General features: G+C 47.1%; 2 protein-coding genes across 8 annotated transcripts; both read left to right on the plus strand.

Annotated features, from left to right (window-relative positions):
* The first annotated feature begins 2,251 nt into the window (after positions 1 to 2,251).
* Positions 2,252 to 73,022, plus strand: LOC116956867 (calcium/calmodulin-dependent protein kinase type II delta 2 chain-like). Of its 3 annotated transcripts, none has more exons than XM_076054809.1 (9): positions 2,252 to 2,338; positions 4,596 to 4,638; positions 5,823 to 5,857; positions 7,773 to 7,805; positions 48,033 to 48,078; positions 49,834 to 49,968; positions 63,376 to 63,451; positions 68,748 to 68,842; positions 71,297 to 73,022. In XM_076054809.1, the coding sequence occupies exons 1-9, from the start codon at positions 2,297 to 2,299 to the stop codon at positions 71,533 to 71,535; spliced, it is 744 nt and encodes a 247-aa protein (XP_075910924.1). In that variant the 5' UTR covers positions 2,252 to 2,296; the 3' UTR covers positions 71,536 to 73,022. The 3 variants fall into 3 exon arrangements, with proteins under 3 accessions (XP_075910924.1, XP_075910925.1, XP_075910926.1); XM_076054810.1 differs by lacking the exon at positions 2,252 to 2,338 and adding an exon at positions 2,375 to 2,552; XM_076054811.1 differs by lacking the exons at positions 2,252 to 2,338; positions 4,596 to 4,638; positions 5,823 to 5,857; positions 7,773 to 7,805 and adding an exon at positions 45,858 to 46,032.
* Positions 73,023 to 79,570: 6,548 nt separating this feature from the next.
* On the plus strand, positions 79,571 to 111,553 carry GGCX (gamma-glutamyl carboxylase). Of its 5 annotated transcripts, XM_032978716.2 has the most exons (16): positions 79,571 to 79,678; positions 84,634 to 84,783; positions 85,303 to 85,464; positions 86,760 to 86,925; positions 90,142 to 90,220; positions 90,905 to 91,011; positions 91,929 to 92,092; positions 95,050 to 95,453; positions 99,758 to 99,889; positions 101,762 to 101,913; positions 104,351 to 104,520; positions 106,074 to 106,204; positions 108,741 to 108,876; positions 109,348 to 109,681; positions 109,820 to 109,948; positions 110,891 to 111,553. In XM_032978716.2, the coding sequence occupies exons 2-15, from the start codon at positions 84,636 to 84,638 to the stop codon at positions 109,944 to 109,946; spliced, it is 2,412 nt and encodes an 803-aa protein (XP_032834607.2). In that variant the 5' UTR covers positions 79,571 to 79,678; positions 84,634 to 84,635; the 3' UTR covers positions 109,947 to 109,948; positions 110,891 to 111,553. The 5 variants fall into 5 exon arrangements, with proteins under 5 accessions (XP_032834607.2, XP_075910911.1, XP_075910913.1 ...); XM_076054796.1 differs by lacking the exons at positions 108,741 to 108,876; positions 109,348 to 109,681; positions 109,820 to 109,948; positions 110,891 to 111,553 and adding an exon at positions 108,445 to 108,715; XM_076054798.1 differs by lacking the exons at positions 108,741 to 108,876; positions 109,348 to 109,681; positions 109,820 to 109,948; positions 110,891 to 111,553 and adding an exon at positions 108,149 to 108,413.
* Positions 111,554 to 127,154: the final 15,601 nt, after the last annotated feature.

A 127,154-nucleotide genomic window follows, 5' to 3' on the forward strand; every position in this document is an offset into this window, starting at 1 on the left:
TGGCCACGCGGAGGTAGTGACAGGGGAGTCAGCCTGCAGTCTGAGTGAACTGGTGCCCACGGGAGGTAGTGACAGGGGAGTCAGCCTGGAGTGTGAGTGGACTGGTGGCCACGGGAGGTAATTACAGGGGAGTCAGCCTGCAGTGTGAGTGGACTTGTGACCACGGGAGATAGAGACAGGGGGAGTAAGCCTGCAGTGTGAATGGACTAGTGGCCACGGGAGGTAATGACAGGGGAGTGAGCCTGCAGTGTGAGTGGACTGGTCGTCACGGGAGGTAATGACAGGGGAGTCAGCTTGCAGTGTAAGTGGACTGGTGGCCACGGGAGGTAGTGACAGGGGAGTCAGCCTGCAGTGTGAGTGGACTGGTGGTCACGGGAGGTAGTGACAGGGGATTCAGCCTGCAGTGTGAGTGAACTGGTGACCACGGGAGGTAATGACAGGGGAGTCAGCCTGCAGTGTGAGTGGGACTGGTGGTCATTGGAGATAATGACAGGGGAGTCAGCCTGCAGTGTGAGTGGACTGGTGGTCACGGGAGATAATGACAGGGGAGTCAGCCTGCAGTGTGAGTGGACTGGTGGCCACAAGAGGTAATGACAGCGGGAATCAGCCTGCAGTGTGAGTGGACTGGTGGCCACAGGAGGTAGTGACAGGGGAGTCAGCTTGCAGTGCGAGTGGACTGGTGGCGACGGGAGATAGTGACAGGGGAGTCAGCCTGAAGTGTGAGTGGACTGGTGGCCACGGGAGGTAATGACAGGGGAGTCAGCCTGCAGTGTGAGTGGACTGGTGGTCACGGGAGATGACAGGGGAGTCAGCCTGCAGTGTGAGTAGACTGGTGGCGACGGGAGATAGTGACAGGGGGAGTCAGCTTGCAGTCTGAGTGGGACTGGTGGTCACGGGAGGTAGTGACAGGGGAGTCAGCCTGCAGTGTGAGTGGACTGGTGGTCACGGGAGGTAGTAACAGGGGAGTCAAAACTGCAGTGTGAGTGGACTGGTAACCACGGGAGGTAATGACAGGGGAGTCAGCCTGAAGTGTGAGTGGACTGGTGACCACGGGAGGTAGTGACAGGGGAGTCAGCCTGCAGTGTGAGAGGACTGGTGGCCACGGGAGGTAGTGACAGGGGAGTCAGCTTGCAGTGCGAGTGGACTGGTGGTCACGGGAGGTAATGACAGGGGAGTCAGCTTGCAGTGCGAGTGGACTGGTGACCACGGGAGGTAATGACAGGGGAGTCAGCCTGCAGTGTGAGTGGACTGGTGACCACGGGAGGTAGTGACAGGGGGAGTAAAACTCCTCACAATGCCACGTGTGGTCTGTGTCTCTCTCCCTCCCCCTTCTCCCCCACTCTCCCCACTCTCCCCACTCTCCCCACTCTCCCACCTCTACCCCCCCTCTCTCCCCCCTCTCTCCCCCCTCTCCCCCCTCTTCCCTCACTCTCCCCCCTCTAGCCCCCCACACTCCCACCTCTCTCCCCCCACTCTCCCCCCCTCTTCCCCCACTCTCCCAACTCTCCCAACTCTCCCAACTCTCCCCCCTCTACCCCCCCTCCCCCCTCTCTCCCCCCTCTCTCCCCCCTCTCTCCCCCCCACTCTCCCCCCCACTCTCCCCCCCTCTTCCCCCACTCTCCCAACTCTCCCCCCTCTCTCCCCCCTCTCCCCCCTCTATCCCCCCCTCTACCCCCTCTCCCCCCTCTATCCCCCCCTCTACCCCCTCTCCCCCCTCTATCCCCCCCTCTACCCCCTCTACCCCCACTCTCCCCCCACTCTCCCCCCACTCTCCCCCCTCTCCCCCCCTCTTCCCCCACTCTCCCCCCTCTATCCCCCCCTCTACCCCCACTCTCCAAACTCTCCCCCCTCTTCCCCCACTCTCCCCCCTCTACCCCCCCTCTACCCCCACTCTCCCCCCTCTTTCCCCCTCTCCCCCCTCTTCCCCCACTCTCCCCCCTCTACCCCCCCTCTCCCCTCCCATTTCCCCTCCCCCTGCCGTCAATCACTGCCACACGATCGGCATCTTGCACTGTGACCTCAAGGTGCCGCAGCCACGCCCCCTACATTCTAGCCCCCCCCACCCTCCATTGTAGCACCGCCCCCTCATGTCTAGTCCCCGCCCCCCTCATATCTAGTCCACGCCCCCTCATATCTAGCCCCGCCCCCTAACTTCTAGCCCCGCCCCCCTCCATTGTAAACCGAGCCTCCCTCCGAGTCTAAACCCGCCCCGTCTTACCTAGCCCCTCCCCTTTAGCCCCGCCCCCTCCTTCCCCTCCCCCACCTCCCCCCCAGGCTAAGGAGCCTCTTCGTCCTGATGGCGCTCAGCGTGGACACGGCAGAGACAGCCACCAGCGCAGTCAGTGACACTCCGCTCATCATCACCATCAACATCACCATCATCATCAACATCATCATCACCATCTATACCATCATCATCACCATCATCAACATCATCATCATCTATACCATCATCATCTATACCATCATCATCAACATCATCATGGCCCAATCATTTCCTTTCATAATTTCCCAACATTAGCAGCCTGGGTGGTAACGACGACAACAACTCTGTGTGTCCCGTGTCTCTGACTCACCCACCCACTCACCCACCCACTCACCCACTCACTCACCCACCCACTCACTCACCGACTCACCCACCCACTTACCCACTCACCCACCCGCCCACCCACTCGCCCACCAACTCACCCACCCACTCACCCACCAACTCACTCACCCACTTACCCACTCACCCACCCGCCCACCCACTCGCCCACCAACTCACCCACCCACTCACCCACCCACTCACTCACTCTCACACTCTCCCACTCACTCACCGACTCACCCACTCACCGACTCACCCACCCACTGACCCACTCACCACCCACCCACTTACCCACTCACCCACCCACTCACTCATCCACCCACCCAATCACTTACCCACTTACCCACCCACTCACTCACTCACCCACCCACTCACTCATCCACCCACCCACTCACTCACCCACTAACCCACCCACTCACTCACCCACTAACCCACCCACTCACTCACCCACTCACTCGCGTACTGATGGTAATGATGATGATGATGGTGGTGATGATGGTTGATGTCTGATGATGGTGATGATGGTGATGCTGTGTGTGTGATGTGTGTGATGATGGTAATGATGATGGTGGTGTGTGATGGTGATGTGTGTGTGATGGTGATGATGGTGGTGTGTGATGGTGATGATGATGGTGATGTTGTGTGATGGTGATGTGTGATGTTGTGTGATGGTGATATTGTGTGATGGTGGTGATGGTGGTGATGTGTGATGTTGTGTGATGGTGGTGATGTTGTGTGATGGTGATGTGTGATGTTGTGTGATGGTGGTGGTGATGGTGGTGATGTGTGATGGTGATGTGTGATGGTGACGATGATGGTGGTGTGTGATGATGATGTGTTGTGTGATGGTGATGATGATGATGTGTGATGGTGATGATGGTGTGTGTGATGGTGATTTTGTGTGATGTTGTGTGATGATGGTGTTGGTGGTGATGTTGTGTGATGGTGATGTGTGATGCTGTGTGATGGTGATGTTGTGTGATGGTGGTGATGATGGTGATGGTGGTGTTGTTGTGTGATGTGTGTGATGGTGATGGTGATGATGGTGGTGTGTGATGATGATGTGTGATGATGGTGATGTGTGATGGTGATGATGGTGTGTGTGATGGTGATTTTGTGTGATGGTGATGTTGTGTTGATGGTTGTGATGTTGTGTGATGGTGATGTGTGATGCTGTGTGATGGTGGTGATGGTGGTGTTGTTGTGTGATGTGTGTGATGCTGTGTGATGGTGATGATGATGGTGGTGTGTGATGATGGCGATGTGTGATGGTGATGATGGTGTGTGTGATGGTGATTTTGTGTGATGTTGTGTGATGGTGGTGATGGTGTGTGATGGTGATGTTGTGTGATGGTGGTAGTGATGTTGTGTGATGGTGATGGTTGTGATGTTGTGTGATGGTGGTGGTGATGTGTGATGTTGTGATGGTGATGTTGTGATGGTGATGTGTGATGGTGATGTTGTGTATGTTGTATGATGGTGGTGATGGTGATGTTGTTGTGATGGTGGTTATGTTGTGTGTGATGTTGTGTGGTGGTGATAATTATGGTGTGTGATGGTGATGTGTGATGGTAATGTGTGATGTTGTGTGATGGTGGTGATGGTGTTGATGTTGGTGGTGATGGTGGTGATGTTGGTGATGATGGTGGTGATGGTGATGATGATGTTGATGGTGGTGATAATGGTGGTGATGATGTTGATGGTGATTGTGGTGATGTTGTGATGATGGTGGTGGTGATGGTGATGTTGTGATGATGTTGGTGATGATGGGGATGTTGTGGTGATGTAGTGATGATGATGGTGGTGGTGATGATGGTGATGGTGGTGATGTTGTGGTGATGATGATGGTGATGGTGGTGATGTTGTGGTGATGGTGGTGATGTTGTGATGATGGTGGTGATGGTGGTGGTGATGGTGATGTAGTGATGGTGATGTAGTGATGATGATGTTGTGGTGATGGTGGTGGTGGTGATGTAGTGATGATGATGATGTTGTTGTGATGTTGTCGCAGGGCGCTATCCTCACCACGACGCTGGCCACGAGGAACTTATCTGGTGAGAGTTCACTACAGCACTGTACCACTACTGTACAACTACTGTACCACTACTGTACAACTACCGCACAACTACTGTGCCACTACTGTACAACTACTGTACCGCACCCACTGTACAACTACTGCACAACTACTGTACCACCACTATCACTACTGTACAACTACAGCACCGCACCCACTGTACAACTACTGTACAACTACTGTCCCACCGCCGCACCACTACTGTCCCACTACTGTACATTACTTATCACTACTGTACCACCACAGCATTGTACAGCTACTGTACCATTGCAACACTGTACCACCACTGTACCACCACTCTACAACTGCTGTACCACCACAGCACTGTACAGCTACTGTACCACCACAGCACTGTACCACAACTGTACATCTACTGTACCACTACTGTTCAACTACTGTAACACTACTGTGCCACGACCGCACTGTACCACCACTGTACCACTACTGTACCACTACAGCACTGTATAGCTACTGTACCATTGCAGCACTGTACCACCACTGTACATCTACTCTACCACTACCGTGCACCTACTGTACCACTACTGTACCACGACAACACTGTACCGCCACTATACCACTACTGTACCACTACAGCACTGTACTACTACAGCACTAGCACTCCTGTACTGTACCACGACACTGTACTGTACCCCTACTGTACTACAGTGCACCACGGCAACAATAGCACTACTGTACTGTACCGCTATTGTACTGTGCCACTACTGTACCATTACTGTACACCACTACAGTGCCAGTACGACTGTAGTACTGTACGGTCACATTACAAGTACGGTAGCCTACTGTGCTACTGTACTAGAACTGTAGTTTTACAGTATCACTACATTACTTGTACAGTACTAGTACAGTACTCGCTGCAGTACTACACAGACACAGACAAAGCTGCCCCAGGTAGCCTCTAGCAGGGCTGTAGGGGCAAGTGCTGTTACACAGACACAGAGAAAGGTCCTCCAGGTAGCCTCTAGCAGGGCTGTAGGGGCAAGTGCTGTTACACTCACAGAGACAAAGATCCCCCAGGTAGCCTCTAGCAGGGCTGTAGGGGCAAGTGCTGTTACACAAACACGGACAAAGATCCCCCAGGTAGCCTCTAGCAGGGCTGTAGGGGCAAGTGCTGTTAACCACTGCTGTGTGCTGTGTGTGATGTAGTGGCCACGATGAATAGGAAGACTGATGGAGTGAAGGTGAAACATCATCACCATCACCACCACCATCACCATCACCACCATCATCACCACCATCACCACCATCACCACCACCACCACCAACATCACCAACATCACCACCATCACCACCACCAACATCACCACCACCAACATCACCATCACCACCACCATCACCATCATCACCACCACCACCATCACCACCATCACCACCACCATCACCACCATCATCACCACCATCATCACCATCACCACCACCACCAACATCACCATCATCACCATCACCATCACCACCATCACCACCATCATCACCACCATCATCACCATCACCACCACCAACATCACCACCATCACCATCACCACCACCAACATCACCACCACCAACATCACCACCACCATCACCACCATCACCATCATCACCATCACCACCACCATCACCACCATCACCACCATCACCACCACCATCACCACCACCACCACCAACATCACCATCATCACCATCACCACCACCATCACCACCATCACCACCATCATCACCACCATCATCACCACCACCACCAACATCACCACCATCACCATCACCACCACCAACATCACCACCACCAACATCACCACCACCATCACCACCATCACCACCACCACCATCACCACCATCACCACCACCATCACCACCATCATCACCACCATCACCACCATCACCACCACCACCATCACCACCACCATCACCACCATCACCACCATCATCACCACCATCACCACCACCATCACCACCATCACCACCACCACCCTCACCACCATCACCACCATCACCATCACCACCAACATCACCACCATCACCACCACCATCACCACCACCACCATCACCACCACCCTCACCACCACCACCACCATCACCACCATCACCATCACCACCAACATCACCACCATCACCATCACAACCACCATCACCACCAACATCACCATCACCACCATCATCACCACCATCGCCACCGCCATCATCACCACCATCACTACCATCACCACCATCACTACCATCATCATCACCATCATCACCACCACCATCATCACCACCACCACCACCATCACCACCCCCTTCACCATCACCACCACCCTCACCATCACCATCACCACCATCACCACCACCGCCATCACCACCACCACCCTCACCATCACCACCATCACCACCACCATCACCACCATCATCACCATCATCACCACCACCACCCTCACCATCACCACCATCACCATCACCACCATCACCACCACCATCACCACCATCACCACCACCGCCATCACCACCACCATCACCACCACCGCCATCACCACCACCACCCTCACCATCACCACCACCATCACCACCACCACCACCACCACCCTCACCATCACTACCATCACCACCACCATCACCACCACCGCCATCACCACCACCACCCTCACCATCACCACCATCACCACCACCATCACCACCATCATCACCATCATCACCATCATCACCATCATCACCACCACCATCATCACCACCACCATCCTCACCATCACCACCACCACCATCACCACCATCACCACCACCACCATCACCACCACCATCACCACCATCACCATCACCACCACCGCCATCACCACCACCATCACCACCACCGCCATCACCACCACCACCCTCACCATCACCACCATCACCACCACCATCACCACCACCACCATCACCACCGCCATCACCACCACCATCACCATCACCACCACCATCACCACCATCACCACCATCACCACCACCATCACCACCACCGCCATCACCACCACCACCCTCACCATCACCACCATCACCACCACCATCACCACCATCACCACCATCACCACCACCATCACCACCATCACCACCATCACCACCACCATCACCACCATCAGTAACCTCTCTCTCCCGCTGTGCTGTCTGTGTCAGAAGCGAAAGTCGACCTCTGTGATGCAGCTTGTGGTGAGTTACTCATTCACTGTGTTATAACTCACTCACTGTGTTATAACTCACTCACTGTGTTATAACTCGCTGTGTTATAACTTATACCTCACTCACTGTGTTATAACTCACTCGCTGTGTTATAACTCACTCGCTGTGTTATAACTCACTGTGTTATAACTTACTCGCTGTGTTATAACTCACTCACTGTGTTATAACTCACTCACTCACTGTGTTATAACTCACTCACTGTATTATAACTCACTATGTTATAACTCACTGTGTTATAACTCACTTATTGTGGTATAACTCACTCACTCACTGTGTTATAACTCACTCACTGTGTTATAACTCACTGTGTTATAACTTATAACTCACTCACTGTGTTATAACTTACTGTGTTATAACTCACTCACTGTGTTATAACTCACTATGTCATAACTCACTGTGTTATAACTCACTCACTGTGTTATAACTCACTCACTGTGTTATGACACACTCACTGTGTTATAACTCACTCACTGTGTTATAACTCACTCGCTGTGTTATAACTTATAACTCACTTACTGTGTTATAACTCACTGTGTTATAACTCACTCACTGTGTTATAACTCACTATGTTATAACTCACTGTGTTATATCTCACTCACTGTGGTATAACTCACTCACTGTGTTATAACTCACTCACTGTGTTATAACTCACTCACTGTGTTATAACTCACTGTGTTATAACTCACTCACTCTGTTATAACTCATTCAGTGTGTTATAACTCACTCACTGTTATAACTCACTCAGTGTGTTATAACTCACTCACTGTTATAACTCACTCACTGTGTTATAACTCCCTCACTGTGTTATAACTCACTGTGTTATAACTCACTCACTCACTGTGTTATAACTCACTCACTGTGTTATAACTCACTCACTGTGTTACAACTCACTTGTTATAACTCACTCACTGTGTTATAACTCACCGTGTTATAACTCACTCACTGTGGTATAACTCGCTGTGTTATAACTCATTCGCTCACTGTGTTATAACTTACGCACTATGTTATAACTCACTCACTCACTGTGTTATAACTCACTCACTGTGTTATAACTCACTCACTCACTCACTGTGTTATAGCTCTCTCACTGTGTTATAACTCACTCACTGTGTTATAACTCACTCACTCACTGTGTTATAACTCCCTCACTGTGTTATAACTCTCTCACTGTGTTATAACACACTCACTGTGTTATAACTCACTCACTGTGTTATTTCTCACTCACTCTGTTATAACTCACTCACTGTGTTATAACTCGCTCACTGTGTTATAACTCATTGTGTTATAACTCACTCACTGTGTTATAACTCACTCACTGTTTTTTAACTCACTCATTGTGTTATAACTCACGCACTGTGTTATAACTCACTCACTCACTGTGGTATAGCTCACTCACTGTGTTATAACTCACTCACTCACTGTGTTATAACTCACTCACTGTGTTATAACTCACTCACTCACTGTGTTATAACTCACTCACTGTGTTATAACTCACTCACTGTGTTATAACTCACTTCACTCACTGTGGTATAACTCACTGTGTTATAACTCACTCACTGTGTTATAACTCTCTCACTGTGTTATAACTCACTCACTGTGTTATATCTCACTCACTGTGTTATAACTCACTCACTGTGTTATAACTCACTCACTGTGTTATAACTCACTGTGTTATAACTCACTCTCTGTGTTATAACTCACTCACTCTGTTATAACTCGCTCACTGTGTTATAACTCACTCACTGTGTTATAACTCACTCACTCTGTTATAACTCACTCACTGTGTTATAACTCGCTCGCTCCCTGTGTTATAACTCACTCACTCACTGTGTTATAACTCACTAACTTTGTTATAAGTCACTCACTGTGTTATAACTCACTCACTCACTGTGTTATAACTCACTCACTGTGTTATAACTCACTCACTGTGTTATAACTCGCTGACTCACTGTGTTATAACTCACTCACTGTGTTATAACTCACTGTGTTATAACATAACTCACTCACTGTGTTATAACTCACTGTGTTATAACTCACTATGTTATAACTCACTCGCTCACTGTGTTATAACTCACTCACTCACTGTGTTATAACTCACTCACTGTGTTATAACTCACTCACTGTGTTATAACTCACTGTGTTATAACTAACTCACTGTGTTATAACTCACTGTGTTATAACTTATAACTCGCTCACTGTGTTATAACTTACTGTGTTATAACTCACTCACTGTGTTATAACTCACTATGTCATAACTCACTGTGTTATAACTCACTCACTGTGTTATAACTCACTCACTCACTGTGTTATAACACACTCACTCACTGTGTTATAACTCACTCACTGTGTTATAACTCACTCACTGTGTTATAACTTATAACTCACTTACTGTGTTATAACTCACTGTGTTATAACTCACTCAGTGTTATAACTCACTATGTTATAACTCGCTGTGTTATATCTCACTCACTGTGGTATAACTCACTCACTGTGTTATAACTCACTCACTGTGTTATAACTCACTCACTGTGTTATAACTCGCTGTGTTATAACTCACTCACTCTGTTATAACTCACTCACTGTGTTATAACTCACTCTCTGTGTTATAACTCACTCAGTGTTATAACTCACTCACTGTGTTATAACTTACTGTGTTATAACTCACTCGCTCTGTTATAACTCATTCAGTGTGTTATAACTCACTCACTGTTATAACTCACTCAGTGTGTTATAACTCACTCACTGTTATAACTCACTCACTGTGTTATAACTCCCTCACTGTGTTATAACTCACTGTGTTATAACTCACTCACTCACTGTGTTATAACTCACTCACTGTGTTATAACTCACTCACTGTGTTACAACTCACTTGTTATAACTCACTCACTGTGTTATAACTCACCGTGTTATAACTCACTCACTGTGGTATAACTCGCTGTGTTATAACTCATTCGCTCACTGTGTTATAACTTACGCACTGTGTTATAACTCACTCACTCACTGTGTTATAACTCACTCACTGTGTTATAACTCACTCACTGTTATAACTCACTCACTGTGTTATAACTCACTGTGTTATAACTAACTCACTGTGTTATAACTCACTGTGTTATAACTTATAACTCACTCACTGTGTTATAACTTACTGTGTTATAACTCACTCACTGTGTTATAACTCACTATGTCATAACTCACTGTGTTATAACTCACTCACTGTGTTATAACTCACTCACTCACTGTGTTATAACACACTCACTCACTGTGTTATAACTCACTCACTGTGTTATAACTCACTCACTGTGTTATAACTTATAACTCACTTACTGTGTTATAACTCACTGTGTTATAACTCACTCACTGTGTTATAACTCACTATGTTATAACTCACTGTGTTATATCTCACTCACTGTGGTATAACTCACTCACTGTGTTATAACTCACTCACTGTGTTATAACTCACTCACTGTGTTATAACTCACTGTGTTATAACTCACTCACTCTGTTATAACTCACTCACTGTGTTATAACTCACTCAATGAGTTATAACTCACTCACTGTGTTATAACTCACTCACTGTGTTATAACTCACACACTGTGTTATAACTCACTCGCTCTGTTATAACTCATTCAGTGTGTTATAACTCACTCACTGTTATAACTCACTCAGTGTGTTATAACTCACTCACTGTTATAACTCACTCACTGTGTTATAACTCCCTAACTGTGTTATAACTCACTGTGTTATAAATCACTCACTCACTGTTATAACTCACTCACTGTGTTATAACTCACTCACTGTGTTACAACTCACTTGTTATAACTCACTCACTGTGTTATAACTCACCGTGTTATAACTCACTCACTGTGGTATAACTCGCTGTGTTATAACTCATTCGCTCACTGTGTTATAACTTACGCACTGTGTTATAACTCACTCACTCACTGTGTTATAACTCACTCACTGTGTTATAACTCACTCACTGTGTTATAACTCACTCACTCACTGTGTTATAGCTCTCTCACTGTGTTATAACTCACTCACTGTGTTATAACTCACTCACTCACTGTGTTATAACTCACTCACTGTGTTATAACTCTCTCACTGTGTTATAACACACTTTCTGTGTTATAACTCACTCACTGTGTTATAACTCTCTCACTGTGTTATAACTCACTCACTGTGTTATTTCTCACTCACTCTGTTATAACTCACTCACTGTGTTATAACTCACTCACTGTGTTATAACTCATTGTGTTATAACTCACTCACTGTGTTATAACTCACTCACTGTGTTTTAACTCACTCATTGTGTTATAACTCACGCACTGTGTTATAACTCACTCACTCACTGTGGTATAGCTCACTCACTGTGTTATAACTCACTCACTCACTGTGTTATAACTCACTCACTGTGTTATAACTCACTCACTCACTGTGTTATAACTCACTCGCTGTGTTATAACTCACTCACTGTGTTATAACTCACTTCACTCACTGTGGTATAACTCACTGTGTTATAACTCACTCACTGTGTTATAACTCTCTCACTGTGTTATAACTCACTCACTGTGTTATATCTCACTCACTGTGTTATAACTCACTCACTGTGTTATAACTCACTCACTGTGTTATAACTCACTGTGTTATAACTCACTCTCTGTGTTATAACTCACTCACTCTGTTATAACTCGCTCACTGTGTTATAACTCACTCACTGTTATAACTCACTCACTCTGTTATAACTCACTCACTGTGTTATAACTCGCTCGCTCCCTGTGTTATAACTCACTCACTCACTGTGTTATAACTCACTAACTGTGTTATAAGTCACTCACTGTGTTATAACTCACTCACTCACTGTGTTATAACTCACTCACTGTGTTATAACTCACTCACTGTGTTATAACTCGCTGACTCACTGTGTTATAACTCACTCACTGTGTTATAACTCACTGTGTTATAACATAACTCACTCACTGTGTTATAACTCACTGTGTTATAACTCTCTGTGTTATAACTCACTCGCTCACTGTGTTATAACTCACTCACTCACTGTGTTATAACTCACTCACTGTGTTATAACTCACTTGTGTTAGAACTCACTCACTGTGTTATAACTCACTCACTGTGTTATAACTCACTCACTGTGTTACAACTCACTCACTCACTGTGGTATAACTCACTCACTCACTGTGTTATAACTCACTCACTGTGTAATAACTCACTGTGTTATAACTCACTCACTGTGTTATAACTCACTCACTGTGTTATAACTCACTGTGTTATAACTCACTCACTGTGTTATAACTCACTCACTGTATTATAACTCACTAATTGTGTTATAACTCGCTCACTGTGTTATAACTCACTGTGTTATAACTCACTCACTGTGTTATAACTCACTCACTGTTTTATATCTCACTCACTGTTATAACTCACTCACTGTGTTATAACTCACTCACTGTGTAATAACTCACTCACTGTGTTATAACTCACTCACTGTGTTATAACTCACTCACTGTGTTATAACTCACTCTGTGTTTTTAACTCACTCACTGTGTTATAACGCACTCCCTGTGTTATAACTCACTCACTGTGTTATCACTCACTCACTGTGTTATAACTCACTCACTGTGTTATAACTCTCTCACTCACTGTGTTATAACTCACTCACTGTGTAATAACTCACTCACTGTGTTATAAGTCACTCCCTGTGTTATAACTCACTCACTGTGTTATCACTCACTCACTGTGTTATAACTCACTCACTGTGTTATAACTCACTCACTCACTGTGTTATAACTCACTCACTGTGTTATAACTCACTCACTGTGTTATAACTCACTCACTGTGTTATAAGTCACTCACTGTGTTATAACTCACTGTGTTATAACTCACTGTGTTATAACTCACTCACTCTGTTATAACTCACTCACTGTGTTATAACTCACTCACTGTGTTATAACTCACTGTGTTATAACTCACTCACTGTGTTATAACTAACTCACTGTGTTATTATTCACTCACTGTGTTATAACTCACTCACTGTGTTATAACTCACTCACTCAATGTGTTATAACTCACTCACTGTGGTATAACTCACTCACTCACTGTGTTATAACTCACTCACTCAATGTGTTATAACTCACTCACTGTGTTATAACTCACCGTGGTATAACTCACTCACTGTGTTATAACTCACTCACTCACTGTGTTATAACTCACTCACTGTGTTATAACTCACTCACTGTGCTATAACTCACTCACTCACTGTGTTATAACTCACTCACTGTGTTATAACTCACTCACTCACTGTGTTATAACTCACTCACTGTGTTATAACTCACTCACTGTGTTATAACTCACTCACTGTGTTATAACTCACTCACTCACTGTGTTATAACACACTCAGTGTGTTATAACTCACTGTGTTATAACTCACTCACTGTGTTATAACTCACTCACTGTGTTATAACTCAATCACTGTGTTATAACTCACTCACGGTGTTATAACTCACTCACTGTGTTATAACTCACCGTGTTATAACTCACTCACTGTGTTTTAACTCACTCACTGTGTTATAACTCACTCACTGTGTTATAACTCACTCACTGTGTTATAACTCACCCACTGTGTAATAACTCACTCACTGTGTTATAAGTCACTCACTGTGTTATAACTCACTGTGTTATAACTCACTCTGTTATAACTCACTCACTGTGTTATAACTCACTCACTGTGTTATAACTCACTGTGTTATAACTCACTCACTCTGTTATAACTCACTCACTGTGTTATAACTCACTCACTGTGTTATAACTCACTGTGTTATAACTCACTCACTGTGTTATAACTCACTTACTGTGTTATAACTCACTCACTGTGTTATAACTCACTCACTGTGTTATAACTCACTGTGTTATAACTCACTGTGTTATAACTCACTGTTATAACTCACTCACTCTGCTATATCTCACTCGATGTGTTATAACTCACTCTGTTATAACTCTCTCACTCACTGTGTTATAACTCACTGTGTTATAACTCACTCACTGTGTTATAACTCACTCACTGTGTTATAACTCACTAACTGTGTTATATCTCACTGGGTTATAACTCACTCACTGTGTTATAACTCACTCACTGTGTTATAACTCACTGTGTTAAAACTCACTCACTGTGTTATAACTCACTCACTGTGTTATGACTCACTCACTGTTATAACTCACTCACTGTGTTATAACTCACTCACTGTGTTATAACTCACTGTGTTAAAACTCACTCACTGTGTTATAACTCACTAACTCACTCTGTTATAACTCAGTCACTGTGTTATAACTAACTCACTGTGTTATTACTTACCGTGTTATAACTCACTCACTGTGTTATAACTCACTCACTGTGTTATAACTCACTCACTCTGTTATAACTCACTTTGTTATAACTCACTCACTGTGTTATAACTCACTCACTGTGGTATAACTCACTCACTGTGTTATAACTCACTGTGTTATAACTCACTGTGGTATAACTCACTCACTGTGTTATAACTCACTGTGTTATAACTCACTGTGTTAGAACTCACTCACTGTGTTATAACTCACTCACTGTGTTATAACTCGCTCACTGTGTTACAACTCACTCACTCACTGTGGTATAACTCACTCACTGTGTTATAACTCACTCACTGTGTTATAACTCAGTGTTGTAACTCACTCACTGTGTTATAACTCACTCACTGTGTTATAACTCACTCACTGTGTTATAACTCACTGTGTTATAACTCACTCAATGAGTTATAACTCACTCACTGTGTTATAACTCACTCACTGTGTTATAACTCACACACTGTGTTATAACTCACTCGCTCTGTTATAACTCATTCAGTGTGTTATAACTCACTCACTGTTATAACTCACTCAGTGTGTTATAACTCACTCACTGTTATAACTCACTCACTGTGTTATAACTCCCTAACTGTGTTATAACTCACTGTGTTATAAATCACTCACTCACTGTTATAACTCACTCACTGTGTTATAACTCACTCACTGTGTTACAACTCACTTGTTATAACTCACTCACTGTGTTATAACTCACCGTGTTATAACTCACTCACTGTGGTATAACTCGCTGTGTTATAACTCATTCGCTCACTGTGTTATAACTTACGCACTGTGTTATAACTCACTCACTCACTGTGTTATAACTCACTCACTGTGTTATAACTCACTCACTGTGTTATAACTCACTCACTCACTGTGTTATAGCTCTCTCACTGTGTTATAACTCACTCACTGTGTTATAACTCACTCACTCACTGTGTTATAACTCACTCACTGTGTTATAACTCTCTCACTGTGTTATAACACACTCACTGTGTTATAACTCACTCACTGTGTTATGACTCTCTCACTGTGTTATAACTCACTCACTGTGTTATTTCTCACTCACTCTGTTATAACTCACTCACTGTGTTATAACTCACTCACTGTGTTATAACTCATTGTGTTATAACTCACTCACTGTGTTATAACTCACTCACTGTGTTTTAACTCACTCATTGTGTTATAACTCACGCACTGTGTTATAACTCACTCACTGTGGTATAGCTCACTCACTGTGTTATAACTCACTCACTCACTGTGTTATAACTCACTCACTGTGTTATAACTCACTCACTCACTGTGTTATAACTCACTCACTGTGTTATAACTCACTCACTGTGTTATAACTCACTTCACTCACTGTGGTATAACTCACTGTGTTATAACTCACTCACTGTGTTATAACTCTCTCACTGTGTTATAACTCACTCACTGTGTTATATCTCACTCACTGTGTTATAACTCACTCACTGTGTTATAACTCACTCACTGTGTTATAACTCACTGTGTTATAACTCACTCTCTGTGTTATAACTCACTCACTCTGTTATAACTCGCTCACTGTGTTATAACTCACTCACTGTTATAACTCACTCACTCTGTTATAACTCACTCACTGTGTTATAACTCACTGTGTTATAACTCACTGTGGTATAACTCACTCACTGTGTTATAACTCACTGTGTTATAACTCACTGTGTTAGAACTCACTCACTGTGTTATAACTCACTCACTGTGTTATAACTCGCTCACTGTGTTACAACTCACTCACTCACTGTGGTATAACTCACTCACTGTGTTATAACTCACTCACTGTGTTATAACTCAGTGTTGTAACTCACTCACTGTGTTATAACTCACTCACTGTGTTATAACTCACTCACTGTGTTATAACTCACTGTGTTATAACTCACTCAATGAGTTATAACTCACTCACTGTGTTATAACTCACTCACTGTGTTATAACTCACACACTGTGTTATAACTCACTCGCTCTGTTATAACTCATTCAGTGTGTTATAACTCACTCACTGTTATAACTCACTCAGTGTGTTATAACTCACTCACTGTTATAACTCACTCACTGTGTTATAACTCCCTAACTGTGTTATAACTCACTGTGTTATAAATCACTCACTCACTGTTATAACTCACTCACTGTGTTATAACTCACTCACTGTGTTACAACTCACTTGTTATAACTCACTCACTGTGTTATAACTCACCGTGTTATAACTCACTCACTGTGGTATAACTCGCTGTGTTATAACTCATTCGCTCACTGTGTTATAACTTACGCACTGTGTTATAACTCACTCACTCACTGTGTTATAACTCACTCACTGTGTTATAACTCACTCACTGTGTTATAACTCACTCACTCACTGTGTTATAGCTCTCTCACTGTGTTATAACTCACTCACTGTGTTATAACTCACTCACTCACTGTGTTATAACTCACTCACTGTGTTATAACTCTCTCACTGTGTTATAACACACTCACTGTGTTATAACTCACTCACTGTGTTATGACTCTCTCACTGTGTTATAACTCACTCACTGTGTTATTTCTCACTCACTCTGTTATAACTCACTCACTGTGTTATAACTCACTCACTGTGTTATAACTCATTGTGTTATAACTCACTCACTGTGTTATAACTCACTCACTGTGTTTTAACTCACTCATTGTGTTATAACTCACGCACTGTGTTATAACTCACTCACTGTGGTATAGCTCACTCACTGTGTTATAACTCACTCACTCACTGTGTTATAACTCACTCACTGTGTTATAACTCACTCACTCACTGTGTTATAACTCACTCACTGTGTTATAACTCACTCACTGTGTTATAACTCACTTCACTCACTGTGGTATAACTCACTGTGTTATAACTCACTCACTGTGTTATAACTCTCTCACTGTGTTATAACTCACTCACTGTGTTATATCTCACTCACTGTGTTATAACTCACTCACTGTGTTATAACTCACTCACTGTGTTATAACTCACTGTGTTATAACTCACTCTCTGTGTTATAACTCACTCACTCTGTTATAACTCGCTCACTGTGTTATAACTCACTCACTGTTATAACTCACTCACTCTGTTATAACTCACTCACTGTGTTATAACTCACTCACTGTGTTATAACTCACTGTGTTATAACTCACTCACTCACTGTGTTATAACTCACTCACTGTGTTATAACTCACTCACTCACTGTGTTATAGCTCTCTCACTGTGTTATAACTCACTCACTGTGTTATAACTCACTCACTCACTGTGTTATAACTCACTCACTGTGTTATAACTCTCTCACTGTGTTATAACACACTTTCTGTGTTATAACTCACTCACTGTGTTATAACTCTCTCACTGTGTTATAACTCACTCACTGTGTTATTTCTCACTCACTCTGTTATAACTCACTCACTGTGTTATAACTCACTCACTGTGTTATAACTCATTGCGTTATAACTCACTCACTGTGTTATAACTCACTCACTGTGTTTTAACTCACTCATTGTGTTATAACTCACGCACTGTGTTATAACTCACTCACTCACTGTGGTATAGCTCACTCACTGTGTTATAACTCACTCACTCACTGTGTTATAACTCACTCACTGTGTTATAACTCACTCACTCACTGTGTTATAACTCACTCGCTGTGTTATAACTCACTCACTGTGTTATAACTCACTTCACTCACTGTGGTATAACTCACTGTGTTATAACTCACTCACTGTGTTATAACTCTCTCACTGTGTTATAACTCACTCACTGTGTTATATCTCACTCACTGTGTTATAACTCACTCACTGTGTTATAACTCACTCACTGTGTTATAACTCACTGTGTTATAACTCACTCTCTGTGTTATAACTCACTCACTCTGTTATAACTCGCTCACTGTGTTATAACTCACTCACTGTTATAACTCACTCACTCTGTTATAACTCACTCACTGTGTTATAACTCGCTCGCTCCCTGTGTTATAACTCACTCACTCACTGTGTTATAACTCACTAACTGTGTTATAAGTCACTCACTGTGTTATAACTCACTCACTCACTGTGTTATAACTCACTCACTGTGTTATAACTCACTCACTGTGTTATAACTCGCTGACTCACTGTGTTATAACTCACTCACTGTGTTATAACTCACTGTGTTATAACATAACTCACTCACTGTGTTATAACTCACTGTGTTATAACTCTCTGTGTTATAACTCACTCGCTCACTGTGTTATAACTCACTCACTCACTGTGTTATAACTCACTCACTGTGTTATAACTCACTTGTGTTAGAACTCACTCACTGTGTTATAACTCACTCACTGTGTTATAACTCACTCACTGTGTTACAACTCACTCACTCACTGTGGTATAACTCACTCACTCACTGTGTTATAACTCACTCACTGTGTAATAACTCACTGTGTTATAACTCACTCACTGTGTTATAACTCACTCACTGTGTTATAACTCACTGTGTTATAACTCACTCACTGTGTTATAACTCACTCACTGTATTATAACTCACTAATTGTGTTATAACTCGCTCACTGTGTTATAACTCACTGTGTTATAACTCACTCACTGTGTTATAACTCACTCACTGTTTTATATCTCACTCACTGTTATAACTCACTCACTGTGTTATAACTCACTCACTGTGTAATAACTCACTCACTGTGTTATAACTCACTCACTGTGTTATAACTCACTCACTGTGTTATAACTCACTCTGTGTTTTTAACTCACTCACTGTGTTATAACGCACTCCCTGTGTTATAACTCACTCACTGTGTTATCACTCACTCACTGTGTTATAACTCACTCACTGTGTTATAACTCTCTCACTCACTGTGTTATAACTCACTCACTGTGTAATAACTCACTCACTGTGTTATAAGTCACTCCCTGTGTTATAACTCACTCACTGTGTTATCACTCACTCACTGTGTTATAACTCACTCACTGTGTTATAACTCACTCACTCACTGTGTTATAACTCACTCACTGTGTTATAACTCACTCACTGTGTTATAACTCACTCACTGTGTAATAACTCACTCACTGTGTTATAAGTCACTCACTGTGTTATAACTCACTGTGTTATAACTCACTGTGTTATAACTCACTCACTCTGTTATAACTCACTCACTGTGTTATAACTCACTCACTGTGTTATAACTCACTGTGTTATAACTCACTCACTGTGTTATAACTAACTCACTGTGTTATTATTCACTCACTGTGTTATAACTCACTCACTGTGTTATAACTCACTCACTCAATGTGTTATAACTCACTCACTGTGGTATAACTCACTCACTCACTGTGTTATAACTCACTCACTCAATGTGTTATAACTCACTCACTGTGTTATAACTCACCGTGGTATAACTCACTCACTGTGTTATAACTCACTCACTCACTGTGTTATAACTCACTCACTGTGTTATAACTCACTCACTGTGCTATAACTCACTCACTCACTGTGTTATAACTCACTCACTGTGTTATAACTCACTCACTCACTGTGTTATAACTCACTCACTGTGTTATAACTCACTCACTGTGTTATAACTCACTCACTGTGTTATAACTCACTCACTCACTGTGTTATAACACACTCAGTGTGTTATAACTCACTGTGTTATAACTCACTCACTGTGTTATAACTCACTCACTGTGTTATAACTCAATCACTGTGTTATAACTCACTCACGGTGTTATAACTCACTCACTGTGTTATAACTCACCGTGTTATAACTCACTCACTGTGTTTTAACTCACTCACTGTGTTATAACTCACTCACTGTGTTATAACTCACTCACTGTGTTATAACTCACCCACTGTGTAATAACTCACTCACTGTGTTATAAGTCACTCACTGTGTTATAACTCACTGTGTTATAACTCACTCTGTTATAACTCACTCACTGTGTTATAACTCACTCACTGTGTTATAACTCACTGTGTTATAACTCACTCACTCTGTTATAACTCACTCACTGTGTTATAACTCACTCACTGTGTTATAACTCACTGTGTTATAACTCACTCACTGTGTTATAACTCACTTACTGTGTTATAACTCACTCACTGTGTTATAACTCACTCACTGTGTTATAACTCACTGTGTTATAACTCACTGTGTTATAACTCACTGTTATAACTCACTCACTCTGCTATATCTCACTCGATGTGTTATAACTCACTCTGTTATAACTCTCTCACTCACTGTGTTATAACTCACTGTGTTATAACTCACTCACTGTGTTATAACTCACTCACTGTGTTATAACTCACTAACTGTGTTATATCTCACTGGGTTATAACTCACTCACTGTGTTATAACTCACTCACTGTGTTATAACTCACTGTGTTAAAACTCACTCACTGTGTTATAACTCACTCACTGTGTTATGACTCACTCACTGTTATAACTCACTCACTGTGTTATAACTCACTCACTGTGTTATAACTCACTGTGTTAAAACTCACTCACTGTGTTATAACTCACTAACTCACTCTGTTATAACTCAGTCACTGTGTTATAACTAACTCACTGTGTTATTACTTACCGTGTTATAACTCACTCACTGTGTTATAACTCACTCACTGTGTTATAACTCACTCACTCTGTTATAACTCACTTTGTTATAACTCACTCACTGTGTTATAACTCACTCACTGTGGTATAACTCACTCACTGTGTTATAACTCACTGTGTTATAACTCACTGTGGTATAACTCACTCACTGTGTTATAACTCACTGTGTTATAACTCACTGTGTTAGAACTCACTCACTGTGTTATAACTCACTCACTGTGTTATAACTCGCTCACTGTGTTACAACTCACTCACTCACTGTGGTATAACTCACTCACTGTGTTATAACTCACTCACTGTGTTATAACTCAGTGTTGTAACTCACTCACTGTGTTATAACTCACTCACTGTGTTATAACTCACTCACTGTGTTATAACTCACTGTGTTATAACTCACTCAATGAGTTATAACTCACTCACTGTGTTATAACTCACACACTGTGTTATAACTCACTCGCTCTGTTATAACTCATTCAGTGTGTTATAACTCACTCACTGTTATAACTCACTCAGTGTGTTATAACTCACTCACTGTTATAACTCACTCACTGTGTTATAACTCCCTAACTGTGTTATAACTCACTGTGTTATAAATCACTCACTCACTGTTATAACTCACTCACTGTGTTATAACTCACTCACTGTGTTACAACTCACTTGTTATAACTCACTCACTGTGTTATAACTCACCGTGTTATAACTCACTCACTGTGGTATAACTCGCTGTGTTATAACTCATTCGCTCACTGTGTTATAACTTACGCACTGTGTTATAACTCACTCACTCACTGTGTTATAACTCACTCACTGTGTTATAACTCACTCACTGTGTTATAACTCACTCACTCACTGTGTTATAGCTCTCTCACTGTGTTATAACTCACTCACTGTGTTATAACTCACTCACTCACTGTGTTATAACTCACTCACTGTGTTATAACTCTCTCACTGTGTTATAACACACTCACTGTGTTATAACTCACTCACTGTGTTATGACTCTCTCACTGTGTTATAACTCACTCACTGTGTTATTTCTCACTCACTCTGTTATAACTCACTCACTGTGTTATAACTCACTCACTGTGTTATAACTCATTGTGTTATAACTCACTCACTGTGTTATAACTCACTCACTGTGTTTTAACTCACTCATTGTGTTATAACTCACGCACTGTGTTATAACTCACTCACTGTGGTATAGCTCACTCACTGTGTTATAACTCACTCACTCACTGTGTTATAACTCACTCACTGTGTTATAACTCACTCACTCACTGTGTTATAACTCACTCACTGTGTTATAACTCACTCACTGTGTTATAACTCACTTCACTCACTGTGGTATAACTCACTGTGTTATAACTCACTCACTGTGTTATAACTCTCTCACTGTGTTATAACTCACTCACTGTGTTATATCTCACTCACTGTGTTATAACTCACTCACTGTGTTATAACTCACTCACTGTGTTATAACTCACTGTGTTATAACTCACTCTCTGTGTTATAACTCACTCACTCTGTTATAACTCGCTCACTGTGTTATAACTCACTCACTGTTATAACTCACTCACTCTGTTATAACTCACTCACTGTGTTATAACTCACTCACTGTGTTATAACTCACTGTGTTATAACTCACTCACTCACTGTGTTATAACTCACTCACTGTGTTATAACTCACTTGTGTTAGAACTCACTCACTGTGTTATAACTCACTCACTGTGTTATAACTCACTCACTGTGTTACAACTCACTCACTCACTGTGGTATAACTCACTCACTCACTGTGTTATAACTCACTCACTGTGTAATAACTCACTGTGTTATAACTCACTCACTGTGTTATAACTCACTCACTGTGTTATAACTCACTGTGTTATAACTCACTCACTGTGTTATAACTCACTCACTGTATTATAACTCACTAATTGTGTTATAACTCGCTCACTGTGTTATAACTCACTGTGTTATAACTCACTCACTGTGTTATAACTCACTCACTGTTTTATATCTCACTCACTGTTATAACTCACTCACTGTGTTATAACTCACTCACTGTGTAATAACTCACTCACTGTGTTATAACTCACTCACTGTGTTATAACTCACTCACTGTGTTATAACTCACTCTGTGTTTTTAACTCACTCACTGTGTTATAACGCACTCCCTGTGTTATAACTCACTCACTGTGTTATCACTCACTCACTGTGTTATAACTCACTCACTGTGTTATAACTCTCTCACTCACTGTGTTATAACTCACTCACTGTGTAATAACTCACTCACTGTGTTATAAGTCACTCCCTGTGTTATAACTCACTCACTGTGTTATCACTCACTCACTGTGTTATAACTCACTCACTGTGTTATAACTCACTCACTCACTGTGTTATAACTCACTCACTGTGTTATAACTCACTCACTGTGTTATAACTCACTCACTGTGTAATAACTCACTCACTGTGTTATAAGTCACTCACTGTGTTATAACTCACTGTGTTATAACTCACTGTGTTATAACTCACTCACTCTGTTATAACTCACTCACTGTGTTATAACTCACTCACTGTGTTATAACTCACTGTGTTATAACTCACTCACTGTGTTATAACTAACTCACTGTGTTATTATTCACTCACTGTGTTATAACTCACTCACTGTGTTATAACTCACTCACTCAATGTGTTATAACTCACTCACTGTGGTATAACTCACTCACTCACTGTGTTATAACTCACTCACTCAATGTGTTATAACTCACTCACTGTGTTATAACTCACCGTGGTATAACTCACTCACTGTGTTATAACTCACTCACTCACTGTGTTATAACTCACTCACTGTGTTATAACTCACTCACTGTGCTATAACTCACTCACTCACTGTGTTATAACTCACTCACTGTGTTATAACTCACTCACTCACTGTGTTATAACTCACTCACTGTGTTATAACTCACTCACTGTGTTATAACTCACTCACTGTGTTATAACTCACTCACTCACTGTGTTATAACACACTCAGTGTGTTATAACTCACTGTGTTATAACTCACTCACTGTGTTATAACTCACTCACTGTGTTATAACTCAATCACTGTGTTATAACTCACTCACGGTGTTATAACTCACTCACTGTGTTATAACTCACCGTGTTATAACTCACTCACTGTGTTTTAACTCACTCACTGTGTTATAACTCACTCACTGTGTTATAACTCACTCACTGTGTTATAACTCACCCACTGTGTAATAACTCACTCACTGTGTTATAAGTCACTCACTGTGTTATAACTCACTGTGTTATAACTCACTCTGTTATAACTCACTCACTGTGTTATAACTCACTCACTGTGTTATAACTCACTGTGTTATAACTCACTCACTCTGTTATAACTCACTCACTGTGTTATAACTCACTCACTGTGTTATAACTCACTGTGTTATAACTCACTCACTGTGTTATAACTCACTTACTGTGTTATAACTCACTCACTGTGTTATAACTCACTCACTGTGTTATAACTCACTGTGTTATAACTCACTGTGTTATAACTCACTGTTATAACTCACTCACTCTGCTATATCTCACTCGATGTGTTATAACTCACTCTGTTATAACTCTCTCACTCACTGTGTTATAACTCACTGTGTTATAACTCACTCACTGTGTTATAACTCACTCACTGTGTTATAACTCACTAACTGTGTTATATCTCACTGGGTTATAACTCACTCACTGTGTTATAACTCACTCACTGTGTTATAACTCACTGTGTTAAAACTCACTCACTGTGTTATAACTCACTCACTGTGTTATGACTCACTCACTGTTATAACTCACTCACTGTGTTATAACTCACTCACTGTGTTATAACTCACTGTGTTAAAACTCACTCACTGTGTTATAACTCACTAACTCACTCTGTTATAACTCAGTCACTGTGTTATAACTAACTCACTGTGTTATTACTTACCGTGTTATAACTCACTCACTGTGTTATAACTCACTCACTGTGTTATAACTCACTCACTCTGTTATAACTCACTTTGTTATAACTCACTCACTGTGTTATAACTCACTCACTGTGGTATAACTCACTCACTGTGTTATAACTCACTGTGTTATAACTCACTGTGGTATAACTCACTCACTGTGTTATAACTCACTGTGTTATAACTCACTGTGTTAGAACTCACTCACTGTGTTATAACTCACTCACTGTGTTATAACTCACTCACTGTGTTACAACTCACTCACTCACTGTGGTATAACTCACTCACTGTGTTATAACTCACTCACTGTGTTATAACTCAGTGTTGTAACTCACTCACTGTGTTATAACTCACTCACTGTGTTATAACTCACTCACTGTGTTATAACTCACTGTGTTATAACTCACTCAATGAGTTATAACTCACTCACTGTGTTATAACTCACTCACTGTGTTATAACTCACACACTGTGTTATAACTCACTCGCTCTGTTATAACTCATTCAGTGTGTTATAACTCACTCACTGTTATAACTCACTCAGTGTGTTATAACTCACTCACTGTTATAACTCACTCACTGTGTTATAACTCCCTAACTGTGTTATAACTCACTGTGTTATAAATCACTCACTCACTGTTATAACTCACTCACTGTGTTATAACTCACTCACTGTGTTACAACTCACTTGTTATAACTCACTCACTGTGTTATAACTCACCGTGTTATAACTCACTCACTGTGGTATAACTCGCTGTGTTATAACTCATTCGCTCACTGTGTTATAACTTACGCACTGTGTTATAACTCACTCACTCACTGTGTTATAACTCACTCACTGTGTTATAACTCACTCACTGTGTTATAACTCACTCACTCACTGTGTTATAGCTCTCTCACTGTGTTATAACTCACTCACTGTGTTATAACTCACTCACTCACTGTGTTATAACTCACTCACTGTGTTATAACTCTCTCACTGTGTTATAACACACTCACTGTGTTATAACTCACTCACTGTGTTATGACTCTCTCACTGTGTTATAACTCACTCACTGTGTTATTTCTCACTCACTCTGTTATAACTCACTCACTGTGTTATAACTCACTCACTGTGTTATAACTCATTGTGTTATAACTCACTCACTGTGTTATAACTCACTCACTGTGTTTTAACTCACTCATTGTGTTATAACTCACGCACTGTGTTATAACTCACTCACTGTGGTATAGCTCACTCACTGTGTTATAACTCACTCACTCACTGTGTTATAACTCACTCACTGTGTTATAACTCACTCACTCACTGTGTTATAACTCACTCACTGTGTTATAACTCACTCACTGTGTTATAACTCACTTCACTCACTGTGGTATAACTCACTGTGTTATAACTCACTCACTGTGTTATAACTCTCTCACTGTGTTATAACTCACTCACTGTGTTATATCTCACTCACTGTGTTATAACTCACTCACTGTGTTATAACTCACTCACTGTGTTATAACTCACTGTGTTATAACTCACTCTCTGTGTTATAACTCACTCACTCTGTTATAACTCGCTCACTGTGTTATAACTCACTCACTGTTATAACTCACTCACTCTGTTATAACTCACTCACTGTGTTATAACTCACTCACTGTGTTATAACTCACTGTGTTATAACTCACTCACTGTGTTATAACTCACTTACTGTGTTATAACTCACTCACTGTGTTATAACTCACTCACTGTGTTATAACTCACTGTGTTATAACTCACTGTGTTATAACTCACTGTTATAACTCACTCACTCTGCTATATCTCACTCGATGTGTTATAACTCACTCTGTTATAACTCTCTCACTCACTGTGTTATAACTCACTGTGTTATAACTCACTCACTGTGTTATAACTCACTCACTGTGTTATAACTCACTAACTGTGTTATATCTCACTGGGTTATAACTCACTCACTGTGTTATAACTCACTCACTGTGTTATAACTCACTGTGTTAAAACTCACTCACTGTGTTATAACTCACTCACTGTGTTATGACTCACTCACTGTTATAACTCACTCACTGTGTTATAACTCACTCACTGTGTTATAACTCACTGTGTTAAAACTCACTCACTGTGTTATAACTCACTAACTCACTCTGTTATAACTCAGTCACTGTGTTATAACTAACTCACTGTGTTATTACTTACCGTGTTATAACTCACTCACTGTGTTATAACTCACTCACTGTGTTATAACTCACTCACTCTGTTATAACTCACTTTGTTATAACTCACTCACTGTTATAACTCACTCACTGTGGTATAACTCACTCACTGTGTTATAACTCACTGTGTTATAACTCACTGTGGTATAACTCACTCACTGTGTTATAACTCACTGTGTTATAACTCACTGTGTTAGAACTCACTCACTGTGTTATAACTCACTCACTGTGTTATAACTCACTCACTGTGTTACAACTCACTCACTCACTGTGGTATAACTCACTCACTGTGTTATAACTCACTCACTGTGTTATAACTCAGTGTTGTAACTCACTCACTGTGTTATAACTCACTCACTGTGTTATAACTCACTCACTGTGTTATAACTCACTGTGTTATAACTCACTCAATGAGTTATAACTCACTCACTGTGTTATAACTCACTCACTGTGTTATAACTCACACACTGTGTTATAACTCACTCGCTCTGTTATAACTCATTCAGTGTGTTATAACTCACTCACTGTTATAACTCACTCAGTGTGTTATAACTCACTCACTGTTATAACTCACTCACTGTGTTATAACTCCCTAACTGTGTTATAACTCACTGTGTTATAAATCACTCACTCACTGTTATAACTCACTCACTGTGTTATAACTCACTCACTGTGTTACAACTCACTTGTTATAACTCACTCACTGTGTTATAACTCACCGTGTTATAACTCACTCACTGTGGTATAACTCGCTGTGTTATAACTCATTCGCTCACTGTGTTATAACTTACGCACTGTGTTATAACTCACTCACTCACTGTGTTATAACTCACTCACTGTGTTATAACTCACTCACTGTGTTATAACTCACTCACTCACTGTGTTATAGCTCTCTCACTGTGTTATAACTCACTCACTGTGTTATAACTCACTCACTCACTGTGTTATAACTCACTCACTGTGTTATAACTCTCTCACTGTGTTATAACACACTCACTGTGTTATAACTCACTCACTGTGTTATGACTCTCTCACTGTGTTATAACTCACTCACTGTGTTATTTCTCACTCACTCTGTTATAACTCACTCACTGTGTTATAACTCACTCACTGTGTTATAACTCATTGTGTTATAACTCACTCACTGTGTTATAACTCACTCACTGTGTTTTAACTCACTCATTGTGTTATAACTCACGCACTGTGTTATAACTCACTCACTGTGGTATAGCTCACTCACTGTGTTATAACTCACTCACTCACTGTGTTATAACTCACTCACTGTGTTATAACTCACTCACTCACTGTGTTATAACTCACTCACTGTGTTATAACTCACTCACTGTGTTATAACTCACTTCACTCACTGTGGTATAACTCACTGTGTTATAACTCACTCACTGTGTTATAACTCTCTCACTGTGTTATAACTCACTCACTGTGTTATATCTCACTCACTGTGTTATAACTCACTCACTGTGTTATAACTCACTCACTGTGTTATAACTCACTGTGTTATAACTCACTCTCTGTGTTATAACTCACTCACTCTGTTATAACTCGCTCACTGTGTTATAACTCACTCACTGTTATAACTCACTCACTCTGTTATAACTCACTCACTGTGTTATAACTCGCTCGCTCCCTGTGTTATAACTCACTCACTCACTGTGTTATAACTCACTAACTGTGTTATAAGTCACTCACTGTGTTATAACTCACTCACTCACTGTGTTATAACTCACTCACTGTGTTATAACTCACTCACTGTGTTATAACTCGCTGACTCACTGTGTTATAACTCACTCACTGTGTTATAACTCACTTGTGTTAGAACTCACTCACTGTGTTATAACTCACTCACTGTGTTATAACTCACTCACTGTGTTACAACTCACTCACTAACTGTGGTATAACTCACTCACTCACTGTGTTATAACTCACTCACTGTGTAATAACTCACTGTGTTATAACTCACTCACTGTGTTATAACTCACTCACTGTGTTATAACTCACTGTGTTATAACTCACTCACTGTGTTATAACTCACTCACTGTATTATAACTCACTAATTGTGTTATAACTCGCTCACTGTGTTATAACTCACTGTGTTATAACTCACTCACTGTGTTATAACTCACTCACTGTTTTATATCTCACTCACTGTTATAACTCACTCACTGTGTTATAACTCACTCACTGTGTAATAACTCACTCACTGTGTTATAACTCACTCACTGTGTTATAACTCACTCACTGTGTTATAACTCACTTGTGTTAGAACTCACTCACTGTGTTATAACTCACTCACTGTGTTATAACTCACTCACTGTGTTACAACTCACTCACTAACTGTGGTATAACTCACTCACTGTGTTATAACTCACTCACTGTGTAATAACTCACTGTGTTATAACTCACTCACTGTGTTATAACTCACTCACTGTGTTATAACTCACTGTGTTATAACTCACTCACTGTGTTATAACTCACTCACTGTATTATAACTCACTAATTGTGTTATAACTCGCTCACTGTGTTATAACTCACTGTGTTATAACTCACTCACTGTGTTATAACTCACTCACTGTTTTATATCTCACTCACTGTTATAACTCACTCACTGTGTTATAACTCACTCACTGTGTAATAACTCACTCACTGTGTTATAACTCACTCACTGTGTTATAACTCACTCACTGTGTTATAACTCACTCTGTGTTTTTAACTCACTCACTGTGTTATAACGCACTCCCTGTGTTATAACTCACTCACTGTGTTATCACTCACTCACTGTGTTATAACTCACTCACTGTGTTATAACTCTCTCACTCACTGTGTTATAACTCACTCACTGTGTAATAACTCACTCACTGTGTTATAAGTCACTCCCTGTGTTATAACTCACTCACTGTGTTATCACTCACTCACTGTGTTATAACTCACTCACTGTGTTATAACTCACTCACTCACTGTGTTATAACTCACTCACTGTGTTATAACTCACTCACTGTGTTATAACTCACTCACTGTGTAATAACTCACTCACTGTGTTATAAGTCACTCACTGTGTTATAACTCACTGTGTTATAACTCACTGTGTTATAACTCACTCACTCTGTTATAACTCACTCACTGTGTTATAACTCACTCACTGTGTTATAACTCACTGTGTTATAACTCACTCACTGTGTTATAACTAACTCACTGTGTTATTATTCACTCACTGTGTTATAACTCACTCACTGTGTTATAACTCACTCACTCAATGTGTTATAACTCACTCACTGTGGTATAACTCACTCACTCACTGTGTTATAACTCACTCACTCAATGTGTTATAACTCACTCACTGTGTTATAACTCACTGTGGTATAACTCACTCACTGTGTTATAACTCACTCACTCACTGTGTTATAACTCACTCACTGTGTTATAACTCACTCACTGTGCTATAACTCACTCACTCACTGTGTTATAACTCAATCACTGTGTTATAACTCACTCACTGTGTTATAACTCACTCACTCACTGTGTTATAACTCACTCACTGTGTTATAACTCACTCACTGTGTTATAACTCACTCACTGTGTTATAACTCACTCACTCACTGTGTTATAACACACTCAGTGTGTTATAACTCACTGTGTTATAACTCACTCACTGTGTTATAACTCACTCACTGTGTTATAACTCAATCACTGTGTTATAACTCACTCACGGTGTTATAACTCACTCACTGTGTTATAACTCACCGTGTTATAACTCACTCACTGTGTTTTAACTCACTCACTGTGTTATAACTCACTCACTGTGTTATAACTCACTCACTGTGTTATAACTCACCCACTGTGTAATAACTCACTCACTGTGTTATAAGTCACTCACTGTGTTATAACTCACTGTGTTATAACTCACTCTGTTATAACTCACTCACTGTGTTATAACTCACTCACTGTGTTATAACTCACTGTGTTATAACTCACTCACTCTGTTATAACTCACTCACTGTGTTATAACTCGCTCACTGTGTTATAACTCACTGTGTTATAACTCACTCACTGTGTTATAACTCACTTACTGTGTTATAACTCACTCACTGTGTTATAACTCACTCACTGTGTTATAACTCACTGTGTTATAACTCACTGTGTTATAACTCACTGTTATAACTCACTCACTCTGCTATATCTCACTCGATGTGTTATAACTCACTCTGTTATAACTCTCTCACTCACTGTGTTATAACTCACTCACTGTGTTATAACTCACTCACTGTGTTATAACTCACTCACTGTGTTATAACTCACTAACTGTGTTATATCTCACTGGGTTATAACTCACTCACTGTGTTATAACTCACTCACTGTGTTATAACTCACTGTGTTAAAACTCACTCACTGTGTTATAACTCACTCACTGTGTTATGACTCACTCACTGTTATAACTCACTCACTGTGTTATAACTCACTCACTGTGTTATAACTCACTGTGTTAAAACTCACTCACTGTGTTATAACTCACTAACTCACTCTGTTATAACTCAGTCACTGTGTTATAACTAACTCACTGTGTTATTACTTACCGTGTTATAACTCACTCACTGTGTTATAACTCACTCACTGTGTTATAACTCACTCACTCTGTTATAACTCACTTTGTTATAACTCACTCACTGTGTTATAACTCACTCACTGTGGTATAACTCACTCACTGTGTTATAACTCACTGTGTTATAACTCACTCACTGTGGTATAACTCACTCACTGTGTTATAACTCACTGTGTTATAACTCACTGTGTTAGAACTCACTCACTGTGTTATAACTCACTCACTGTGTTATAACTCACTCACTGTGTTACAACTCACTCACTCACTGTGGTATAACTCACTCACTGTGTTATAACTCACTCACTGTGTTATAACTCAGTGTTGTAACTCACTCACTGTGTTATAACTCACTCACTGTGTTATAACTCACTCACTGTGTTATAACTCACTGTGTTATAACTCACTCAATGAGTTATAACTCACTCACTCACTGTGTTATAACTCACTCACTGTGTTATAACTCACACACTGTGTTATAACTCACTCACTGTGTTATAACTCACTCACTGTGTAAAAACTCACTCACTGTGTTATAAGTCACTCACTGTGTTATAACTCAGTGTTATAACTCACTCTGTTATAACTCACTCACTGTGTTATAACTCACTCACTGTGTTATAACTCACTGTTATAACTCACTCACTCTGTTATAACTCACTCACTGTGTTATAACTCACTCACTGTGTTATAACTCACTCACTGTGTTATAACTCACTCACTGTGTAATAACTCACTCACTCACTGTGTTATAACTCACTCACTCACTGTGTTATAACTCACTCACTGTGTTATAACTCACTCACTGTGTTATTACTCACTCTGTGTTATAACTCTCTCACTCACTGTGTTATAACTCACTCACTGTGTTATAACTCACTCACTGTGTTATAACTCACTGTGGTATAACTCACTCACTGTGTTATAACTCACTCACTGTGTTATAACTCTCTCACTGTGTTATAACTCAATCACTCACTGTGCTATAACTCACTCACTCACTGTGTTATAACTCACTCACTGTGTTATAACTCTCTCACTCACTGTGTTATAACTCACTCGCTGTGTTATAACTCACTCACTCACTGTTATAACTCACTCACTGTGTTATAACTCACCGTGTTATAACTCACTCACTGTGTTATAACTCACTCACTGTTATAACTCACTCACTGTGTTATAACTCACTCACTGTGTTATAACTCACTCACTGTGTTATAACTCACCGTGTTATAACTCACTCACTGTGTTTTAACTCACTCACTGTGTTATAACTCACTCACTATGTTATAACTCACTGTGTTATAACTCACTCACCTTGTAATAACTCACTCACTGTGTTATAACTCACTGTGTTATAACTCACTCTGTTATAACTCACTCACTGTGTTATAACTCACTCACTGTGTTATAACTCACTGTGTTATAACTCACTCTGTTATAACTCACTCACTGTGTTATAACTCACTCACTGTGTTATAACTCACTCACTGTGTTATAACTCACTGTGTTATAACTCACTCACTGTGTTATAACTCGCTCACTGTGTTATAACTCACTCACTGTGTTATAACTCGCTGTGTTATAACTCACTGTCTTATAACTCACTCACTGTGTTATAACTCACTCACTGTGTTATAACTCACTCACTGTGTTATAACTCACTCACTCACTGTGTTATAACTCACTCACTGTGTTATAACTCACTCACTGTGTTATATCTCACTGTGTTATAACTCACTCACTGTGTTATAACTCACTCACTGTGTTATAACTCACTCTGTTATAACTCACTCTGTTATAACTCACTCACTGTGTTATAACTCACTCACTGTGTTATAACTCACTGTGTTATAACTCACTCCGTTATAACTCACTCACTGTGTTATAACTCACTCACTGATTTATAACTCACTCACTGTGTTATAACACACTGTGTTATAACTCACTGTGTTATAACTCACTCACTCTGCTATAACTCACTCACTCTGCTATAACTCACTCACTGTGTTTAATAACTCACTCACTGTGTTATTACTCACTCTTTGTTATAACTCTCTCACTCACTGTGTTATAACTCACTCACTGTGTTATAACTCACTCACTGTGTTATAACTCACTGTGGTATAACTCACTCACTGTGTTATAACTCACTCACTCACTGTGTTATAACTCACTCACTGTGTTATAACTCACTCACTGTGCTATAACTCACTCACTCACTGTGTTATAAATCACTCACTGTGTTATAACTCACTCAATGTGTTATAACTCACTCGCTGTGTTCTAACTCACTCACTCACTGTGTTATAACTCACTCACTGTGTTATTACTCACTCACTGTGTTATTACTCACTCTTTGTTATAACTCTCTCACTCACTGTGTTATAACTCACTCACTGTGTTATAACTCACTCACTGTGTTATATCTCACTGTGGTATAACTCACTCACTGTGTTATAACTCACTCACTCACTGTGTTATAACTCACTCACTGTGTTATAACTCACTCACTGTGCTATAACTCACTCACTGTGTTATAACTCACTCACTGTGTTATAACTCACTCACTCACTGTGTTATAACTCACTCACTGTGTTATAACTCACTCAATATGTTATAACTCACTCGCTGTGTTCTAACTCACTCACTGTGTTATAACTCACCGTGTTATAACTCACTCACTGTGTTATAACTCACTCACTGTGTTATAACTCACTCACTGTGTTATAACTCACCGTGTTATAACTCACTCACTGTGTTATAACTCACTCACTGTGTTTTAACTCACTCACTGTGTTTTAACTCACTCACTGTGTTATAACTCACTCACTATGTTATAACTCACTCACTGTGTTATAACTCACTCACTGTGTAATAACTCACTCACTGTGTTATAAGTCACTCACTGTGTTATAACTCACTCTGTTATAACTCACTCTGTTATAACTCACTCACTGTGTTATAACTCACTCACCGTGTTATAACTCACTGTGTTATAACTCACTCACTCTGTTATAACTCACTCACTGTGTTATAACTCACTCACTGTGTTATAACTCAATCACTGTGTTATAACTCACTGTGTTATAACTCACTCACTGTGTTATAACTCACTCACTGTGTTATAACTCACTGTGTTATAACTCGCTGTGTTATAACTCACTGTGTTATAACTCACTCGTGTGTTATAACTCACTCACTGTGTTATAACTCACTCACTGTGTTATAACTCACTCACTGTGTTATAACTCACTCACTGTGTTATAACTCACTCACTCACTGTGTTATAACTCACTCACTGTGTTATAACTCACTCACTGTGTTATATCTCACTGTGTTATAACTCACTCACTGTGTTATAACTCACTCACTGTGTTATAACTCACTGTGTTAAAACTCACTCACTGTTATAACTCACTAACTCACTGTGTTATAACTCACTCACTGTGTTATAGCTCACTCACTGTGTTATAACTCACAAACTCACTGTGTTATAACTCACTCACTGTGTTATAACTCACTCACTGTGTTATAACTCACTCACTGTGTTATCACTCTCTCACTCACTGTGTTATAACTCACAAACTCACTGTGTTATAACTCACTCACTGTGTTATAGCTCACTCACTGTGTTATAACTCACTCACTGTGTTATCACTCTCTCACTCACTGTGTTATAACTCACTAACTCACTGTGTTATAACTCACTCACTCTGTTATAACTCACTGTGTTATAACTCACTCGCTGTGTTATAACTCACTCACTGTGTTAAAACTCACTCACTGTGTTATAACTCACTGTGTTATAACTCACTCACTGTGTTATAACTCACTCACTGTGTTATAACTCACTCACTGTGTTATAGCTCACTGTGTTATAACTCACTGTGTTATAACTCACTCACTCTGCTATAACTCACTCACTGTGTTATAACTCACTCACTGTGTTATAACTCACTCACTGTGTTATAACTCTCTCACTGTGTTATAACTCAATCACTCACTGTGCTATAACTCACTCACTCACTGTGTTATAACTCACTCACTGTGTTATAACTCTCTCACTCACTGTGTTATAACTCACTCACTCACTGTTATAACTCACTCAATGTGTTATAACTCACTCGCTGTGTTATAACTCACTCACTCACTGTTATAACTCACTCACTGTGTTATAACTCACCGTGTTATAACTCACTCACTGTGTTATAACTCACTCACTGTTATAACTCACTCACTGTGTTATAACTCACTCACTGTGTTATAACTCACTCACTGTGTTATAACTCACCGTGTTATAACTCACTCACTGTGTTTTAACTCACTCACTGTGTTATAACTCACTCACTATGTTATAACTCACTGTGTTATAACTCACTCACCTTGTAATAACTCACTCACTGTGTTATAACTCACTGTGTTATAACTCACTCTGTTATAACTCACTCACTGTGTTATAACTCACTCACTGTGTTATAACTCACTGTGTTATAACTCACTCTGTTATAACTCACTCACTGTGTTATAACTCACTCACTGTGTTATAACTCACTCACTGTGTTATAACTCACTGTGTTATAACTCACTCACTGTGTTATAACTCGCTCACTGTGTTATAACTCACTCACTGTGTTATAACTCGCTGTGTTATAACTCACTGTCTTATAACTCACTCACTGTGTTATAACTCACTCACTGTGTTATAACTCACTCACTGTGTTATAACTCACTCACTCACTGTGTTATAACTCACTCACTGTGTTATAACTCACTCACTGTGTTATATCTCACTGTGTTATAACTCACTCACTGTGTTATAACTCACTCACTGTGTTATAACTCACTCTGTTATAACTCACTCTGTTATAACTCACTCACTGTGTTATAACTCACTCACTGTGTTATAACTCACTGTGTTATAACTCACTCCGTTATAACTCACTCACTGTGTTATAACTCACTCACTGATTTATAACTCACTCACTGTGTTATAACACACTGTGTTATAACTCACTGTGTTATAACTCACTCACTCTGCTATAACTCACTCACTCTGCTATAACTCACTCACTGTGTTTAATAACTCACTCACTGTGTTATTACTCACTCTTTGTTATAACTCTCTCACTCACTGTGTTATAACTCACTCACTGTGTTATAACTCACTCACTGTGTTATAACTCACTGTGGTATAACTCACTCACTGTGTTATAACTCACTCACTCACTGTGTTATAACTCACTCACTGTGTTATAACTCACTCACTGTGCTATAACTCACTCACTCACTGTGTTATAACTCACTCACTGTGTTATAACTCACTCAATGTGTTATAACTCACTCGCTGTGTTCTAACTCACTCACTCACTGTGTTATAACTCACTCACTGTGTTATTACTCACTCACTGTGTTATTACTCACTCTTTGTTATAACTCTCTCACTCACTGTGTTATAACTCACTCACTGTGTTATAACTCACTCACTGTGTTATATCTCACTGTGGTATAACTCACTCACTGTGTTATAACTCACTCACTCACTGTGTTATAACTCACTCACTGTGTTATAACTCACTCACTGTGCTATAACTCACTCACTGTGTTATAACTCACTCACTGTGTTATAACTCACTCACTCACTGTGTTATAACTCACTCACTGTGTTATAACTCACTCAATATGTTATAACTCACTCGCTGTGTTCTAACTCACTCACTGTGTTATAACTCACCGTGTTATAACTCACTCACTGTGTTATAACTCACTCACTGTGTTATAACTCACTCACTGTGTTATAACTCACCGTGTTATAACTCACTCACTGTGTTATAACTCACTCACTGTGTTTTAACTCACTCACTGTGTTTTAACTCACTCACTGTGTTATAACTCACTCACTATGTTATAACTCACTCACTGTGTTATAACTCACTCACTGTGTAATAACTCACTCACTGTGTTATAAGTCACTCACTGTGTTATAACTCACTCTGTTATAACTCACTCTGTTATAACTCACTCACTGTGTTATAACTCACTCACCGTGTTATAACTCACTGTGTTATAACTCACTCACTCTGTTATAACTCACTCACTGTGTTATAACTCACTCACTGTGTTATAACTCAATCACTGTGTTATAACTCACTGTGTTATAACTCACTCACTGTGTTATAACTCACTCACTGTGTTATAACTCACTGTGTTATAACTCGCTGTGTTATAACTCACTGTGTTATAACTCACTCGTGTGTTATAACTCACTCACTGTGTTATAACTCACTCACTGTGTTATAACTCACTCACTGTGTTATAACTCACTCACTGTGTTATAACTCACTCACTCACTGTGTTATAACTCACTCACTGTGTTATAACTCACTCACTGTGTTATATCTCACTGTGTTATAACTCACTCACTGTGTTATAACTCACTCACTGTGTTATAACTCACTGTGTTAAAACTCACTCACTGTTATAACTCACTAACTCACTGTGTTATAACTCACTCACTGTGTTATAGCTCACTCACTGTGTTATAACTCACAAACTCACTGTGTTATAACTCACTCACTGTGTTATAACTCACTCACTGTGTTATAACTCACTCACTGTGTTATCACTCTCTCACTCACTGTGTTATAACTCACAAACTCACTGTGTTATAACTCACTCACTGTGTTATAGCTCACTCACTGTGTTATAACTCACTCACTGTGTTATCACTCTCTCACTCACTGTGTTATAACTCACTAACTCACTGTGTTATAACTCACTCACTCTGTTATAACTCACTGTGTTATAACTCACTCGCTGTGTTATAACTCACTCACTGTGTTAAAACTCACTCACTGTGTTATAACTCACTGTGTTATAACTCACTGACTGTGTTATAACTCACTCACTGTGTTATAACTCACTCACTGTGTTATAGCTCACTGTGTTATAACTCACTGTGTTATAACTCACTCACTCTGCTATAACTCACTCACTGTGTTATAACTCACTCACTGTGTTATAACTCACTCACTGTGTTATAACTCACTGTGTTATAACTCACTCACTGTGTTATAACTCAATGTGTTATAACTCACTCACTGTGTTATAACTCACTCTGTTATAACTCACTCACTGTGTCATAACTCACTAACTCACTGTGTTATAACTCACTCACTGTGTTATAACTCACTCACTGTGTTATATCTCACTGTGTTATAACTCACTCACTGTGTTATAACTCACTCACTGTGTTATAACTCACTGTGTTAAAACTCACTCACTGTGTTATAACTCACTCACTGTGTTATAACTCACTCACTGTGTTATAACTCACCCACTGTTATAACTCACTCACTGTGTTATAACTCACTCACTGTGTTATAACTCACTCACTGTGTTATAACTCACTGTGTTAAAACTCACTCACTGTGTTATAACTCACTAACTCACTGTGTTATAACTCACTCACTGTGTTATAACTCACTCACTGTGTTATAACTCACTCACTGTGTTATAACTCACTCACTGTGTTATCACTCTCTCACTCACTGTGTTATAACTCACTAACTCGCTGTGTTATAACTCACTCACTGTGTTATAACTCACTCACTCTGTTATAACTCACTGTGTTATAACTCACTCGCTGTGTTATAACTCACTCACTGTGTTATAACTCACTCACTGTGTTATAACTCGCTGTGTTATAACTCACTCACTGTGTTATAACTCAATCACTGTGTTATAACTCACTCGCTGTGTTATAACTCACTCACTGTGTTATAACTCACTGTGTTAGAACTCACTCACTGTGTTATAACTCACTCACTGTGTTATAACTCACTCACTGTGTTATAACTCACTCTGTGTTATAACTCCCTCACTATGTTATAACTCACTCACTGTGTTATGACTCACACACTGTGTTATAACTCCGCTCTCCTCGTTGAGACGTCGTCATTGATTTCACTTTAATTTTCGTCTACCTCCGTGGACTTCGCCTCAGATACCAAAGCGTACATGGATTCCTCCTGTCACCAAAGCTTCAAATCCCAGTGGCGCAACTCCCCAGGCCGTCCGCACCACGTTCGGAGAGAGAGCATGGCCCCCCCTGAAGATGCCCCCCCCCCCGGCCCCCCGCCCCAGAGGTTTGGCGAGCGGCTCCCTCTCTCCCTTCCGCCGCCGCCTTTCTCGCCCCGTGATTGATCGCCGGCTCGGCGTAGTCCGTCGGGAGCGTTCGCGAGGAGCTCCCCGTCCCTCCGTTCGTCGTCCCTCCGTCCCTCCATTCGTCCCACTCTCTCTAGACTCCTCCCACTCTCTCTAGACTCCTCCCACTCTAGACTCCTCCCACTCTCTCTAGACTCCTCCTAGTCTCTCTACTCTCCCACTCTCTCTCTACTCTCTAGACTCCTCCCACTCTCTCTCCTCTCTAGACGCCTTCCACCACTCTCTAGACACCTCCCACTCTCTCTCTACTCTCTAGACTCCTCCCACTATCTAGACTCCTCCCACTCTTTCTAGACTCCTCCCACTCTCTCTAGACTCCTCCCACTCTCTCTAGACTCCTCTCACTCTAGACTCCTCCCACTCTCTCTAGACTCCTCCTACTCTCTCTACTCTCCCACTCTCTCTCTACTCTCTAAACTCCTCCCACTCTCTCTCCTCTCTAGACGCCTTCCACCACTCTCTAGACTCCTCCCACTCTCTCTCTACTCTCTAGACTCCTCCCACTATCTAGACTCCTCCCACTCTCTCTAGACTCCTCCCACTCTCTCTAGACTCCTCCCACTCTCTCTAGACTCCTCCCACTCTCTCTAGACTCCTCCCACTCTAGACTCCTCCCACTCTCTCTAGACTCTTCCTACTCTCTCTACTCTCCCACGCTCTCTCTACTCTCTAGACTCCTCCCACTCTCTCTCTTCTCTAGACGCCTTCCACCACTCTCTAGACACCTCCCACTCTCTCTCTACTCTCTAGACTCCTCCCACTATCTAGACTCCTCCCACTCTCTCTAGACTCCTCCCACTCTCTCTAGACTCCTCCCACTCTCTCTAGACTCCTCCCACTCTCTCTAGACTCCTCCCACTCTCTCTAGACTCCTCCCACTCTCTAGACTCCTCCCACTCTCTCTAGACTCCTCCCACTCTCTCTAGACTCCTCCCACTCTCTCTAGACTCCTCCCACTCTCTCTAGACTCCTCCCACTCTCGACTCCTCCCACTCTCTCTAGACTCTTCCTACTCTCTCTACTCTCCCACTCTCTCTCTACTCTCTAGACTCCTCCCACTCTCTCTCCTCTCTAGACGCCTCCCACCACTCTCTAGACTCCTCCCACTCTCTCTCTACTCTCTAGACTCCTCCCACTATCTAGACTCCTCCCACTCTCTCGACTCCTCCCACTCTCTCTAGACTCCTCCCACTCTAGACTCCTCCCACTCTCTCTAGACTCTTCCTACTCTCTCTACTCTCCCACTCTCTCTCTACTCTCTAGACTCCTCCCACTCTCTCTCCTCTCTAGATGCCTCCCACCACTCTCTAGACTCCTCCCACTCTCTCTCTACTCTCTAGACTCCTCCCACTATCTAGACTCCTCCCACTCTCTCTAGACTCCTCCCACTCTCTAGACTCCTCCCACTCTCTCTAGACTCCTCCCACTCTCTCTACTCTCCCACTCTCTCTCTACTCTCTAGACTCCTCCCACTCTCTAGACTCCTCCCACTCTCTCTAGACTCCTCCCACTCTCTCTATACTCCTCCCACTCTAGACTCCACCCACTCTCTCTAGACTCCTCCTACTCTCTCTACTCTCCCACTCTCTCTCGTTGTGTGTGGGGGGAGAAGCTCGGGTTGAATTCAGTGATGGAATTCGACTTAAATAATAGCGTGCGACGTTTCGATTGCAACACAAGCAATCATCATCAGGTACGAATGAAAGAGAAACACAAACCTAGTAAACTAAGAAGTATAATGCAATACAACACAGAGAGTCGGCTAACATAACAGTCACCACTCTACCTGGTTGATTATGTTCTTCCAAAGATTTGAGAGGGAGATAATTTGAGAGAGAGAGATGAAACACAGACACGGAGACACACAGAGAGACACACAAGCAGAGAGCGATAACACAGAGACACACAGAGAGAGACACACAACATAGACACACGCACAGACAGAGACACACAGAGAGAGACACAACATAGACACACAGACAGACAGAGACACACAGAGAGACACACAACATAGACACACAGACAGACAGAGACAGAGAGATACACAACATAGACACACAGACAGACAGAGACACAGAGAGAGACACACAACATAGACAGACAGACAGAGACACAGAGAGAGACACACAACATAGACACACAGAAAGACACACAAGCAGAGAGTGATAACACAGAGACACACAGAGAGAGACGCACAACATAGACACACAGACAGACAGAGACACAGAGAGATACAACATAGACACACAGAGAGACACACAGGCAAAAAGAGACACACATAGACACGCAGACAGACAGAGAGACACAAAAGCAGAGAGTGATAACACAGAGACACACAACATAGACACACAGACAGACACACAAGCAAAGAGAGACACACATAGACACACAGACAGACACACAAGCAGAGAGTGATAACACAGAGACACACAGAGAGACACACAACATAGACACACAGACAGAGACACAGAGAGACACACAACATAGACACACAGTAAGACACACAAGCAGAGAGTGATAACACAGAGACACACAGAGAGAGACACAACATAGACACACAGACAGACACACAGGCAAAAAGAGACACACATAGACACACAGACAGACAAACAGACAGACGCAAAAGCAGAGAGTCATAACACAGAGACACACAGAGACACAACATAGACACACAGACAGACACACAAGCAGAGTGATAACACAGAGACACACAGAGAGAGACACACAACATGATGGTCTAGATGATGGTCTAGATGATTGTCTAGATGATGGTCTAGATGATTGTCTAGATGATTGTCTAGATGATTGTCTAGATGATGGTCTAGATGATGGTCTAGATTATCATCTAGATGATGGTCTAGATGATTGTCTAGATGACTGTCTAGATGATTGTCTAGATAATTGTCTAGATGATTGTCTAGATGATTGTCTATAGGATTGTCTAGATGATGGTCTAGATGATTGTCTAGATAATTGTCTAGATGATGGTCTAGATGATGGTCTAGATGATGGTCTAGATAATTGTTTAGATGATTGTCTAGATGATGGTCTAGATGATTGTCTAGATGATGGTCTAGATGATTGTCTAAATGATGGTCTAGATGATTGTCTAGAGGATTGTCTAGATGATTGTCTAGATGATGGTCTAGATGATTGTCTAGATGATTGTCTAGATGATGGTCTAGATAATTGTCTAGATGATGGTCTAGATGATGGTCTAGATGATCATCTAGATGATGGTATAGATGATTGTCTAGATGATTGTCTAGATGATGGTCTAGATGATTGTCTAGATGATTTTCTAGATGATTGTCTAGATGATTGTCTAGATTATGGTCTAGATGATTGTCTAGATGATTGTCTAGATGATGGTCTAGATGATGGTCTAGATGATTGTCTAGATGATGGTCTAGATGATTGTCTAGATGATTGTCTAGATGATTGTTTAGATAATTGTCTACATGATGGTCTAGATGATTGTCTAGATAATTGTCTAGGTGATTGTCTAGATGATTGTCTAGATGATTGTCTAGATGATGGTCTAGATGATTGTCTAGATGATGGTCTAGACGATGGTCTAGATGATTGTCTAGATGATTGTCTAGATGATTGTCTAGATGATCGTCTAGATGATTGTCTAGATGGTTGTCTAGATGATTGTCTAGATGATTGTCTAGATGGTTGTCTAGATGATGGTCTAGATGTTTGTCTAGATGATGGTCTAGATGATTGTCTAGATAATTGTCTAGATGATGGTCTAGATGATGGTCTAGATGATTGTCTAGATGATTTTCTAGATGATTTTCTAGATGATTGTCTAGATGACTGTCTAGATGACTGTTTAGATGACTGTCTAGATGATTGTCTAGATGATTGTCTAGATAATTGTCAAGATGATGGTCTAGATGATAGTCTAGATGATTGTCTAGATGATGGTCTAGATGATTGTCTAGATGATTGTCTAGATGATTGTCTAGATGATGGTCTAGATTATTGTCTAGATGATTGTCTAGATGATTGTCTAGATGATGGTCTAGATGATTGTCTAGATGATTGTCTAGATGATTGTCTAGATGATTGTCTAGATAATTGTCTAGATAATTGTCTAAATGATGGTCTAGATAATTGTCTAGATAATTGTCTAGATGATCGTCTAGATAATTGTCTAGATGATTGTCTAGATGATTGTCTAGATGATTGTCTAGATAATTGTCTAGATGATGGTCTAGATGATGGTCTAGATAATTGTCTAGATAATTGTCTAGACAATTGTCTAGATGATGGTCTAGATAATTGTCTAGATGATGGTCTAGATGATTGTCTAGATGATTGTCTAGATGATGGTCTAGATGATTGTCTCGATGATGGTCTAGATGATTGTCTAGATTATGGTCTAGATGATGGTCTAGATGATGGTCTAGATGATGGTCTAGATGATTGTCTAGATGATTGTCTAGATGATGGTCTAGATGATTGTCTAGATGATTGTCTAGATGATCGTCTAGATAATAATCTAGATGATTGTCTAGATGATGGTCTAGATGATGGTCTAGATAATTATCTAGATAATTGTCTAGATGATGGTCTAGATGATGGTCTAGATGATGATCTAGATGATTGTCTAGATGATTGTCTAGATGATGGTCTAGATGATTGTCTAGATGATTGTCTAGATGATCGTCTAGATGATGATCTAGATGATTGTCTAGATGATGGTCTAGATAATTATCTAGATAATTGTCTAGATGATTGTCTAGATACTTGTCTAGATGATTGTCTAGATGATTGTCTAGATGATTGTCTAGATGATTGTCTAGATGATTGTCTAGATGATGGTCTAGATAATTGTCTAGATAATTGTCTAGATAATTGTCTAGATGATTGTCTAGATAATTGCCGCTCGTCTCGGAGGCGAATTTGAGGGCGGTCGCGAGGGGCCCTGTCTTCGTAGGCCTCGATGGAGACTTTGGCGGAGGGCCCGGCAGCTGCTCCAGGCGATCCTGGGCGAGTTGCTGCTGCTGCTGTGGCTGTGGCTGTGGCTGGTGATGTTGGCACGCGAGGGGTCAGCCGGCCCCATCACGACCAGCAGTGGCTACTTGGGCATGGGATGCCATGGTGCACTGTGTGTGTGCCAGATGGCTATCCTTACACAATCTTCATTTGAAGCTTTGGTGACTGCAGGAATCCATTACTCTTTGGTTCTTTCGGTAAAGTCCACGTAGGTGGAAAATAAAATAAATAATTTCACTGCGAAGGAGGGTGTCGAGGCGGGGGGGGGGGGTTGAGAGATTGTTGCTGTGTTGTGAGGAAGAAAAGAGAGACGAAATGAAACGTATTCTTGGTTCTTTCGGTAAAGTCACCACGTAAGAAGGGAAACAATAAAATAATAAAAATATTAAACGATAAAATTCTCACGACGTTTCGACTGCAACAGAAGCAATCATCTCTACTCTAGACTCCTCCGACTCTCTCTCCTCTCTAGACACCTCCCACTCTTATTCTTAGCTCTTTCGGTAAACGTGACTTTACCGAAAGAGCTAAGAATATGAATTACTGCAGTCACGAAAGCTTTAAATCAAAATTTAAATCCTCCCACTCTATCTAGACTCCTCCCACTCTCTAGACTCCTCCCACTCTCTCTCCTCTCTAGACTCCTCCCACTCTCTCTAGACTCCTCCCACTCTCTCTAGACTCCTCCCACTCTCTCTAGACTCCTCCCACCACTCTCTAGACTCCTCCCACTCTACTCTCCCACTCTCTCTCTACTCTCTAGACTCCTCCCACTCTCTAGACTCCTCCCACTCTCTCTAGACTCCTCCCACTCTCTCTAGACTCCTTCCACTCTAGACTCCTCCCACTCTCTCTAGACTCCTCCTACTCTCTCTACTCTCTAGACTCCTCCCACTCTCTCTCTCTAGACGCCTCCCACCACTCTCTAGACTCCTCCCGCTCTCTCTACTCTCCCACTCTCTCTACTCTCTAGACTCCTCCCACTCTCTAGACTCCTCCCACTCGCTCTACACTCCTCCCACTCTAGACGCCTCCCACTCTCTCTCTACTCTCTAGACTCCTCCCACTCTAGACTCCTGATGATGATTGCTTGTGTTGCAGTCGAAACGTCGTGAGAATTGTATTGTTTTATATTTTTTATTATTTTATTTATTTCCCTTCTTACGTGGTGGTGACTTTACCGAAAGAACCAAGAATATGAATCCCTGCAGTCACGAAAGCTTTAAATAAATAAAAATACAATGAAACGTGTTTGAGAAGTGAGAAAATCAATGTGAAAAAGCACACCACATACCCGCATGAATCATCTACACAGCGCAGTAGCAGCGCAGTAGAAACACGTGGGGACAATGAAACACGTGGGGACAATGAAACACGTGGGGACAATGAAACACGTGGGGACAATGAAACACAAAACCCTGCAAGTGAAAGTGTCACAGCACACAACACACAGGGAGAGGGAAGCCGGCACAGATCGTGAGAACTAACAAAACAAGAAATAATGGGAGAGTTGAGATTTAGAGCTCCTCCACCTCCTACTCCACCTCCACCCCCTTCCTACTCCACCTCCTACTCCACCTCCTACTCCACCTCCTCCTACTCTACCTCCTCCTCCACCTACTCCACCTCCTACTCCTACTCCACCTCCTCCACCTCTTACTCTACCTCCTCCACCTCCTACTCCACCTCCTCCTACTCCTCCTCCACCTACTCCATCTCCTCCACCTTCTCCTCCTCGTACTCCACCTCCTCCACCTTCACCTCCTACTCCACCTCCTACTTCTCCTACTCCACCTCCTACTCCACCTTCACCTCCTCCTTCACCTCCTCCTCCTACTCCACCTCCACCTCCTCCTCCACCTCCTCCACCTCCTACTCCACCTTCACCTCCTCCTACTCCACCTCCTCCAACTCTACTTCCTCCACCTCCTACTCCACCTTCACCTCCTACTCCACCTCCTCCAACTCTACTTCCTCCACCTCCTACTCCACCTTCACCTCCTCCTACTCCACCTCCTCCTACACCACCTTCACCTCCTCCTCCTACTCCATCGCCTCCTGATGATGTTGTTGATGTTGTTGATGTTTTTGTTTCATTCTTCGCCTGCCCACAGGGATCTTCCGACATCAGCACGACAGGCGAAGACGCTGACGTCAGAGGTAGGAGCCTTCATAGACAAAGACACAGGTCCCCCAGGTAGCCTCTAGCAGGGCTGTAGGGGCAAGTGCAGTTACACACAGAGATACAGACACACACAGACACAACAACAACAACCACCATTCGCCACGACGCTTGTGCCAGGCCATGTGCACCTTGAGGCCACGTGAAGTGTCGAACGCCCGCTGGCAGGAGGTCACGAGGCAGACCCAAGTGCCACGGGTCGACTGACTGAGACGACTGGCTGATGCACCAACTTGCCCCCTACTGTGCCACCTTGCTGTGCTTTAGCCACCCGGCGCTCCGCTCGTTGTTGTGAGCGTCGCTCCTTCGTCCTCCGGAGGAGGGCGACTGCCTCCAACTGCCCAGTAGCGTCCTTCATGAGCCTCCTCCTCCACAGAGGCCGATCTTGACACCGCTGGTACCAGTCATCGGTAAGTCCACTCAGCTCCACATCCTCCTGTACCACATCACTCCATCTGTTCTCTAGCCCGTGCCACGCCCGTTTAGCCCCCCACATTACTTAACATCTATTATGACCAAGTAGTTCGTGAAGCCTTCTGTAGCTGTACCGGAGGAATTTCCATCTGGTACAGATACATTGGGAGGCTGATTGATGCACGGGTGCGGTCAAGGGATGGCTCCCTATTGGTCAACCACGTTATGTACAGTATGCCGGTGATCTGGTGATAGCTGCTCACTCAGAGGAGGAGTTGGAGGTGCTGCTGATGAGACTGGAGCTTGCCACTAATAGGTGGGGCCTTACCATCAGCCCCACCAAAACTCGGACCTGCCTTGGTATTTTATACCATCGGACACTCCACCCCCACAACTTCCAATTGTTGATGGGGCAGTTGTGGAGAGATTGGAAAGTTTCCCATACCTGGGCAGTGTGCTCATGACCGGCTCTGGTTTAACAACGGAGGTCTCACTCAGAATCAGTCGAGCGGCAGTATCGGTTGCGTAAAGCTGTGTGGAAGCTACCTGGTCTGTCACTCCGCACTAAGCTTCAGGTCTTCTCGGCCACGGTCATTCCCTCCCTTCTCTACACTTGCGAAACGTGGACCCCCCTAATGGAGCATCTTCGCCGGTTAGAAACATTTAGGCTAGCCTGCCTACGATCCATCCTGGGTGTGACCAGGCTGAATTGTGTGTGGAGCTCACAAATCCTCAAATGATCTGGGCAAAGTCCCATCGGTGAGCACCTCCGGCAGGCAAGGCTGCGTTGGCTGGGTCATGTAACTCGCATGCCCAGCCACTGCATGCCTAAACAGCTTTTGTTCGGCCGGATCGAGGGGGTTAAACGGGCACGGCATGGGCTAGAGAAGAGGTGGAGTGATGTGGTACAGGAGGACGTGGAGCTGAGTGGATTTGCCGATGAATGGTACCAGCGGTGCCAAGATCGGCCTCTGTAGAGGAGGAGGCTCGTGAAAGACGCTACTCGGCAGTTGGAGGCAGTCTCCCTCCAACAACAATGGAGGGCGGAGGAGCGACGCTCACAACAATGAGCGGAGCGCCGGGTGGGTAAAGCACAGCAGGTTGGCACAGTAGGGGGCACAGGTGGTGCATCAGCCACTCATCTCAGTCAGTCGACTCATGGCACCTGCTGGGTCTGCCCCGTGACCTCCTGCCAGCGGGCGTTCGACACTTCACGTGGCCTCAAGGTGCACATGGCCTGGCACAAGCGTCGTGGTGATGTCAACTCCACTTAGTGGCGAATGGCGGTTGTTGTTGTTGTTGTGTCTGATTGGCCAAAGTGATGAAGCGATCCAAGACCATCATTGGCCTGTGGAACCCGATGGGCGGGGCCTCGCAGACGCCAGCCAATCAGACAGCGGCGACGGCCGTGGCACTGCCCTCGCCTCCAGCCAGCAAAGCTGAAGACACAAATTGTAAGTTCCAAAATGACTCCCTGTGTCAGCTACACACTACACTATACACTACACTATACACTACACTATACACTACATTTTACACTACACTACACTATACACTACACTATACACTACACACACACTACACTACACTATACACTACACACACACTACATTATACACTACACACAAACACTACACACTACTACACTACACACTACACTACACACAAACACTACGCACACTTCACTACACACAAACACTACACACACTACACTACACACTACACTATACACTACGCTATACACTACACACACACAGACACACACACAGACACACACACAGACAGACACACACACAGACACACACACACAGACAACAACAACAATAACCGCCATTCGCCACTAAGTGGCGGTGACGTCACCACGACGCTTGTGCCAGGCCATGTGCACATTGAGGCCACGTGGAGTGTCGAACGCCCGCTGGCAGGAGGTCACGGGGCAGACCCAGGTGCCACGAGTCGACTGACTGAGATGACTGGCTGATGCACCGTCTGTGCCCCCTACTGTGCCAACCTGCTGTGCTTTAGCCACCCGGTGCTCCGCTCGTTGTTGTGAGCGTCGCTCTTCCACCCTCCGTTGTTGTTGGAGGGTGACTGCCTCTAACTGCCCAGTAGCCTCCTTCACGAGTCTCCTCCATAGAGGCCGATCTTGACACCGCTGGTATCAGTCATCGGCAAGTCCACTCAGCTCCACGTCCTCCTGTACCACATCACTCCATCTCTTCTCTAGCCCGTGCCGTGCCCGTTTAGCCCTCTCGATCCGGCTGAACAAAAGCTGTTTCGGCATGCGGTGGCTGGGCATGCGGGCTACATGACCCAGCCAACGCAGCCTTGCCTGCCGGAGGAGCTCACCGATGGGACCTTGCCCAGATCTTTCAAGGGTTTGTGAGCTCCTCACACAATCCAGCCTGGTTTAACCCAGGATGGATCGTAGGCAGGCTAGCCTAAATTTTCTAACTGGTGAAGATGTTCCATTAGGGGGGTCCACGTTTCGCAAGCGTAGAGAAGGGAGGGAATGACCGTGGCCGAGAAGACCTGAAGCTTAGTGCGGAGCGACAGACCAGGTAGCTTCCACACAGCGTTACGCAACCGCTGAAAAGATATTGCCGCTCGACTGATTCGGAGTGAGACCTCTGCTGTTAAACCGGAGCCGGTCATGAGCACACTGCCCAGGTATGGGAAACTCTCCACTCTCTCTACAACTGCCCCATCACCGATTGGAAGTTGTGGGGGTGGAGTCTTCGATTGTACAAAATACCCAGGCAGGTGCTTAGTTTTGGTGGGGCTGATGGTAAGGCCCCATCTCTTAGTGGCATGCTCCAGTCTCAGCAGCAGCGTCTCCAACTCCTCCTCTGAATGAGCAGTTATTACCAAATCATCGGCATACATAACGTGGTTGAGTAATAGGGAGCCATCCCTTGACCGCACCCGGGCATAATGCAGTGTATAGTAGTGTCGTGTGTTATGTGTGTTATGTAGTGTATAGTAGTGTATAATGCAGTTTGTAGTGTATAGTGTAGTGTATAATGTAGTGTATAGTAGTGTATAGTGTAGTGCATAGTAGTGTAGTGTATAGTGTATAGTAGTGTAGTGTATAGTGTAGTGTATAGTAGTGTATAGTGTAGTGTATGGTGTAGTGCATAGTAGTGTAGTGTATAATGCAGCGTACAGTGTATATTAGTGTAGTGTATAGTGTAGTGTATAATGTAGTGTATAGTAGTGTATAGTGTAGTGTATAGTAGTGTAGTGTATAGTAGTGTATAGTAGTGTAGTGTATAATGCAGCGTACAGTGTATATTAGTGTAGCGTATAGTGTAGTGTATAATGTAGTGTATAGTAGTGTAGTGTATAGTGTAGTGTATAGTGTAGTGTATATTGTAGTGTATAGTAGTGTAGTGTATAATGCAGTGTATAGTGTTATATAAACACCTAACTCACTACGCAGTGTTCCGGGGAGAGAGTGGAGCGTCGTTTTATCTCGCCGGGCAGATCGCTGGGCCCGTGAGGAGGGGGGGTGTGGGGGGGATGTGGGCGGGGTGTGGGGGGGGGTGTGGGGGGGGGTGTGGGGGGGTTCGAATCGGAATGGTCACAGATTCCACCACCCCCCTTCTTTGACTCGTTTGGTTATTTCTGGAAGCCAATTCGGGTCCCAGGGACTCTGTTCTGGACGGCTCTCTTCTAGTTACATACACGGGAGGCAGGGCGGGAGGGGAGGGAGCTTCCTCGGCTTGGGCTGACACCCGATACGTCGGGCAGGGTGTCGGTGGCTCCGCTGCACTGGCGCCTTGCGGCAGCAAGGGCAGCTGGGTTCGATTCCAGAATTTGGTGTGTGTCTGTGTGTGTGTGTGTGTCTGTGTGTGTGTGTCTGTGTGTGTGTGTGTGTCTGTGTGTGTATCTGTGTGTCTGTGTGTGTGTGTAGTGTGTGTGTCTGTGTGTGTTTGTTTTTCTGTGTGTGTGTCTGGTTGTGTCTGTGTGTGTGTCTGTGTGTGTCTGTGTGTGTGTGTCTGTGTGTCTGTGTGTGTCTGTGTGTGTGTCTGTGTGTGTGTGTGTCTGTGTGTCTGTGTGTGTGTCTGTGTGTGTGTGTCTGTGTGTCTGTGTGTGTGTGTCTGTGTGTCTGTCTGTGTGTGTGTCTGTGTGTGTGTCTGTGTGTGTGTATGTCTGTGTGTGTCTTTGTGTCTGTGCGTGTGTGTCTGTGTGAGCTCCTCCGGCAGGCAAGGCTGCGTTGGCTGGGTCATGTAGCCCGCATGCCCAGTCACCGCATGCCGAAACAGCTTTTGGTCGGCCGGATCGAGGGGGCTAAACGGGCGCGGCACGGCTAGAGAAGAGATGGAGTGATGTGGTACAGGAGGACGTGGAGCTGAGTGGACTTGCCGATGACTGGTACCAGCGGTGTCAAGATCGGCCTCTGTGGAGGAGGCTCATGAAGGACGCTACTGGGCAGTTGGAGGTAGTCGCCCTCCAACAACAACGGAGGGCGGAGGAGCGACGCTCACAACAACGAGCGGAGCGCCGGGTGGCTAAGGCACAGCAGGTTGGCACAGTAGGGGGCACAGGTGGTGCATCAGCCACTCATCTCAGTCATCTCAGTCAGTCGACCCGTGGCACCTGGGTCTGCCCCGTGACCTCCTGCCAGTGGGCGTTCGACACTTCACGTGGCCTCAAGGTGCACATGGCCTGGCACAAGCGTCGTGGTGACGTCACCGCCACTTACTGGCGAATGGCGGTTGTTGTTGTTGTTGTGTGTCTGTCTACGTGGCCGGGACTCAGAGCCATTCCCTGTGCACCTTGGGGTGCGACAGGGATGTCCTCTGGCTCCCACATTATTTAACATCTATTTTGACCACGTAGTTCGTGAAGCCTTCAATAGCTGTACCAGGGGAATCTCCATTTGGTACAGATAAAATGGAAGGCTGATCGATGCCCGGGTGCGGTCGAGGGATGGCTCCCTATTGCTCAACCACGTTATGTATGCTGATGATTTAGTAATAGCTGCTCATTCAGAGGAGGAGTTGGAGATGCTGCTGCTGAGGCTGGAGCGTGCCACTAAGAAATGGGGCCTTACCATCAGCCCCACCAAAACTAAGCACCTCCCTGGGTATTTTGTACCATCGGACACTCCACCCCCACAACTCCAAATCGGTGATGGGGCAGTTGTGGAGAGAGTGGAGAGTTTCCCATACCTGGGCGGTGTGCTTATGACTGCCTCCAGTTTAACAGCAGAGGTCTCACTCCGAATCAGTCGAGCGGCAATATCTTTTCATCGGTTGCGTAACGCTGTGTGGAAGCTACCTGGTCTTTCGCTCCGTCTTCTCGGCCACGGTCATTCTCTCCCTTCTCTACGCTTGCGAAACGTGGACCCCCCTAATGGAACATCTTCGCCGGTTAGAAACATTTTGGCTGGCCTGCCTACGATCCATCCTGGGTTTAACCAGACTGGATTGTGTGAGGAGCTCACAAATCCTTGAAAGATCTGGGCAGGGTCCCATCGGTGAGCTCCTCCGGCAGGCAAGGCTGCGATGGCTGGGTCATGTAGCCCACATGCCCAGTCACCGCATACCGAAACAGCTTTTGTTTGGCCGGATTGAGGGGGCTAAGCGGGCGTGGCACGGGCTAGAGAAGAGATGGAGTGATGTGGTACAGGAGGACGTGGAGCTGAGTGGACTTGCCGATGACTGGTACCAGCGGTGTCAAGATCAGCCTCTGTGGAGGAGGCTCGTGAAGGATGCTACTGGGCAGTTGGAGGCAGTCGCCCTCCAACAACAACGGAGGAGCGACGCTCAGAACAACGAGCGGAGCGCCGGGTGGCTAAAGCACAGCAGGTTGGCACAGTAGGGGGCACAGGTGGTGCATCAGCCAGTCATCTCAGTCAGTCGACCTGTGGCACCTGGGTCTGCCCCGTGACCTCCTGCCAGCGGGCGTTTGACACTTCACGTGGCCTCAGGGTGCACATATCCTGGCACAAGCGTCGTGGTGACGTCACCGCCACTTAGTGGCGAATGGCGGTTGTTGTTGTACGTGTGTGTGGCACAAGCGTCGTGGTGACGTCACCGCCACTTAGTGGCGAATGACGGTTGTTGTTGTATGTGTGTGTGTATGTTTATGTGTGTGTGTTTATGTGTGTGCGTGTGTGTACGTGTGTGTGTACATGTGTGTGTATGTTTGTGTGTGTATGTGTGTGTATGTGTGTATGTTTATGTGTGTGTATGTATGTGTGTATGTTTACGTGTGTATGTGTGTGTACGTGTGTGTGTGTACGTGTGTGTGTACGTGTGTATGTGTGTATGTGTGTATGTATGTGTGTATGTATGTGTGTGTATGTTTATGTATGTTTATGTCTGTACGTGTGTGTGTGTGTACATTTGTGTGTACGTGTGTGTACGTGTGTGTATGTGTGTATGTGTGTGTGTGTATGTTTATGTGTGTACGTGTGTGTGTACGTGTGTGTGTACGTGTGTGTATGTGTGGGGAGCGATAGTGTAGCGGTTAGCGCGCTGCGTTATGAACCTGGCGACCCGGGTTCGATTCCCGCTCACGGCCAACACCAGTGACGATTATCTGAACCGGTCCCGGGCCTCCCCTAGGTCGACTCAGCCTCAAATGAGTACCTGGTGCGGCGTGCAAACATCGTCACTAGGGAGACAAAGGCGGTCGGGCGTGGTGCTGGCCACCCACCCCCTCGTGTACCGTTCCGGCCTTCATAGGTGCTCGCTAACAGCACTTGCCCCTACAGTCTGTTAAGGCTATACGGGGGATCTTTGTCTTTGTATGTGTGTGTGTGTATATGTGTGTATATGTGTGTATATGTGTGTATGTTTTCGTGTGTATGTGTGTATGTTTTCGTGTGTATGTGTGTATGTTTTCGTGTGTATGTTTTCGTGTGTATGTTTTCGTGTGTATGTTTTCGTGTGTATGTTTTCGTGTGTATGTTTTCGTGTGTATGTGTGTATGTTTTCGTGTGTATCTGTGTATGATTTCGTGTGTATGTGTGTATGTTTTCGTGTGTATGTGTGTGTACGTGTGTGTGTGTGTACATGTGTGTGTACGTGTGTGTACGTGTGTGTATGTGTGTATGTGTGTGTGTATGTGTGTGTGTATCTTTATGTGTGTACGTGTGTGTGTACGTGTGTGTGTACGTGTGTGTGTACGTGTGTGTGTACGTGTGTGTATGTGTGGGGAGCGGTAGTGTAGCGGTTAGCGCGCTGCGCTATGAACCTGGCGACCCGGGTTCGATTCCCGCTCACGGCCAACACCAGTGACGATTATCTGAACCGGTCCCGGGCCTCCCCTAGGTCGACTCAGCCTCAAATGAGTACCTGGTGCGGAGTGTAAACATCGTCACTAGGGAGACAAAGGCGGTCGGGCGTGGTGCTGGCCACCCACCCCCTCGTGTACCGTTCCAGCCTTCATAGGTGCTCGCTAACAGCACTTGCCCCTAGTCTGTTAAGGCTATACGGGGGATCTTTGTCTTTGTATGTGTGTGTGTGTATATGTGTGTATGTTTTCGTGTGTATGTGTGTATGTTTTCGTGTGTATGTGTGTATGTTTTCGTGTGTATGTGTGTATGTTTTCGTGTGTATGTGTGTATGTTTTCGTGTGTATGTGTGTACGTGTGTATGTGTGTATGTATGTATGTGTATGTGTGTATATGTGTGTACGTGTGTGTACATACAACGGAGGTCTGTCTCGAGTTCTCTCCCCCTGTGTCGTCACCCTGCGCCCCCATTGGTTCACGCTGCCAATAGCGTCACGGCTATTTGGAGCAGAGAGAGAGAGAGTGGGGGAGAGTTAAGAGAGAGTGGGAGTGGCAGGGAATGTGTGCGTGGTGAGAGTCAATGTGTGTGTGTGTGACATAGAGAGAGAGAGTGGGAGAGAGAGTGGGAGAGAGTTGAGAGAGAGTTAAAAGAGAGTGGGAGAGAGTTAAGAGAGAGTGGGAGAGAGTTAAGAGAGAGTGGGAGAGAGTTCAGAGAGAGTTAAGAGAGAGTGGGAGAGAGAGTAGGAGTGGCAGGGAATGTGTGCGTGGTGAGAGTCAATGTGTGTATGTGACATAGAGAGAGAGAGAGTGGGAGAGAGTTGAGAGAGAGTTAAGAGAGAGTGGGAGAGAGTTAAGAGAGAGTTAAGAGAGAGTTGAGAGAGAGAGTTAAGAGAGAGTGGGAGAGAGTTAAGAGAGAGTTAAGAGAGAGTGGGAGGGAGAGAGTAGGAGTGGCAGGGAATGTGTGCGTGGTGAGAGTCAATGTGTGTGTGTGACATAGAGAGAGAGAGTGGGAGAGAGAGTTGGAGAGAGTGGGAGAGGCAGGGAATGTGTGGGTGGTGAGAGTCAATGTGTGTGTGTGACATAGAGTGTGTATATGGAAGTGTCTGTATGTTCCAATGAGAGTGAGAGAGAGAGACACAGGAACGCAGCAGACTGTGCGTGTGACAGAGAAAATGCAGAGTAAGGGAGACTGATAGAGAGAGGGCAAAGAGGGGGGGGGGGGGGAGAGAGGCAGAGAGACAGAGAGTGACAGAGAGAGAGACAGACAGAGAGAGAGACAGAGATAGACAGAGACAGACAGAGAGAGAGTGACAGAGAGACAGAGAGTGACAGAGAGACAGAGACAGAGAGTGACAGAGAGACAGAGTGAGACAGAGAGAGAGTCAGAGTTAGACAGAGACAGAGAGAGACACAGAGAGAGAAAGGCAGAGAGAGAGACAGAGTGAGACAGAGACAGACAGAGAGACAGAGAGTGACAGAGAGACAGAGACAGAGAGTGACAGAGAGACAGAGATTGAGACAGAGAGAGAGAGACAGAGTTAGACAGAGAGACAGAGAGAGAGAGGCAGAGAGAGAGAGAGACAGAGTGAGACAGAGAGACAGAGACACAGAGAGATGGGACGGGCTTAACCCCCGTTTACCGGATGGGATGTTGAGCGTCGATTTTTAAACACTTGGCGTTTACGGGGAGATTTGGTGGTGGGTAACGCCACAAGTTCATTCACTTTCGCTCGCTCGCTCGTTCCAAATCCGCTGGGATCAGTTCCCGGGAACTCGGGAAACAAATTCAGGATCTGCGGAAAGTGGCTGAGTTCGTGATTAGTTGCAAGCTGCTCATGGTGTTATTGACTAGTTACTAGCTGGTAATGGTGTTATTGACTAGTTACTAGCTGGTAACGGTGTTATTGACTAGTTACTAGCTGGTAACGGTGGTATTGACTAGTTACTAGCTGGTAGTGGTGTTATTGACTAGTTACTAGCTGGTAACGGTGTTATTGACTAGTTACTAGCTGGTAACGGTGTTATTGACTAGTCACTAGCTGGTAACGGTGTTATTGACTAGTTACTAGCTGGTAATGGTGTTATTGACTAGTTACTAGCTGGTAATGGTGTTATTGACTAGTTACTAGCTGGTAATGGTGTTATTGACTAGTTACTAGCTGGTAACGGTGTTAGCGATTGGTTACTGGCTCGTAACGGTGTTAGCGATTGGTTACTAGCTGGTAACGGTGTTAGCGATTGGTTACTAGCTGGTAATGGTGTTAGCGATTGGTTACTAGCTGCTAACGGTGTTAGCGATTGGTTACTAGCTGGTAACGGTGTTATTGACTAGTTACTAGCTGCTAACGGTGTTAGCGATTGGTTACTAGCTGGTAACGGTGTTAGCGATTGGTTACTAGCTGGTAACGGTGTTATTGACTAGTTACTATCTGCTAACGGTGTTAGCGATTGGTTACTAGCTGGTAACGGTGTTAGCAATTGGTTACTCGCTGCTAACGGTGTTAGCGATTGGTTACTCGCTGCTAACGGTGTTAGCGACCAGCTGACAATGTTGTTAGCGATTAGTCGTTAACTGCTAATGGTGCTAGCGACTAGTTAACGGCTGGCAATCCCGCCGCTCCGCCCCGCGGCAGGTTCAGCGGCGTTACGTTTAAACCCTTGGGTTCTAAATCGTCGCCACCGCTGTCGGTTTTAGATCTGGTTCGTTCGGACCGGCTTGGAAGCAGTTTAAATCTCGGTTTCAATTTCAATAAGCGAAAGTCCGTCTGGAGAAGCGTATGCACTGCCATCGGTCCCCTTCTCCTCAAACGCCTGACGTCAAACCGCATTTGAAAAGCCAGCCTCCGGGTTTTTTTGCCGTGAAGTGGATTTAAAGTTCTGTTAAGCTTGGTTGGTTGGCGTCTTGAAGGTGCGTACATTTCAGCCGGTTTGAAACACTCAATTGACTGAGAGCTATGAACCAGTTCGCTCCGCCTCGGACCGGTCCAAGGTGGTTTTGAGCCCGCGAGAGTTTGTTGCCCAAGCCGTTTGTATCCTGCCATCCCCGTGGCGAATCTTAAGCTGCTTAAGGTTAGTTTAAATTAGTTTCAGCGGAGTTTCGAACTCGGCCGGAATAGCTTCAGGGCCAGTTGTGACCGGTTAGGAGTTCGGGTTAACTGGCTTAAAGCGGTTTTAAGTCGGTTGCGGTGAGATGTTAAGCGGTATCAGCAGTTTGTTATATTTGTGAGGAAGATCTGACGAGAAATTTCACTTCTTCGGACTTGTATTTAAACCATCATCAAGGTCGGCTATTTAAAAAAAACGCGCACCAGACAGTTTTATATTGTTGGGGAGTTCTTTATTTTAAAAGCAGTTAAAACGCTCGATAGCTTTTAGTTAGAACCAGTTTAGCCCGGTTGTTGGTGAGCGCTTCTGGCAAGCCGATAGGGGAGCTATAGACCAGCCATCAAACCAGCCGAATCAAGACAGAGCCGGTTGGTTCCGGTCGGATCCGGTTCGTCCACCGGTATCGGTTGGAGTTTATTCCGCTTCTATCCGGTCAGAGCCGGTTCTTTCCTGGATGGCCTCGGACAGCCAATAGGGGAGCTAGAGACCAGCCATCAAACCAACCGAATCAAGACTGAGCCGCTTCATTCCGGTCGGAGCCGGTTCTTCTCTGGCATGGGCTCGGAGGGGCCTACGGCCTGGTGGGCCGTACTCGGAGCCTGGCTCACCTGGGTGGGCGAGGCCTGGTCTCGCCTCGCAGCCTGCGGCCTCGCCTGGGTGGCTAGGGGCGCCTCCCTGGGGGACGGAGAGGGTGGAGGAGGGGAGCGGGGTGAGGGGCCGACCGGCGATGGGGGGAACACACAGGGACACTTACTATAGACTCACTACACTTACTATAGACTCACTACACTTACTATAGACTCACACTACACTTACTATAGACACACACTACACTTACTGTAGACTCACTACGCTTACTATAGACTCACTACACTTAGTGATAGACTCACTACACTTAGTGATAGACTCACTACGCTTACTATAGACTCACTACACTTAGTGATAGACTCACTACACTTATTATAGACTCACTACACTTATAGACTCACTACACTTACTATAGACTCACTACGCTTACTATAGACTCACTACACTTACTATAGACTCACTACACTTAGTGATAGACTCACTACACTTATAGACTCACTACACTTACTATAGACTCACTACGCTTACTATAGACTCACTACACTTACTATAGACTCACTACACTTACTATAGACTCACACTACACTTACTATAGACTCACACTACACTTACTATAGACTCACTACACTTACTATAGACTCTCACTACACTTACTATAGACTCACTACACTTACTATAGACTCACTACACTTACTATAGACTCACTACACTTACTATAGACTCTCACTACACTTACTATAGACTCACACTACACTTACTATAGACTCACTACACTTACTATAGACTCACTACACTTACTATAGACTCACTACACTTACTATAGACTCACACTACACTTACTATAGACTCACACTACACTTACTATAGACTCACTACACTTACTATAGACTCACTACACTTACTATAGACTCACACTACACTTACTGTAGACTCACACTACACTTACTATAGACTCACACTACACTTACTGTAGACTCACTACACTTACTATAGACTCACTACACTTAGTGATAGACTCACTACACTTATTATAGACTCACTACATTTACTATAGACTCACTACATTTACTATAGACTCACTACACTTAGTGATAGACTCACTACACTTATTATAGACTCACTACACTTACTATAGACACACTACACTTACTATAGACTCACACTACACTTACTATAGACTCACACTACACTTACTATAGACTCACTACGCTTACTATAGACTCACTACACTTACTATAGACTCACTACACTTACTATAGACTCACTACACTTACTATAGACTCACTACACTTACTATAGACTCACTACGTTTACTATAGACTCACTACGTTTACTATAGACTCACTACACTTAGTGATAGACTCACTACACTTACTATAGACTCACTACACTTACTATAGACTCACTACACTTACTATAGACTCACTATTCTTACTATAGACTCACACTACACTTAGTGATAGACTCACTACACTTACTATAGACTCACTACACTCACTATAGACTCACTACACTTAGTGATAGACTCACTATACTTACTATAGACTCACACTACACTTACTATAGACTCACTACACTTACTATAGACTCACACTACACTTACTATAGACTCACACTGCACTTACTATAGACTCACTACACTTACTATAGACTCACACTACACTTACTGTAGACTCACTACGCTTACTATAGACTCACTACACTTACTATAGACACACTACACTCACTATAGACTCACTACACTTACTATAGACTCACTACACTTACTATAGACTCACACTACACTTACTACAGACTCACTACACTTATTATAGACTCACTACACTTACTATAGACTCACACTACACTTACTATAGACTCACTACACTTACTATAGACTCACTACACTTACTATAGACTCACTACGCTTACTATAGACTCACTACACTTAGTGATAGACTCACTACACTTACTATAGACTCACTACACTTACTATAGACTCACACTACACTCACTATAGACTCTCACTACACTTACTATAGACTCACACTACACTTACTATAGACTCACACTACACTTACTATAGACTCACTACACTTACTATAGACTCACTACACTTACTATAGACTCACACTACACTTACTATAGACTCACTACACTTAGTGATAGACTCACTACACTTACTATAGACTCACTACACTTACTATAGACTCACACTACACTCACTATAGACTCTCACTACACTTACTATAGACTCACACTACACTTACTATAGACTCACACTACACTTACTATAGACTCACTACACTTACTATAGACTCACTACACTTAGTGATAGACTCACACTACACTTACTGTAGACTCACTACACTCACTATAGACTCACTACACTTAGTGATAGACTCACTACACTTATTATAGACTCACTACACTTACTATAGACTCACTACACTTATTATAGACTCACTACACTTACTATAGACTCACTACACTCACTATAGACTCACTACACTTAGTGATAGACTCACTACACTTATTATAGACTCACTACACTTACTATAGACTCACTACACTCACTATAGACTCACTACACTTACTATAGACTCACTACACTTAGTGATAGACTCACTATACTTACTATAGGCTCACTACACTTACTATAGACTCACTACACTTATAGACTCACTACGCTTACTATAGACTCACTACACTTAGTGATAGACTCACTACACTTACTATAGACTCACTACACTTAGTGATAGACTCACACTATACTTACTATAGACTCACTATACTTACTATAGACTCACTACACTTACTATAGACTCACTACACTCACTATAGACTCACTACACTTAGTGATAGACTCACTACACTTACTATAGACTCACTACACTTACTATAGACTCACTACACTTACTATAGACTCACTACACTTAGTGATAGACTCACTATACTTACTATAGGCTCACTACACTTACTATAGACTTACTACACTTAGTGATAGACTCACACTACACTTACTATAGACACACTACACTTAGTGATGGATTCACTACACTTACTATAGACTCACACTACACTTACTATAGACTCACTATACTTACTATAGACTTACTATACTTACTATAGACACACTACACTTACTATAGACTCACTACACTCACTATAGACTCACTACACTTAGTGATAGACTCACTATACTTACTATAGACTCACTACACTTACTATAGACTCACTACACTCACTATAGACTCACTACACTTAGTGATAGACTCACTATACTTACTATAGACTCACTACACTTACTATACAACTCACTACACTCACTATAGACTTACTACACTTAGTGATAGACTCACACTACACTTACTATAGACACACTACACTTAGTGATGGATTCACTACACTTACTATAGACTCACACTACACTTACTATAGACTCACTACACTTACTATAGACTCACACTGCACTTACTATAGACTCACTACACTTACTATAGACTCACACTGCACTTACTATAGACTCACACTACACTTACTATAGACTCACTACACTTACTATAGACTCACACTACACTTACTATAGACTCACACTACACTTATTATAGACTCACTACACTTACTATAGACTCACACTACACTTACTATAGACTCACACTACACTTACTATAGACTCACTGCACTTACTATAGACTCACTACACTTACTATAGACTCACACTACACTTACTATAGACTCACTGCACTTACTATAGACTCACTACACTTACTATAGACTCACACTACACTTACTATAGACTCACTACACTTACTATAGACTCACACTACACTTACTATAGACTCACACTACACTTACTATAGACTCACACTACACTTACTATAGACTCACACTACACTTCTCTCCCCCCCGCCTCTCCCTCTGGTCGCCATGGCAACAGCGAGGAAGATGGAGGTCGTCAAGGTGACGGAGGAACTCATCGAGGCGATCAACAATGGCGACTTTGAGGCCTACAGGTAACGACTAATCTCCATCTGTTCCATCTCACTCCCTGCTACACCGTGTGTGGACTCATCTCCATCTGTTCCATCTCACTCCCTGCTACACTGTGTGTGGACTAATCTCCATCTGTTCCAACTCACTCCCTGCTACGGCGTGTGTGGACTAATCTCCATCTGTTCCATCTCACTCCCTGCTACGCCGTGTGTGGACTAATCTCCATCTGTTCCAACTCACTCCCTGCTACGGCGTGTGTGGACTAATCTCCATCTGTTCCATCTCACTCCCTGCTACACCTGTGTGTGGACTAATCTCCATCTGTTCCATCTCACTCCCTGCTACGCCGTGTGTGGACTCATCTCCATCTGTTCCATCTCACTCCCTTCTACACCGTGTGTGGCCTAATCTCCATCTGTTCCATCTCACTCTCTTCTACACCGTGTGTGAACTAATCTCCATCTGTTCCATCTCACTCCCTGCTACACCGTGTGTGGACTAATCTCCATCTGTTCCATCTCACTCCCTGCTACGCCGTGTGTGGACTAATCTCCATCTGTTCCATCTCACTCTCTTCTACACCGTGTGTGAACTAATCTCCATCTGTTCCATCTCACTCCCTGCTACACCGTGTGTGGACTAATCTCCATCTGTTCCATCTCACTCTCTGCTACACCGTGTGTGGACTAATCTCCATCTGTTCCATCTCACTCCCTTCTACACCCGTGTGTGGACTAATCTCCATCTGTTCCATCTCACTCCCTGCTACACCGTGTGTGGACTCATCTCCATCTGTTCCATCTCACTCCCTGCTACACCCGTGGGTGGACTAATCTCCATCTGTTCCATCTCACTCCCTTCTACCCCGTGTGTAGACTAATCTCCATCTGTTCCACCTCACTCCGTTCTACCCGTGGGTGGACTAATCTCCATCTGTTCCATCTCACTCCCTTCTACACCGTGTGTGGCCTAATCTCCATCTGCTCCATCTCACTCCCTTCTACACCGTGTGTGGACTAATCTCCATCTGTTCCATCTCACTATCTTCTACACCGTGTGTGGACTAATCTCCATCTGTTCCATCTCACTCCCTGCTACACCGTGTGTGGACTAATCTCCATCTGTTCCATCTCACTCCCTTCTCTACCCGTGTGTGGACTAATCTCCATCTGTTCCATCTCACATCCTTCTACCCATGGATGGACTAATCTCCATTATAGAGACCCCAATGAGTGTGGGTCTCTATGAGGATGGGTCTCTATGTATCTCAATGGGTCCCTATGTATCTCAATGGGTCTCTATGTATCTCTAAGTCTGTCTGTGTGTGGGGGTCACTCTGTGTCTATCTGTCTGGCTCTGTGTTTGTGTCTGTCTGTTTGTGTGTTTGTCTGCCTGTGTGTGTATGTCTATGTGTGTGCGTGTCTGTTTGTGCATGTCTGTGTGTGTGTGTCTGTGTGTGTGTCTGTATGTCTATGTGTGTGCGTGTCTGTGTGTGTGTGTGTGTCTGTGTGTGTGTCTGTGTGTGTGTCTGTGCAAAACAACCCCCTACCCCCTCGCAGTGCCGGACGGGCAACTCTGTCTTGGACAGTGCTGTGGGGGGAGGGCCAATTCCGATTGGCTCCTCCCCTCATGGCGTCTGTGTCCACCACAGTGGCTAAACGGGGGCTCTGGACGGGTGCGAGGGGCTGGTAACCCCTCCACCTTCGATTAATTACCACTAAACCACGAGTTAAACTGAAATATGTAACTAATAAGCTTGTGCCGGAGGCCCCGGGGGGACAGGCGTCTATGATGTCTCCTGGCCAAACCCCAATTGGTGGAGCCAGGAGATTGAATCTCAACCCTCGGGGCTCCTCCAGAAACAATGAAATGCCACTTCGTGTGGCCACGTGGAATGTTCAAACGCTCACTGCGGAGGAGAGGCAGCCACTCCTCTGTCGGGAGCTGGACCGGTACCGCCTGGATCTCTGTGGCATTCAGGAGGTCCAGTGGACCGGTTCTGGCTCCTGCCACCATGAGGGGTGGACAGTCCTCTACTCGGGACAGCAGACTGCCAAACAACAGGGTGTGGCTCTTCTTTTGAACAAAAGAATGAAGGGGGCGAGGGAGCGTGGTGGTGAGGTGTGGGAAGCTGTAAGCCCCAGGCTACTTTGGGCTCGCCTTCCCACCAACCGGAGGCGAGGAGTGGTGGTCGTGGTTACTTATGCCCCCACCGAAGACGATGCAGGCAAAGCTGATGAGTCAGAAGCCTTCTATGACCTCCTGTCACAGGTGCTGGCTAAAGTGGCACCTCGGGAAAGAGTCATCATGTTGGGTGACTTCAATGCCCGAGTTGGTCATGATGCTGGCACCTGGTCTGCAGTGATTGGAGGGCATGGGCCAGATCAGCTCAATAACAACGGTAGGAGGCTGCTAGATTTTTGTGCAGCCCATGGGCCTGTAATTACCAACACGCTGTTCCGGCATCGGCGCATCCACACAACATCATGGATGCATGCCGGGTCCAAGCAAGAACATCTGCTGGACTACATAGTGATGGACCAGCGGATGCGAGCCCATGTCCTTGACACCAGGACCTACCGTGGAGCTGATCTGCCCTCTGACCATCGACTAGTCATCTGTAAGATGCGCCTGCCATTCTTCCACTCCGGTGGTTGGTGTACAGGACCCCATTCCAACATAAAGTGGCCTGGTCTCAGTTATCTGATGAAAGTTGCAAGCGAGAATTTCATCATCGCTTGTGGCTGGGATTGGCATCGTCCCCCACTTCTCCTGATGTCGAGGGTAAATGGGCGAGGTTTAGGACTGTGACTCATGCAGCTGCAATGGCTGCTTTGGGTACGCGGTCCAGACCTCCCCAGAGACCCTGGCTGACAGAGGAGGTGTTCATGATGGTTGAGAAAAAGCGACAGGCCCACTGTCATCGGCTACAGAATCACATGTCAGAGGAGGCTTACCGCAGCCTTCGCTCGGAGGTTCGGAGAGTCGTGAGGCGCTGCAAGGATGGGTGGTGGTCGCGGGTTGCTGAGGAGATGGAGTCTGCCTCAGTGGCCCGCGATCACAAATCTCTATTTAACGCCATCAAAAAAGTAACCTGCAGCGCCACACCTATTACCATCATTAGGGGAAAAACGGTGATCCAATCTCCGACCCCCAGGAACAGGTTTGCAGATTTTCTGAGCATTTCTGTGAGGTCATGCGGGAGGGAAAATCCCTCAGCCAGGAAAACATCGTGGCACAAAGTGAGGATGACCCTGCTGAGGCTGCGGTGCCTCAAATATTGGAAGAAGTCACCCCCTGTGAGTGGCTGGCTGAGGTGCCATCTGTTGAGGAAGTACTGAGGGCGATCCGGAGTCTGAGACCAGGAAAGGCAGTGGGCAGAGATGATCTCCCAAGCGACATGCTGAGGGAGGGTGGAGTTTGTGCACAGACTGCCCTATATGACATCATAACAACAGTCAGGACCACTGCACGGGTTCCGCAGGATTGGAAGGATACCCTGGTGGTCCCCCTTTTTAAGAAGGGGGCCCGCACAGACTGTAACAACTACAGAGGCATTTCACTCCTCAGTGTGCCGGGAAAGGTCCTGGCAAGGATTATTCGGCATCGCCTTGCCAGGCACGCTGAGGAGAGGCTTGCGGAGCCCCAATGTGGTTTCAGGAAAGGGCGGTCCTGCACAGATGTCATATTTTCTGTCCGTCTGCTACAGTAGAGGTGTAGGGAATTCCAAAAAGACCTACATCTCTGCTTTATTGACCTGGTCAAGGCCTATTATACCATCAGTAGGCCTGGGCTCTGGGTTGTTCTTCGTGCTTTTAGAGTACCTGACCCTCTGCTCATGATCATTAATGACCTGCATGATGGTGAGCGGGCCCGGTTAAAACTACGTGGCCGGGAGTCAGAGCCATTCCCTGTACACCTTGAGGTGCGACAGGGATGTCCTCTGGCTCCCACATTATTTGACATCTATTTTGACCACGTAGTTCGTTAAGCCTTTAATAGCTCTACCGGGGGAATCTCCATTTGGTACAGATAAAATGGAAGGCTGATCGATGCCCGGGTGCGGTCAAGGGATGGCTCCCTATTGCTCAACCACGTTATGTATGCTGATGATTTGGTAATAGCTGCTCATTCAGAGGAGGAGTTGGAGACGCTGCTGCTGAGACTGGAGTGTGCCACTAAGAGGTGGGGCCTTACTATCAGCCCCACCAAAACTAAGCACCCGCCTGGGTATTTTGTACCATCGGACACTCCACCCCCACAACTCCCAATCGGTGATGGGGCAGTTGTGGAGCGAGTGGAGAGTTTCCCATACCTGGGCAGTGTTCTTATGACCGGCTCCAGTTTAACAGCAGAGGTCTCACTCCGAATCAGTCGAGCGGCAATATCTTTTCATCGGTTGCGTAACGCTGTATGGAAGCTACCTGGTCTGTCGCTCCGCACTAAGCTTTAGGTCTTCTCGGCCATGGTCATTCCCTCCCTTCTCTACGCTTGCGAAACGTGGACCCCCCTAATGGAACATCTTCGCCGGTTAGAAACATTTAGGCTGGCCTGCCTACGATCCATCCTGAGTTTAACCAGACTGGATTGTGTGAGGAGCTCACAAATCCTTGAAAGATCTGGGCAAGGTCCCATCGGTGAGCTCCTCCGGCGGGCAAGGCTGCGATGGCTGGGTCATGTAGCCCGCATGCCCAGCCACCACATGCCGAAACAGCTTTTGTTTGGCCGGATTGAGGGGGCTAAGCGGGCGCGGCACGGGCTAGAGAAGAGATGGAGTGATGTGGTACAGGAGGACGTGGAGCTGAGTGGACTTGCCGATGACTGGTACCAGCGGTGTCAAGATCTGCCTCTGTGGAGGAGGCTCGTGAAGGACGCTACTGGGCAGTTGGAGGTAGTCGCCCTCCAACAACAACAGAGGGCGGAGGAGCGACGCTCAGAACAACGAGCGGAGCGCCGGGTGGCTAAAGCACAGCAGGTTGGCACAGTAGGGGGCACAGGTGGTGCATCAGCCAGTCATCTCAGTCAGTCGACCCGTGGCACCTGGGTCTGCCCCGTGACCTCCTGCCAGCGGGCGTTCGACACCTCACGTGGCCTCAGGGTGCACATAGCCTGGCACAAGCGTCGTGGTGATGTCACCACCACTTCGTGGCGAATGGCGGTTGTTGTTGTTGTCTGTGTGTGTGTCTGTGTGTGTGACTGTGTGTGTGTGTGTCTGTGTGTGTGTGTATCTGAGTGTGTGTGTGACTGTGTGTGTGTTTCTGTGTGTGTGACTGTGTGTGTCTGTGTGTGTGACTGTGTTTCTGTCTGTGTGTGTAGGCGGATGTGTGATCCGTGCGTGACGTCCTTCGAGCCTGAGGCGCTGGGGAATCTGGTGGAGGGCGTCGAATTTTACCGCTTCTTCTTTGAGAACGGTGAGTTTATGGGTCTCTATGGGTCTCTATGGGCCTCTATGGGTCTCTATGGGTCTCTCTGGGTCTCTGTGGGAGTGGTGAGTCTATGGGTTTCTATGTGAGTGGTGAGTCTATGGGTCTCTGTGTGAGTGGTGAGTCTGTGGTCTCTGTGTGAGTGGTGAGTCTATGGGTCTCTGTGTGAGTGGTGAGTCTATGGGTCTCTATGTGTGTGGTGAGTCTGTGGGTCTCTATGTGAGTGGTGAGTCTATGGGTCTCTGTGTGAGTGATGAGTCTGTGGGTCTCTCTGTGAGTGTTGAGTCTATGGGTCTCTGTGTGAGTGGTGAGTCTATGGGTCTCTGTGTGAGTGGTGAGTCTATGGGTCTCTGTGTGAGTGGTGAGTCTGTGGGTCTCTGTGTGAGTGGTGAGTCTGTGGGTCTCTGTGTGAGTGGTGAGTCTGTGGGTCTCTGTGTGAGTGGTGAGTCTGTGGGTCTCTGTGTGAGTGGTGAGTCTGTGGGTCTCTGTGTGAGTGGTGAGTCTGTGGGTCTCTGTGTGAGTGGTGAGTCTATGGGCCTCTGTGTGAGTGGTGAGTCTGTGGGTCTCTGTGTGAGTGGTGAGTCTGTGGGTCTCTGTGTGAGTGGTGAGTCTATGGGTCTCTGTGTGAATGGTGAGTCTTGGGTCTCTATGGGTCTCTGTGCGAGTGGTGAGTCTGTGGGTCTCTATGGTTCTCTGTGCGAGTGGTGAGTCTATGGGTCTCTGTGCGAGTGGTGAGTCTATGGGTCTCTGTGTGAGTGGTGAGTCTATGGGTCTCTGTGCGAGTGTGGTGAATCTGTGGGTCTCTGTGTGAGTGGTGAGTCTATGGATCTCTGTGTGAGTTGTGAGTCTGTGGGTCTCTGTGTGAGTGGTGAGTCTATGGGTCTCTGTGTGAGTGGTGAGTCTATGAGTCTCTGTGTGGTGAGTCTATGGGTCTCTGTGTGAGTGGTGAGTCTGTGGGTCTCTGTGCGAGTGGTGAGTCTATGGGTCTCTGTGTGAATGGTGAGTCTATGGGTCTCTGTGCGAGTGTGGTGAGTCTGTGGGTCTCTGTGTGAGTGGTGAGTCTGTGGGTCTCTGTGTGAGTGGGGAGTCTGTGGGTCTCTATGTGAGTGGTGAGTCTATGGGTCTCTGTGTGAGTGGTGAGTCTGTGGGTCTCTGTGTGAGTGGTGAGTCTGTGGGTCTCTGTGTGAGTGGTGAGTCTGTGGGTCTCTGTGTGAGTGGTGAGTCTGTGGGTCTCTATGTGAGTGGTGAGTCTGTGGGTCTCTGTGTGAGTGGTGAGTCTGTGGGTCTCTGTGTGAGTGGTGAGTCTATGGGTCTCTGTGTGAGTGGTGAGCCTATGTGTCTCTGTGTGAGTGGTGGGCCTATGGATCTCTGTGTGAGTGGTGGGCCTATGGATCTCTATGTGAGTGGTGAGTCTGTGGGTCTCTGTGTGAGTGGTGAGTCTGTGGGTCTCTGTGTGAGTGGTGAGTCTGTGGGTCTCTGTGTGAGTGGTGAGTCTGTGGGTCTCTGTGTGAGTGGTGAGTCTGTGGGTCTCTGTGTGAGTGGTGAGTCTGTGGGTCTCTGTGTGAGTGGTGAGTCTATGGGTCTCTGTGTGAGTGGTGAGTCTGTGGGTCTCTGTGTGAGTGGTGAGTCTGTGGGTCTCTGTGTGAGTGGTGAGTCTGTGGGTCTCTGTGTGAGTGGTGAGCCTATGTGTCTCTGTGTGAGTGGTGGGCCTATGGATCTCTGTGTGAGTGGTGGGCCTATGGATCTCTATGTGAGTGGTGAGTCTGTGGGTCTCTGTGTGAGTGGTGAGTCTGTGGGTCTCTGTGTGAGTGGTGAGTCTGTGGGTCTCTGTGTGAGTGGTGAGTCTGTGGGTCTCTGTGTGAGTGGTGAGTCTGTGGGTCTCTGTGTGAGTGGGGAGTCTGTGGGTCTCTATGTGAGTGGTGAGTCTATGGGTCTCTGTGTGAGTGGTGAGTCTGTGGGTCTCTGTGTGAGTGGTGAGTCTGTGGGTCTCTGTGTGAGTGGTGAGTCTGTGGGTCTCTGTGTGAGTGGTGAGTCTGTGGGTCTATATGTGAGTGGTGAGTCTGTGGGTCTCTGTGTGAGTGGTGAGTCTGTGGGTCTCTGTGTGAGTGATGAGTCTATGGGTCTCTGTGTGAGTGGTGAGCCTATGTGTCTCTGTGTGAGTGGTGGGCCTATGGATCTCTATGTGAGTGGTGAGTCTGTGGGTCTCTGTGTGAGTGGTGAGTCTGTGGGTCTCTGTGTGAGTGAGTGGTGAGTCTGTGGGTCTCTGTGTGAGTGGTGAGTCTGTGGGTCTCTGTGTGAGTGGTGAGTCTGTGGGTCTCTGTGTGAGTGGTGAGTCTATGGGTGTCTGTGTGAGTGGTGAGTCACCTCCCATTGTCACTCCCCCTTCCATTACCTCTTCTACCTCCCTTCCCCCCTCCTCTCCCCCACCCCCCACCCCAGCAGTAGTCGACTCTGCCCGCCCTGCCCGCACGACGCTGCTGCTCCACCCCCGTGTCCACCTGCTGGGCGACGACGCCGCCTGCGTGGCCCTCGTGAGCCTCGCGCAGGGCCCCGCGGGGATGTCCGACGTTCCGCGCCCAAGCCGCGTCGAGGAAACCCTCCTGTGGGGGAGGAGCCACGACCATGGCCGCTGGCTCCTCCTCCACGCCCATCGCTCCCGGCTCGCGGCCAATCGGATGTGAAGGGGTCTCAGTGGGCCACGCCCCTTGGCTCCGCCCCCCCACCTTCCGCCGTGGGGTGGCCATCGATTGGCTGGAGGTGGTTGGCCAATCGGATGTGAGGCGGCCTCTGCGAGCTACGCCCCTTTCCACCCTTCTCCCTCCCCCCTCCCTCCGCCGGGGGGTGGACATCGATTGGCTGGAGGTGGTTGGTCAATCGGATGTGAGCACCACCACCCCCACCTACAGCACCCGCCTGCCCGCCCTCCGCCGGGGGGGCCATCGATTGGCTGGAGCTGATCGGCCAATCGGCCAATCGGACCTTGTGTGTGGGTTGGTGGACATTCAATTAATTTGGTCTCAGCCAATCGGGATTCAAGAGAGAGAGGGGTGGTTACTGCTCAGCCAATTGGATTTGAGAGGTTACCGCTCAACTTATCGGATTCAAGGAATCTTGATCAACCAATCGGATTCAAGGAACGTGGCTCAACCAATCGGGTTGAAGGTTACCGCTCAACCAATCTGATTCAAAGAATACTCCTCAACCAATCGGGTTGAAGGTTACCGCTCAACCAATCGGATTTTGGGATTACTGCTCAACCAATCGAATTGAAGGTTACTGCTCAACTAATCGGATTCGATGAAGACCACTCAACTAATCGCGTTGAAGGTTACCGCTCAACCAATCGGACTTTAGGATCACTGCTCAACCAATCGGATTCAAGGAATACTCCTCAACCAATCAGGTTGAAGGTTACCGCTCAACCAATGGCATTTTAGGATTACTGCTCAACCAACAGGATTCAAGGAATACTGCTCAACCAATCAGATTCTAGATCTACAAACGTTTGTCCAATCACGTTTCAGAGTCAATGCTGTCGGCTCTGGTTTTCGACCAATCAGTTCAAGGTTTACTGCCAGCCCCCTTCCTTCTGCCGTGGCCAATCGGGTAGCACCTCGACTGCGACCTGTTCGGTCCATCCAATGGGATTCAAATGTCACCGGCATCCCCGAAAAAAATGTTCACCCAATCGGATTCAAGGCTGGGTTTTTTTTTGAGCAATCGGATTTAAGATCAGCCGCTTTTACCGCTACCCGTCTCCCGTTTCGTCCAATCAAATTGAAAGGGCTCGCCGCCATCCCATTTTCATCATCCAATCAGACGTAAGATCTCTTTATCGTTGTTATTCCTATTGACCAATGGAATTCAAGAGTCACTGCCGAAACCTCTGCCGTCCAATGGCATTCGAGGTGCTCCAACCTTCCGTCCAATGAAATCGCGGCATTACTTGTTTCTCCCCCCCCCCTCCCCCGCGCCCACAAATCCCTCAGCCAATCAGGGTGGAGGGGGAGGGGCGGTTTGTCTTCCGGCCCTCCCAGCCAATGAGAGCAGGAAGGCACCCGGATGGAATCGGCCAATGGGAATGATGGGGGCTGGCAGCGGTGGGGGGGGGGTGTCAGTGCGGTCGACGAGATTCTGGTTGCGAGCGTTTCTCGTTCCTCGGCAACGCGAGCGAGCTGACCCCGGGGGGGGGAGGGGGTCACCAACCCCCTCCCCCACCCCCGCCCACCCCCACCCTCACCTCCCATTGAGATTCATGGAAGGGTCGGTTCTGTGAGGTTCAAACGATGCCGGGACCCCTTCACTGCATTTTACCGCCAGCCGGCGCCCCGTGCCCGTTATGATCGTCTGGACCAGCGGTCCCCAACGCCCGGGGCCGTGGACCGGGGACCGGTCCACGGCCTGTTAGGAACCGGGCCGCACAGCAGCAGGAGGTGAGCGGTGGGCGGGCGAGCGAGTGAGCAAGCGAAGCTTCGTCATCATCTGTATTGACAGCCGCTCCCCCATCGCTCGCCATACCGTCTGAGATCCGCCTCCTGTCAGATCAGCGGCGGTATTAGAGTCTCATAGGAGGGCGAACCCTCCTGTAAACTATACTCTTTGGTTCTTTCGGTAAAGTCACGGGGGGGGGGGGGGGTAAACTGCGCATGCGAGGGATCTCGGTTGCGTGCTTCTTATGAGAAGTCAGAATTCGACACTTATTTTAGTCCGCGCGTGGCCCGCCCCGGTCCGTGACCGTCATCTAGACGATCATCTAGACCATCATATAGACAATTATCTAGACCATCATCTAGACCATCATATAGACAATTATCTAGATTATCATCTAGACCATCATCTAGACTATCATCTAGACAATCATCTAGACAATCATCTAGACAATCATCTAGACCATCATCTAGACCATCATCTAGACCATCATCTAGACCATCATCTAGACCATCATCTAGATGATCGTCTAGACGATCAATCTAGAGCATCATCTAGATGATTATTTAGACAATCATCCTAACGTCTTACGGGAACGGCGTTGTTCCAGACGGACGCCGCTGAAGGGAGCAGTACCCCGTGAAGACGACGACGATGATGATGGTGGAGTCGCCGGGATGCTGACCGAACGGCCGCCGGTCATTGATTGACAAATGGTCTCGACTTTAAAGCTTTCGTGACTGCAGGAATTCACGTTCTACAGGTCTTTCGGGAAAAGTCCCGCGTAACGGTCGAATTGTCGTGTGGTTTTTGTAACTTTTTTGGTATTTTCTTTGAAGCCAATCTACGCGACTTTACAGAAAGACCCACAGTATAATCACGTAGAAGGGAAACAATAAAATAAAAACATATATAAAACAATACAATTATTATTCTTGGTTCTTTGGGTAAAGTCACCACCACATAGAAGGGAAACAATAAAATAATAAAAATATAAAACAATACAATTATTATTCTTAGTTTTTTCGGTAAAGTCACGTTGAAGAGAAACAACAAAATAACAAAATATATATAAAACAATAAAAAATTCTCACGACGTTTCGACCATAACTCAAACGGTCATCATCAGGTGTGTTGGTTTGCATAAATTTATTTTTAAACGGCACATTTATTTATTTATTTAAAAAACCGTTGGCGTCACGCGCAGCGATTGGCAGTTTGCCCAGGACTAGTCCATCTATTTTTTTTTTTAAAGAGGAGGGGGGAGACGAAATTTTTATAATGTATGCTGTCTGAAAGCCACTGTAAGCGTGAACAATCAATCAAGAACTGAAATGATTTATCAAATCTTTCCAATGATTGCTAAGATAGAATCCATCTTCTCGGTTGAAATTGTCTCTGTGCTTGTATATGTGGATAGCCTCATGAACGAATCTCTCATGGAAGCCAGATGGCTTACAAAGAACCTCCGTCTTGGAAAAGTCAATGGCATGTGAGCCTACTGAATTAGAACAATGATCTGCTACGGCCGAGGTGTTGGTCCTACCGTGTTTAAGGTCTGCTTTATGTTCACGAATGCGGTCCGAGATATGGCGTTTGGTTTCTCCAATGTAACTACTACCACAGAGGCAACTTAGTTTGTAGACACCAGGGTATTGTATGTCCGGAATCACATCTTTTACAGACGGAACCAGATCACGGATTTTATGTAATGTGTTGAAACGGACCTGGATCTTGTGTTTATTCAAGATTTTGGAGATCTTTTTTGTGATCTGGTTCCGTCTGTAAAAGATGTGATTCCGGACATACAATACCCTGGTGTCTACAAACTAAGTTGCCTCTGTGGTAGTAGTTACATTGGAGAAACCAAACGCCATGTCTCGGACCGCATTCGTGAACATAAAGCAGACCTTAAACACGGTAGGACCAACACCTCGGCCGTAGCAGATCATTGTTCTAATTCAGTAGGCTCACATGCCATTGACTTTTCCAAGATGGAGGTTCTTTGTAAGCCATCTGGCTTCCATGAGAGATTCGTTCATGAGGCTATCCACATATACAAGCACAGAGACAATTTCAACCGAGAAGATGGATTCTATCTTAGCAATCATTGGAAAGATTTGATAAATCATTTCAGTTCTTGATTGATTGTTCACGCTTACAGTGGCTTTCAGACAGCATACATTATAAAAATTTCGTCTCCCCCCTCCTCTTTAAAAAAAAAAATAGATGGACTAGTCCTGGGCAAACTGCCAATCGCTGCGCGTGACGCCAACGTTTTTTATAAATAAATAAATGTGCCGTTTAAAAATAAATTTATGCAAACCAACACACCTGATGATGACCGTTTGAGTTATGGTCGAAACGTCGTGAGAATTTTTTATTGTTTTATATATATTTTGTTATTTTGTTGTTTCTCTTCAACGTGACTTTACCGAAAAAACTAAGAATATGAATTACTGCAGTCACGAAAGCTTTAAATCAAAATACAATTATTACTCTTGGTTCTTTGGGTAAAGTCACCACCACGTAGAAGGGAAACAATAAAATAATAAAAATATAAAACAATACAATTATTATAATCTTAGTTTTTTCGGTAAAGTTACGTTGAAGGGAAACAACAAAATAAAAAATATATATATAAAACAATAAAAAAGAAAGAAAAAAACGCCCTTTCAAATTTTCTTGCTGTGGTTTTCACACCTGATGATGATTGCTTGTGTTGCAGTCGAAACGTCGTGAGAATTTTATTGTTTTATATTTTTATTATTTTATTGTTTCCCTTCTACGTGGTGGTGACTTTACCCAAAGAACCAATAATATGAATCCCTGCAGTCATGAAAGCTTTAAATCAAAATTTAAAACCCACAGGATACAGAAAGATCCAAACGACCATTTGGATCTTTCTGTATCCTGTGGGTTTTAAATTTAGATTTAAAGCTTTTTTGGATCTTTCTCGGTGTTCGAGTTACCGGACGCGCGACGGTTGGCGCACGCACAGTTTGTGGCGTGTGCGTGCGTGCGTTCACTTGCGTGCGTGCGTGTGTGTGCATGATTCGTACTAATTTAAATTTTTAAAAATATATTAATCTTTTGAACAAAATTATAACGGTAATATATTTTAAGAGAGGAAGTTTTACTTGAATGAAATTTTCGACGTTTGAGCAAAAATAAGGATAAAATAAAATAAAAATGTAAAACCTTTTGTTGCAATAATGATTATTATTATTGGAGTGTGGTGGTGTTATTGATGTTTTTGTTGTTGTTGTTCTAATTACTATAGTGGCTGTTGAGCGGCGCATAAATTAGCATGCAATTAGCATGAATTAGCGTACAATTAGCACAAATTAGCAACTGGCTCTTGGACGGGCGTGTGTGCTTGAGCATAAGGGCGGGGGGGATTGTTGTCTAGCGCAGCGGTCCCCCAACCCCCGGGGACCACGGACCGGTAGCGGTAGCGGTCCGTGGCCCTGTTAGGAACCGGGCCGCACAGCATGAGGAGGAGGTGAGAGCGGTGAGTCCACACGCGGCCTGACCATTATTTTATTATTTACCACTTCCGTCCGCGCCTCTTCCCCGCACTGTGCGCTTGTCTCAGTCACGTGGTGTTGGTGAGCCCCACGAGCTTTAACCCCTAGTAGCCAACATGAGTAACAAACACAAACGTAGCCGGAGAGCTTCTGTAAAAAGGGGGAAAGACCAAATGATGACCCCCCCCCATCCCCCGGTCCGTGAAAAATTGTCTTCCACGAAACCGGTCCTTGGTACAAAAAAGGTTGGGGACCGCTGATCTAGACAATCATCTAGACAATCATCTAGACAATCATCTAAATAATTATCTAGACAATTATCTAGACAATCATCTAGACAATCATCTAGACAATTATCTAGACTTTTATCTAGACAATCATCTAGACAATCATCTAGACAATTATCTAGACTTTTATCTAGACAATCATCTAGAGAATCATCAAGACAATTATCTAGACTTTTATCTAGACAATCATCTAGACCATCATCTAGACAATTATCTAGACCATCATCTAGACCATCATCTAGACCATCATCTAGACAGTCTAGACAATCATCTAGACCATCATCTAGACCATCATCTAGACAATTATCTAGACAATCATCTTGACAATCATCTAGACAATCTAGACAATCATCTAGGGAATCATCAAGACAATTATCTAGACAATCATCTAGACAATTATCTAGACAATTATCTAGACCATCATCTAGACAATCATGTAGACCATCATCTAGACCATCATCTAGACAATCATCTAGACCATCATCTAGACAATCATCTAGACCATCATCTAGACAATCATCTAGACAATCATCTAGACAATCATCTACACCATCATCTAGACAATCATCTAGACAATCATCTAGACCATCATCTAGACCATCATCTAGACAATCATCTAGACCATTATCGAGACAATCATCTAGGCCATCATCTAGACAATCATCTAGACAATTATCTAGACCATCATCTAGACAATCATCTAGACCATCATCTAGACAATTATCTAGACAATCATCTAGACCATCATCTAGACAATCATCTAGACCATCATCTAGACAATTATCTAGACAATCATCTAGACCATCATCTAGACAATCATCTAGACAATAATCTAGACAATCATCTAGACCATCATCTAGACCATCATCTAGACAATCATCTAGACAATCATCTAGACAATCATCTAGACCATCATCTAGACAATCATCTAGACAATCATCTAGACAATCATCTAGACCATCATCTAGACAATCATCTAGACAATCATCTAGACAATCATCTAGACCATCATCTAGACAATCATCTAGACAATCATCTAGACCATCATCTAGACAATCATCTAGACCATCATCTAGACAATCATCTAGACAATCATCTAGACAATCATCTAGACCATCATCTAGACAATCATCTAGACCATCATCAAGACAATCATCTAGACCATCATCTAGACCATCATCTAGACCATCATCTAGACCATCATCTAGACAATCATCTAGACAATCATGTAGACAATCATCTAGACCATCATCTAGACAATCATCTAGACAATCATCTAGACCATCATCTAGACAATCATCTAGACAATTATCTAGACAATCATCTATACAATAATCTAGACCATCATCTAGACAATCATCTAGACAATTATCTAGACCATCATCTAGACAATCATCTAGACAATCATCTATACAATTATCTAGATGATCAACCACGACCATCACCACAATCACCATCACCACCATCACTACCACGACCATCACCGTCATCACCACCACCACCATCATCACCACCACCACCATAACCACCATCACTACCATCACCATCATCACCAACATCACCATCAAGACCATCACCACCACTTCCACCATCACCACCACTACCACCATCACCATCACCACTACCATCACCATCATCACCACCATCACCACCATCACTACCATCACCATCATCACCAACATCACCATCATCACCACCATCATCACCACCACCATAACCACCATCACTACCATCACCACCATCACCACCATCACCACCACGACCATTACCTCCATCACCACCACGACCATCACCACCACCATCATGAATATAACACCTCATTAACATAACGCTAAATTAGCATAATGCCTGATGAGCATCACGCCCTATTAACATAACGTTTCATTAATATAAAGTTTGATTCAAATGACGCATCATCTATATAACACCTCAATATCATAATACTTAATTAACATAACCTTTATTAACATAGCGCTTCATTAACATGATGCCTTATTAACATAATGCACCATTTACGTAACGCCTCAGTAGCATGCTCCCTCGTTAACATAAAGTGTCATTAACATAACGCCATGCTCCATAACCGGCATTAACATGACGCATCATTAACAAATCTCATTAACATAACGCCTTATTAACATAACGCCTCATAAGCAACAATTTCCAAGCCACGTGGCGCTTGGCCGTGGAATTTTGTTTGCTGTTCGTGACGTCACACACGCCCTCCAGGCATCTCCCACCACCCCACCACCCCTTCGCCTGTCACAGCTCTCGTCGTGCCAAACGCCCCGAGGGCGGCAAGCATCACTTAACACGTTCGGTGGCTACAACCCACTGGTAGCCCTGAGGGCGCTTTGAGAACCCAAATCTCCAAGCCCCTCAAGGAGGGAGGGGCGTCGGCGGCAAGGGGGGCGTGGTTTATGTGGGGGTGGGGCCGCATCACCGCCGTGGGCTGTTTGCCCGCGGAGGGATATGAGGCCACGCCCACCACCACCCCCACCAAAGCCGCCTCACGCCTTCAGTCAACATTGCGACGAGAGCGCCACGTGAAATAGTCTGCGGCTTCGATCGCCACGAAGGTGAGCGATTGATTTGATCGATTTTGACGGAGTTTTTTTTTGGGGGGGGGGGGGGGAGGTCATCTACATAACACATTGACGCGCAAGGTGTGAGACCGCCTGTAGCCCCCCAACTTTTTGCTGAGTAGAGTCTTTTTTTAAAGAAATGTACTGTACGTGTGACATGTGTGTGCGCACTGTACGTGTGCGTCACATGTTGTGGTGGTGGTGGTGTGAGGCCGTCAACAACTCAGCGACGGCGACATCGCCAGCGCTGGGGGAGACAAAGGCGGCTGGGCACGTGTGGGTGTCTGTGTGTGTCTGTGTGTCTGTATGTGTGTATCTGTGTGTGTGTCTGTGTGTGTGTGTCTAAGTGTGTGTGTATGTGTGTGTCTGTGTGTGTCTGTGTGTGTCTGTGTGGGTGTCTGTGTGTGTGTCTGTGTGTGTGTGTCTGTGTGTGTCTGTGTGTGTGTGTCTGTATGTGTGTGTGTCTGTGTGTGTAGTGTGTGTCTGTGTGTGTGTCTGTGTGTGTGTCTGTGTGTGTGTGTGTCTGTGTGTGTCTGTGTGTCTGTGTGTGTATCTGTGTGTGTGTGTCTGTGTGTGTGTCAGTGTGTCTGTGTGTGTGTATATCTGTGTGTGTGTCTGTGTGTGTGTGTCTATGTGTGTGTGTCAGTGTGTGTGTGTGTGTCTGTGTGTGTGTCTGTGTGTGTGTGTCTGTGTGTGTGTCTGTGTGTGTATCTGTGTGTGTGTCTGTTTGTGTGTGTGTCTATGTGTGTGTGTCAGTGTGTGTGTCTGTGTGTGTGTCTGTGTGTGTGTCTGTGTGTGTGTCTGTATGTGTGTCTATGTGTGTGTGTCTGTGTGTGTGTGTCTGTGTGTGTGTGTCTGTGTGTGTGTGTCTGTGTGTGTGTCTCTGTGTGTGTGTCTGTGTGTGTGTCTGTGTGTGTGTGTCTGTGTGTGTGTCTGCATGTCTGTCTGTGTCTGTGTGTGTCTGTGTATGTGTCTGTGTGTCCGGCAAAACAACCCCCTACCTCCTCGCGGTGCCGGACGGGCAACTCTGTCGTGGACAGCGCTGTGGGGGGAGATCCAATTTTGATTGGCTCCTCCCCTCATGGCATATGTGTCCACCACAGGGGCTAAACGGGGGCTCTGGACGGGTGCGAGGGGCTGGTAACCCCTCCACCTTCAATTAATTACCACAAAACTACGAATTAAACTGAAATATGTAACAACTAAGCTTGTGCCGGAGGCCCCGGGGGGCCAGGCGTCTATGACGTCTCCTGGCCAAACCCCAATTGGCGGAGCCAGGAGATTGAATACCTACCCTCGGGGCTACTCCAGAAACAACGAAAAGCCACTACGGTTGGCCACGTGGAATGTTCGAACGCTCACTGCAGAGGAGAGGCTGCCACTCCTCTGTCGGGAGCTGGACCGGTACCGCCTGGATCTATGCGGCATTCAGGAGGTCCGGTGGACCGGCTCTGGCTCCTGCCACCATGAGGGGTGGACAGTCCTCTACTCGGGGCAGCAGACCGCCAAACAACAGGGTGTGGGTCTTCTTTTGAACAAAAGAATGAAGGGGGCGTGGGAGCGTGGCGGTGAGGTGTGGGAAGCTGTAAGCCCCAGGCTACTTTGGGCTCGCCTTCCCATCAACCGGAGGCGAGGAATGGTGGTCGTGGTTACTTATGCCCCCACCGAAGATGAACATCCGTGGAGGGATGCAGGCAAAGCCGATGAGTCAGATGCCTTCTATGACCTCCTGTCACAGGTGCTGGCTAAAGTGGCCCCTCGGGATAGAGTCATCATGTTGGGTGACTTCAATGCCCGAGTTGGTCATGATACTGGCACCTGGTCTGGAGTGATTGGAGGGCATGGGCCAGATCAGCTCAATAACAACGGTAGGAGGCTGCTAGATTTTTGTGCAGCCCATGGGCTTGTAATTACCAACACGCTGTTCCGGCATCGGCGCATCCACACAACATCATGGATGCATGCCGGGTCCAAGCAAGAACATCTGCTGGACTACATAGTGACGGACCAGCGAATGCGAGCCCATGTCCTTGACACCAGGACCTACCGTGGAGCTGATCTGCCCTCTGACCATCGATTAGTCATCTGTAAGATGCGCCGGCCATTCTTCCACTCCGGTGGTGGGTGTACACCCAGGACCCCATTCCAACCTAAAGTGGCCTGGTCTCAGTTATCTGATGAAAGTTGCAAGCGAGAATTTCATCATCGCTTGCGGCTGGGATTGGTATCGTCCCCGACTCCTCCTGATGTCGAGGGTAAATGGGCGAGGTTTAGGACTGTGACTCATGCAGCTGCAATGGCTGCTTTGGGTACGCGGTCCAGACCTCCCCAGACACCCTGGATGACAGAGGAGTTGTTCACGATGGTTGAGAAAAAGCGACAGGCCCACTGTCATCGGCTACAGAATCCCACGTCAGAGAATGAGGAGGCTTACCGCAGCCTTCGCTCGGAGGTTCGGAGAGCCGTGAGGCGCTGCAAGGATGGGTGGTGGTCGCGGGTTGCTGAGGAGATGGAGTCTGCCTCAGTGGCCCGTGATCACAAATCTCTATTTAACTCCATCAAAAAAGTAACCTGCAGCGCCACACCTATTACCATCATTAGGGGAAAAAACGGTGATCCAATTTCCGACCCCCAGGAACAGGTTCGCAGATTTGCTGAGCATTTCTGTGAGGTCCTGGGGGAGGGAAAATCCCTCAGCCAGGAAAACATTGTGGCACAAAGTGAGGATGACCCTGCTGAGGCTGCGGTGCCTCAAATATTGGATGAAGTCACCCCCTGTGAGTGGCTGGCTGAGGTGCCATCTGCTGAGGAAGTATTGAAGGCGATACGGAGTCTGAGACCAGGAAAGGCAGCGGGCAGAGATGATCTCCCAAGCGAAATGCTGAGGGAGGGTGGCGTTTGTGCACAGACTGCCCTATATGACATCATAACAACAGTCTGGACCACTGGACGGGTTCCGCAGGATTGGAAGGATGCCCTGGTGGTCCCCCTTTTTAAGAAGGGGGACCGCACAGACTGTAACAACTACAGGGGCATCTCACTCCTCAGTGTGCCGGGAAAGGTCCTGGCAAGGATTATTCAGCATCGCCTTGCCAGGCACGCTGAGGAGAGGCTTGCGGAGCCCCAATGTGGTTTCAGGAAAGGGCGGTCCTGCACAGATGCCATATTTTCTGTCCGTCTGCTACAGCAGAGGTGTAGGGAATTCCAACAAGACCTACATCTCTGCTTTATTGACCTGGTCAAGGCCTATGATACCATCAGTAGGCCTGGGCTCTGGGTCGTTCTTCGTGCTTTTGGAGTACCTGACCCTCTGCTCACGATCATTAAGGACCTTCATGATGGTGAGCGGGCCCGGGTAAAACTACGTGGCCGGGAGTCAGAGCCATTCCCTGTACACCTTGGGGTGCGACAGGGATGTCCTCTGGCTCCCACATTATTTAACATCTATTTTGACCACGTAGTTCGTGAAGCCTTCAATAGCTGTACCGGGGGAATCTCCATATGGTACAGATATAATGGGAGGCTAATCGATGCCCGGGTGCAGTCAAGGGATGGCTCCCTATTGCTCAACCACGTTATGTATGCTGATGACTTGGTAATAGCTGCTCAGTCAGAGGAGGAGTTGGAGACGCTGCTGCTGAGACTGGAGCGTGCCACTAAGAGGTGGGGCCTTACCATCAGCCCCACCAAAACTAAGCACCTGCCTGGGTATTTTGTACCATCGGACACTCCACCCCCACAACTCCCAATCGGTGATGGGGCAGTTGTGGAGAGAGTGGAGAGTTTCCCATACCTGGGCAGTGTGCTTATGACTGGCTCCAGTTTAACAGCAGAGGTCTCACTCCGAATCAGTCGAGCGGCAATATCTTTTCATCGGTTGCGTAACGCTGTGTGGAAGCTACCTGGTCTGTCGCTCCGCACTAAACTTCAGGTCTTCTCGGCCACGGTCATTCCCTCCCTTCTCTACGCTTGCGAAACGTGGACCCCCCTAATGGAACATCTTCGCCGGTTAGAAACATTTAGGCTGGCCTGCCTACGATCCATCCTGGGTTTAACCAGACTGGATTGTGTGAGGAGCTCACAAATCCTTGAAAGATCTGGGCAGGGTCCCATCGGTGAGCTCCTCCGGCAGGCAAGGCTGCGATGGCTGGGTCATGTAGCCCGCATGCCCAGCCACCGCATGCCGAAACAGCTTTTGTTTGGCCGGATTGAGGGGGCTAAGCGGGCGCGGCACGGGCTAGAGAAGAGATGGAGTGATGTGGTACAGGAGGACGTGGAGCTGAGTGGACTTGCCGATGACTGGTACCAGCGGTGTCAAGATCGGCCTCTGTGGAGGAGGCTCGTGAAGGATGCTGCTGGGCAGTTGGAGGCAGTCGCCCTCCAACAACAACGGGGGGCGGAGGAGCGACGCTCACAACAGCGAGCGGAGCGCCGGGTGGCTGGGGCACAGCAGGTTGGCACAGTAGGGGGCGCAGGTGGTGCATCAGCCAGTCATCTCAGTCATCTCAGTCAGTCGACCCGTGGCACCTGGGTCTGCCCCGTGACCTCCTGCCAGCGGGCGTTCGACACTTCACGTGGCCTCAGGGTGCACATAGCCTGGCACAAGCGTCGTGGTGACGTCACCGCCACTTAGTGGCGAATGGCGGTTGTTGTTGTTGTTGTTGTTGTCTGTGTGTGGAGACGCTGCTGCTGAGACAGGAGCGTGCCTTACCATCAGCCCCACCAAAACTAAGCACCTGCCTGGGTATTTTGTACCATAGGACACTCCACCCCCACAACTCCCAATCGGTGATGGGGCAGTTGTGGAGAGAGTGGAGAGTGTCCCCATACCTGGGCAGTGTGCTCATGACCGGCTCCAGTTTAACAGCAGAGGTCTCACTCCGAATCAGTCGAGCGGCATTATCGGATATTCCTGCCTCTCTCTGTCTCTCTCCCCGTCTCCCGGCCAGCAATGGGCGACTCGTTGCTCCTCTCCGACCTTCGCTCGTCGTGGCGGTCCTGGCGCTCGTGGGGGTCCTGGTGGTCGTGGGGGTCCTGGGTGCGCCTCATGAGCCGGCCCTGCGACCCCAGCAGCCTGGCCACCTTCAGGATCGCCTTCGGTGAGGAGATGGAGGAGCGTGGCCTGTCTCAGACACCCGTGGTCAAGGCCTATGATACCATCAGTAGGACACCCACGGGGTGAGACGCCCACGGGTGTCCGAGACGCCCACGAGTGTCTCTGAAACCCACGAGTGTCTGAGATGCCCATGGGGTGAGACGCCCACGGGTGTCTCAGACACCCGTGAGACACCCGTGGGTGTCTCAAACACCCACGGGTGTCTCAGACATGGGCATCTCAGACACCCGTGGGTGTCTGAGATGCCCGTGGGCGTCTCACCCCATGGGCATCTCAGACACCCGTGGGCATCTCACCCCGTGGGTGCCTGAGACACCCGTGTGTGTCAGAGACACCCACGGGTGTCTCAGACACCCGTGGGCGTCTCAGACACCCGTGGGCCTCTCACCCCATGGGCATCTCAGACACCGACAGGTGTCTCACCCCGTGGGTGCCTGAGACGTCTCCCCCCGTGTGTGATCGTGACTCCCCCCCCCTCTCTCTCCCCCCCCGCTCCCCCCAGGCCTGCTGATGGTGCTGGACGTGCCCCAGGAGAGGGGCCTGGCTTCGCTCGACTTGCGCTTCCCCGAGCCCCACGAGGGGACCTGCCGCTTCCCCCTCTTCGACTTCCTGCGGCCGCTGTCACAGGACGGCATGTACGCACTGTACCTCGTCATGTGGGCAGGTGTGTACGCACTGTACCTCGTCATGTGTGTGTCTGTGTGTACGCACTGTACCTCGTCATGTGCGCAGGTGTGTACGCACTGTACCTCGTCATGTGCGCAGGTGTGTGCGCACTGTACCTCGTCATGTGGGCAGGTGTGTGCGCACTGTACCTCGTCATGTGGGCAGGTGTGTGCGCACTGTACCTCGTCATGTGTGTGTCTGTGTGTATCTGTGTCTGTGTGTGTCTTTGTGTGTGTGTGTCTCCCAGGTGATGTGTGTCTCTATGTGTGTCTGTGTGTGTCTCTGTGTGTGCCTCTGTGTGTGTCTCTATGTGTGTCTGTGTGTGCCTCTGTGTGTGCCTCTGTGTGTGTCTCTGTGTGTCTGTGTGTGTCTCCCAGGTGATGTGTGTATGACGCTGAGTGTCTCTGTGTGTGTCTGTGTGTTTCTGTGTCTGTGTGTGTCTCCCAGGTGATGTGTGTCTGTGTGTGTCTGTGTGTGTGTCTCACAGGTGCTGTGTGTATGACACTGTGTGTGTGTCTGTGTGTCTCACAGGTGCTGTGTGTATGACACTGTGTGTGTCTGTGTGTGTGTCTCCCAGGTGCTGTGTGTATGACGCTGTGTGTGTCTCCCAGGTGCTGTGTGTATGACGCTGTGTGTGTGTCTCCCAGGTGCTGTGTGTATGACGCTGTGTGTGTCTCCCAGGTGCTGTGTGTATGACGCTGTGTGTGTGTCTCCCAGGTGCTGTGTGTATGACGCTGTGTGTGTGTGTGTCTGTGTGTGTTTGTATGTGTGTGTGTCTCCCAGGTGCTGTGTGTATGACGCTGTGTGTGTCTCCCAGGTGCTGTGTGTATGACGCTGTGTGTGTGTCTCTCAGGTGCTGTGTGTCTCTATGTGTGTCTCTGTGTGTCTGTGTCTCACAGGTGCTGTGTGTATGACGCTGTGTGTGTGTGTCTGTGTGTGTCTGTGTGTGTGTCTCCGTCTCCCAGGTGCTGTGTGTATGACGCTGTGTGTGTGTGTCTGTGTGTGTCTGTATGTGTGTGTGTCGCCCAGGTGCTGTGTGTATGACACTGTGTGTGTGTGTCTCTGTGTGTCTGTATGTGTATGTGTGTCTCCCAGGTGCTGTGGGTATGACGCTGTGTGTGTGTCTCTGTGTGTCTCTGTTTCTGTGTGTATCTCCCAAGTGATGTGGGTATGACGCTGGGCTGTATGTATGACACTGTGTGTGTGACTCTGTGTGTGTCTCACAGGTGCCGTGTGTATGACGCTGGGCTGTGTGTATGACACTGTGTGTGTGACTCTGTGTGTGTCTCCCAGGTGCCGTGGGTATGACGCTGGGCTGTGTGTACCGCGTGAGCTGCGTCATGTTTGTGGTGCCCTACTGGTTCCTGTTCGCCCTGGACAAGAGCAGCTGGAACAACCACTCCTACCTCTATGGCCTCATCGCCACGCAGCTCACCGTGTGTGACGCACACCGATTCTGGTGCGTGCACTCACGCACACGCGCGGACACGTACACACACGCGCGCACACGTACACACACACACGTACACACACACGTACAATAACAACCGCCATTCGCCACTAAGTGGCGGTGACGTCACCACGACGCTTGTGCCAGGCTATGTGCACCCTGAGGCCACGTGAAGTGTCGAACGCCCGCTGGCAGGAGGTCACGGGGCAGACCCAGGTGCCACGGGTCGACTGACTGAGATGACTGGCTGATGCACCACCTGTGCCCCCTACTGTGCCACCCTGCTGTGCTTTAGCCACCCGGCGCTCCGCTCGTTGTTCTGAGCGTCGCTCCTCCGCCCTCCGTTGTTGTTGGAGGGCGACTGCCTCCAACTGCCCAGTAGCATCCTTCACGAGCCTCCTCCACAGACGCCGATCTTGACACCGCTGGTACCAGTCATCGGCAAGTCCACTCAGCTCCACGTCCTCCTGTACCACATCACTCCATCTCTTCTCTAGCCCGTGCCGCGCCCGCTTAGCCCCCTCAATCCCGCCGAACAAAAGCTGTTTCGGCATGCGGTGGCTGGGCATGCGGGCTACATGACCCAGCCATCGCAGCCTTGCCTGCCGGAGGAGCTCACCGATGGGACCTTGCCCAGATCTTTCAAGGATTTGTGAGCTCACACAATCCAGTCTGGTTAAACCCAGGATGGATCGTAGGCAGGCCAGCCTAAATGTTTCTAACCGGCGAAGATTTTCCATTAGGGGGGTCCACGTTTCGCAAGCGTAGAGAAGGGAGGGAATGACCGTGGCCGAGAAGACCTGAAGCTTAGTGCGGAGCGACAGACCAGGTAGCTTCCACACAGCGTTACGCAACCGATGAAAAGATATTGCCGCTCGACTGATTCAGAGTGAGACCTCTGCTGTTAAACTGGAGCCAGTCATAAGCACACTGCCCAGGTATGGGAAACTCTCCACTCTCTCCACAACTGCCCCATCACCGATTGGGAGTTGTGGGGGTGGAGTGTCCGATGGTACAAAATACCCAGGCAGGTGCTTAGTTTTGGTGGGGCTGATGGTAAGGCCCCACCTCTTAGTGGCACGCTGCAGTCTCAGCGGCAGCGTCTCCAACTCCTCCTCTGAATGAGCAGCTATTACCAAATCATCAGCATACATAACGTGGTTGAGCAATAGGGAGCCATCCCTTGACCGCACCCGGGCATCGATCAGCCTCCCATTATATCTGTACCATATGGAGATTCCCCCGGTACAGCTATTGAAGGCTTCACGAACTACGTGGTCAAAATAGATGTTAAATAATGTGGGAGCCAGAGGACATCCCTGTCGCACCCCAAGGTGTACAGGGAATGGCTCTGACTCCCGGCCACGTAGTTTTACCCGGGCCTGCTCACCATCATGAAGGTCCTTAATGATCGTGAGCAGAGGGGCAGGTACTCCAAAAGCACGAAGAACGACCCAGAGCCCAGGCCTACTGATGGTATCATAGGCCTTGACCAGGTCAATAAAGCAGAGATGTAGGTCTTGTTTGAATTCCCTACACCTCTGCTGTAGCAGACGGACAGAAAATATGGCATCTGTGCAGGACCGCCCTTTCCTCAGCGTGCCTGGCAAGGCGATGCTGAATAATCCTTGCCAGGACACACACGTACACGCACACGTACACGCACACACGTACACGCACACACGTACACGCACACACGTATACGCACACGTACACACACACGTACACACACGTACACACGCAAAGGCATACACGTATGCACACACACACACGTACACACGTACACACACACGTACGTACACACATACACACGTACTAACACACACATAAACACACACACGCGCACACACGTACACACGCACACACGTTCACACGCACACATACGTACACACGCACACACACGTACACACCTACACACACACGTACACACGAATACACACATGCACACACGTACACATGCACACGTATGCTCATCTGTGTACACACACAACGTAGACTCACCACACACAAAGACTCACAGACTCGCACAGATACTCGCATAGAGATTTATAGACTCACCACTCACACAGAGACCCATTGACTCACTACTCACACAGAGACCCATAGACTCAACACTCACACAGAAACCCACAGACTCACCACTCACACAGAGACCCACAGACTCACCACTCACACAGAGACCCACAGACTCACCACTCACACAGAGACCCATAGACTCACCACTCACACAGAGACCCGTAGACTCACCACTTACATAGAGACCCATAGACTCACTACACAGAGACCCGTAGACTCACCACTCGCATAGAGACCCACAGACTCACCACTCGCACAGAGACCCATAGACTCACCACTCACACATAGACCCATAGACTCACCACTCACACAGAGACCCGTAGACTCACCACTTACATAGAGACCCATAGACTCACTACACAGAGACCCGTAGACTCACCACTCGCATAGAGACCCACAGACTCACCACTCGCACAGAGACCCATAGACTCACCACTCACACAGAGACCCATAGACTCACCACTCACACAGAGACCCATAGACTCACCACTCACACAGAGACCCACAGACTCACCACTCACACAGAGACCCATAGACTCACCACTCACACAGAGACCCATAGACTCACCACACAGAGACCCGTAGACTCACCACTCGTATAGAGACCCACAGACTCACCACTCGCACAGAGACCCATAGACTCACCACTCACACAGAGACCCACAGACTCACCACTCACACAGAGACCCATAGACTCACCACTCACACAGAGACCCATAGACTCACCACTCACACAGAGACCCACAGACTCACCACACACACAGAGACCCACAGACTCACCACTCACACAGAGACCCATAGACTCACCACTCACACAGAGACCCACAGACTCACCACTCACACAGAGACCCATAGAGACCCACAGACTCACCACTCACACAGAGACCCATAGTCTATAGTGTGTAGTGTAGAGTGTAGTGTATAGTGGAAAGTGTAGTGTAGTGTGTAGTGCAGTGTATGGTGTAAAGTGTAGTATAATGCGTATTGTAGTGTGTATAGTGTAGTGTATGGTGTAGTGTAGTGTATAGTTTACTGTAGTCGTGTATAGTGTAGTGGCGTAGTGTGTAGTGTATAGTGTAGTGTAAAGTGTAGTGTATAGTGTATAATGTAGTAGTGTATAGTGTAGTGTATAATGTAATGTTTCCATAGGTCCGTGGATGCCATGATGAGACGCGGCTTGGCCAACACGCACGTCCCCCTGTGGAACTACTGGCTGCTGCGATTCCAGGTCAGCCTCACCCTCGCACACCCTCAGTGCTACCGTGTCTGTGTGTGTCTGTGTGTGTGTGTCTGTGTGTCTGTGTGTGTCTGTGTTTGTTTGTAGCGAGCGATAGTGTATCGGTTAGCGCGCTGCGCTATGAACCTGGCGACCCGGGTTCGATTCCCGCTCACGGCCAACACCAGTGACGATTATCTGAACCGGTCCCGGGCCTCCCCTAGGTCGACTCAGCCTCAAATGAGTACCTGGTGCGGTGTGTAAACATCGTCACTAGGGAGACAACGGCGGTCGGGCGTGGTGCTGGCCACCCACCCCCTCGTGTACCGTTCCGGCCTTCATAGGTGCTCGCTAACAGCACTTGCCCCTACAGTCTGTTAAGGCTATATGGGGATTCTTTGTCTTTATCTTTGTGTCTGTGTGTGTCTGTGTGTGTCTTTGTGTGTGTGTCTGTGTGTGTGTCTGTCTGTGTGTGTCTGTCTGTGTGTGTCTGTGTGTGTCTGTCTGTGTATGTCTGTGTGTGTCTGTATCTGTGTGTGTGTGTCTGTGTGTGTCTGTGTGTGTGTGTCTGTGTGTGTGTATCTGTGTGTGTCTGTGTGTGTGTGTATGTGTCTGTGTGTGTGTATCTGTGTGTGTCTGTGTAGTGACACACCGACACACTGACAGCTCTCCCCCTCCCATTGGTCGATTCCTCAGATCTTTGTGGTCTACTTCATCGCTGGCCTCAAGAAGATGGACTCCGATTGGCTCATGGGATACTCGATGGGGAATCTCTCACGCCACTGGCTATTCTCTCCTTTCAAGTGAGACACTGGGTAGTGAGACACTGGGTGGTGAGACACTGGGTAGTGAGACACTGCTAGTGAGACAATGGGTAGTGAGACACTCCTAGTGAGACACTCCTAGTGAGACTCTGGGTAGTGAGACACTGGGTAGTGAGACTCTGGGTAGTGAGACACTGGGTAGTGAGACACTGGGTAGCGAGACACTGGGTAGCGAGACGCTGGGTAGTGAGACACTGGGTAGTGAGACACTGGGTAGTGAGACACTGGGTAGTGAGACGCTGCTAGTGAGACACTGGGTAATGAGACACTGGGTAGTGAGACACTGGGTAGTGAGACACTGGGTAGTGAGACTCTGGGTAGTGAGACACTGGGTAGTGAGACACTGGGTAGTGAGACACTGGGTATTGAGACACTGGGTAGTGAGACACTGGGTAGTGAGACACTGGGTAGTGAGACACTGGGTAGTGAGACTCTGGGTAGTGAGACACTGCTAGTGAGACACTGGGTAGTGAGACACTGGGTAGTGAGACACTGGGTAGTGAGTCACTGGGTAGTGAGACACTGCTAGTGAGACACTGGGTAGTGAGACACTGGGCAGTGAGACACTGGGTAGTGAGACACTGCTAGTGAGACACTGCTAGTGAGACACTGGGTAGTGAGACACTGGTAGCGAGACACTGGGTAGCGAGACACTGGGTAGTGAGACACTGGGTAGTGAGACACTGGGTAACGAGACACTGGGTAGTGAGACACTGGGTAGTGAGACACTGGGTAGTGAGACACTGCTAGTGAGACACTGGGTAGTGAGACACTGCTAGTGAGACACTGGGTAGTGAGACACTGGGCAGTGAGACACTGGGTAGTGAGACACTGAGTAGTGAGAAACTGGGTAGTGAGACACGGGGTAGTGAGACACTCACTCCTCACTCTCTCAGGGTGGTGCTGTCCGAGGAGTGGACGAGTCTTCTGGTGATCCACGGCTGCGGCTTTCTCCTCGACCTCAGCGCAGGCTTCCTGCTGCTGCTGGACGCTACGCGGCCGCTCGCACTGATGGCACTCACCTACTTCCACGCCATGAACTCGCAGCTGTTCAACATCGGTAGATTCATCATCCACACAGACACACACAGACTCATCACTCACACAGACACATGCACAGACACACACACATAGACTAACACCTACTTCCACGCCATGAACTCGCAGCTGTTCAACATCGGTAGATTCATCATCCACACAGACACACAGACACACACAGACACACACACACATAGACTCACACCTACATCCACGCCATGAACTCGCAACTCTTCAACATCACACAACAATAACAACCGCCATTCGCCACTAAGTGGCGGTGACGTCACCACCAGGCCATGTGCACCTTGAGGCCACGTGAAGTGTTGAACGCCCGTGGGCAGGAGGTCACGGGGCAGACCCAGCAGGTGCCACGGGTCGACTGACTGAGATGACTGAGATGACTGGCTGATGCACCACCTGTTCCCCCTACTGTGCCAACTTGCTGTGCTTTAGCCACCCGGCGCTCCGCTCGTTGTTGTGAACGTCGCTCCTCCGCCCTCCGTTGTTGTTGGAGGGCGACTGCCTTCAACTGCCCAGCAGCGTCCTTCACGAACCTCTTCCACTGAGGCCGATCTTGACACCGCTGGTACCAGTCATCGGCAAGTCCACTCAGCTCCACGTCCTCCTGTACCTCATCACTCCATCTCTTCTCTAGCCCGTGCCGCGCCCATTTAGCCCCCACGATCCGGCCGAACAAAAGCTGTTTAGGCATGCGGTGATTGGGCATGCGGGCTACATGACCCAGCCAACGCAGCCTTGCCTGCCGGAGGAGCTCACCGATGGGACCTTGCCCAGATCTTTCAAGGATTTGTGAGCTCACACAATCCAGCCTGGCTAAACCCAGGATGGATCGTAGGCAAGCCAACCTAAATATTTCTTACCGGCGAAGATGTTCCATTAGGGGGGTCCACGTTTCACAAGCGTAGAGAAGGGAAGGAATGACCATGGCCGAGAAGACCTGAAGCTTAGTGCGGAGCGACAGACCAGGTAGCTTCCACACAGCGTTACGCAACCGATGAAAAGATAATTCCGCTCGACTGATTCGGAGTGAGACGTCTCCTGTTATACTGGAGCCGATCATAAGCACACTGCCCAGGTATGGGAAACTCTCCACTCGCTCCACAACTGCCCCATCACCAATTGGGAGTTGTAGGGGTGGAGTGTCTGATTCTCCGAACCTGCGAGCGAAGGCGGCGGTAAACCTCATTCTCTGATGTGGGATGCTGTAGCCGATGAAAGTGGGCCTGTCGCTTATTCTCAACCTTTATGAACACCTCCTCTGTCAGCCAGGGTCTGTGGGGAGGTCTGGACCGCGTACCCAAAGCAGCCATTGCAGCTGCCTGAGTCACAGTTCTAAACCTCGCCCATTTACCATCGACATCTGGAGGAGTGGGGGACGATGCCAACCCCAGCCGCGAGCGATAATGAAATTCTAGCTTTCATCAGCTAGCTGAGACCAGGCCACCTTAGATTTGAATGGGGTCCTGTGTGTACACCCATCACCGGAGTGGAAGAATGGTAGGCGCATCTTACTGAAGACACGTCGATAGTCAGAGGGCAGATCAGCTCCACGGTCTGTCCTGGTGTCAAGGATGTGGGCCCGCATCCGTTGTTCCTTCACTATGTGGTCCAGCAAATGTTCTTGCTTGGACCCGGCATGCATTTATGATGTTGTGTGGATGCGCCGATGCCGGAACAGCGTGTTGGTAATTACAAGCCTATGGGTTGCACAAAAAATCTAGCAGCCTCCTATCGTGGTTTTTGAGCTGATCTGGCCCATTCCTTCCAATCACTCCAGACCAGGCATTAGCATAATGACCAACTTGGGCATTAAAGTCACCCAACAAGATTACTCTATCCCGGGGGGCCACTCTAGCCAGCACCTGTGACAGGAGGTCATAGAATGCATCTGACTCATCGGCCTTGCCTGCATCCCTCCATGGATATTCGTCTTCGGTGGGGGCATAAGTAACCACGACCACCACTCCTCGCCTTCGGTTGATGGGAAGGAGAGCCCAAAGTTGCCTGGGGCTTACAGCTTCCCACACCTCACCGCCACGCTCCCATGCCCCCTTCATTATTTTGTTCAGAAGAAGAGTCACTCCTTGTTGTTTGGTGGTCTCCTGCCCCAAGTAGAGGACTGTCCACCCCTCATGGTGGCAGGAGCCAGAACCGGTCCACCGGACCTCCTGAATGCCACAGAGATCCAGCCGGTACCGGTCCAGCTCCCAACAGAGGAGTGGCAGCATCTCCTCCGCAGTGAGCATTCGAACATTCCACGTGGTCACACGAAGTGGCTTTTCATTGTTTCTGGAGGAGCCCCGAGGGTAAAGATTCAATCTCCTGGCTCCGCCAATTGGGGTTTGGCCAGGAGACGTCATAGACGCCTGTCCCCCCCGGGGCCTCGGCACAAGCTTATTAATTAGATATTTTAGATGTGGTTTAGTGGTAAGTTAATTGAAGGTGGAGGGGTTACCAGCCCCTCGCACCCGTCCAGAGCCCCCGTTTAGCCACTGTGGTGGTCACAGATGCCATGAGGGGAGAAGCCAATCGGAATTGGCCCTCCCCCCACAGCACTGTCCACGACAGCGTTGCCCGTCCGGCACCACGATGAGGTAGGGGGTTGTTTTTCCGGACACACAGACACACGCGGAGACACGCGGAGACACGCGGGGACACGCGGGGACACACAGACACACACGGAGACACACGGACACACGCGGAGACACGCGGAGACACGCGGAGACACACGGCGGCCAGACGTGGAGCTACGGACTCCTCCCCCTGCGTTCCCTCCTCACTCACCCCTCCCTCCCCTCCTCCCTCCCCCCTCCTCCCTCCCCCCCCTCCCTCCTCCCCCCCCTCCTCTCCCCCCTCCTCCCTCCCTCCCCCCTCCTCCCTCCCCCCTCCTCCCTCCTCCCCCCCTTCCCTCCTCCTCCCCCCCCCTCCTCCCCCCCTCCTCCCCCCGCCCCACAGGGATGTTCCCCTATGCGATGATCGCCACCTCCGCCCTCTTCTGCTCCCACGACTGGCCCCGGAAGCTCCTTGCGCGCCTCCCAGAATGCACCGCTCCCTGGTGCCGCCCCTTCCTGCTGCCCCCTGGCTGGAGCCCAAGCTGCTTGTACCCGGCCCCGCGGCATTCTGGGAGGGACCTGCCGCCCGCTCCCTCCTCCACCTCCTCCTCTTCCGCCGCGAAGGATTGTGGGGGAGGGAGCGAAGGTGGCGGCACTTCCTGTTCCGCCGCAAAGGATTGTGGGGGAGGGAGGAAAGGCGATGGGCCGCCCACGGTGGCGGGATGGAGGCACAGGGTGGCGGCCGCCTTGATTCTGGTGTTTGCCTGCGAGCAGCTGCTGCTGCCGTACTCACACTTCATCACGAAGGTGAGCGAGTGTGTCTGTGTGTGTGTCTGTGTGTGTGTCTGTGTGTGTGTCTGTGTGTGTGTGTCTGTGTGTCTGTGTGTGTGTCTGTGTGTGTGTTTGTGTGTCTGTGTGTGTGTCTATGTGTGTGTCTGTGTGTGTGTCTGTGTGTCTCTGTGTGTCTCTGTGTGTCTCTGTGTGTCTGTGTGTGTGTGTCTGTGTGTGTGTGTCTGTGTCTGTGTTTGTCTGTGTGTATGTGTATCTGTGTCTGTATGTGTCTTTGTGTGTGTGTGTCTGTGTGTGTGTGTGTCTGTGTGTGTGTCTGTGTGTGTGTCTGTGTGTGTGTGTGTCTGTGTGTCTGTATGTGTGTGTGTGTCTGCGGAGGAGAGGCTGCCACTCCTCTGTCGGGAGCTGGACCGGTACCGCCTGGATCTCTGTGGCATTCAGGAGGTCCAGTGGACCGGTTCTGGCTCCTGCCACCATGAGGGGTGGACAGTCCTCTACTCAGGGCAGCAGACTAGCAAACAACAGGGTGTGGCTCTTCTTTTGAACAAAATAATGAAGGGGGCATGGGAGCGTGGCGGTGAGGTGTGGGAAGCTGTAAGCCCCAGGCTACTTTGGGCTCTCCTTCCCATCAACCGGAGGTGAGGAGTGGTGGTCGTGGTTACTTATGCCCCCACCGAAGACGAACATCCGTGGAGGGATGCAGGCAAAGCCGATGAGTCAGATGCCTTCTATGACCTCCTGTCACAGGTGCTGGCTAAAGTGGCACCTCGGGATAGAGTCATCATGTTGGGTGACTTCAATGCCCGAGTTGGTCATGATGCTGGCACCTGGTCTGGAGTGATTGGAGGGCATGGGCCGGATTAGCTCAATAACAATGGTAGGAGGCTGCTAGATTTTTGTGCAGCCCATGGGCTTGTAATTACCAACACGCTGTTCCGGCATCGGCGCATCCACACAACATCATGGATGCATGCAGGGTCCAAGCAAGAACATCTGCTGGACTACATAGTGACGGACCAGCGGATGCGAGCCCATGTCCTTGACACCAGGACCTACCGTGGAGCTGATCTGCCCTTTGACCATTGACTAGTCATCTGTAAAATGCGCCTGCCATTCTTCCACTCCGGTGGTGGGTGTACACCCAGGACCCCATTCCAACCTAAAGTGGCCTGGTCTCAGTTATCTGATAAAAGTTGGAAGCGAGAATTTCATCATTGCTTGCGGCTGGGATTGGCATCGTCCCTGACTCCTCCTGATGTCAAGGGTAAATGGGCGAGGTTTAGGACTGACTCATGCAGCTGCAATGGCTGCTTTGGGTACGCGGTCCAAACCTCCCCAGAGACCCTGGCTGACAGAGGAGGTGTTCAGGTTGGTTGAGAAAAAGCGACAGGCCCACTGTCATCGGCTACAGAATTTCACGTCAGAGAATGAGGAGGCTTACCGCAGCCTTCGCTCGGAGGTTCGGAGAGCCGTGAGGCGCTGCAAGGATGGGTGGTGGTCGCGGGTTGCTGAGGAGATGGAGTCTGCCTCAGTGGCCCGCGATCACAAATCTCTATTTAACGCCATCAATAAAGTAACCTGCAGCGCCACACCTATTACCATCATTAGGGGAAAAAACGGTGATCCAATCTCCGACCCCCAGGAACAGGTTTGCAGATTTGCTGAACATTTCTGTGAGGTCCTGGGGGAGGGAAAATCCCTCAGCCAGGAAAACATCGTGGCACAAAGTGAGGATCACCCTGCTGAGGCTGCGGTGCCTCAAATATTGGCAGAAGTCACCCACTGTGAGTGGCTGGCTGAGGTGCCATCTGTTGAGGAAGTACTGAAGGCGATCCGGAGTCTGAGACCAGGAAAGGCAGCGGGCAGAGATGATCTCCCAAGCGAAATGCTGAGGGAGGGTGGCGTTTGTGCACAGAATGCCCTATATGACATCATAACAGCAGTCTGGACCACTGGACGGGTTCCGCAGGATTGGAAGGATGCCCTGGTGGTCCCCCTCTTTAAGAAGGCGGACCGCACAGACTGTAACAACTACAGGGACATCTCACTCTCAGTGTGCCAGGAAAGGTCCTGGCAAGGATTATTCAACATCGCCTTGCCAGGCACGCTGAGGAGAGGCTTGCGGAGCCCCAATGCGGTTTCAGGAAAGGGCGGTCCTGCACAGATGCCATATTTTCTGTCCGTCTGCTACAGCAGAGGTGTAGGGAATTCCAACAAGACCTGCATCTCTGCTTTATTGACCTGGTCAAGGCCTATGATACCATCAGTAGGTCTGGGCTCTGGGTTGTTCTTCGTGCTTTTGGAGTCCCTGACCCTCAGCTCACGATCATTAAGGACCTTCATGATGGTGAGCGGGCCCGGATAAACTATGTTGCCGGGAGTCAGAGCCATTCCCTGTACACCTTGGGGTGCGACAGGGATGTCCTCTTGCTCCCACATTATTTAACATCTATTTTGACCACGTAGTTCGTGAAGCCTTCAATAGCTGTAATAGGAGGCTGATTGATGCCCGGGTGCGGTGAAGGGATGGCTCCCTATTGCTCAACCACATTATGTATGCCGATGATTTGGTAATAGCTGCTCATTCAGAGGAAGAGTTGGAGACGCTGCTGCTGAGACTGGAGTGTGCCACTAAGAGATGGGGCCTTACCATCAGCCCCACCAAAACTAAGTACCTGCCTGGGTATGTTGTACCATTGGACACTCCACCCCCACAACTCCCAATCGGTGATGGGGCAGTTGTGGAGAGAGTGGAGAGTTTCCTGGGCAGTGTGCTTATGACTGGCTCAAGTTTAACAGCAGAGGTCTCACTCCGAATCAGTCGTGCGGCAATATCTTTTTATCGGTTGCGTAACGCTGTGTGGAAGCTACCTGGTCTGTCGCTCCGCACAAAGCTTCAGGTCTTCTCGGCCACAGTCATTCCCTCTCTTCTCTACGCTTGTGAAACGTGGACCCCCCTAATGGAACATCTTCGCCGGTCAGAAACATATAGGCTTGCCTGCCTACGATCCATCCTGGGTTTAACCAGGCTGGATTGTGTGAGGAGCCCACAAATCCTTGAAAGATCTGGACAAAGTCCCATCGGTGAAATCCTCGGGCGGGCAAGGCTGCGTTGGCTGGGTCATGTAGCCCGCATGCCCAGCCACCGCATGCCTAAACAGCTTTTGTTCGGCCGGATCGTGGGGGCTAAACGGGCACGGCACGGGCTCGAGAAGAGATGGAGTGATGTGGTACAGGAGGACGTGGAGCTAAGTGGACTTGCTGATGACTGGTACCAGCGGTGTCAAGATCGGCCTCTGTGGAGGAGGCTCGTGAAGGACGCTATTAGGCAGTTGGAGGCAGTCGCCCTCCAACAACAACGGAGGGCGGAGGAGCGACGCTCACAACAGCGAGCGGAGCGCCGGGTGGCTAAAGCACAGCAGGTTGGCACAGTAGGGGGCACAGGTGGTGCATCAGCCAGTCATCTCAGTCAGTCGACCCGTGGCACCTGGGTCTGCCCCGTGGCCTCCTGCCAGCGGGCGTTCGACACTTCACGTGGCCGCAAGGTGCACATGGCCTGGCACAAGCGTCGTGGTGACGTCACCGACACTTAGTGGCGAATGGCGGTTGTTGTTGTTGTGAGTGAGTGTGGTGGTGGTGTAGTAAACATTGCCACGAGAGAGAGACAAAGGCGGCCGGGCGTGGTGCTGGCCACCTACCCCCACTGTGTGTGCCACAGTGCTGGTAGCATTCATAGGCTGCCGCTAATCGCTACTAACAGCACTTGCCCCTACAGCTTGTTAGAGGCTACACGGGGGATCTTTGTCTGTGTGTAGGTTCTACTAACAGCACTTGCCCCTACAGCCTGTTAGAGGCTACATGGGGGATCTTTGTCTGTGTGTAGGTTCTACTAACAGCACTTGCCCCTACAGCCTGCTAGAGGCTACACGGGGAATCTTTGTCAGTGTGTAACTGCTACTACTAACAGCACTTGCCCCTACTGCTTGCTAGAGGCTACACGGGGGATCTTCGCCTGTGTATAGGTGCCACTACTAACCGCACTTGCCCCCACAGCCTGCTAGAGGCTACACGGGGGATCTTTGCCTGTGTATAGGTGCCACTACTAACCGCACTTGCCCCTACAGCCTGCTAGAGGCTACACGGGGGATCTTCGCCTGTGTATAGGTGCCACTACTAACCGCGCTTGCCGCTACAGCCTGCTAGAGGCTACACGGGGGATCTTTGTCTGTGCATAGACACTGCTGCTGCTACTCGCTACTACTAACAGCACTTGCCCCTACAGCCCTGTGAGAGGCTACACGGGGGACCTTTGTCTTTGCCAGGGCTATAACAACTGGACCAATGGGCTGTATGGATACTCGTGGGACATGATGGTTCACAGTCGCTCCCACCAGCACGTGAAGGTTACCTACAGGGATCGTGTCACGGGAAACACGGGATTCCTCAACCCCGGGGTGAGACACCAGTCACTCGCTCAGTCAATCGCTCAGTCACTCAGTCGCTCAGTCACTCACTCGCTCAGTCACTCGCTCAGTCACTCGCTCAGTCACTCGCTCAGTCACTCACTCGCTCAGTCACTCACTCGCTCAGTCAGTCACTCACTCGCTCAGTCACTCACTCGCTCAGTTACTCACTCAGTCACTCGCTCAGTTACTCACTCAGTCAGTCGCTCAGTTAGTCGCTCAGTCACTCGTTCAGTCAGTCGCTCAGTCAGTCGCTCAGTCAGTCGCTCAGTCAGTTGCTCAGTCACTCAGTCAGTCGCTCAGTCGCCCGCGTCTCTCTCCCGCTGCAGGTGTGGACTCAGAAGCAGCGATGGAAGGATCATGCTGACATGCTGTAGCAGTACTCCTTGTATTCTTAGCTCTTTCGGTAAAGTCACGTTGAAGGGAAACAATAATATATTTTATTATTTTATTGTTTCCCTTCAACGTGACTTTACCGAAAGAGCTAAGAATATTAATTACTGCAGTCACGATAAGCTTTAAATCAAAATTCAGTACTCCTTGTATCTAGCCAGTCGCTCAGTCAGTCTCTCAGTCGCTCAGTCAGTCGCTCAGTCAGTCGCTCAGTCAGTCGCTCAGTCAGCCACTCAATCAGTCGCTCGGTCAGTTGCTCAGTCAGTCGCTCAGTCAGTCGCTCAGTCGCTCAGTCGCTCAGTCAGCCGCTCAATCAGTCGCTCGGTCAGTCGCTCAATCAGTCGCTCAGTCAGTCGCTCAGTCAGTCGCTCAGTCGCTCAGCCAGTCGCTCAGTCAGTCACTCGCTCGGTCAGTCGCTCAGTCAGTCGCTCAGTCAGTCGCTCAGTCAGTTGCTCAGTCAGTCGCTCAGTCAGTCGCTCAGTCAGTCGTTCAGTCAGTCGCTCAGTCACTCAGTCACTCGGTCAGTCACTTAGTCACTCAGTCAGTCACTCACTCAGTCGCTCAGTCAGTCGCTCAGTCACTCGTTCAGTCAGTCGCTCAGTCAGTCACTCAGTCAGTCGCTCAGCTGCCCGCGTCTCTCTCCCGCTGCAGGTGTGGACTCAGACGTGGCGATGGAAGGATCATGCTGACATGCTGAAGCAGTACTCCTTGTGTCTAGCCAGTCGCTCAGTCAGTCACTCAGTCAGCCGCTCAGTCAGCCGCTCAATCAGTCGCTCGGTCAGTCGCTCAGTCGCTCAGTCAGTCGCTCAGTCAGTCGCTCAGTCGCTCAGTCAGCCGCTCAATCAGTTGTTCAATCAGTCGCTCAGTCAGTCGCTCAGTCAGTCGCTCGGTCACTCGCTCGGTCAGTCGCTCAGTCAGTCGCTCAGTCAGTTGCTCAGTCACTCAGTCAGTCGCTCAGTCGCCCGCGTCTCTCTCCCGCTGCAGGTGTGGACTCAGACGCGGCGATGGAAGGATCATGCTGACATGCTGAAGCAGTACTCCTTGTGTCTAGCCAGCCGCTCAGTCAGTCGCTCAGTCTCTCAGTCAGTCGCTCAGTTGCTCAGTTGCTCAGTCGCTCGGTGAGTCGCTCAGTCAGTCGCTCAGTCACTCAGTCAGTTGCTCAATCAGTCGCTCAGTCAGTCGCTCGGTCAGTTGCTCAGTCACTCAGTCAGTCGCTCAGCTGCCTTCGTCTCTCTTCCGCTGCAGGTGTGGACTCAGACGCGGCGATGGAAGGATCATGCTGACATGCTGAAGCAGTACTCCTTGTGCCTAGCCAGTCGCTCAGTCAGTCGCTCAGTCGCTCAGTCAGTCGCTCAGTCAGTCGCTCAGTCAGTCGCTCAGTCGCTCAGTCAGTCGCTCAGTCAGTCGCTCAGTCAGTTGCTCAATCACTCAGTCAGTCGCTCAGCTGCCCGCGTCTCTCTCCCGCTGCAGGTGTGGACTCAGACGCGGCGATGGAAGGATCATGCTGACATGCTGAAGCAGTACTCGGTGTGTCTGGCCGAGCGTCTTCGCGAGTTCAACATCAGCGACCCCGAGATCTACTTTGACGTCTGGGTCTCACTCAACGATCGATTCCAGCAGAGGTGCCGGTGTCACCGTCACTACTATCACACTACTATCACTACTATTACACTACTATTACACTATCACTGCTATCACACTACTATCACTACTATTACACTACTACAATGACACTACTATTACTACTATCACACTACTATCACTACTATTACACTACTGCAATTACACTACTATCACTACTATCACACTACTATCACAATACTATCACTACTATCACACTACTATCACTACTATCACAATACTATCACTACTATCACACTACTATCACTACTATTACACTACTATTACACTATCACTACTATCACAATACAATCACTACTATTACACTATCACTACTATCACACTACTATCACTACTATTACACTACTATTACACTATCACTACTCTCACAATACTATCACTACTATCACACTACTATCACTACTATCACAATACTATCACTACTATCACACTACTATCACTACTATTACACTACTATCACTACTATCACACTACTATCACTACTATTACACTAATATTACACTATCACTACTATCACACTACTATCACTACTATCACACTACTATCACTACTATTACACTACTATTACACTATCACTACTCTCACAATACTATCACTACTATCACACTACTATCACTACTATTACACTACTATCACTATCACACTACTATCACTACTATTACACTAATATTACACTATCACTACTATCACACTACTATCACTACTATCGCACTACTATCACTACTATAGCACTACTATCACTACTATCACACTACTATCACTACTATTACACTACTATTACACTAATATTACACTATCACTACTATCACACTACTATCACTACTATCACACTACTATCACTACTATTACACTACTATTACACTATCACTACTCTCACAATACTATCACTACTATCACACTACTATCACTACTATCACAATACTATCACTACTATCACACTACTATCACTACTATTACACTACTATCACTACTATTACACTACTATCACTACTATTACACTACTATTACTACTATCACTTATTATTACACTACTACAATTACACTACTATCACTACTACTATCACTAATATCACTACTATTACACTACTATCACTACTACTATCACTACTATTACACTACTATCACTACTATTACACTATTATCACTACTATCACTACTATTACACTACTATTACACTATCACTACTATCACTACTATTACACTACTACCACACTAATATCACTACTATTACACTACTATCACTACTACTATTACACTACTATCACTACTATTACACTACTATCACTACTACTATCACTACTAGTATCACTACTATTACACTACTATTACACTACTATCACTACTATTACACTATTATCACTACTATCACTACTATTACACTATCACTACTACCACACTACTATCACTACTATTACACTACTATCACTACTACTATCACTACTACTATTACACTACTATCACTACTATTACACTACTATCACTACTATTACACTACTATCACTACTATAACACTACTATTACACTACTATCACTACTGTTACACTACCATCACTACTAAATTACACTAATATCACTACTACTATTACACTACTACTATTACACTACTATCACTGCTATCACTTCGAACACGGTCAGAGGGCCGAGTTCGATTCCCGCTCACGGCCAACACCACTCAGTGACGATTCTCTGAACCGGTCCTGGACCTCCGCTAGGTTGACTCAGCCTCAAATGAGTACCTGGTGTAGCTGTGTGTAGTAAACATCTCTACACTGCCCCTACAGCCCTGCTAGAGGCTACCCGGGGGGATCTTTGTGTGTAGCTGCACTTGCCTCCACCAACCCACCCACTCCACCCACTCCATCCACCCACCCACTCACCCTCCCACCCACTCACCCACTCACTCACCCACTCACTCACCCACCCCACCACTCACCCACCCACTCAATCACTCACCCACCCACTCACTCACCCACTCACCCCCCCACCCACTCACCCACTCACTCACCAACTCACCCACCCCACCCAACCACTCACTCACCCACCCACTCAATCACTCACCCCCCCACTCACCCCCCCACCCACCCACCCACCCACTCACTCACCCACTCACCCCCCCACTCACCCACTCACTCACCCACCCACCCACCCACCCCCCCACTCACCCACCCACCCACTCACCCACCGCCCCACCCACCCACTCACCGACTCACTCACCCACTCACCCACTCACTCACCCATCCACTCACCCACCCACCCCCCCACTCACCCACTCACCCACCCACCCCCCCACTCACCCACTCACCCACCCAATCACCCACCCACTCACTCACCCACCCACCCCCCCACTCACTCACCCACCCACCCACCCACTCACCCACCCACTCATCCACCCACTCATCCACCCCCCCACCCACCCAGGCTCTACGACCCACGTGTCGACATTCTGCGAGCCGATTGGTCGCCCTTCCGTCCAACCCCGTGGCTGCTGCCGCTGCTGGTGGAGCTATCACCATGGCGACGGCGTCTCGCCGAGATCGAGGGTCGCCTTGGCAACGGAACCGAAGTCGTCTTCATAGCGGACTTCCCTGGTTAGTGGGTGGATGAGTGGGTGGGTCAGTGGGTTAGTGGGTGGGTGGGTGAGTGAGTGGGTGGGTCAGTGGGTGGGTGGGTGGGTGAGTCAGTGGGTGGGTCAGTGGGTTAGTGGGTGGGTGGGTGAGTGAGTGGTTGGGTCAGTGGGTTAGTGGGTGTTTGGGTGGGTGAGTGAGTGGGTGAGTGAGTGGGTGGGTCAGTGGGTGAGTGGGTGGGTCAGTGGGTTAGTGGGTGGGTGGGTGGATGAGTGAGTGAGTGAGTGGGTGGGTGGGTGGGTGAGTGGGTGGGTTAGTGGGTGTTTGGGTGGGTGAGTGAATGGGTGAGTGAGTGAGTGGGTGGGTCAGTGGGTGAGTGAGTGGGTGGGTGGGTCAGTGGGTTAGTGGGTGAGTGGGTGAGTGGGTCGGTGGGTTAGTGGGTGGGTGAGTGAGTGGGTGAGTGGGAGTGGGTGGGTGAGTAGGTGAGTGGGTGGGTGGGTGAGTGGGTGGGTGGGTGAGTGAGTGGGTGGGTGGGTCAGTGGGTAAGTGGGTGGGTGAGTGAGTGGGTGGGTTGGTGGGTGAGTGGGTGGGTGGCTGTGTGGGTGGCTGTGTGGGTGGGTTGGCATGTTTTTGTGTCAAGATCGGCCTCTGTGGAGGAGGCTCGTGAAGGACGCTACTGGGCAGTTGGAGGCAGTCGCCCTCCAACAACAACGGAGGGCGGAGGAGCGACGCTCACAACAACGAGCGGAGCGCCGGGTGGTTAAAGCACAGCGAATTGGCACAGTAGGGGGCACAGGTGGTGCATCAGCCAGTCATCTCAGTCAGTCCCGTGACCTCCTGCCAGCGGGCATTCGACACTTCACGTGATAGCCTCAGAGTGCATAGGTGCTGCTACTCCTAACAGCACTTGCCCCTACAGCCCTGTTAGAGGCTACCTGGGGACCTTTGTCTGTGTTTGTGTAACAACACTTGCCCCTACAGCCCTGCTAGAGGCTACCTGGGGGATCTTTGTGTGTGGTTTAAATTTTGACTTCGTAATCTTTGGTCCGCTAAAGTCACGTAGATAGGAAAATAACATTTAAAATGCAATCACGTTTTTTTTTTAATAAATTAAAAAATAAATTGTAAAATACAATTAAAAATAAATTAAAATTCAAATGAAATTAAAATAAAATTTAAAATAAAAAAAAAATTATGCGTGCAATTTTAAATCAATTAAAAATAAAAGCAAAAACCATTTCTCTTTAATTTCGTTTCATTTTTATTTTATTTTCTACCGACGTCACTTTACCTGAAAGAATCAAACCCGTTAATTCCTGCAGTCACCAAAGTTTTAAGTCAAAATTTGTTAAATAAAATGTAGCCCCTCCCATCTCCCTCCCCCCCCACTCCTCCCCCCTCCCCCTCACTACTCCCCCCCCCACTCCTTCTACCCCCTCCCCCCCCACTCCTCCCCCCACTTCTCCCCCCCCTCCCCCCCCCTACTTCTACCCCCTGCCCCCCCACTCCTCCCCCCCACTCCTCCCCCCTCCCTCCCACTCCTCCCCCCTCCTCCCCCCTCACCCCTCCCCCCCCAGGGCTGCACCTCGAGAATTTCGTCGGAGCGGACCTGGAGGCGGCCCGCATCACGGTGCTGAGCGGCGCCGTCACCGTGGAGACCGTCGCCACGGCGACCAACGTCACCCTGGGCGAGGGGGAGAGCACTGAGGTGATGGGGGCGGGGCCTCGTGGTTGGGGGCGGGGCCTCGTGGTTGGGGGCGGGGCCTCGTGGTTGATTGGGGGGGTGGCCTCGTGGTCGGGGGGGGGCCTCGTGGTTGATTGGGGGGGGGGGCGGAGCCTCGTGGTGGGTGGGGTCTTGTGATGGAGGGGCGGAGCCTCGTGGTTGGGGGGGGGGCCTCGTGTGTGTGTGTGGTGAGTCTATGGGTCTCTGTGTGAGTCTATGGGTCTCTGTGTGAGTCTATGGGTCTCTGTGTGAGTCTACGGGTCTCTGTGTGAGCCTATGGGTCTCTGTGTGAGTCTATGGGTCTCTGTGTGAGTCTGTGAGTGTCTGTGTGAGTCTGGGGGTCTCTGTGTGTGTGTGGTGAATCTATGAGTCTCTGTGTGAGTCTATGAGTCTCTGTGTGAGTCTATGAGTCTCTGTGTGAGTCTATGGGTCTCTGTGTGAGTCTATGAGTCTCTGTGTGAGTCTATGGGTCTATGTGTGAGTCTACGGGTCTCTGTGTGAGTCTACGGGTCTCTGTGTGAGTCTACGGGTCTCTGTGTGAGCCTATGGGTCTCTGTGTGAGTCTATGGGTCTCTGTGTGAGTCTGTGAGTGTCTGTGTGAGTCTGGGGGTCTCTGTGTGTGTGTGGTGAATCTATGAGTCTCTGTGTGAGTCTATGAGTCTCTGTGTGAGTCTATGAGTCTCTGTGTGAGCCTATGGGTCTCTGTGTGAGTCTATGGGTCTCTGTGTGAGTCTGTGAGTGTCTGTGTGAGTCTGGGGGTCTCTGTGTGTGTGTGGTGAAGCTATGAGTCTCTGTGTGAGTCTATGAGTCTCTGTGTGAGTCTATGAGTCTCTGTGTGAGTCTATGGGTCTCTGTGTGAGTCTATGAGTCTGTGTGTGAGTCTATGGGTCTATGTGTGAGTCTACGGGTCTCTGTGTGAGTCTACGGGTCTCTGTGTGAGCCTATGGGTCTCTGTGTGAGTCTATGGGTCTGTGTGTGTGTGTGTGGTGAATCTATGAGTCTCTGTGTGAGCCTATGGGTCTCTGTGTGAGTCTATGAGTCTCTGTGTGAGTCTATGAGTCTCTGTGTGAGTCTATGGGTCTCTGTGTGAGTCTATGGGTCTATGTGTGAGTCTATGAGTCTCTGTGTGAGTCTATGGGTCTCTGTGTGAGTCTATGAGTCTCTGTGTGAGTCTATGGGTCTATGTGTGAGTCTACGGGTCTCTGTGTGAGTCTTTGAGTGTCTGTGTGAGTCTATGGGTCTCTGTGTGATGAGTCTATGGGTCTCTGTGTGAGTCTATGGGTCTCTGTGTGATTCTATGGGTCTCTGTGTGAGTCTATGGGTCTCTGTGTGAGTCTATGGGTCTCTGTGTGAGTCTATGGGTCTCTGTGAGTCTATGGGTCTCTGTGAGAGTCTATGAGTCTCTGTGAGAGTCTATGAGCCTCTGTGTGAGTCTATGAGTCTCTGTGTGAGTCTATGAGTCTCTGTGTGAGTCTATGAGTCTCTGTGAGTCTATGGGTCTCTGTGAGTCTATGGGTCTCTGTGAGAGTCTATGGGTCTCTGTGTGAGTCTATGAGCCTCTGTGTGAGTCTATGAGTCTCTGTGTGTCTATGAGTCTCTGTGTGAGTCTATGGGTCTCCGTGTGTCTCTGTAGGTACCTAGCGGTGCATTCCACAGAGTCTACACAGTCTCAGAGGGTCCCAGCTGCTACCTGTACGAGTACGAGAACCATCTATGGGTCTGTGTGTGTGGTGAATCTATGAGTCTCTGTGTGAGTCTATGGGTCTCTGTGTGAGTCTATGAGTCTATGGGTCTCTGCGTGTGTGTGTGGTGAGTCTATGGGTCTCTGTGTGAGTCTATGAGTCTATGGGTCTCTGTGTGAGTCTATGAGTCTCTGTGTGAGTCTATGGGTCTCTGTGTGAGTCTATGGGTCTCTGTGTGTCTCTGTAGGTACCTAACGGGGCGTTCCACAGAGTCTACACAGTCTCAGAGGGTCCCAGCTGCTACCTGTACGAGTACGAGAACCATCTATGGGTCTGTGTGTGTGGTGAATCTATGAGTCTCTGTGTGAGTCTATGGGTCTCTGTGTGACTCTATGAGTCTATGGGTCTCTGCGTGTGTGTGTGGTGAGTCTATGGGTCTCTGTGTGAGTCTATGAGTCTATGGGTCTCTGTGTGAGTCTATGAGTCTCTGTGTGAGTCTATGGGTCTCTGTGTGAGTCTATGGGTCTCTGTGTGTCTCTGTAGGTACCTAGCGGGGCGTTCCACAGAGTCTACACAGTCTCAGAGGGTCCCAGCTGCTACCTGTACGAGTACGAGAACCATCTATGGGTCTGTGTGTGTGGTGAATCTATGAGTCTCTGTGTGAGTCTATGGGTCTCTGTGTGAGTCTATGAGTCTATGGGTCTCTGCGTGTGTGTGTGGTGAGTCTATGGGTCTCTGTGTGAGTCTATGAGTCTATGGGTCTCTGTGTGAGTCTATGAGTCTCTGTGTGAGTCTATGGGTCTCTGTGTGAGTCTATGGGTCTCTGTGTGTCTCTGTAGGTACCTAGCGGGGCGTTCCACAGAGTCTACACAGTCTCAGAGGGTCCCAGCTGCTACTTGTACGAGTACGAGAACCGCACCGAGGCTGAGATGGTCCGACACACTCGCAGACTGCTGGAGGCCTGGCAAGCACGTGGTACACGGGGGGAGGGGGGGGGAGAGGGGGGGGAGGTACTCTTAGATAATAGGATATCTCTGTCTCTCTCTCTGTCTCTCTCTCTCTCTCTGTCTCTCTCTGTTTCTCTCTGTCTGTGTCTCTCTCCGTCTGTCTCTGTCTCTCTCTGTGTGTGTCTCTCTCTCTGTGTCTCTCTCTGTCTCTCTCTGTCTCTCTCTCTCTGTCTCTCTCTGTTTCTCTGTCTCTCTCTGTCTCTCTGTGTCTCACTCTCTGTCTCTCTGTCTCTCTCTGTGTCTGTCTCTCACTGTGTCTCTCTGTCTGTGTCTCTCTCTCTGTCTCTCTCTCTGTCTCTCTCTCTGTGTCTCACTCTCTGTCTCTCTCTGTCTCTCTGTCTCTCTCTGTGTCTGTCTCTCACTGTGTCTCTCTGTCTGTGTCTCTGTCTCTCTGTCTGTGTCTCACTGTCTCCCCGTCCGTCCCCCGTCTCTCCGCCAGAATCCGACGTCCCAGCCGGCCCCCCGCTGGACTCAGCGTGGCTCTCCGCGGAGATCGCGACCATCCTGAACGACGCCGCCGCCGCCGCCACGGACGGCGTCCAGCAGCATCAGCAGCATGGAGCGGGGGCAGAGGGGGCGGTTGGAGGAGCGGGGGGAGGAGCGGGGGGAGGAGAGGGGGGAGCAGAGGAGGGGGGGGGAGCTCCGGATTGGAGGGTCGAGGCGCTCCTGCGGAGGTTCGCGGCCGAGGAGAGTCGCTCGAGGCGGCGGGGAGAGCCGCTCCGGCAGCGGGCCGCGAGATTCCTCCACAAGAAATTCTTCGTCTTTCGCAAGAGGTGGGGGGGGGGGGGTGGGGGGGTGGAAGTGGGGGGGGTGGTGGGGGGGGTGAGTGGGGGAGTGGGTGGTGGACCCACGGTCGTCGATATTTTCTCACCGTGTCCCCCCCCCCCCACACCCCCCCCCCCCCACCACAGCCTGCTCAAGACGGCGTTTGCCGTGAGGAACCTCCTCCTCGGCCGCCCCTCGGCCGCTCAGCTCCAGTGGGAGGACGACCTCGCGGGCGCGGGCGGAGCGCAGCGCCCCTCACGCAGCGAACTATGAGGGTAGCACACGCGTGTCCTAGTAGCTAGAGTAACACGCGTGTCCTAGTAGCTAGAGTAACACGCGTGTCCTGGTAGCTAGAGTAACGCCCGTGTCCTGGTAGCTAGAGTAACACGCGTGTCCTAGTAGCTAGAGTAACACGCGTGTCCTAGTAGCTAGAGTAACACGCGTGTCCTAGTAGCTAGAGTAACACGCGTGTCCTAGTAGCTAGAGTAACACGTGCGTGTCCTGGTAGCTAGAGTAACACGTGCGTGTCCTGGTAGCTAGAGTAACACGTGCGTGTCCTGGTAGCTAGAGTAGCACATGTTACTCTAGCTACTAGGGTGTGCATGTGTTACTCTAGCTACCAGGACACACATGTAACACATGTGTTACCCTAGCTACTAGGGTGTGCATGTGTAGTGGGTCCAAGGAGAGTGGAGGCGGCTTGTAGAGGCAACAGTAACGATCCCTATAACACAAAGGGGGTAGCGGCCCCTACACCCAATACCCTGGGGAGGTTTATCCTCCGGGCTAGCGTGCCCCAATCACTGGGGCTACGTTCTCTCAGCCCTCGGGCTAGGGGGACCTAGGGGAGCCCGACCCGACCCAGCCAAGGTCCTCGGGTCCCGGGGGTTCCCAGGGTCCTAGCCTAAGCGGTTCTGCAGTCTTCGGCTTGACGACGACTGCCGGAACCCGTCCCGAGGGTCCGGCTTTTATACCCGTTCTAGGGTGCCTCTCCGCCCCGAGCCACGCCTCCCTTCCGGAACTTTCCAGGGGGCTCTGGGACATCCCCCCCCAGCCCCTCTCGTGGGGTCTGGGGAGCCCTATTTGCCCATCTTACCCATTCAGTATACCACCCCCTATTGGCACATGTCTGCTACTACAGGTAAGGATGAATGGGAAATGTACGCAGTGCCCAACCATGCCACTACATCACCCCCCCCACTCTTCCCCCCTTGCAGCATTCAGCCGTCCCGGCTGCCAACGTACCCCCAAGAGACGTCAGCAAAGTGTGTAACCACGTGTGCCTCAATAAAACAAAAAATGGCAACGGCAACAAACCGAGTGTTCCCGCTTAAATACCCCGACCCAGTCTTGATTTGAAGCCAAGCACAGCACCCTTCAACGCAGTCCTTTGCTAGACGCACGAAGGCCCCGCGGGCGTTCGTTAGCCAGCCGACGTGCTTCCGAATTGTGTTTCGCAGCCTCCCGCGCATCCACCAACCTCTGGACATTGGAACGAATGTGTGTCGGCGATTTTAGACTACCATACGTTCGGTAGAATGCCGAGAACCCCTTTGCCGCACGAAGTGCCTTTCTGGACGCGCGTGCCAGGACACCGGGGATATTTCAAGTTTCATTTATTAGGTACAGCCCTGTGAGCCATGCGGCTCTTAAGTCGGGTGCAACCGCAACAAACTAAATTTGAACACAGGACATCTTAAAGTGACGACGCGTAACAGAAACACCCTGGAATAAACCAGCAAATATTCCACGCACAAAAAAAAACTTGTTGAAAACGCTGTGTGCAAAAATCAACGTGGTGCAAGTCAACAACAACAATCATAAGACAATTTAGATTAACCATGTGTTTTCGAATCACCAAAATAAAGCAATAAAAACGATTTTTTGATTTAAAGCTTTTGTGACTGCAGAGATTCATATTCTTGGTTCTTTCGGTAAAGTCACCACGTAGAAGGGAAACAATAAAATAATAAAATATATATAAAACAATCAAATTCTCACGACGTTTCGACTGCAACACAATCAGGAGTCGAGAAAGAGTGGGAGGAGTCGAGAGAGTGGGAGGAGTAGAGAGTGGGAGGAGTCTAGAGAGAGTGGGAGGAGTCTAGAGAGAGTGGGAGGAGTCTAGAGAGTGGGAGGAGTCTAGAGAGTGGGAGGAGTCTAGAGAGTAGAGAGTGGGAGGAGTAGAGAGAGAGTGGGAGGAGTCTAGAGAGTGGGAGGAGTAGAGAGAGTCGGAGGAGTCTAGAGAGTGGGAGGAGTCTAGAGAGAGTGGGAGGAGTCTAGAGTAGAGATGATTGCTTGTGTTGCAGTCGAAACGTCGTGAGAATTTCATTGTTTCATGTTTGTATTATTTTATTATTTCCCTTCTTACGCGGTGGTGACTTTACCGAAAGAACCAAGAATATAAAAACAATGTCGGGTCCCATTTGATCTGCGACTTCACACCTGGTGGCTCAGCATTCAGGTGAGCGTTCAGTACAGGCGTCTCGACCATGCCGCCCGTGTGCGGGCAATGTGGCGAGGTACGAATCTTGTGCGTGCCCGGCGGGGTTGCACACGGTCCCGCAGCAAGGTAGACAAGAGATGATTCCCTTGATCGGTCAGCAGCCGTTCGGGAGCGCCCTTAATCCAGGCCCCGGAGAAAGGCCTCCGTGATGGCTGCTGCCGATTGGTTGGGGAGTGGCCCAATGCCATGGGATATCGAGTGAAGTATTCCACCCCAAGCAGCAGGTACTTAAATTTTGATTGAAAGCTTTCGTGACTGCAGTGATTCACATTCTTGGTTCTTTCGGTAAAGTCACGTTATTTTATCGTTACCCTTCTACGTGGTGACTTTACCGAAAGAACCAAGAATATGAATCACTGCAGTCACGAAAGCTTTAAATCATATATATTTTATTATTTTTGTTGTTTCCCTTCAACGTGGTGACTTTACCGAAAGAACCAAGAATATACAGCTGGTACTTGTCACCCCGGGTTAGTGGCAGAAAATGGCCCCCCAAAAATGCCCAGCGGGACGACACGCGACTGGCTTGCACTGGGCGCAGCCCTGGAACAAGTCGGCCACCTCCCTTGCCGTGCCCGGCCAGAATAAGTCCCGCTGAAGCATGGCAAGGGTCTTTGCGAGTACCCAAATGCAGGAGGTGCTCGTGAGTAGCCCCCCCCCCTCCCCCGCACACAGCCTTGCCCCGTAGGGAAGTGGGCACCGACAATTTTGACTTTTTTTCTGCGAGCAGCTGCCCCAGCTCATGAGGAGGCCGTCCCGCACGGCTTCAAGAGACGGGGCCGCCGCCGACCTCTGTCCCCGCACGCGGACTCGGCAACGCGACCGGCCGAAATTTAAGAAGGGAAACGTCTTTCCGTTCGGAGACGTCCACCGGTCACCCAAACTCGGGGGGGCCCAGCGATGCGTCCTGCGTGCGACGGGCACCTCGCGGGGGGTGGGGGGGGGGCCGACCGCAGCCTCGGCTGCCGCAGCGAGGGGGTGCAGGCGAGCCCGCGGCCGGTCGCTTGCAACGCCCCCGAACCCGGGGAGCACGCCGCGGCCGCCCGGTCAGCCGGCGGTCGCGGCAGCGCGTCGGCGTTGCCGTGTCGGGGGGAACCGCCCTCGACGGCGGGGTCGCCGCGAGCGAACGGTCCGGGAGGACCTCGAGCCGGCGGGGACGGCCGACCGGAGCGGCCGGGTCGGCTCGCGATGCCGCGTGTGGAGGCGCCAGCGTGGTTAATCCCAACGCACGGTGAAGCGCCCCGCCGTACAGGCGCGGCCTGTAACGCCGAACACACAAAAAAAAAACCCGACATCGTTAAACCTCCCTTTGCCCCGGCAGCGTCTCGCCGTCCCCGGGTCGGGGGGGGGGGGGGCCGCTCGGTCATCGTCGTCTTCGTCCGGGCCGCCGCCACCGCCGCCGCGATGTTTCCGTCTCGTCTCCGGTGGCCACTTCCGACCAGCGGATGCGGCGCGGGGAGCCTCGGAGTCCGTGGGGAGTCCCCGCCGCGCCCTCGCCGGAGGCCGGGAGCGGGCGGGCGGGCGGAACGACGCCGCGGGATCGACCGCGGGTAGCCTGCAGAGACGCCAATGTCTACTCCGTGTGTACTCGGTGAAGGGAGAGGGATGGCCTGCGGTGTGCCGGAATGTGAATAAAGGAGGGAGCCCTCTGCACCAGCGGTCCACAACCTTTCTGGCACCAGGGACCGGTTTCGTGGAAGACAAATTTTGTTCACGGACCGCGGGGTGGTGGGGGAGGGGGGGATGGTTCACCATTGGGTCTTTCTCCCCTTTGCAAAGAAGCTCACCGGCTACGTTTGTGTTTGTTACTCATTGTGGCTACTAGGGGTTAGAGCTCGTGGGCTTACCAGCTTCAGTTTATTTTGGTATAGCCCTGTGAGCCATTCGGCTCTTGAATCGGGTGCAACCGCAACAAACACAAAAACACGAACAAGAAAAACATCTTAAAGTGACTTTGTGTGTGACTGTGACTGTGCAAAACAGAAAATCCATGGGAAAAAAACAGCAAAATATTCCTGAAAAAAGCACCAACACCACGTGACTGAGACAAGCGCTCGATGCGGGGAAGGGCAACAAAACTGAAACCTTTTTACAAGGATTCATGTTTACTGCATTAACCACAATACCTGCAGTCAAAATGCAAACAACACACACACTATGATAATATATGGTGCATTGTCCTTGAAACTGATTGGTCTACACCAAGGGTCGGCTTTCTTTTGAGCCTCGACCCAATTGGTGCTCGACCAGATGACGCCAAAAGGCGTCACACAGCTCAAAGATTATTATATTTTGGTACTGGCAAAGGAGGTCTAATGATGTAAAGATGCTCACCCCGAGCCCTAGTTACTTTGTTAGTGCATTATCTTATTCTTGGTTCTTTCGGTAAAGTCACCGCGTAGATAGGGAAACAATAAAATAATAAAAATATAAAACTATAAAATTCTCACGACGTTTCGACTGCAACACAAGCAATCATGATCACACCTGATGATGATTGCACCTGATGATGATTGCTTGTGTTGCAGTCGAAACGTCGTGAGAATTTTATTGTTTTATATTTTTATTATTTTATTGTTTCCATTCTACGTGGTGGTGACTTTACCAAAAGAATCAAGAATATGAACCCCTGCAGTGACGAAAGCTAGTAAATCAAAAATTGGCATTGTCTTTGAGCTGTGTGACGCCTTTTGGCGTCACCTGGTCGAGCACCAATTGGGTCGAGGCTCAAAAGAAAGCCGTCCCTTGGTGTGGACCAATCAGTATCAAGGACAATGCACCATATATTATCATAGTGTTTGTTTTGTTTGCATTTTGACTGCAGGTATTGTGGTTAATGCAGTAACATGAATCCTTGTAAAAAGGTTTCAGTTTTGTTGCCAGAGAAAAAAGGGAAACCCCTATTATTATATGTTGGTACTGGCAAAGGAGGTCTAAAGAACCACAATGTTGTTCATGATCAAGGTTTCGATTTAAAGCTTTCGTGACTGGAGGGATTCATATTCTTGCTTCTTTCGTCACCACGTAGAAGGGAAACAATAAAATAATTTAAAAAAATACAATATTTTATTGTTTTATTTTAATTTAAAAAATATATTTTAATTATAAAATATTTTGTTTTATTTTAATTATAAAATATTTTATTGTTTTTTTAATAACATATTTTATTGTTTTATTATTTTATTATTTCCCTTCTACGTGACTTTACCGAAAGCACCAAGACTATGCATGATCAAGGTGTTTTGGGGTTAGATCGTGTTTTTTATAGATGTTGTGTTGTAACCCCTACACCACCCCGACACGGCCAATCGGTAAAAAAAATAAAGTGTCACGTTGACAAAAGACAAAATAGTTCCACCGCTTTAGCCCATCAGGTGTGTTTGATGAGTGAATCCACAACATTCACAATTATTTACACACTTTTATTTAACTCACTGTCTGTAGTTGTATCCTCAAATGTTGTAACTCAACTTTAACACACTTACCAATGTGGTATCGACTGCAAACTTGGGACACTTATGTCCCACTGATGACAATTACTATATTCTAGCATAAAGCAATATATTTGTAATCATTATTGTTTTACACGTTATGGTTCGGCTTGGGTCTCATTGTCCACGCTCAACTCACGTTGCCTGTAAATCACCACGGGTCCCTTAGGTCGTGGCGAGCTTGGGGCCACTTCCTGGGGTCGTGGAGTTTTGCCATTGCTAGTGCGGTACATTTCACTAAAGCGTGTTTTAAAAAAAGTATTTTTTTAAATATTACACTTATTTCAAGTACGACGTTTCGCTGGTAATTACATTCAGCATCTTCGGGCAATTTTTGCCAGAATGGTGAAGCCATCCACTTGCTCCCGGGTCTTAAATAGAAGAGCGGCAGCAGGGTGACACGTGATTACTCATCATAATCAGTCAATTAGGATTAGTAATCTATTGTAGATTAGTAATTAGTTGTAATGTTATTCAATAACTTAACCCAATGATTATACCCAAGCAGGTGCATAAATCAGAAGGGGGCAGGGGTGGTTATTGTAATTATATACTGCAGTAGTAATCAGTTAGTATGTTTCCCCTATAAGGAATTGTAATGTATTATGTAATTAAACTCTTCCAGGCCGTACTACATACACTATACACTACTACTATACACTACACTACTATACATTACACTAGTACACTACTATACACAATTACACTACACTATACATTACACTAGTACACTACTATACACTACACCAGGGGTCGGGAACCTTTTTGACTAAGAGAGCCATGAAAGCAAAAAATTTGGAAATTTATTTCAGTGAGAGCCATATAATATATTTTAAAAGTGAATTCAACTAAATGTCAGTATAATAAGCCTCTGAATTTATTCTTTTAAATAATGTTGTTACAACACTCACCATTAATGCGACTTCTGGTGCTGCATGGATTTGCTGATGTCTTTGTAGTCGGGTTGGTACTTTGTAGTCGGGTTGGTACTTGGTGAGGTTAAGCTTCATGCAAGCGTTGAGGCTTTCATCCGTTAAACGTGATCGTAGGTTGGACTTGATGTTTTTAAGATGTGAGAATGACTGCTCACATGCATACGTAGATCCAAACATGGTCAATACAGCAATACTCACACGCTGCAGTGTGTGGTATGTGACAGGAAGCGCGTTCCAAGTTTTGAGAATCAGCTGGTCTTCGGGTTGGAGTTTTTTCATTTCTGTCCACATGTGCTTGCTCGCCAACTCCGCTTTCTGTCGTGTGATTCTTTCCAAATCTTCATTCAGTGACTTGAACTTATTCACCCACATGTCTGAGGCCTTCAGGTCAGCCACTTCTGCTTCAAAATCTCTGACGGAGACACCAGGGATGTAATTCAGGTCGGCTGTGTTCAGTGAACACTCGTTTGGATGGGTGATGAACTTAAAAAGACGAGTGTGCTCACGAAATTCTCCAAAGCGTGCTTTGAAGGACTGTAGGAGACTGGATGTGCAGCCAGCTAGCTGGTGGAGATCAAGGTTTTGAATGGGCTCACTTGCTGTGCATGCATCTTTAAATTGGCTCAGTTTTTCAAAATGTAGTAAACGACCTGTTTCAAGATCCGTGATGAAAAGCTCCAGCTTGTTTTCAAAAGCAAATACAGCTTGTTGAAGGGATAACACTGTATTTCCAATGCCTTGCATTTTCACGTTGAGCTGGTTCAGATGTTCAGTCAGATCTACGAGATAGTAAAACTTGAGGAGCCACTCGGTGTCGGCTAGCTCAGGATGCCCGACGCCTTTCATTTCAAGGAAAGTCCGGATTCGTTCAGGCAAGCCGCAAAACGGCTAAGCACCTTCCCTCTTGACAACCAACGCACATTGCTGTGCAAAAGCAGACCAGGATAGTTATTTACAACTTCATCCAGCAGTGTTTTAAACTGGCGATCATTTAAGGCTCGGGCAACAATAAAGTTGATCACACGAATGACCAGCGACATCATTTCGCCAAACTGCCTGTCACACATCTGAGCACAAAGTGCCTCCTGGTGTATAATGCAATGGAAACTTAGGATGGGTCTATTTTCATGTTCACGGAGAAGCGCCACAAATCCTTTGTTTTTCCCCACCATACACGGAGCACCATCAGTACACACTGAGAGAAGTTTATCCATAGGTAGACTTTTTTCTTGAGCAAACTCCATGAAAGACTTGAATAAATCCTCACCTCTCGTGGACCCTTTTAATGGCAGAACAGCAAGACTTTCTTCGCGCAGTGTGTCACCAACAGCATATCTTGCAATCACGCTGAACTGCGACAAATGGCTCACGTCTGTTGACTCATCCAAAGCCAGAGAAAAGAACGGCGCTGCATTTATGTCCTTCACTTGCGTTTCCTCCACTTTGTTTGCCATCACGATGGTACGATCATGAACAGTTCTTGCCGACAGAGGCATGTCTTGTATCCGTTTGATTATCTTGTCTTTGTTCGGAAGATCATCAAAAAGTTCATTGGCTACATCCAGCATGAACGTTTTAGCATACTCGCCATCTGTGAATGGTTTTCCGTTCCTCACTATTGCTAAAGAACCAGCAAAGCTAGCCGAATTATAGTCACCTTGCCGGGTCCATACGCGGAGTTGCTGCTGGCTAGCTTGCACCCTGCTCAGAAGCTCTTGGCACGCTTTCTTTCTGCTGTCTCCCGCAGGGTATTTTGATGCAAAGGTAGCGTGGCGCGTGCCGAAGTGCCTCTTTACATTCGACCGTTTCAACGATGTAATTTTGTCATTGCAAATTAGACACACCGCAGAACCCGCTCTCTCCACAAAGGCGAATTCTTCGGTCCATTCGTCCTGAAATGTACGATACTCGTCGTCTTTTTTTCTTTTCGCCATCTTCTTCGTCAAAGGGTTAGCTTTGAGCTAATGACCGAGCAGACGCAGTCTCAGACTGATTCAAAAGGGGGCGTTTACCTGTTTTACCCAGCAACGGCAAACGTAGGCCAGTATCATCCAATTAAAATAATGGACAATTGCTCCTGCAGCCCTGAACAGGACATGCGCAGTGAAAAATCGATGGATTAAAACAAGTGAGAATATTTTGTTTTATCTGCGAGCCATATGCAATCATCAAAAGAGCCACATCTGGCTCGCGAGCCATAGGTTCCCGACCCCTGCACTACACTATACATTACACTACTATACACTACACTACTATACACTACACTACTATACATTACACTAGTACACTACTATGCACAATTACACTACACTATACATTACACTAGTACACTACTATACACTACACTATACATTACACTACTATACACTACACTACTATACATTACACTAGTACACTACTATACACAATTACACTACACTATACATTACACTAGTACACTACTATACACTACACTATACATTACACTACTATACACTACACTACTATACATTACACTAGTACACTACTATACACAATTACACTACACTATACATTACACTAGTACACTACTATACACAATTACACTACACTATACATTGCACTAGTACACTACTATACACTACACACACTACACTATACATTACACTAGTACACTACTATACACTACACACACTACACTATACATTACACTAGTACACTATACACAATTACACTACACACGGCGATGGAACCACGCTTGGCATGCAGCACCAGCCCCTACAGGATATGGTGCGGAAGTGCCGGCCGCAGGAATGGGTTACTAGAGGCCGTGGCACTCTGGGTGACCCCACGGGACACGTGACCGTACTTTTTGGTTCTTTCGGTGAAGTGACGTAGGTAAAAAAAAGAGGCAAGCCCCCGAAACGTCGTGATTTAATGAAGTTGTTTTCATTTGTTTTATTTACCGAAAGAACCAAAGAGTATGATGGATCCTTGCAGTCACAAAAACTTCAAATCTAGAAAAATAAATAACTGGTTGTCTACAAAGGGGGGCTCAAGTGGAGGGGGGGGGGGCTAGGGGTGATCACGGTCACGTGGTCGGGGGGGGGGGTCCAGATCGTGCTGGAGGATTCTGGAAGGTGGGCGTGGTCAAGGGGCGGAACCAGACGATGCCGCGGAAGAATACAAGCCGGGTCCCACGAGGGAAGGGCGTTGTTCATCCTGAAGGATTCCACGTTCACGTCACACAGGGGTGGGGAACGTTCGGCCCGCGGGCCGTGTAAGGCTCGCAAAATTCATTTGGCAGTTCCAGCCATCACGTTAGGTGCGAGTTAATTAATTCGGTAAAGTCACCTACGTGACTTTACCGAATAGAACCAAAGAGTATGGATCCTTGCAGTCACGAAAGCTTCAAATCTAGAAGTTAATTAAATGTTTGACCAAATATAGCAGGCTAATCTTTAAAGTTGATACTTTCGTATGGCCCGCCAAATGATGTTATTAATGTCCAAATGGCCCTTGGCAGGAGAAAGTTTCCCCACCTCTGAATCTACATCCCACTGGCGAGCGGGCGGGGGGGGGGGGAGTAGCTAGGGGGTGGTCATGTGGTCAGGGTCCAGATCCTGCTGGAGGATTCTGGAAGGTGGGCGTGGCCAAGAGGCGGAGCCGGCCAAGGGGCGGAGCCGGTCAAGGGGCGGAGCCGGCCAACGACGCGGAGGATAGAAGCCGGGTCCCACAGAGCAGCGGTCCACAACCTTGACTGGTTTCGTGGAAGGCGACATTGTTCTCACGGACGAACAGGGGGGGGGGGGGGGGGGGTTCATCATTGGGTCTTTCCCCCACTTCTCAAAGAAGTTCTCCAGCGACGTTGGCGTTTCACTCATTTTGGCTACTGGGGTCAGATTTGTGGGCTCACCAAAACCGTGACGAGCGCGCACTGCGGGAAAGAGGCGCGGACGTTGAGTAACGGTGGCGGGCCCACGCGCGGACTCACGGCTATCACCTCCTGCTGCCATGCGGCCCGGATTTCCTAACAGGCCCACGGACCGCTACCGGTTCGTGGGCCCGGGGGTTGGGGACCCCTGCCGCAGAGGGACCAGCGTCGTTGTTCACCCTGAAGAAATCTTCGTCTGCGTCCTATAGTCTCCAACCTGGACGCGACCTGTGGTCAGGCCCGTAGCGGCGAGTTACGTTGCAATCGGCGTGGTGAGCCTGGTGGCCACCACCATAGGTTGTTATTCCGTTAAAGGTCAGTTGCCGTGTGTCGGTGTTAAATGAACGCGTTGCCTCCGAGAGTACGTCTGCGACTCGGTTGAACTCGCTACACTTTCGAGGCATAAGCAACTAGGAAATAACACTTACTACCCAGAAACAAAAATCGTATGAACCGGTGTTATCAGAGCATGTTTTTTGTTTGTTTTGCGTGTTCAAATAATAATTGAAGACGACGTTTCGGTTGCAACACAAGCAGCCACCAGGCAAGAATGATTGCTAAAACACAGAGACGGAAACAACATAGGCAAACACGCATGCAGAGGACACACCGAGCGAGACACACACCAAGACAAGACAAGCGTGTGTCTGCCCGTTGTTTCCGTGTCTGTGTTTCATCTTGGTGTGCGTCTCTCTCTGCATGTTGTGTCTGTGTTTCATCTTGGTGCGAGTCTCGCTCAGTGTCTCTCTGCATGTCTGTGTTGTATCTTGGTGTCTCGCTCAGTGTCTCTGCATGTGTCCGTTTCATCTTGGTGTGAGTCTCGCTCAGTGTGTGTGTGTCTCTCTGCATGTTGTGTCTGTGTTGTATCTTGGTGCGAGTCTCGCTCAGTGTATCTCTGCATGTCTGTGTTGTATCTTGGTGTCTCGCTCAGTGTCTCTGCATGTGTCCGTTTCATCTTGGTGTGAGTCTCGCTCAGTGTGTCTGTGTCTCTGCATGTGTCTGTTTCATATTGGTGTGAGTCTCGCTCATTGTATGTCTCTCTGCATGTCTGTTGTATCTTGGTGTGCATCTCACTCAGTGTGTCTGCATGTGTCTGTGTTGTATCTTGGTGTGAGTCTCGCTCAGTGTGTCTGTGTCTCTCTGCATGTGTCTGACTGTTGTGTCTGTGTTGTATCTTGGTGTGTCTGTCTCTCTGTATGTGTCTGAGTGTTGTGTCTGTGTTGTATCTTGGTGTGTCTCTGTATGTCTGACTGTTGTGTCAGTGTTGTATCTTGGTGTGTCTGTGTCTCTCTACATGTGTCTGACTGTTGTGTCTGTGTTGTATCTTGGTGTGTCTGTCTCTCTGCATGTGTCTGACTGTTGTGTCAGTGTTGTATCTTGGTGTGTCTGTGTCTCTGCATGTGTTTGACTGTTGTGTCTGTGTTGTATCTTGGTGTGTCTGTCTCTCTGCGTGTCTGACTGTTGTCTGTGTTGTATATTGGTGTGTCTGTCTCTCTGCATGTGTCAGACTGTTGTGTCTGTGTTGTATCTTGGTGTGTCTGTGTCTCTGCATGTGTCTGACTGTTGTGTTTGTGTTGTATCTTCGTGTGTCTGTCTCTCTGTGTGTGTCTGACTGTTGTGTCTGTGTTGTATCTGGGTGTGTCTGTCTCTCTGTATGTGTCTGACTGTAGTGTCAGTGTTGTATCTTGGTGTGTCTGTCTCTCTACATGTGTCTGACTGTTGTGTCTGTGTTGTATCTTGGTGTGTCTGTGTCTCTGCATGTCTGACTGTTGTGTCTATGTTGTATCTTGGTGTGTCTGTCTCTCTACATGTGTCTGACTGTTGTGTCAGTGTTGTATCTTGGTGTGTCTGTGTCTCTGACTGTGTCTGACTGTTGTGTCTGTGTTGTATCTTGGTGTGTCTGTGTCTCTACATGTGTCTGACTGTTGTGTCTGTGTTGTATCTTGGTGTGTATGTGTCTCTGCATGTCTGGTTGTTGTGTCAGTGTTGTATCTTGGTGTGTCTGTCTCTCTGCATGTGTCTGACTGTTGTGTCTGTGTTGTATCTTGGTGTGTCTCTCTCTGCATGTGTCTGACTGTTTTGTCTGTGTTGTATCTTGGTGTCTGTCTCTCTGCATGTCTGACTGTTGTGTCTGTGTTGTATCTTGGTGTGTCTGACTGTTGTGTCTGTGTTTTATCTTGGTGTGTCTGTCTCTGCATGTGTCTGACTGTTGTCAGTGTTGTATCTTGGTGTGTCTGTGTCTCTGTGTCTGACTGTTGTGTCTGTGTTGTATCTTGATGTGTCTGTTTTGTATCTTGGTGTGTCTGTCTGACTGTTGTGTCAGTGTTGTATCTTGGTGTGTCTGTCTCTGTGTCTGACTGTTGTGTCTGTGTTGTATCTTGGTGTGTCTGTGTGTCTGACTGTTGTGTCAGAGTTGTATCTTGGTGTGTCTGTGTCTCTACATGTGTCTGACTGTTGTGTCAGTGTTGTATCTTGGTGTCTGTCTCTCTGTGTCTGACTGTTGTGTCTGTGTTGTATCTTGGTGTGTCTGTCTCTGTATGTCTGACTGTTGTGTTCGTGTTGTATCTTTGTGTCTGTCTCTGTCTGACTGTTGTGTCAGTGTTGTATCTTGGTGTGTCTGTCTCTCTGCGTGTCTGACTGTTGTTTGTGTTGTATCTTGGTGTGTCCGTCTCTCTGTATGTGTCTGACTGTTGTCAGTGTTGTATCTTGGTGTGTCTGTGTCTCTGCATGTGTCTGACTGTTGTGTCAGTGTTGATTCTTGGTGTGTATGTCTCTGCATGTGTGACTGTTGTGTCTGTGTTGTATCTTGGTGTGTCTGACTGTTGTGTCAGTGTTGTATCTTGGTGTGTCTGTGTCTGACTGTTGTGTCAGTGTTGTATCTTGGTGTCTGTCTGACTGTTGTATCTTGGTGTGTCTGTCTCTCTGCGTGTCTGTGTTGTATCTTGGTGTGTCTGTCTCTGTGTCTGACTGTTGTGTCTGTGTTGTATCTTGGTGTCTGTCTCTCTGCATGTCTGACTGTTGTGTCTGTGTTGTATCTTGGTGTGTCTGTCTCTCTGTATGTGTCTGACTGTTGTGTCAGTGTTGTATCTTGGTGTGTCTGTGTCTGTATCTGACTGTTGTGTCAGTGTTGTATCTTGGTGTCTGTGTCTCTGTATCTGACTGTTGTCAGTGTTGTATCTTGGTGTGTCTGTGTCTCTGTATGTCTGACTGTTGTGTCAGTGTTGTATCTTGGTGTGTCTCTGTATCTGACTGTTGTGTCAGTGTTGTATCTTGGTGTCTGTGTCTCTGTATCTGACTGTTGTGTCAGTGTTGTATCTTGGTGTCTGTGTCTCTGTATCTGACTGTTGTCAGTGTTGTATCTTGGTGTGTCTGTGTCTCTGTATGTCTAACTGTTGTGTCTGTGTTGTATCTCGGTGTGTCTGTGTCTCTGTATGTCTGACTGTTGTCAGTGTTGTATCTTGGTGTCTGTCTCTGTGTCTGACTGTTGTCTGTGTTGTATCTTGGTGTCTGTGTCTGACTGTTGTGTCAGTGTTGTATCTTGGTGTGTCTGTCTCTGACTGTTGTCAGTGTTGTGTCTTGGTGTGTCTGTCTCTGTGTCTGACTGTTGCGTCTGTATTGTATCTTGGTGTGTCTGTCTCTCTGTATGTATGACTGTTGTGTCTGTGTTGTATGTTGGTGTGTCTGTCTCTCTGTATGTGTCTGACTGTTGTCAGTGTTGTATCTTGGTGTGTCTGTCTCTCTGTATGTGTCCGACTGTTGTCTGTGTTGTATCTTGGTGTGTCTGTCTCTGTATCTGACTGTTGTCAGTGTTGTATCTTGGTGTCTGTGTCTCTGTATGTCTGACTGTTGTGTCAGTGTTGTATCTTGGTGTGTCTGTCTCTGTATGTCTAACTGTTGTTAGTGTTGTATCTTGGCGTCTCTCTGCATGTGTCTGACTGTTGTCAGTGTTGTAGCCTGGTGTCTGTCTCTCTGACTGTTGTCAGTGTTGTATCTTGGTGTCTGTCTCTGTTTGTCCGACTGTTGTGGCAGTGTATCTTTGTGTCTGTCTCTGCATGTCTGACTGTTGTATCTTGGTGTGTCTGTCTCGGCATGTGTGACTGTTGTGTAACTTGCTGTGTGTCTGACTGTTGTGTCAGTGTTGTATCTTGGTGTGTCTGTGTCTCTGTATGTGTCTGTTGTGTCAGTGTTGTATCTTGGTGTGTCTGTCTCTGCATGTGTCTGTTGTGTCTGTGTTGTATCTTGGTGTGTCCGTCTGTCTGACGTGTCAGTGTTGTATCTTGGTGTCCGACTGTTGTCTGTTGTATCTTGGTGTGTCCGTCGCTCTCTGTTGTCAGTGTTGTATCTTGGTGTGTCTCTCTGCATGTGTCTGACTGTAGTGTCAGTGTTGTATCTTGGTGTCTGTCTCTGACTATTGTGTCAGTGTTGTATCTTGGTGTCTGTCTGACTGTTGTGTCAGTGTTGTATCTTGGTGTGTCTGCCTCTGACTGTTGTCTGTGTTGTATCTTGGTGTGTGTCTCTGTGTCTGACTTGTGTCTGTGTTGTATCTTGGTGTCTGTCTCTCTGCATGTCTGACTGTTGTGTCTGTGTTGTATCTTGGTGTGTCTGTGTCTGACTGTTGTGTCTGACTGTATGTGTCTGACTGTTGTGTCAGTGTTGTATCTTGGTGTGTCTGTGTCTTTGTATGTCTGACTGTTGTGTCAGTGTTGTATCTTGGTGTCTGTCTCTGTTGTCAGTGTTGTATCTTGGTGTGTCTGTGTCAGACTGTTATGTCTGTGTTGTATCTTGGTGTCTGTCTCTCTGTATGTCTGACTGTTGTCTGTGTTGTATCTTGGTGTGTGTCTCTGCATGTCTGACTGTTGTCAGTTGTATCTTGGCGTGTCTGTCTCTGCATGTGTCTGACTGTTGTCTGTGTTGTATCTTGGTGTGTCTGTCTCTGCATGTGTGACTGTTGTATCTTGGTGTGTCTGTGTCTCTGTATTTGTCTGTTGTGTCAGTGTTGTACCTTGGTGTGTCTGTGTCTCTGCATGTGTCTGACTGTAGTGTCAGTGTTGTGTCTTGGTGTGTATGTCTCTCTGCATGTGTCTGACTGTTGTGTCTGTGTTGTATATTGGTGTGTCTGTCTCTACATGTGTCTGACTGTTGTGTCTGTGTTGTATCTTGGTGTGTGTCTCTGCATGTGTCTGGCTGTTGTGTCAGTGTTGTATCTTGGTGTGTGTGTCTCTCTGCATGTGTCTGGCTGTTGTGTCTGTGTTGTATATTGGTGTGTGTGTCTCTACATGTGTCTGACTGTTGTTTCTGTGTTGTATCTTGGTCTGTCTGTCTCTCTGTATGTCTGACTGTTGTGTCTGTGTTGTATCTTGGTGTGTGTCTCTGCGTGTGTCTGACTGTTGTCAGTGTTGTATCTTGGTGTGTCTGTCTCTGCATGTGTCCGACTGTTGTCAGTGTTGATTCTTGGTGTGTCTGTCTCTCTGTATGTGTCCGACTGTTGTCTGTGTTGTATCTTGGTGTGTCTGTCTCTGCATGTGTCCGACTGTTGTCAGTGTTGTATCTTGGTGTCTGTCTCTCTGTATGTGTCCGACTGTTGTCTGTGTTGTATCTTGGTGTGTCTGTCTCTGTATCTGACTGTTGTCAGTGTTGTATCTTGGTGTCTGTGTCTCTGTATGTCTGACTGTTGTGTCAGTGTTGTATCTTGGTGTGTCTGTGTCTCTGTATGTCTAACTGTTGTGTTAGTGTTGTATCTTGGCATCTCTCTGCATGTGTCTGACTGTTGTCAGTGTTGTAGCCTGGTGTCTGTCTCTCTGACTGTTGTTAGTGTTGTATCTTGGTGTCTGTCTCTGTATGTCCGACTGTTGTGTCAGTGTATCTTTGTGTCTGTCTCTGCATGTCTGACTGTTGTATCTTGGTGTGTCTGTCTCGGCATGTGTGACTGTTGTGTAACTTGCTGTGTGTCTGACTGTTGTGTCAGTGTTGTATCTTGGTGTGTCTGTGTCTCTGTGTCTGTTGTGTCAGTGTTGTATCTTGGTGTGTCTGTCTCTGCATGTGTCCGACTGTTGTGTCTGTGTTGTATCTTGGTGTGTCCGTCTGTCTGACGTGTCAGTGTTGTATCTTGGTGTGTCCGACTGTTGTCTGTTGTATCTTGGTGTGTCCGTCGCTCTCTGTTGTCAGTGTTGTATCTTGGTGTGTCTCTGCATGTGTCTGACTGTAGTGTCAGTGTTGTATCTTGGTGTCTGTCTGACTGTTGTGTCAGTGTTGTATCTTGGTGTCTGTCTCTGACTGTTGTGTCAGTGTTGTATCTTGGTGTGTCTGCCTCTGACTGTTGTCTGTGTTGTATCTTGGTGTGTGTCTCTGTGTCTGACTTGTGTCTGTGTTGTATCTTGGTGTCGGTCTCTCTGCATGTCTGACTGTTGTGTCTGTTGTATCTTGGTGTGTCTGACTGTTGTGTCTGTGTCTGACTATGTGTCTGACTGTTGTGTCAGTGTTGTATCTTGGTGTGTCTCTACATGTGTCTGACTGTTGTCTGTTGTATCTTGGTGTGTCTGTGTCTCTGTAGGTGTCCGACTGTTGTGTCAGTGTTGTATCTTGGTGTCTGTGTCAGACTGTTGTGTCTGTGTTGTATCTTGGTGTCTGTCTCTCTGTATGTCTGACTGTTGTCTGTGT

Source organism: Petromyzon marinus, chromosome 68, assembly GCF_048934315.1.
Source record: "Petromyzon marinus isolate PM22_M1 ecotype Great Lakes invasive population chromosome 68, UKy_Petmar_22M1.pri1.0, whole genome shotgun sequence".
Lineage (NCBI taxonomy): Eukaryota > Metazoa > Chordata > Hyperoartia > Petromyzontiformes > Petromyzontidae > Petromyzon > Petromyzon marinus.

What these genes read in the sequence shown, in the direction of transcription:
- LOC116956867 (XM_076054809.1), top strand. Translation starts at nt 2,297, where the DNA reads ATGGCGCTCAGCGTGGACACGGCAGAGACAGCCACCAGCGCA. An exon ending in CAGAGACAGCCACCAGCGCA is followed by an intron (nt 2,339 to 4,595) that starts GTCAGTGACACT and finishes ATGTTGTCGCAG; the next exon opens with GGCGCTATCCTCACCACGAC. An exon ending in CCTCTGTGATGCAGCTTGTG is followed by an intron (nt 7,806 to 48,032) that starts GTGAGTTACTCA and finishes GCCTGCCCACAG; the next exon opens with GGATCTTCCGACATCAGCAC.
- GGCX (XM_032978716.2), top strand. Translation starts at nt 84,636, where the DNA reads ATGGGCGACTCGTTGCTCCTCTCCGACCTTCGCTCGTCGTGGCGGTCC. An exon ending in TGTGACGCACACCGATTCTG is followed by an intron (nt 86,926 to 90,141) that starts GTGCGTGCACTC and finishes ATGTTTCCATAG; the next exon opens with GTCCGTGGATGCCATGATGA. An exon ending in AACGATCGATTCCAGCAGAG is followed by an intron (nt 101,914 to 104,350) that starts GTGCCGGTGTCA and finishes CCACCCACCCAG; the next exon opens with GCTCTACGACCCACGTGTCG.